Source organism: Mytilus trossulus, chromosome 1 (genome assembly GCF_036588685.1).
Source record: "Mytilus trossulus isolate FHL-02 chromosome 1, PNRI_Mtr1.1.1.hap1, whole genome shotgun sequence".
Lineage (NCBI taxonomy): Eukaryota > Metazoa > Mollusca > Bivalvia > Mytilida > Mytilidae > Mytilus > Mytilus trossulus.
Window position 1 is genome coordinate 96,746,008 of NC_086373.1, and position 144,179 is coordinate 96,890,186.

General features: G+C 31.7%; 1 protein-coding gene across 4 annotated transcripts; it reads left to right on the plus strand.

Annotated features, from left to right (window-relative positions):
- The first annotated feature begins 46,644 nt into the window (after positions 1 to 46,644).
- LOC134692087 (prostaglandin E2 receptor EP4 subtype-like) lies at positions 46,645 to 108,265 on the plus strand. 4 transcript variants are annotated; one of them, XM_063552463.1, is made up of 5 exons: positions 89,231 to 89,339; positions 89,824 to 89,868; positions 97,950 to 98,942; positions 106,215 to 106,996; positions 108,162 to 108,265. In XM_063552463.1, exons 3-5 carry the CDS (start codon positions 98,094 to 98,096, stop codon positions 108,190 to 108,192), a joined length of 1,662 nt encoding a protein of 553 aa, XP_063408533.1. In that variant the 5' UTR covers positions 89,231 to 89,339; positions 89,824 to 89,868; positions 97,950 to 98,093; the 3' UTR covers positions 108,193 to 108,265. The 4 variants fall into 4 exon arrangements, with proteins under 4 accessions (XP_063408558.1, XP_063408548.1, XP_063408533.1 ...); XM_063552488.1 differs by lacking the exons at positions 89,231 to 89,339; positions 89,824 to 89,868 and adding an exon at positions 46,645 to 46,848; XM_063552478.1 differs by lacking the exons at positions 89,231 to 89,339; positions 89,824 to 89,868 and adding an exon at positions 76,514 to 76,856.
- The last annotated feature ends 35,914 nt before the right edge of the window (positions 108,266 to 144,179 follow it).

The window sequence follows — 144,179 nt, forward strand, 5'->3', positions numbered from 1 at the left end:
CAGTCAAACATGTTTGAATTAATTAAAATCCAACTACAAATCAATTAGTCATTTTATTAAACAAATTAAACTGAATGCAATGCAGATTATCTGTTTGTGAACATAGTCTTAGCTTAGTCTTAGAGACATGATTTTTTTATAAGTTGTTAATGGCTTTGAACTAGCTGTCAGATAACTGTGAGTACTCTCAGATCTGTTCATAGTGTTGGGATGTATAAGTACCCGGCCACGTCCATTTGTATTTTTGTCTATCTTGTGAGTTAAGCCTTTTTCAAATGATTTTTATAGTTTGTTCTTAATAAATGTTGTACTGTTATACCACTGTCCCCTTAATAAATGTTGTACTGTTATACCACTGTCCCAGGTTAGGGGGAGGGTTGGGATCCCGCTAACTTGTTTAACCCCGCCCCATTATTTATGTTTGTGTCTGTCCCAAGTCTGGAGCCTGTAATTCAGTGGTTGTCATTTGTTATAGTGTTACATATTTGTTTTTCGTTCATTTTTTTTTACATTAATAAGGCCGTTAGTTTTCTCTTTTGAATTGTTTTACATTGTCTTATCGGGCCTTTTATAGCTAACTATGCGGTATCGGCTTTGCTCATTGTTGAAGGCCGTACGGTGACCTGTAGTTGTTAATGTCTGTGTCATTTTGATCTTTATTTTATAGTTGTCTCATTGGCATTCATACCACATCTTCTTTTTTGATCTTTTTTATAAGTTTGATTAGAAATTAAAACTTAGTTCAATTGTAGGTCACTACAGGCTGTTTAACAACTAAGGTACATGATAAGTACATATCAACCATGCAATAATAGGTTCCATATATTTTTTGATGGTATGCACTTCCCAAGTCAGGAGCCTGCAATTCAGTGGTTGTCGTTTGTTTATGTGTTACATATTTGTTTTTCGTTCATTTTTTTTTAACATAAATAAGGCTTTTAATTTTCTCGTTTGAATTGTTTTACATTGTCTTATCGGGGTCTTTTATAGCTGACTATGCGGTATGGGCTTTGCTCATTGTTGAAGGCCGTACGGTTACCTATAGTTGTTAATGTTTGTGTCATTTTAGTCTTTTGTGGATAGTTGTCTCATTGGCAATAATACCACATCTTCTTTTTTATATTAGTTATTTTTTAGGAATATACTTCCTAATACGGTGTTACACTATAGTAATATAAACATCTAGATTATCATTATTTTTTGGACGAATTCTATATCGAGTATAGATTGCCACATCTTGTTTAGCAACGGCAAACATTTTTTTTAAATGTAGACCACTACAACTCCTTTGTTTCAATGTGAAGGTCTTTTCATGAAAACAAGAATACATAGAATTTAATGATTTGAGATGAGTTTGAACAGTTTTTAAAGATACTTAACAGTTAATGGAATGAAAGAGATGCGACTTGTACCACATACAGACATTGTGTGGAATAAAATGAATAATCCAGGCAATTATGAATTCATATGATGTAGGGGTTGGAATGTGAATGTGTCCTCTGCATGGGTACAAAACCTATGGTGAATTGAAAAAACCTTATCAAGGCAAAAGGGGGGATATAAATCATTTTTGGAGTTATTGACGAGGCATTAATTGACCTAAGAAATCAATCATATTGTGCAGTAAAGACAATGGCATAGCCTGTAAGAACGTATATGGATTAAGGGTTGGACAATCATTTAACCATGAAAGTTAAAGGTCAATTAATTGAACCTTGAGATCAACGGTAAATGTCGTAATGATATTACACTGTTATGCTATCCATGGCTATACACTGTATGCTAAATATCATAAGTCAATGTATAAAAACTAAATAAGTGTAGACCCAGACAAGTGTGTATGAGAATAAAATTCCAAAAAAGAAGAAGAATAGTTATGTTTAACATAATGCATCTATTCATTTCACCTTCGAAGCCAGGAAAAAATAATAAAGACAAGAGAAAACTATCTGAGTACAGAATAAACTTGTGTTTCTTTCACACTTAAATGGACTATGGTTTGAATGTGGAAACCATTTTCGTAAAATATAATATATAATTTTTGGGCAACATTTGTAAGTTTGTTTTCGATTTATAAGTTTGACTGTACCTCTGGTATATTTCGTCCCTCTATTGTATCAATATGGTGGAATTACTTTACAATGGTTATTTCGGGGCCATTCATAGCTGACTATGCTGTATGTGCTTTGTACATTATAGAAGGCCATACAATGACCTAAAACAGTCATTTTTTGTGTCGTTTGGTGCCTTCCTGGAAGTTCTTACAATCATACCACATCTTCTTTTTTTACATATTACAATATGGATCCTTGACAGTTTACAGGAAGCCATAAACATTTGTCAAAATTGAAACCCTTTTACAATATAACTATTTCTACGTGCATTGTGATAGGGTTTAACAAATGGAAATCTGAATAATTGACATGAAGTATGGGTATGTATATCGCCAAACTTGGCTTAACACAGAACTTTCATTTAAAAAGAATTAAATTTTGACATGCATAAGTCGCTTCTGACACATTAAATCTATAAACTGCTATTTCTCTTTTTTATATTTGTTTTAATGGACTCCGGGAGTAAAACTAATTGTATTTTGTATTTATGTAATTCCCTATACATTAATCTGCAATTCCCTTTGTTACTTATGAGCTAAAACCCGATATTGGAACACAAGTTTTAAATTACGCCAAGAGTCAAAGTTGATGACAGTATCTTTTGTGAGATAAGATCGATAACAGGATGATTATCTTAATATCTGATGATGACATGATTAGAAGTTGAAAGGTACTGTTGAATCCTGACATAAGGTAAAAACACAGTATCCAGCTAATAAAGTAATATATTATTGGCATTATACATTGTACATGTCATGTTGATCGAGAAAGAGCAACACTTGAAGTACGAGCAATGTGGCAAAACGTCTCCACTTTATTCCCCTAGACGATTTCTAACTCATAATATTAATTATATAAACATAAGAAAGAAATATATATGCGGATATTTCCATCCAAAATGAAAAACAGAGACGCGGGATAATAAATGAAAATAACACTTTAATATTTGAATAGCCATATATGTTTATAGATTATCAGACATGTCACACTAATGTGTTTCATCACACCATCTGGTGAAATTAAACAATATTCGTTGCCATATTATTTTACTTCATGTCTCCTGTATATTTCCGGACATTTATCATCTTTTTTTTTAAACTAATGTTCCACGAGATCCCAGAAGACGCTCATCTACTAACCTACTATAATAACCTAAACGCACTACAATTTTTTTTCACTTTCACAGAGACTGCAATCGAATATATGAATTATAGAACACACAATTAATGCAATAATGATACAATTTAAATTCAATCGAGAAAATACCAATAAAATGCAATTTGTTTTTATTTGTTACTAAACAGGAGAACATCTTATCGAGCCTTTCTGTTTCTCTGTTTCTAACACTAGGATATATAGATATTTTTTTTCTTCAAATTCAAAACGGAAAGTCCGTATTAAAATGACAAAATCAAAATCTCAAACACATCAAACGGATGGATACAACGTCATACTCCTGGCCTGGTACCGGCATATTCTTGTAGAAAATGTTGACTTAAACCTGCTTTTGCAGATTGCTTTACCTCTCATGTGTTTGTCAACCCTAATGAATTTCATCATACTGACAACGATGTGTAAACAAAACAACAAGGAATAAAAGGAAACATGTCAAAAATATGGGTACAGCAGTTACATTGTATATAATCTTAATTACAACACAAACAAATAAATATATAACAAAAAAAATGTAAGAATACGTACCACACTGCAATCTCTTAATGTCAGTTAGACTAGTCTTTGTACATAAATCAAACATCCTCACTACATTCCTCATACACAAAACACCAAACCATTAATACAAAATAAAAATTGTGAAGACAATAACCTAAGACAGGCACATTAGTATTTAGTAAATTAAATAATATATATATTTTTTTCTTTTTCTTTTTTCTTTTTTCTTAAACGGATTAAAATAGTTATTTTACATGCTAGATGGTATTCCTATCAAGCTCAATCACTGCTTGACATAGTGATGGTTTCTATTTCCCCCTTTATATCGACGTTCATATTTCAGATTATATTTTATTTTAAGATATCAACAATAGTAATTGAAGAAAGCAGCTTATTTCATGTGATAACTTTTGTTTTACCAAATGTAAAAACATTAAAACTGAATACACATAAAATCAAAAATCAGAGTATTCCTTATAATATAAGAAAAATATTACAGAACAGTCTTTCGAAAGAACAGTGAAATTGTAATACTAATAAAACTTTTCAGCAAAAGAGATTTGATTTTTTTCGACAATGTAACGGATGGAAGTTGAATAGAGGAGTGTTACAATGATTAATTTCAAATTACAAATCTATGCATTATTGCAAAGATATATATATAAAAAAGAAAATCACAGGTTTTGTTAATGTCATCATGTATACGCCTTTATTAAAGACAATTTGATATTTTTATTGTATCTTTTGTATAATGCAATGAAATGTTTGTTTTGTGTCCATAGTTTCGTATGCTAGCTTAAGATCCATCACAATATATAGTAAAGGAAAAATCACATAAAGTTATATACAATTCATGTGATCTAGATCTAGAAGTGCATAAATAGTTTTTCATTAGATGTTTGAGAAATCTATTCCTGGGTATGCATATGTGCTCAGCAATATGAAACTAATGATATAACTATTCCAATCGGTTAATCCATTAATAAAAATAAACTTAAAATATATTGCTTCCTTGTCAATTTCTTTTCTAAATGTATCATCTTTGTTAAAATATCTTTTATTATCCCAGTTACAGACACATGTTAAAAGCATTTTGTATTTGCAAAAAAGTCAATTGAATTGAAAATTATATAAATCCATAAATACTTGTTAAACATATTTATACATGGGAATTAATCCTATTTAATCATTTGTGGGTTGATTTTCTGGCATATAATAGGAAACTGTAGGATTAAGTAATGGACATATTGAATACATTAAAAAAATTATATACTTCATGTGATAAAAGTTAATAATATCGCCCATTTTTTTTTACAAATATTGCGTAAATTCAACGTCATGATAGACACTTTAAATGGTATAATCTCCCTTGAGGAAAAGAATGTGATTAATTTCTTTAAACACTTAAATTATTAGAATTTGCTTCTATCAAATGTAAATTATTATTACTTATATAGTAGTATTCACCTTTGCCTATTGACCATATCAAACTAGTGAATAATGTCAGGAACTGTCGAACAAACAAATGACAAATTTTTTATTCTAAAAAGTGAATCCATATTTGACATCGACATTCAAAGATCTTTACAGATAGCCTATTTTGTGTTTAAAAATATTTGTTTTATTTTAGATCTTGGACACATAATAAAAATAAACATTCTTATATTAAGTTAAATATTTCTGTTCAATGTGAACATAGTTTATGTGATTGGCTTCACTCTCTTCCTCTTGGACTCATTTTGGCAGTACGAACGCTTCAATATTTTTATAGTTTGATATTAGCTTGTCATTATCGTTCAAATTTTCGCAGTCGTGTCTTTCCTGTTTATTGAGTTATCCTTTCCAATATACACTCATATACCAGTAGCGATCAAAATGTCAAGTCCATCACCAAGGTGACCTACTTGTAATTGGTTGTTCACTTGGTTATTTCATATGGATGAAATATTCACCATTGGATTTTAAGTTAAAAGAAAACAACTTATCCTAGTCATCACTTTCAGTTATAAAAAAAAGTTTTGCATGCACGAAAAGGATTCATGAATTTATAATATAAAAGAACACAATTAAAAATATTTGGTCTGTCGAATATATTTCGTGATGCCTCTTATCACCCCTAGTTTTTGGTGGGGTTCGTGTTGTTTATTCTTTAGTTTTCTATGTTGTGTCATGTGTACTATTGTTTTTCTGTTTGTCTTTTTCATTTTTGCCATGGCGTTGTCAGTTTGTTTTAGATTTACGAGTTTGACTGTCCCTTTGGTGTCTTTGTTTATGTGTCCGGGTATGTTGCTAGATATAGTTATGTTTTGCTTTAACGTTTTTACAGTAATCTACATCACTATTTTTAGTTTTCTTGTTTCTTGCGTCGCTTTGTAACCTCGATAGTTGTTTGAATGTCCCAGTGCTATATTTTTTTGTAAACTATCAACACTCTGTCGCCATTGGCTTCATCGGGGGTTCAACAAAGCGGCTGAATTCGCATAAAAAGAAACAGATAGTTGTGTTTTTTTGCAAAAAGAGAGTTTTCAATGAATCAGCCATACCATTGCAGTACTTTTATTGTTCTTTTTTTTTTAAATTTAGGAACCCAATAGTATAAGTAAGACAAAATCTCGGACAAATATATGTCAGCAGTATTATTTTTCACTGTCAAAAGTCAGATTCTGGTGATGGCATAAACGGCACTTTACTATCTTAAGGTTAGAATAATCAACCAAAACTTCGCTTGGGATGCATCTTGATGATAATGCATAATCGCAGACTTCATTATAAAGTCAATAATATCATATAAAATGTTTTATGTCAATGGCTTATGTACAGAAAAATAAAGTACATTGGTATAAATTATAAATTTCAACATTTCAGCTTTTAACATAAACAACTTGTACCGAACGAGATAAGGGACGCCTTAAAGAACCATTGCTTCACGGCTAATAACAAATTTTATCGTGCATGCCTTTTATAGATGAGAGCAAATTTTAATTTCAATATGTAGTTACTGCAGATAAATCGATTCAGTTTCAGGAAAGAAAAAGACACCCTCGGAAAAAGAAGAGAAATTACTACATGGAATAAACTTTGTCCTTACAAAAGATAATCATTGGGCTGCTTAAATTATTGTTGCAATGGGCCAACAAAGTTAAAAGTGCATAGCACTTTTCTACACGAAATATCGAAATTAACGTCCTTTTTACCGACTGACGTATCCGCAGATTTAAACGTTCCCGTAACTATAATCTGGTATTGAGGGAAGTGTGAGCATGTTCTTCACACAAAATATATATGCTTTCTAGTAGTATGCTTCGAATTATTATCAATAATGGTTCACTTGCGTATCTGTTAATGCAAGATTACCATCCAATACTAAACTATAAATTATAAAAATGGGCGAAAGATTTCAAAGGAACAGTCAAACTCATAAATCGAAAATAAATTGACAACGCCATGACTTTCTAAACTATACGCAGCAAAATTCTTGCCCTTTCATGTAAATTTCAAACAATGAGACAACTTCTTTCTACGTTAGCTCAATCCTATACTCACTTATACTAATCTAGAAATCAATCTGGTATATAGTTTACCAGTCCTAAATCGAATAAAACTTATACACATTACATGTCATGAATATAATAGATGTTATTCATTCGTTTGATTTTTTTATTTTATCAATTGCCTACGGACTCACAGTTTTTATTTTTCACCGAAATTCCTTTTAAAATGTAACATAAATGTCCGTTTACACTACAGAAACTTTTAATGTGAATTGAGATAATGTGTTATGTCGTTTTCTATACACAACTTTTTGGAATTTTGAATCTTCAACTTTGTATATGTTTGGCTTCATAAATATTTTGATATGAACGTCACTGATGAATCTTATGTAGACAAAATGCACGTCTAGCGTACTAAATTATAATCCTGGTACCTTTGATAACTATCTATACAAAATTTGTATATCCCTATGATTATTAAGTAAAACTATTAGTGGATCTAAAAATCAAGATAACTCAATGCACTTCTATATGAACCCAAACAATATCAGATGATGTGTTCTATAAATTGTTAGATTTATCCTGAATCTGGAAATATAGAGAATCACACTTTGTTGATGCCTTAAAGTAACATGAAAACGTTCATAACACACTGCGAGTTAAGACAATAGACATTATATTTTGAGTTTTTTTCTACGTTTTGTTGTATCGTATTGGACTTTATTCAACATACCCACTTTTAATAAAACTCAAATTTAAATTTGATGAATCGATTAAGTCGACGAAACAGTAGCATTCAAATTTTATGAAAAACAAAAGAAAATTAGGTCATAAGCTAGCTATCAAATGATATTGGTAAAAATGTGCCAAATACATGCAATTATTCTGCAAACTACCGTAATGATGTACAGACAAAATGACATCGGATTTTTTTAGGAATTTTTGGTCTTCAATGCTCTTCAACTTCGTATTCAATTTACTTTTGTAACTCGTTTTGATTCGAACGTCACTGGTGAATATTTTGAGGACGAAACGCGCGTCTGACGTAAATAAACAAATTCAATCCTGGTATCTATGATGAGTTTAGTTTCCCCTAATCGAATCCACTTGAAATAAATAATGTTTGTTTGTCAATTTTATTTCCATACTATTTCATAACTTTTAAAAGATTATTATTGTCCCAGTTACAGATATAATGAATTTAGATTAGCAAAACGGTCAATTGAACACAAAGTAGTAAAAACCCATCAGTATTATATACACATACACATCGTTTTGAACAGTTATATCAAATTATTTGCTGACTAATTCTATGGAAGAATGTAGATGCTGAAGGATTAAGCTATATGCACATTGGATAGATTTAATACTAATAGTACGTTTCATGGTCTTTTATATCGTCCTCAATGCACTTGATTTGCAACTGGACATGACAAAGTTATGTTATGATACAATAATGTTTTTATGTAAGTTTATATATTACAATACGGTTATGATTCTTCAACAGAACTAATGTTTAAATCTATACATTTAATGTTTGTCACTTTTATGAATTCGTTTTACTATAATAAGTTTAAAAACATTTTTATTTTTTCCTGTGTCTGGTGTGGTTTCCTAAACGTCGAAAGTTGTGTAAATGCCTCAGTGATGTATATTCTTGTTAAACATAATTGGCACCATCTTGATATTACAATATTGATAAAAGAGGGGCGAAATACACCAGAGGAAAATTCAAATTCATAGATCGAAAATAAACTGACAACGCAATAAAAGAAGCTGCATTAAAAGAAACTAATTATTGTTTTTATATAAGAAAAAAATGTCAACGGATTAAATAAAAAGTTGTAATATATTTGACTTGGATTTGGGATGTAAACACCTTGATAGTTAAATACTTCAACATAATGTTACACAAACAATTCTCAGAGTTATCGATCTTCACTGTTAGAATTCTGATTATTGTCTTAAAATAAATGACAATATACTATCTGAAGGTTGGAATAATTAACCAATAGTTCTCTAGAGACGCATCTTGGATTATAGCTCTTCATCTTTTATATATGCTTTGGATTTCAAATATTTTGGCCACGAGCATCACTGAAGAGACATGTATTGTCGAAATGCGCATCTGGTGCAACAAAATTGGTACCGTTGATTTTATTGCTGATTACGTGAAATCTTAATTAGACAGGTAATAAACTCGTATATAATTTTTTTTGTCACTTCACTATATACAGAAAAACTCATTGTCATCATTCCTTTATTGTAGCAATTTTTATCAGACAACCATATCTGTTGGTATTCAGTACATCCGTATAAATAAGGAGTTTCATAGCATTTTGCTTACTAACATTAACAGCCTGTGCCGACCTAGATTTAAGTACAAAAAAATAATCAGTCATTTTAGCTTTGTAGTGAATATTATTTAAAAATGCATATGGTAGCTTAAGATCAAAATTTCTTCAATTGTTAGCTTTAATCTAGCAGGATTCTAAAACAGAAGAAAAACATTAAAATCCAAAACAACTCAAAATAAAGATACAGCCACATATTTTGCAATACGAAAGGCATGTACATACTTATATTACATTCATAATAAACGTCAATCTTATCAGACGACAACATGATTCAAATTTTTTGAATTCAGTTAATAAAGTGATTTCGGTTTCGTGTCTATTGAAAAACTATTTCAGTCATTTTTAATTTTGTTTGAAATTTTAGAACGATAACACCTTATCAATTAGTTAATTGGAACGTACTGTGGTGGTCAAATCATGATGGAAGTCAGGAAATTATTGATATTGGAAAAAGAAAAGAATGCGTTTCAAAGCGGTGATTTTTGCAATGCAACAGCGAATATTTGATCTCTTTGGACTCCTTAAAATTTTTGTTTCAATGTTTTGATATCATTAAGAGTGCATTGTTTCACATTATTTACACGAAATATTGGAATAAACTTTTTTCAAAGGACGTACGTGCAAATTTAAACATTCCTAAATGTAATCTAGCACGGAAAATGAAAAACCTTATGCATTCTCTTCATGATAGATTCCTTGCAGGATAATTCGAATTACTAGCAAATCAAAGATTTTCTATGGTTCAGTTGCAAATCTGTAAACGCAATGGGTTTTTTTCAATACGAAATCAGTCCCAGTGTACGAAGTTAAACAGTTGTCCTTTCATGTCTGATGTTAAAATTCAAATCTAGTCAACTTCTTCTTCTGCATGTTAGCTGAATGATGTAATATTGAAATCAATCTGGTAAATGACTTACAATTCATTAATGGATCAAATCTTATACGTATTACATAAATGTCAGTTTACACTATTACAATTACTTTTCTACATTGGACTAAATTGTAATGTCGTTTTCTATACTTTAATGGAATATTTCAATGATTATTGTGTAAATACTAAACCAGTATTTAGATATAAGAAGTGAAAGAAGAATCGAGATAACCCAGAAATGCTCTGTTTTATTGTATGTGAGATTCATCTTGCATAAGAAATATCATTTATATACCCAAAAAAAACGATTGAACAAGATGAACAGACATTGATGCCTCTATTGAAATGAAATACTGCGGATAACAAATTTTGAAAGACATTTAATATTTTGAGTAAAAACTGAGACATATCTGAAGTTACAAATGAAATGATCCCTTATATTTAAATTTTCATCAGATACGCGATGGAGATTTTTTTTCCAATGACTTTGGATGCAAAAAATAAAAGTAAAATTTACATTAGTTTAGTAATTCACCGTAAGGGAAAGATAGATCCATCTTTTTCTGTAATTCAGTAAAGACTTTTGATTAAATGTCATAAGCTTTGTGGTTTTATTATATCTTTTCTTTAATAATGAAGTCACGGGGAAACATTCGTTGAAGCATACGTCTCAGTAGAGACATAAATAATCAAAAATTCACAAAATGTACTTTCTGTTTCAAATCATTTCTATTGGAATAATTTGCATAATTTGTGAAGTACATGCATATCATTCATATATTTGTATATGTCATTAAACATAGTTTTACCGTCTGGTGTTGTTTAGTATGTAAAAGAAAATAATACCACGAAGTGACTATAACCATCAGTATTTCAATCAAAGTTATATCCATATGAACATATCGGAAAAACAGTTGATTGATTGATACTTTACTATACTGAGTGCATTACAACACATATTTGTTTGTGAATGTTTTAATCGAGAAATTAAAAAGAAAATATGAAAACATGTGTATTCCAATTCACCAGAGTCCAAATGATTAATGAAAGCAACTATCAATCAGCGTACGACCATTGAAAATGACCAAAAAATCCATATTGTAAAGTCAATCATTTCAAGTTATACTCATTGCAAAGTTGTTTGTTTGTCTCTGTTATTTGTTTACTTTGGACTATTTAATTCCTGTATTGAGATATATAAAATTCAATTGGTTTTAAGTAATTGTTTTTACATATTAAAAGTTAAAAAAATAATACTTAATTATTTCATTGAGTAATGTAAGTAAATGATTTGGGGTTTTTTCCCCCAATAAATTAAATCACATAAAAACTGACGATAAGCACTTTTTTCAATTTAACAAAAATAAAACAGTTGCCTGATAATCAGAGTTATGGGTGAATAACACACTACCATAGACAAGAAAAATCATAAGAATAAATTGTTTACTTCGAACATTTCTATCTCGGTACCCAGATTGACGTTAGTCTGATGTTATTTTTTTACACTAAATACAGGCGTAGTACACTATTTCTGGCCCTATAGTATCCTAATTTCATTTTTTAATATATTGACCAGAACTTGGAATGAGACACTTAGATATGATAAACGACAATAGCTCATATAGTTAATGAACCTTTAACGGTATTGTGTTTGTTTTGTTCAAATATGACTCAAAAAAATAATGGAATTTCATGCCAACGTCATACACGTAAGATATTTAGCTAGCTAAAACAAACAGGTTTAATACACCATTTTCTACATAAGCAAATGTATGAACCAAGTCAGAAATAAGACAACTGTTATCCAATTGTTTGATGTATTTGAGGTATTGATTTCGCCATTTGATTAGAGACTTTATGTTCCGAGTTTCCCTCGACATTCGGTATTAATATTATTTTAATTTTTGATTTTAATGTCATACACTTATCTCATAAACGGTAAAGAAACAGACGTTATTGGGCAAATGCACTGATCACACTGTACAGACTTTCAGTGCAGGAATCAACAGAAACGTTTGTTGTCTGTTGTCTTGCTATAGCCACAACTAAACTAATTGATATTTATCCCCATCAATACCAGTTGATATGATTGAACTTTTCAAACCATGTCAATGAGTTTTTAAGATAAGGAAGAAATATTCGAAGAACAGATTGCAATGGCATAGCTTTGTCATAATATTGCCGTAGAATACCACTTTTATATTAAATAGAATACTACTATCTATTTTTGTTTTTAAAAGTATTTGTCTTTTTATATTACTCCATACTTTCATATTGTTCATGTTTCAGGATAAGACGCACAGGCCCACAATTTATTTTGCAAATATCATGGGGGGGGGGGGGTAACTTCGATATTTTTTTGGTAGGGGTGTGCCATTTTTGCATAAAAAAACGTACCCATTTTAATATAACATTCACTGAAATTCAGTACCTATAGTTATATAAATATTTAAGAAAGAATGACCTTTACTTATATACAATATTTTAAATATGACCCATGCTTATATAAGCACTAACTCATCATCACTCATAATTCATAAATATACCAGCTACCCATAAGTTTTTATATATGAATTGACATCGATTGGTGCACATATATATATTTCATCGTTATAAATCTGCATGGATTGTTGGATTGGTGTGTAGATCATATCCCAAATCAATATACAGTTATCAAACGTAAATGTATTTTAATATAGGATGACACTAAAAAGGAGGGTCATTTTTATATAAAATCACGCAAAATTATGACCCATATTTTTGGCACATCCCCGTATACCCAATAATAGGAAGTTGACCCCCCGTGGTAAATATATATAACAGACAAACTCAAATGACTAAAATTAAACACATTTATACAAATAATCAAACAAAGACGACGACATAAACGGTGATGTAGATGATAGTAAATTTGACAGTAACCCCGTCATCAAGTTTTTGTCGTTGACAATGAATCAGCAAAGACGCCGATATTCTTTATCTTGTTTTGGCGTTCATCTTTTTTCTACTTGTAGGTATAGACTATTCCATTGACATCTGATGACTAAATACTGTTTGGAAAGGATTTATATAGGTTGATCCTTTATCCAATCCATTTTAAGTTGAATATTTAAAAAATACAATCTTTGAACTAAATTGAATTACATACTGTTGCATGCGTAAACTGTTTTTTAACATTTACCCTATTCTAAAACAAATAGGTTGATAGTAAATACCGTATATAATAAACATGTTGTCAATAAAGTACAAATTATATATCTGGTACTGTTTGGAGGTATCGATATTGTAAACAGGTTAATGATCTGATTAAATCACTGGGTATTAGTAGTTACAAGGACTACTTACTATGTCTTTACCACTATCACGTTTTTGCAAAACTCCTGTTTTTCGTTGAATGTAAAGTTTTTTTTAATGTTTGTTTTCTCACAAACTTGTTTACTAGAAAGTTATACGTCATGACTTTCAATTTTTTTTATATCAGTGTTCCTTGCGAAAACTAATGAAGAAAAGTTTTTCGGACACGGAAAATATATAAAGGGCATTGTTTTTAAAGAATAGCAAATATCCAATATATGAATTAAACGTAAATCATTGTATAACAAATATATAAATACAAGTAAGCATCAACAGCAATTCTTTCAAATATCTTTGGAATTTAGTCTTCACCGGTAATAGATATACTGATAAAGGAGAATGAACTTGTGTGATCTTTGTTAATGCCTTTTGAATACAGTTTAGAGCAAGAATAATCGCTTGTTGTTTATGTCAAACTAATTTATTGATGACTAAAAAGCGTGTGTTGGCAACACAGTTCATATTTAAGCATGTTAAAGAAGAATTTCTTTTCATTGAGACTTTCATCCTTGAAATTAAGGCGATATGTCTGTGTCGGTAAAATGTTAGATTTTACGAACATTAAGGCGGGTTGTTTATTAAATAGGTTTTATTCATTTCTCTATGACTTTAGAAATATTGTTTTTGCCTACTTCTACTGAATTAATGCTCCATGATTCACATGATTAACTATCAGTATGTTATGTTCCTTGTTTTTGTCTGATTTATCGTATTTTTATCTGTCTTTACATTTTCAGAAATGTCGTCTTCATAAATCTTCGATATTTTGTCGTGTTTTTCGAATGTCTCTTCTGTAATATATATATATATATGTATCTCAACACAACCCAAAAAAATCAATAAGCAAATATAACACTCGATCAACACAGTGTAGATACTATTCTGTACGCTATCCGGAAGTCGCGATTTTCGAAGCGAGAACTTTTTGGATCACATTTTCAATTTGTTGGATATACTATATTAAACGGTAAGATGTTCATCTGTACATTGCTTAATGATTAATTCAGCTGACATCGATATTCACAAATGGTTTATAATTGAATTTAGCACATTCATTATTCGTATTTTTGCCTTAATCAAGAGATTTTCAAGTGCATCACAAAGGAAAATCAGTCGGTGAACCTAAATACAATCTTTTTGCACCCTTACTGTACACATTAACGTAAAAACCAGACTTAATTAACTAAATAAAGTATGTGTTAAGTGGTGGTAAAAGTTTCAGCCAGATCTTTGAAGCCAGAAATAAGAAAATTACACTTATTTGAATTTCTCACTGTACGATCAGTCTCGCTTGTATATTTTGAAACTGTATGATCAGTCTTTATTTCACTGTATTCTAGTCGTGATTTCAAATTTATTTACGACACATTAGAAGATGGCATTTTTCTAAATAACATAAATATATTTTAATAAATTCACATCCTGAAAACTTGTTTTAGCTTGATAGGGTGTACTCGACTTACTACATTAAGTATAAGGATGTTTGAATGTTGCTGAAATAAGAGGAAGGTTTGCTTGTTTATATAAGTTTCAGAAATGTCCTCCGTTATACTTAAAATTGTACAAACACACAGATTTAATTGTTATATAAAAATGCATGTATTTACAAACATTCGAGACCGTACCATAGCCTTTAATTGGTCACAGTTTCTTCACTTTGTTTTGGATGTAGATCTGTCTCTTTCACACTCAATTGTACACCACTTTGTAAAGCGTGGTTTATAGTGATAATGAAGTCCGTCTTTCCGTTCGTCCGTTGGAACGGTACAACATGTTTCGCCGGTTTTGTAAGCGCATTTCCTCATAAACCACTTAATATACATTGGGGTTTCCAGACATTTTTAAATGGAGAGGGGGTTCAATCCAGGAGAAAAGAGGATTCCAAATATATGTTCCATACAAATGCATTGAAAGTTGCCAATGAGACAACCGTCCACAAGAGACCAAAATGACACAGACATTAACGAATATAGGTCACCGTACGGCCTTCAACAATGAACAAAGCCCATACCGCATAGTCAGCTATAAAAGGTCCGGATATGACAATGTAAAACAATTCAAACGAGAAAACTAACGGCCTTATTTGTATAAAAAAAATGAACGAAAAACAAATATGTAACACATAAACAAACAACAACCACTGAATTACAGGCGAGAAAACGAGAAAATTAACGACCTTAATTATATAAAAAAAAAAAGGAATGTATTTCGAATTTTATTAAAAATCTTTTATGTTTTTTTTTTATATAAGATACCGTGACCTCCGAAACCAATTGTTAAACTTTTCTAAAATTGCTCCATATTGAATCAATTTTAAATGTAGTATGGACCTTTTATTTCGAATTTTTGGTAAAAATATTTTTGATGTTTCTATATCTAAAATACGGACTTTGTCATAACCTTATATTGGGCGTACCTATTTTATATTCACAACTTCCTTCAGACACTTGGCATAACTGAATGAATCTTTTTCAGGTTCCTTTTCATTTAATTCAATTGTGCACCTCTTATTTTGATTTTTCGAAAATTCATCAGTTTTCTATTTCCATTTTTCCATATATCCACTTTTCCACTACCTTATTGGGTGGTACCCGTTTACTATACGCAACTTTCAATTACAGTTGCTCATATTTATGATGCTATACATACATTTAAGATGTGCAATGCACTTTAAAGATATAGGAGTAAACAAATGATGATAAAAAGCACGAAAACAAAACCGTTCTGTTAGCCAGTTTGAAATCCTCGCTTCGAAAATCGCGACTTCCGGATAGCGTACAGAATAGTATCTACACTGTGATCAAGGGCATTTGATATTGTAAATATGACAATGTATTGCATATGTACCAAGCTAAAGCAATGAGTGAAACAATATGCTGACAGATATTTTGTATCAAAATAAACGTTTTTCCATCCAAATAATCTTTTAACTGTTCAAGGTTTTCATGGTAGACTAAACAAATAATCAAAAACGAACAACAGTAATACTTAACGCGTAAAAACATTCTTGAAATACCTTCTCTCGTGTTAACTAGTGACTTTTCTTTTGAAATGGTTATGCAATATACCTATATTACAACAGTAATGAAAGTGATATTCTTTTGGTATTATGTACATTTTATCTGCTTAACTATGTCATTGGCATATACTCAAATTGCCTGGTTTGCATTGTTTATCGAGAGAATTTCATTATAAGCTCAAGACAGTGACATTAAAAAAAAGTACAAACTAATAAAATGAATTGACAAATATAATGTTTTTATTAACATTTTAGAAGAACGAGAGTGCCCTCAGGGATCATGTATCTTGAATATACAACATTTTCCCTTTTGTCGTGGATAGTAATGTTAGATGTTTACCAATCGAAGCATTAGCGGTGTTTCCTCATCAAAGCTTAAGTCTACAAACCATTATCGATGGCCATAAAGTATATAGATTGTTCTATGTATAGTAGATAGTTATTATGATCCAGTATAATTTACGTCATTTTACCATTCATTTCTGTTTCAAATTATACAAAACAGAAGAAGAGTATAATATACTTCGGTAAATCAAAACTCGGTTTATGAGTTATTTCTGAACATGCAATAATTTTTCTATGACAGCTAAATCATTTTTTTTTATTTTGATCAAACCACTTATAATTTATCGATAAAATACAAATATAAGAAAATATTTTATACCCATGATATCACATGGTAGGATATCCAATGACACAACTAATAACTAGAGTCCAGGTTACTGTAGTGTTTTTAACTAGAGCAAATCTTTACGTTATCGTCATTTAGAACATGAAAAAGTGTAAGCAAGGACAAATGCATATTCATTAAATTGATAAAAAAAACCATCCCTAATCTATAAAACCTATGAAAAAAAATATGACACATCAATCAACGACAACCACTGCAACAAAGGCTCCTGACTGGGACAGAAACATATAGAATTGCGTAGCTTGAACATGTTTATATATTTCTATTATATTGCGAATGCCCAATCATTAATATTATCATGGTACCCATGTCTATATAAATAGGGTGCAATCATTACTCCACCATTCTGTCTCTGATGAAGGTCCGTGTTGGACCGAAACCGGTCAGGCTTTGAAACATCATTAGGCGCTGTTGATTTGGTGTTTTGGCCTATCTATTATATTTTGTATGTTTTACATTTTTTGCCCGCTGAAACACAAAATTAATATGGCTTCTACTAACGGAAGCTCTACTTTGAGCTACATTTTTAATGAGGTGAGAGCCTCTTATGTCAGTTAACATTTCATATATTGCTTATCTGGGAGAGTAATCTAACACCACAATATAAAATTAATAAAAATATTTCGAAACGATTTGACCTATCAGATAAACACGATCCACAAAAGAATTATCAGATATCAGAAGCATAAAGACAAGAACCATAAGGACACAAGACATAAAGTGCAGATGTAAGAATTGTCTTAGTTTCTGAAAGTTAATAACCCAATAACAACGAATAGATAAAACATGATTTCATAGGGTTCTAGTATATACAATCCTAGTCTGTAGAAGGGCATGTAATTTTTTTTAACGAATAAATTATCATGTAAAATCACAATCCATCTTCATTACATCGTTCAGGAGCATCAGAGTAAAGTGTTATACAAGGATTACAATTTCACTTCATTAATTTCTGACAAGACAATCAGTAATGTATTAAATGCCACCAATTTCTACTGTCACGTTACGATTTTTTTCAACAGTAATAAGGATAAATGCAGGCGCATAATCTGTACAATAAATGTTGGTTTTATATCGACCACCAAATTACAATCACTGTCATAGTCAGGGTCAAGGAAAAGAAACCTTCTTAGATGTGATATAATAGTTGGTGCTTTCCGAAGAATCAAGTTATGTACAGTGAAGTTTACCATATATTCTCCAATTTTCTATTTGCTTATATACACGTTACATTTTATGTGTATCTTTGTATTGTTTTTTCGAAAACAGTTAGAATTCACAAGTTTTGCATGCTATATATATTTTAAACATTGGAATCATAGTTTGTTTTTAAATCCAATATAATCTTTAGACGTGAACATGTCTATATTGTACCAGCTATTTTGATTAAAACTATCAGTAAATAATCATAATTTCAAATTTCATGCATGTAAACGAGGAGTCAAGATAACAATAATTCACTATTTTATTTTATTTCACGATATATTAATCATACATTTAGACTCAATGATTCTCATCGTAATGAGTACTTATATCAAACTTAAAACGCACACTACTTGACACAGATACATTTAGTACATCTGCAGCATACCTTTATATACGTTTTGGCAAATCACGCTGATCAATATCTTTGATCAAAATATCCACGACAAATAAACAAACATATCTAATAGTTTTCTCAACATACATGTTCAATATTTTAGATTGATGTGCGGCGACCCATACAATTTCATTATGAAAACTTACATTCGAAATGATTTATATCTTGTTGTACATGTAATAAAATGGCTGACCTGGATATCCATTCTTCTTTGTTGATTTGTTAAATTTTGGTTCTTCCTGAATAACGGTATATCTTACATATTTGCGACTGATTCGTGAATATGAAATTATTGCATAATCGGAAATGAACATTTAAAAGATCTAAGTTGAACAAGTGTGTATAGAGAACTGTTTTAATAATTATTTTTCCCTGGCACTGAATTGCTACAAATGTATTGTTATGTAAAGATTCAATGTCACCATTACAATGATCAAAGTTAAGAACAATTCCACGCATTTACAACAAGAACTAATTCTTAAACTCTATACAACATCAATGAATTTATAATGTAAAAGTAATTGAGAAATTTTTTAGATAACTTGTGACGTCCCTATTGTTACACATTCCAGTATAAGCTATTGTCAAGGATAATGCTGTATTTCTCTTCTTCTAAAGGCCAATCCATGATACGCAAACAAAAACAGTAAACGCATGGCAGGCGTTTGCATCTTTAATGCGATCCAAACCAAAGAGTATGCTCTGATGATAATTAGTAAATTGTTGATATTAGTGCATTAGTACTTATATTACTTATATTTAAAGAAAAGATAAACTGTAAACAGCAAACAATGTCTGTATAGTAAGATATATAAATTATGTTTAAAAGACCAAATTTTCAATTGAGCCTTTAAGACGTAATAGACCTTTATAGGCATTGTTTTCACAATTTGTTTATTTAGTTTGATTCCTTTAAAAACAATTCTTCTTTCAAACAGCTGAATGAAATTCAGAGTAACTAGTTTAAATTGTGTATTTTATTTCCTTGTTAGGCCAGAAACTTAGCCACCATGGTTGAAATGGATTATAGGGCTAAAAGAAGAAAAGATGCAAAGAACATTTGAATTGCATTTTAAACCAATCATTAATAGGGATTGAAAACCACATGTAATAATTAATGAAAATTTGAAGCAAAACATTACAGGTGAGCGATTCGGGCTCTTGAGAGCCTCTTGTTATAAATATCAGACTACCATCTACATTTGGGGACGCTGTTATGCAATTGTATGTATGTATAACTGTTTATAACAAAAGATTAATAATCAACTTCGCTTCAAGATATCAAATATTATTCCCCTGTCATTTTAGACTGAACTAAAAGTAAAATATTTTGATCTTGATTTCCCATAATATTAATGCTTTGCTTTAGGACGATGTCTACGTTTGTTGAGTATATCTATAACCATCATTCATAAAATTCATGTTTATAGCTTAAAGTACATCTAAAACTCTTCAAATCAGTTGATGAAGTAATTGTGATTTCAAGTGATGATGAGAGATTAAAAATATTCTTTCAAAAAAATCAAATAAAACATATTTTCATTATTCTTAACATGTCTACTAGTAGTTGTTGACAAGTACAACATTTTGAAATGCAATTATTCTAAAAAAAATTGTAATGTAAAACGTCAAAACTATTTCTAATCTGTGTAACAAATACTAAACGAACAATCAATTTTGAATGTACTTTGTTGTTATTTTCCAGTTTTTACTACCGAGTAAGTATTTTAGCTTGTAGGTTTATTTGAAATGTACATTTTTGTTAAGGATTATCATTACTTATACTTTAATATCATAATAAGTATGATAATGGTAAAATTTAAGATATATGTAAAAGAGGGACGAAAGATACTAAAGGGACAGTCAAACTCGTAAATCTAAAACAAACTGACAACGCCATGGCTAAAAATGAAAAAGACAAACAGAAAAACAATAGTACACATGACACAACATAGAAAACTAAAGAATAAACAACACGAACCCCACCAAAACCTAGGGGTGATCTCAGGTGCTCCGGAAGGGTGAGCAGATCCTGCTCCACATGCGGCACCCGTCGTGTTGCTTATGTGATTACAAATCCGGTAAATAGTCTAATTCGGTAGGTCAAATTCATGAAAGGGAAGGGGATTGTAGTTTCGACGTAAGGAACATATCCGATATCATTTGTGAAACGGTTATTTCATAACGGTCAACCAACTCGTGATGGCGTCCGTAAAATTTACGAAGGGATGATTTCAACTTCACCATTTGGAACTCTTGGTTTAATAGCTTCCTTGTGAGCAGTAACCCTCTATCAAGAAAATCGTGATAGGAAATGCAAGCACGGGAATATCGTATCAATTGGGAGATATATACCCCGTATGCAGGTGCTGCTGGAATGTTGCTACTGAGAAATGGAAAGTTCGCAATTGGAAAGCTGAAATCATCTCTTTTGTCGTAAAGTTTTGTCTTCAACCGACCCTCATTGTCAATTTCTGGATGTAAGTCAAGATATGAAGCCGACTTTACTGTATCTGTAGTATCCTTTATCTCCAATTCGATGGGATAGATGCGATCCACATAGTCACCAAATTTTGAAATGTTTAGTGAAATAACGTCATCTATATAGCGGAAAGTAGAGTTAAAGGATATTGCTAACTTCTTATCTTTCTTCCTAAGAAGTTCCTGCATGAAGTCAGCCTCATAATAATAAAGAAACAAGTCAGCAAGTAGAGGGGCGCAGTTTGTTCCCATTGGGATGCCGACAGTCTTTTGAAAAACACGTCCTCCGAACGTAACAAATATGTTGTCAAGCAAGAAATCAAGCATCTTGATAATATCGGTTTCAGAGAATTTTTTGTTTGAATCAGAATGATTCTTTACAAAGTATGATTTATCCCTCCCTAAGACAAGATACTTGTATCTACGTTGGTCATTATATATCAACAGAGAATCGGAACATTTGCAAAAAATATAGTTATGAGTTTTTAACATCAGCGATCTACTGTGGCAATAATAAATGTGCCATATGAGGGGTCAAATTATTGATCTAATCAATTCTCATTATTTTTGTCATTTGCCTGCATGGTATCAAACTATGTCGCATAAAATAAATGATCTACTGACTGCATGTACATATTTAAACTGTCAGAAAGATTTCGATAAAGATTAGCTTAAATTGTGTTGATGTTAATTTTCTTTAATAAATTTTAGTGTAACGCTACTGAAGCAAAAACTAATGATGATTTGATCTGGAACAAATAGCAGAAATCATTTGTTGTGAATATTGTTGTAATGACAGAAATACAAAAAATACAAGCGGTAAAACTGCCTCACAAATTAACCAGTAACACAAAATTCTAAGCAAGGAAGAAAATAAAGGCAACAGTAGTATATCGCTGTTCGAAAGAAAAACAATTGTAAAACTGCTATCACAAATTAACCAGTAACCAAAAATTCTCAAAGTAACATAACAAAAATATAAGGGTATAACAAACAGTCAACCATGGTTTTCAGTCGGACAAGAATACATATAAAAGAAACAATATATTTTATGAGCAACAACATTTGTATCAATATGGCGGAATTGTTTTTTGGGGCAATTCATTGCTGACTATGCTGTACGGGATGTTCTCGTTAATAAAGACCATATGGTGACCTAAAGATGTCATTTTTGTGTCGGTTGGTCTCTTGTTGAGAGTTCTAGTTCTAGCAATCAAACCACATCTGCTTTTTTATATATAACAATATGGATCATTGACAGTTTGCAGGAAGTCATAAACATTTATCAAAATTATCTTTGAAATCCTTATACAATATTACTATTTCTACGTGTATATTGGTAGGGTTTTACAAATGGAAATCTAAATAATTGACATGAAGTGTGGGTTTGTATTGTCGTTAAACTTGGCTTAACACAGAACTACCATTTAAAAAGATTTATATTATGACATTCATTAGTCGCTTCGGACTCATTATATCTACAAACTGCTATTTCACTTTCTTTATTTGTGTTGATGGACTCCGGAAGTAAAAGTAATATTATTTTGTAGTTATGTTATTCCCTAAACATCGATCTGCGATTCATTATGCTACTTATGAGCTAGAACCCGATATTAAAACACATTTTTTTAAATTACGCCAAGAGTCGAAGTTGATGGCATTGTCTTCAGTCTGATAAGATCAATAACATGCTAATTATCATAAAAGCTGACAATAACTTGACTAGAAGATGAAAAGAACTATCGAATTATGACAATGGTTAAGAACGTAGTTACCATCTAAAAACGTAACATATTCTCGGTACTATACATGTCATATTGACCGAGAGGAGCAACAATTTAAACACGAGCACTTTGCCAAATCGTCTTTGCTTTTTTCCCCTTGACGATGATTACCTTAAATATTAATTATAAAAACATTAGAGAGAAATCTTATCCTTGACGTAAAATCAAGTCATTTTTATTTTCTCTTTTAACAATTGCAACAATATATTAATTAATAGGAATATGCCGTTTTTATCTCTGGGGAACAAATGAGACACTAGAAATGTAGACTGTAGATACATTTACATCATATTATACTTACATAAAAATTGTATAACACATGGTTCTGAAACGACGAAAACGATTCTATAAAATCTCTTTCGTAAAATTTAATTTTGACTTTGATTGTTTTGCATTGATGCATTTTCTCTTCTATTAAAATGTTTGATGGTCAGTAAAAAAATTAGCTTAAGTGGTTTTTGACTTATATTAACGCTTTCATATACGATTTGAAGAAATTGCTTGTATTAGCAATTTGAAAATCAAAGCTTTTTAATCTTCTTATTTTGTGGATCTTATAACTAATAGACTTTGACGGGGAAAATGTGTATATAAAGGAAAGAATACATAAAATAATTGACTATGATGTTATTCAGCATTTGGTAAAATGTATTATAACTGTTTACCAAGCCATATTAAACTGGAAATCTAGTCTAAGCAATGTATTCCCCTTATGGAATAAACTTTACATGAATAGTGTTTGCTTGTCAATGCTAATTCCATAATATTTCATGTTTGTTAAAAGACATATTATTGTCCCAGCTACAGACATAATGACAGAATTAAGGTTGAAAAAGGGTTCCTCAAAAACAAAATAGATAAATCCATCAGAGTTTTAATGTACACATGTAGCTATATAATTTATCATATTCATTTTTTGAAAATAGTTATATAGGAAACAAGTTGTGGGTAAGCAGGATATAGAAATAGATGATGTATATATTGAATAAAATAAAAAATAATGATTCTGCTCATTGTCTTCGGTTGGTATCCATTCGTTTGATGTGTTTCAGCTTTTGTAGTTGTCATTTGATTACGGACTTCTTCTTTTTTTTTATTTTCCTCGGAGTTCAGTACTTTTGCGATTTTACTTTTTCAGTATGCATTTTTTCAGTAACATGCACTGGACATAATAATGATGTAATTATTCCTAGATATAAGTGTATGTATTATTTTTTCTGTGTCTAATGTGGTTCCCTAGACCTCGATAGTTGTTCAAATGCCACATTGCTATATGTTCTCGTTAAAGGTAAATAAAGGCAACAGTAGTATACCGCTGTTCAAAGTTCATAAATCGATAGAGAAAAAACAAATCCGTGTTACAAACTAAAACTGAGGGAAATGTATCAAATATAAGAGAACTACGACTCAGCAGAGACACAACATCGAAATGTAACACACACACAGAAATGAACTATAATTATTTTTTATTATTATTATTTACAATATTTATAAAGCGCATTTTTTAATTAAAATTACTTTAAGCGCTTAGCATAAAACAATTAATATAGTAAAAAGAGGTGTTACAAATTAAAACAATCAATGTAAAAAGGATGAAATAAATTTTTGAAACATATGTAAAAAATAAGATGAACCGAAAAGTTAAAAAAAAAAAAAAAAAAAAAAAATAATCGTTATTAAAAGGCATGTTATACTACAACGAAAAGAACACAGTTAAAAAGTAATTGTCAGTATAAAAAGTTAAATGTAATCACTGGAAGCGAGTCTAAAATAATGGGTTTTCAAATTTTCTTAAAATGTTCGATTGAGTGTTCATGTCTTAGAAGGCCAGGAAGATTGTTCCAGAGACTCGCAGTAGTTTTGTCGAAACGTCATTCTCCATAGATTTTGGTGCGTACACGATGTTGTATAAGCTGCATTGCATTTTCCGATCTAAGACATCTTGACGGTTGATATGCGCTAATGAGTTCCTCAAGATAGACGGGCGCTAGGCCATGCAGGATTTTGAAAGTATACAAAAGAATTTTATATTGTATTCGGTACTGCACCGGAATCCAATGAAAGACACAAGAACTGGTGTTATATGATCATGTTTTTTGGTACGTGTAACAAACCTGGCCGCCGTATTCTGTAGTCGCTGTAACTTATTTTCAAAACTGGCATTTACTCCAAGTAAACTGACGTGACAAGCGAGCAGACTAAAGTTTTATAGGCAATGTAACAATGGCCATTTTACTGACTTCGTACAGGACATTTTATGAAAAAATGGTGTATTGAACTTTGTTTTGTGGGATGCCAAACCTCCCGCTTTAATGGCAGCGGTAATTATAACATTAAAATGACAACATTACACGAAAGTGCTTCAATAAATAAATGGGAAAAAATATAGGACACAGAAACAAATTAATAATAGCCATCAAAAGGTAACAGGTTAAAAAATATTTTGTATACGCCGCTTTGTCTATGCTCAGATGAAAAAAGTGTGAAAGCCATAACAACTTCAAAGTTGAAGATCGCCGAGGTCCAAAATTTCTAAAAGTTGTGAGGCCAGGGTTATCCGCCTTGGACAAAAACATCATTATTTTCAAGAATAATTCATAGTTTTGCAAACAGTAAATTTATGAAATGACTATATAATAGATATACATGATTAAACTAAAGTAGTGACTCGCTATAGCATTAAAACGAATACATTACAAAATCACAGCCGTGCTAGTCATAGCCATTGCAATGCCCAAAGTGACGTCACATTTTAATTTATAAAACGTGTTCCAAAAATTAAGAAAGAATTTGGATGAAGTTCAAGATAAGATTTGTATGACTTATCTAATTTATATTAATAACAGTGAAAATTATAATACAAATTGATATTTAATTGTAGTAGTAAATTAATTGTATTATCTAGCTTTGTCGATGTTTCTTCTGATCAAACTTCAAACTAAAATATCGGGTAAATTTCGTTCATCCAATAATAATTCTACCAAATTAACTGGATGGATAGTTATCTCCAACACAATACACGAATACAACAGAAAAAAAAATACGATTTACAACTATAAACGTTAAGACATTCGACAAAAAAGTACAACACTGGCATCATCGTGGTATTACAAGAAGGCAGAAGCTGTTTTTTTTTAATTTAAGAAAAATGAAATTGAGAAAGAAACTGGGGAATGTGTCAATGCGACAAGAACCCGACCATAGAGAAAACAGCAGCCGAAGGCCACCAATGGGTCTTCAATGTAGCGAGAAACTGCCGTACCCGGAGTCGTCCTTCAGCTGGCTCAAAATTTATTTGTATCAGATCAATCAAAATATTTAATATGTGTTTCTTACTTGTAAAGTGTAAAGGAGTACATAGCTATAGTTTGAACACAATGTAACGCCAACAATAACTTTGGAGCCCGGCTTTGATTGCTGATAGATAAAATAGATGTTAATAATTTAGAAAGAGGTTACGTGGAGTACTTGGAGGACCCAGCCTTATCCCGTCGTTTGTAAGGACACTTAAGGTATCCAATACTTTTTTTTTTTGCGTGTTCCGTAATTCATATTCTTATTTGATTTTACTAGGACTCTAACGGACGCACCTCCACATTAAATCGACTACTCTTTCTCTGTGCGATTATACGATTGCAATAAGATAAGCGTAATTTAGTATTACTGTAATATAAGGTCTAATGAATTCGATATCAGCAATTTGCTAATTATCATCAGAGAATACTCTTTGGTTTTGATCTTATTACAGATGCAAATGCCTGCCATGTGTTTACCGTTTTTGTTTTCGTATAATGGGTTGCCCTTAAGAAGAAGAGAAATACAGCATTATCCTTGACAATAGCTTATACTGGAATGTGTAACAATAAGGACGTCACAAGTTCGAAAAAAATATCTCAATTACTATACATTATAAATTCATTGATGTTGTAAAGAGTTTAATTATTAGTATTGTTGTAAATGCGTGGAATTGTTCTTAACTTTGATCATTTTAATGGTGACATTGAATCTTTACATTACAACACATTGATAGCAATTCAGTGCTAGGGAAAAACAATTATTAAAACAGTTCTTTAGACGTACTTGTTTAACTTCGTTTTGAGCTCACGTCCATCTAAAAGCCTCCCATGTTTGTCTTTCATGTCAATTAAAAAATAGGTATTGTGGTAAATTTCTCAAAAAGTTGGAAGTTTTAGGTATATGTATCTTGTTTTTATCTCTCATATAGTGAAAAGGGACATTCAATATAGCATAACAGCAGTTCTATTAAAAGCTCATTTCCGATTATCCTATAATTTCATAATCAGTCGCAAATATGTCCTGTTTACCTTTAAGGAAGAACCAAAATTTAACAAATCAACAAAGAAGAATGGATATCCAGGTCAGCACTGTTACAACATGTACAATAAGTTACAAGTAACGTGTATATCTGTATTGTTTTTCAAAAACAGTTAGGAGTCTAAACTTTGGCATGCTATATACATTTTAAACATTGGAATCCTGGTTTCTTTGATATAAAATCCAATATAATCTTTGAACGTGAACATATCTTTATTGTACTAGCTATGTTGTTTAAACGAACAGCAGTTAATCTTAACTACAAATATTATGTAGGTAAACGAGTAAGGATAACAATAATGAATTATTCTATTTTATTTCAAGATATATTAATCAAAATTTTACACTCAATGATCCTCATTCTAATGAGTACTAATCTCAAACTTTAAATCCACACTTCTTGTCACAGTTACATGTAGTACATCTGCAGTATATCTATAGATTTCTTTTGCAAATCACACAAAGACAAATATGGGAGACTAAAAGATGGCATCACGAGAACTAAAAAAAATGAACATGTGCGTCTGAAGTACCGTTTTAATAATAATAAAAAATGTCCATGGCATCGAATTGCTACATGTGTATTGATATGTAAAGATTACATGTCACCATCGCAATGATCAAAGTATAGACCGATTCCAAATATGTTCAAAAAGCACTCATACTAAAACTCTATCCAACATCAATGAATTCCAAATGAATAAGTAATCATATTGTTTTCGACCTTGTGAATTCCTTATTGTAACACATTCAAGTATAAGTTAATGTCATGGTTAATGTTTTTTCTTATGGTTTACAGCTGGTTTTAACCTACATAGATATAGGAAGATGTCTATAGATTAGAATGGGTACACGCTAAAGAACGACAAAAGGGCAATTGTCATTTTAATGTAAATTTAACTTTATCAACAAAAGGATGGCTAAACAACTTCTAGCATTCATATCAGTGGAGCATGAAAAGGGTTTTCTGAGAACATTTTATATACAATAAGAACAACCTGTAAGATATTACATAACGTACCCACTGAACTGCTTAGCATAGAACTGAATACTATGATACATATGGTCTTAAAGAACGGTACTTCAATTTCGATCTAATTTGGTTGATATAAAATAACAATCGATATACCATGTTAATGTTCTAAAACACATCAAATTAGATTTATTACAAGTGTCAATACAATATTTCACTAGTAAATGAATTTTAACTGAACAGTCATTTTGATTTAATCTTATCATTGCTAAGATGACATTGTTTCAACCCTGTATATTCTTTCAGCGCAATTCATGTTTGTTTCATTTAAGCAAATGGTAGCATGGGCAATTCAGTATTAATTAAATTGGAGGAACAACTTCAATGTCATATTGCATAAATACGATGAACACAAGTACTTTTTTGTATTATCGCAAAGTGCATTTAACAGAGATATGAAAAGAATTAATCATATCAAAACTATATATTTTCAGAAACAAGTAAAGTACATTCTGCTTACCCATTCGGAGAATTTTATATAGCCCTCCACTTTTATTTGGATTGTTATGATCAGTTTCGACTTTTCGACGTTGAGTGATAATAGTGTTGTTTGTATTTTTGTCGTATTTTTTTATTTGCCGACTTGTGCGCTCTAGTTTGCTCTGACTTTTGTCTCTTTTTTACAGTACCCGTCTCAAGTTGGGGTACCTATTTAATGTGTACTATTCCCAATTGTTACATTTCGACTGAGTGTAAATTCACCTGTTGTGGGATGCATCAATAGCATGATGCCTTTAACATGTGACGCAACCATGTTTCAATTATTGATGATTTCATGTTATTCCCTCGGTTGTAGGCTTCCTTGTTACCTTCATTTGTATTTCATTAATCTATTTACGAGATGTTAAACTATTGTCGCCTGAACTTTTGGATATGCCAAAATTGTTAATTATAATGTTTTTCATGGCAATTTGTGTTTATAATTAGTTAAAAGCTTTTGTTCGAATAAATACTACTGATATAACCATAATTAAATAGCTGGAATGATTTGTTGCTCAATATTGTTTTAATGACAGAAATGCTAACGATAACCCTATAGTCTGTGTATAATAAACTGCTTTAGAGCAGTTTTATGATAGGCGACGGTATTGATTTGATATCGCTATTCTGCTTGATATGTTATTTTAATCTTTTAAAAACCAGACAATACCATTATTGAAATATTCCAATGGCCGTTTACATGTTGTTTTGTTTGTAAAAGAAAGATTTTCTTCAATACTTGTCCCTTACTTCCTAAGAAATATCCAACAAATTAATGAATTTTTATATCAAATCTTCTTTTTTGGGGGTTTCACAAAACTAAAACAGTCGACATAAACTAGCTGTTAGAACCACACACGAATTCTCCTGTATGTGAAGTATGTTTAATAGAAAGATCAAATCCACAATTCATTCACCTTTCGAGGCAGACATTGAGCGGTTAAGTTAAGTAAAGAACTGGATTTACAATATTAAATTCAAATTAAAAACAATCTTGTAAAGTGCAATCTGCAACCTCATTTCGGCCCTTTATTAGAAAAGTATTAATAGTAACGCATGCGTCGGAAGCGACAGAATTATACATCTGCATATGATAAAGTTAAAAACAAACAGTGATTTGTTTACAAATACCATTTTAAAGTAATGTTTTTGATGACTTCCTTATTATAGAAAAGATAATGTAATTATTCCATATGGGTATTGTTTTAGTAGTTTTCTCTATATGAATTGAATTTTGAATTAAAAGGCATATTCACCTAAGAAAGTGTTTTTCACCGCGCTAAACGTCACGCACTTTCACATGCAACTTTATGGTATAATGTTCCATGTAAAATTTGTTTTGGTATATGTTTGTCATTCAATACATTTTCTTCTCTCGGAATATTGAATAAAACAATTACTGTCTTTTGGCTCGGTAAATATGGGTTTAATTGACTTTTAAAAAACTGATATTCACTTCGGCCGTCGGCCTCAGTGAATATCTTTTTATCAAAAGTCAATAAAACCGCACATTTACCTCATCAAAAGATAGTAATTGTATAATATTTTCTGTGAAGTAAGATATACAAATCAGTTTTATGACATAACTTGTCAAATGACCCTTAAAGAAGTATTGGACCTTTATAGGTGTTGTTTTCACAATTTGTTTAATTAGTTTGCTTCCTTTAAAACAATTCTTCTTGCTGAATGAAATTAGTATTAATAGCGCAGTTTATGTCCTTTTATGGCCAGAAACTTAGCCACCATGCCTTCATTAGATTATAAGGATAAAATGCATCTATTTTGCTTTTGACGAAAAGATGCAAAGCACATTTGAATGGGATTTTAAGCCAATCATTGATGGAGATTGAAAAGCAAATGTATTAATTGATGAAAGTTAAAAATAAAAAATTACAGGTGAGCAAATCAGGCTCTTGAGAGCCTCTTGTTAGAACTATAATACTACCATCGACATTTTGGGACGATATTATGCAATTTTATGTATGTATTACTGTTTATAACAAAAGATTAATAACAACTTCGCTTCAAGATATCAAATTTTAATCAATTAATATTTCCCTGTCATTTTAGACTGAACTATAATTAAAATATTTTGATCTTGATTCACCATAATATTAATGCTTTGCTTAAGGACGATGTCTACGTTTGTTTAGTATAACTATAACTGTCATTCAGAAAATTCATATCTATGAATAAAAGTACATCTAAAACTCACAAACAAAGTTGAAAGAGTAATTATGGTTTCAAGTGATGATCAGAGATGAAAAAGACTCATTAAAATAATCAAATAAAAACATATCTTTATAGGTATTAACATGACTAGTCGTAGTTGTTGACAACCTTAACCTTCTGAAACCATATTGTTTAATCATTTTCTGATAAAAACGTCTAAGTTATTTCTTATCAGTGTAACAAATATTAATAAAACAATTAACTTCGAATTCACTTTGTTGTTATTTTCCCGTGTTTACTAACGTGTAAGTATTTTAACCTGTTGGTTTATATGAAATGTTTATTGCTGTTAAAACAAATAGACATAGGAAAATGATATGAGGGCTTATGATACAACTCTCCATCCAAGTCAAAATTTATAGAATTAAAACCATTATAGGTCAAAGTGCGGTCTTCAACAACGATCATTGACTCACAACGAACGGCAATATATAAAGGGTCCCAAACATTACTAGTGTAAAACCATATAAAAGGGATAACTTACAGACTAATCTATATAAAAACGAGAAATGAGAAACACTTACGAACCACATCAACAAGCTTCAACTACTGAACGTCAGATTCCTGACTAAAAACATAACCAAACACTTGCAGCGGGAGTAAACGTGTTAATGATACCAAAAACACTCTCCCTTATCTGAAACAATAGTGAAGCATCACACAACACAGAAAGATATACTATACAATATCCATTGGAATGGCTTAACTCAATAAAAAAATTATGTAGTTCCACAAACGAACATTCACTGAACATATACTTATTTCTCATACTTTAATATCATAATGAGTGTGATAATTATAAAATTTAAAGTTATATATTAACAGAAAACTCGGACATTAACAAAAAAACGCTTATACATTGCATCTAGCTAATCATTATTTTGATTCGATTTTTTATCGTGCATAGCTATAGTTTTTTAGTAATATGTATTCCAAGATCAAGAGATGACAAAACACTATATTTTTATATTTCGAAGTATAGTGTGACGTCTATTTTCATTAAACTGTGTACATTATTGTTGAAGGACCAGCTGAAGCCGTCAAAGGCTGTAGGATTTTCTCGTGTTCTATCACATTCCATATAGTTTAAGACAGGATTCAGATAATGAATGCATATATGTTTTAACCTGTCGAAGCATTCGTATTATTGATTTTGCGTTTATGCGAATCTGTAATATTTTATAAGAAGAACATTACAAATATGTTTTGAAACATTTTGAAGTTTTAAACATAAGCGATTTACTTTGACAATCCTATATGTGCCATATGAGGAGTTACATTATTGATCTAATCATACCTCATTCTTGTTGTCATTTCACAGCATGGGATCAAACTATGTCGCATTAAGCAAATGGTCTACCGACTGCATGTACATATTGCAACTGTCAGAAAGATGTCGATGAAGATTAAGTTTAATTGTTTTATTATTATTTTCCCGAATTTATATTTGTAGAATTTCTACTGAAGCTATAACTAATGATGATTTGATCCGGAACAAATAGCAGAATTGATTTATTGTTGAATATTGTTATAATGACAGAAATACAGATATTACTAACGGTAAACAGTTTGTCTGTCTACCGTGAACTTCCACCAAACAGGTTAATAATTGGTAAAGTCATTAACCTAGTAAAAATGTGCAGCTATATAGATATTTTACCTTAATTTAAAACTCTCAGACAATATCGTTATCGCAATTCACAGAAATATTTGGTTATAAATTCTTTATAACTTCTGCCACAGTACAAAACGTTATTCCTCTTCGTCCGCCTAACACCAAAAATAAAACTTCACCACAGTAATAGCAGTTCTAATGACACATTTATCTGGATATTCTTCCAATCGAAATAAACAATTAGCAATTTTGGTTGTTAGAACATCACAGGACTTCTTTTATGTATTGCATTTCTTGAGTTTTTACGTGCTTTTTATGAATATCTTAGTCTCCGTCCAATTCATTTTGAAAACCTGTTTTAATTTGTTTTATATGATGTCAAGTTCGTCATTCAATTTTAAAATTTTAGTTAACTATTTTACTTATTTTGTTTGGCTTTATAAGCCATGAACGTCACTGACGAGTCTTATGTAGACGAAACGCGCGTCTGGAGTACTAAATTATAATCCTGATAACTTTTATATATGCGAAAGTCCTGTTCCATACGTATTCTTTTATACACGACGTTGGACTTAAGCTTAATAGTATCTTTTAAACATATTATTTGTTAACAATGTAGTTTATGTCAAGAATGGATTCTTTCATATGAATTTAAAAACAAAGTAGACATTCCAACAGCTTATTTTTTCAACACATTAGCTAAAGCACCTATTTAATATTATTCCCTGTGATTGCTTCTTGTGAAAGGTAATGAAGGATCAAAAATAAAGATTTGATAACACGATCTCAGCAATCGCTGCAATTATTGAAGAGCAAATGATGCTGGTTACTGTAACGTTACTAATTTATAATCTTCTCCCATGTAAATCAAAGTCTTTTAAAACTTATCTAGTTTCACAAAAACATCCTGAGTTAGCATGATATGAGCGTCACTGATGAGTCTTATGTAGACGAAACGCGCGGCTGGCGTACTAAATTATAACCCTGGTACCTTTGATAACTATTAGCAATGGGAGTTTAAAATAAGTCTCTTCATTAGAAAAATGCTTTTGCAATCAGTAATGGAGTATATTTCACATTTCTGTCACCTTACAATTGCTAGAAATATCAGCAAAACCATCACTCAAATGTAAAATCTGCTCTAACGTCCATCCTTCATTGCAGATTTTGCTTTATGTCTAGTTTGTAATACAAAGTAAATTCGATATTTGAGAAAGTAAAATTTGCTCCCTGCTTTGGAAACCTGTACTTCAACAGGTAACGTATATCTGATTGGTGTGACAAGGTATGCATTGATGGTAATTTGCATATTTTCATCGATTCTTAATAGTTATTTTTTTATTTTCAATTAAACAGCTGAAAAAAACACAGGGAAGATTGTTTCATGAAAGCAACTGTTATTAACTAGTTGAAGCATATATATAAGACAACAAACACGTGGGAAGTTCTTCTCCGGTTTGTTGTGAATTCCATCGTGGTCGTCCTGTTGCTACTATTTCCTTATTTATTAAGTTTTGTTAATCTGATAAAAAAAAAAAATTCCGTCATACCATATAAATGAGAAATGGTCATAACGAACAGGTCGATGATACTACCTTTATGCCACATACAACATAGAATCAGGAAAGAGCGACATTGCCACATTGAAAACCAATGATACATAATTTGAATTTGACATGAATCCCACTATCATATAACTCATAATCATTCGATTTACATTATATTGTGATCATTATGTGGGTGTTATTTCAAATGCCAATCTTTTATATATCTTATAGTTTCTTTTCTCATATATTTAGTACAAAATACAGCTATTTTGTATATCTAAAAAGGTTCTTTTTTCCAGTCTGTATCACCTACCCTGTATCGCATACCCCGTATCGCATAGCTTAACCCGTATCGCATACCCCGTATCGCATGATAAAACCCCTATTGCATACCTTTTTTTTTTTTTTTTTTTACATGAAGTCAGTTTTTTGGTGGTTTTTTTTTGCTTAAGAAAAAATTTCCTCAAAATAGGTCAATTTTTTGAATGACGTCATTGTTTGGTATGTAACGTCACTAACGTCTAGTTTTCATATTGTATGTGACATCACGAACATCAAGTTTTCATATTTTTTGGCACACTAAATGCAACTATAAAAAATACAAAAATAAACATTTTTTTTTTAAACAACAACACGCACATTGTAAGCTAACCCAGGTGCTTCGTATAAATAATTGAGCAGTTATTTTATGACTTTGAAACAAGACAAAAGCAAAACTGAAGGTAACATAGTGCTATGGATCAGAAAACAGTTCATATAATATAATACCCTTCTGTTGAAATATATGATAAAGCGTATAATACATGGCAAAATCGGTATCACATGCCGTATCACCCTCGACCAATATCATCCCTCGGGCCTAAAGGCCCTTGGGCTGATATTGATGTCTCGGGATGATACGACATATGATACGGATTTTGCCATGTTTTATTCTCTATATACCTATACCAAACCTATTGCAACTAAAATTTTCAATTACAAACGCGTTTTGCAGGATCTCGATATTGACGACTTCAAGTCTAAACCTCCTGATTACACTTGTGCTAGTTCCCAATTCACATATAATCCTGCTGGCCACGTTATTACCGGTGACCTTAACATTGTTAATAACACTTCTCTACGAAACGTGTTATCGAAAGGTCCGAAATATCGTGAGCCTAAATCCATCAATAGGAAACACAACTTTAAAATTTCGATGGATTCAGTCGAGGATTATGCCAGGCAATGGGCTAAGCGCGAGAAGGAAGACGTAGACACTCTATCCGAATGGATAAAGGCAGTGAGGACGTTAATACAAATCAGAATTAAGAAACTGAATGGGTCCATCATGGCCATGCTACGTCAATCTTCAAAGATCCAAATGTTGCTAAACACCTATCTGACCTCCATGATGAATATGTTGTTGTCCCCGCAGACAAAGCCCCAAATAACATCGTTTTTATCTGTAAAAGTCATTACATTAATTGCGTGATAAACGAATTAGGTATAGACAATTCACTTGGAAACCCAACATATACCCTCACGACACTTACCAAAGAGGAAATCCTGGATAATCATAGGTCTGTTCTTTGTTCCTTTGGTATTTCAACCAAAGATGAAGAACTGGATCTTCCATCACTGTATTGGATACCTAAACTACATAAGTGTCCTTACAAACAACGGTATATTGCTGGGTCTTCCAAGTGCTCCACGAAACTCCTTTCTAAATTATTAACATCCATTTTATCGGCAATCAAAGACGGGCTTCAAAGTTATTGTGAAACTGCCTATTCTAGAGGTGTCGTGAATCAGATGTGGATACTTAAAAATTCCAAAGATCTTTTAGAGTACATACAATCTTACTCTCTTTCATCTTGTAACAGTATTAAAACATTTGACTTTTCTACTCTTTACACAAGTATTCCACATTCCAAACTAAAAGACAAATTAAAAGAGTTGGTATTACTTTGCTTCATAAAAAAGAATGGCCAACGTAGATACAAGTATCTTGTCTTAGGGAGGGATAAATCATACTTTGTAAAGAATCATTCTGATTCAAACAAAAAATTCTCTGAAACCGATATTATCAATATGCTTGATTTCTTGATTGACAACATATTTGTTACGTTCGGAGGACGTGTTTTTCAACAGACTGTCGGCATCCCAATGGGAACAAACTGTGCACCTCTACTTGCTGACTTGTTTCTTATTATTATGAGGCTGTCTTCATGTAGGAACTTCTTAGGAAGAAAGATAAGAAGTTAGCAGTATCTTTTAACTCTACTTTCCGCTATATAGATGACGTTCTTTCACTAAACAATTCAAAATTTGGTGACTATGTGGATCGCATCTATCCCATCGAATTGGAGATAAAGGATACTACAGATACAGTTAAGTCGGCTCCATATCTTGACTTACATCTATAAATTGACAATGAGAGTCGGTTGAAGACAAAACTTTACGACAAAAGAGATGATTTCAGCTTTCCAATTGTGAACTTTCCATTTCTAAGTAGCAACATTCCAGCAGCACCTGCATACGGGGTATATATCTCCCAATTGATACGATATTCCCGTGCTTGCATTTCCTATCATGATTTTCTTGATAGAGGGTTACTGCTCATAAGGAAGCTATTAAACCAAGAGTTCCAAATGGTGAAGTTGAAATCATCCCTTCGTAAATTTTACGGACGCCATCACGAATTGGTTGACCGTTATGGAATAACCGTTTCACAAATGATATCGGATTAGACTATTTACCGGATTTGTAATCACATAAGCAACACGACGGGTGCCGCATGTGGAGCAGGATCTACTAACCCTTCCGGAGCACCTGAGATCACCCCTAGTTTTTGATGGGGTTCGTGTTGTTTATTCTTTAGTTTTCTATGTTGTGTAATGTGTACTATTGTTTTTCTGTTTGTCTTTTTAATTTTTAGCCATGGCGTTGTCAGTTTGTTTTAGATTTACGAGTTTGACTGTATCTTTCGTCCCTCTTTTAAGTACTCGTCAACGTTATTTTGATATCAAATAGCAAAATGCGCTTGGACTCTTCACTTTTGTATAGTAGGTTTAATATATCTCGCTGTCAGGTTTTAAGTATTTATAGATCGACTTATTTAAACACGACATCTTGTAGGAAGCGATTTTACAATATTCTTTATATAAGAAGGTATTACTCGATCAGAGTTTCATTGTTAAAGAAAGATTGATAGAGAAATCGATTAATAAGGTCAAAAGCCAAAAAGAGACAAAAAACTGTTTGGTTGTTTTTGTGTTTGTGTCGCTCTTTTTTATTTTTCTTATAGCAAGATACTAAAGTAGTATGGGTTTAAATTTTGGTTCATTTTTATGTTTCGGAGTATTTGCGTAAGTTTTGCGGGACTAGTATACACAATATTTTTTAATGGCCACTGAAGCTCGACTCCTGTTAAGGAATTTTCTCGCTGAAAAAAAGGAAGGTTTGATCTACTTACTGGAGTGAAGCAATGAAATGACAATAGCTGTTGAACCCCTTAACTTTTCACCATAATTCTTATTTGTCATTGCTAATGGAACAATGCTGATGTAATAGGTACTTATATCACCACTAGACATTGACTCGAGTTGTGTTACTTCTATTTGCATGTTTTACATCATAACACAATGTCAGTCCAAAATAAAATTCATATTGGAAACATGATACAGTTATTATGTTATTTTTTACAAGATAAGTAAGCAAGGAAGAAAAAAGGCAACAGAAGTATGCCGCTGTTCGAAAGTCAAACAATTTAAAAACTGCTATTACAAAATAACCAGTAACAGAAAATTCTAAAATTCAAAACCATAAGGGTATAACAAACATACAACCATTATTTTCAAAAGGACGCAAAATACAAAGTTAAAAGTGGAAATGTTTTTAGTAAAAAATGATGTATAATTTATGGGCAACAACATATTTATTAACATGTTGGAATTATTTTACTATTTTTATTTCGAGGTCATTTAAAGCTGACTTTGCTGTATAGGCTTTGCTCATTATTGAAGGCCATACGATGACCTAAAGCTGTAACTTTTTGTGTCGTTTGGTCTCTTGTCGGGAGTTCAAGTACTGTCAATAATACCACATCTTCTTTTTATATATAAATAACAATATGAATTATTGACAGTGTACAGGAAGTTATAAACATTTGTCAAAATCATCTTTAAAATTCTTTGACAATACCATTCTTTCTAAGTGCATTGTGGTAGGGTTTTACAAATGGAAATCTGAATAATTGACATGAAGTGTGGGTTTGTATGGTCGTTAAACTTGGCTTAACACAGAACTTTCATTTAAAAAGATTTATATTATGACATCCATAAGTCGCTTTGGACGCATTAAATCTACAAACTGCTATTTCTCTTTTTTTTTATTTGTTTTAATGGACTCTGTAATATAAAGAAATAGTATTTTGTATTTATGTAATTTTCTTAACATCGATCTGCGATTCCTTTTATTACTTATGAGCTAGAACCCGATATTGGAACATAATTTTTAAATTACGCCAAGAGTCGAAGTTGATGACAGTGTCTACTGTGAGATAAGATTGATAACATGATAATTATCATCAAATTTGATGATAACTTGTCTTGAAGATGAAAAGTACTATCAAATTCTGACAATGGGCAAAAACGTAGTATCCAGCTAATAAAGTAATATAGTATTGGTATTATACATGTCATATTGACCGAGAGAGAGAAACAATTGAAGTGCGCGCAATGTGCCAAACCGTCTCCGTTGAATTCCCCTTGACAATTTATAACAATAAATATGAATTATACAAACGTAAGAAAGACATCTTAATGCAGATATCTCAATCGAAAAGTAATAAACAGAGATGTGGGATCATTAATAAGAATAATACTTATAAATTTAAATCGCAATATGCGTGTATAGATAATCAGATATGACAAGCTTATGTCTTCTATCACACCTTCTTTTGAATCTTCACAACATTCACTGTCATCTTATTTTATTTGATGTCTCTTATATATTTCCTCACATTTATCACCTTTTTCTTTTATACTTTTTTTTTAATTTAGTATTCCACGAGATCCCAGAAGAGTTTCATAAAATAACCTACTGTAATCATTGCCTTTATGCACTGATATTTTTTCTCTTTTCTCTTTAAAATAAAAGAAAAAAAATACTGAGACTGCAATCAAATATATGCAGTATAGTAGATTCAATTAATATAATAATGCAAACATTTAAACTAAATCGCGAAAAAGCACCAAAACATAACACATATTTTTGAAAGAGGGACGAAAGATACCAGAGGGACGGTCAAAGACATAAATCGAAAATAAACTGACAACGCCATCGCTAAAAATGAAAAAGACAAAAAAAATAATAGTACACATGACACAACATAAAAAACTAAGGAATAAACAACACAAAACCAACCAAAAACTAGGGGGGGTCGCAGATCCTCCGGAAGGGTAAACACATCCTGCTGCACATTTAGCACCCGTCGTGTTGTTTATGAGATAATGTAATTGTTATGAAAGAGAAGAACAGCTTATCGAGCCTTACCTTTCTTTCCTGTTTCTGAATCTCGTATACATAAATATTTTTTCATTATTTTACATGGAAAAGGGTAATATACATTCAATAAGTCAAGCTCTAAATGACAGATAATTTCTATTTCCACTCTTAAATCAACGTTTGTATATTACAGATGGTAACTCATAAAACAATATCAAAATCATTACTTGAAGAAAGCAACATATGCCATGCTATAATTAATGTTTTGCAAAATATAAATACATTAAAACTAACTATACCTAAAATTAAAAATTAGTGTATTCATATTAATAATAAGAAAGTATTATAGAAAAGAATTCTAAAGAACACTGAAATTGTAAGCAAAAAAAGATTTGATTTTCTCATGGATAGCAAGCGACAAGAAGGGTAATAGGACTGCATTATTGTATAGACATAAATACAGAGAGAAATACATATTAGCTGAGGACTGACCTCAATTCAAATTGAACTATCAACAACTGATTTAATGGCTTGAAAGCATTAAAACGGAAGGTAATAAACACAACAGTTTTGAGTTTAATGTCATTATTGAATATTTTCCTAGACTGAACACGCGTTTGACGTACTATATCTTAAAACAGGCTTCTTCGATGAGTTTTTTTAAACTTACAATTTCATATCTAAAAATGAGGCAGAACATACCAAAAAGATATTTAATCTCAACTCAAATACAAACTGAAAAGGCCAAGGCAAAGCAGGGAAAACAACAAAAATACGAAAAACTAACCAACACGCACACCACTTAACACCGTTAATACTCAAATACTTAATTGATAGTGGGTGTCGCTGGGTTTCTGTTTCCCTTCCTTTTTCATTTAATTTAGATTTCAAAATTTATACCTTTCATATATTGCGTAGGTAAAATGTCACCTTTTCTCAGTTGTTTGGGTTTCGTTTGGTGTGTAATGTAACAGTGAAATATCAAAGTGACAAAAGAAAGAACAATTATTAATAAAACACAGACGGGAACTCCAAGAAAGATGATAGACGGAGTTATGGGACTTTATTAACCTTATCATATATTTTTGATAGTTTTTGCCGACATATTTGCATATTTATAAAAAGGTTACCTATTCTGGCGGAACGTCCTATTACCTTGAATATAGAAAGTGCACCCCACCCCACTTCCGAGTTTTTGGAATATCTGTTACTTCATTCAACAATGATTTCGATAGGACTCGAACTCTTTCGAACTGGGTTTTACGGCTTGTTCTGCTCTGTGTTTGTTTTATCAACATTGACTATAGGTAGAGGGAAGGTAAAGATCACACACAAATGTTAAATAGGCCACATCTATGCCTAATCGATGATATTTTGTAGTTCAAGTTACGGTTTTTCATTTCATTTGTTTATTGTCATTATCCTTTTTATTTTATATTCTACCCCAGTCTCAGTCTAGATTACAATTAATAAAATACATACAAATAAGATCTAAAAGCATAATCAATCTTAATTTAAAGGGTATGGGGTTATTTTGTTGCTATTCCATTTATCTTTTCATTATTTTCTGACAAGCTAATTGGTAATTGATCAAAGTACTTTTTAACATTACTCTGGTATGACGGTATTAAGGATAAATACAAGGACATCAACCTTCAGGTTTACTTGATTTGGCTTTCGATTTTTTTTCATTTGAGCGTCACTGATTCGTCTTGTGTGGACGAAATGCATGTCTGGAGCATTAAATTTCAAACCTAGTACCATTTGTTAGCTATCATTCGTGTGTTTGTCTGCCCTTTATGTTCTCCTATTTATTTGTATAATAGTCCTGTCATGTAATGTTATCGATATTAAAGAACGGAAAGGATTATCGTGACCCGTTTGGATAAAGAGGCATAAGTCTTTTGTCAACTGTGGCTAAACTTTTTTAAGTCAAATAATGAACGAACGACTTGTAAGATATCTGGTAAACAATAATTTACAGAGCGAAGGACACAATTCTGCGAAATAGAAAACTGATGAATTTTGGCTAAATGATATCTGAGGATATGGACTACGCTGTTTCAGTGAAAGAGCTCTCAACAGCAGCTAGTAGAGCGCTTGGATCACTAACATCAAAATATCTTCATATAGGTAATATGGACTACAGATACAAAGATATTCGAAAATACGGTTTTCCCTGTAATGTACTATGCGTCAGGGGTGTGGGGATCAAAACGTTATGGTGTCATTGAAAGACTCCAGTATAGAGCAATCCGAACTTTCTTGTGTGTTAGAATAACCTCGCCGATTCCAGCAAAAACAGGTGATATGTGATGGACTATTATACTTGTAAACAACCAATGTAATACAATTCGTTTATGGTGTAGACTGATGAAATTGCCTGATTTCAGGATCAGTCGTAAGATTTTCCTTTGGGATGCCGAAATTTCCACACGCTACAAGAGCACCTGGTTCAACAGTGTTTAAACAATTTTGAACAATAGTAGTCTATCAGCCTTAATTAACTGTACAAACAACCACGATACAATCTCAACAAAATATGCAATTGATTCGGTTAAAACTATACTTGTAGATACGTTCAAAAGTGATTGTACTATTAATGTTCAGAACATGCCAAAACGAAGAGGGTATCACCAGCCCAGTAGCCAGTACTTCGGTACTGGCATGAAAATACGGATTTTTTGTGTTATTAAAATTTGCTGTTACAAAATATTAGAAATTATTATAAATTAAGGAATGTATCTCCCTCATGCAAAGCTCTGATTCCTTTCACGAATTTGGCTATACTTTTTTGACCTTTTGGATTATAGCTCTTCATCTTTTATATATGCTTTGGATTTCAAATATTTTGGCCACGAGCATCACTGAAGAGACATGTATTGTCAAAATGCGCATCTGGTGCAACAAAATTGGTACCGTTGATTTTTTAAGAACCTGCAAGTTACTTAATATCGAATTTTATACTGAACTGTATGTTAAAAAGTTCTTTGCCAGAAAACAGCGATCCATTATAGCTAGAATTCGATGCGGTACACTACCTTTAGAAATCGAATGAGGTCGATATCGAAATATTCCAGCTGAATGGAGAATCTGTAAAGTGTGCAACTTCAATGTGACTGAAGATGAGATCCACTTTTTGCTTTTGTGTGATCGTTACTCTACTAGAAGGAACGAACTCAGACGAGATCAACTCACCTCTGTTAATGTTGACTCTCCAGAAGAAGCGCTAAAAGAACTGTTGACGAGCAACCCGCAAACTTTATCATAGACTGTTTAAGGATAAGACAAGATGTTTTATAAACATTTTTATTTTAACAAAACTATACACAACGTTAAACTGTAAAACTTTATATGTTATATCAAATCAAATGTAGCTATACATGTATAATAATGTTTTCAAATGACAGTGCTTCGTAAGCCTATAAGGTTGGCTGAAATTAACAATGTTCATAACATAATGTATTATATAATGGCAATTCAGGTTGCACTTTAATAAATTATTTATTCATTCATTCATAGAGGTTGGGCATTCCACAAAACCAAGTTCAACCAACCATTTTTTTTCTTAAATGAACTGTACCAAGTCAGAAAAATGTCCATTGTTATATTATAGTTCGTTTCTTTGTGTGTTACATTTTAATGTTGTGTTTCTCGTGTGTCGTTGTCCTCCTCTTATATTCGATGCGTTTCCCTCAGTTTTAGTTTGTAACTCGGATTTGTTGGGGTTTTTTCTCAATCGATTTATGAGTTTCGAACAGCGGTATACTACTGTTGCCTTTATTAATCCACCTTGTTATACTTACGCAAATGCCTGTTCAAGTCAGGAATAATACAGTTGTTGTCCATTCGTTTAATGTTTTTGAGCTTTTGGTTCTGCTATTCGATTAAACATTTATTTGTCGTTTTCGTTTTCCGTGGAGTATTTTTGTAATTAAACTTTCCACATATATATAGACACCTTAAAATTAAAGTAGGCGTATTGTTGATTGAAATCAGAAATACTCAATTGGGATTGCATGGAACAGTCCAGACTCGAGGCATCAGTTTATTCGTCTGAATGTGTGATCTATGTATTTGTGCATACACTAGAAGAGTGGCCATTATCAGAGTATAAAGAACAAAATTTTTGGATCAACATGTTATTTTGTAGTATGTATACCAGTGTTGTAATAGCTTATGAGAAATCTTTTATATTTTATTGTATTTCTGTCCATGTATCATTTCTTATTCAAGTTATGAAAAATAAAAAAAGAGTTGAGTTCACTTAAAACTTAATTGAGCCCTAAGAAATAATTGTTCAAGTTGCAAGTCATTCACTTCGTCCCAAGTTTTTTTTCAAATAATTTCTGGTGTTTATAGAAGTGTTAACACTTGACAAGAGTTGAGTTATTTACAGCTTTGACACAACGGTATGTTTTAAAACGGTATTTTTTTTTTATTTGCTGTCTCATTTGCATCTCCTTTTGTCCAACTGTTGTGTTCTGAATGTGCAAGTCATATATAAATGTGAACGATCGTTAAGCAGGTGTCAATAAATCTGGTCTGTCATATATTGCATTGAGTAGCAATCTTTGACATTAGAGCAGAAATGTGTTCTAAAACCGTTTCATCAGTTATTGCGTCCCTTGCTTTTTTTCCAATTCATTATCCTTTAATAAGTTTTATAAACTTTGCATTATGTTCCTAGCACTTCTTTACTACTAGTCTCCTCTTCATTAAACCTTAAGTTGAGTGGTACTGCGAACAGATATATTTATCAACTTTTAGATCAACAAACAAGATAAGCACTCCAAAACATTTTTCTCCACATTGCTTCCGTTCAAATACCATTAACTATAAAAACTAATCCAGATTGTCATGATAAAGATGCTAATGCGTTTCATTATGAAATGACAATTTCATGTTTACAAACAATGACAGAGGGATCTAAATATATGTTCCTTACTGCATGCACTTCCAGATCAGACAAAATGATTGGGCACTGTCTTTAAATTCTTGTATATTGATGAAAGTAGAAATTCAGAAGCATTATATAATTGTACGTTTTCTAAATTTACAACTATATCGGTTCCTTATAATATAAAAGAAATACTTCAACATACCCGTTGTGTAATTTAATTAGAAATTTAAAAAAACTGCTATCTAAATCCAAACAAAAATGTATATGATAAAATGGAAGCAAATGATTTTAAATCGGCTCGACTTTGTCATTTTACGCTTTGTCCGCTGCTGTATTAACAGCCGTGTAGTCAAATTGTTCGACTTTTCGAAACAATAAGTATTTTCTACCCCAGGTAAAGATTGCCCTAGCCGTATCTGTGTCAACTTTTTTTAATTTATTATTTCTAATTCTCTTTGATTAGGCGTTCACGCGATCCGATTCCAGTCTAAACGGTGAATAAAATGTAGCACGATTCGATTTCAGAAGACGTTCGGAAACGATACTTCGACTGCAGTGATCTCACGGTTCGTTTCAAGCCGAAAGAAAGTGGACAGGTAAAAATAAAAAAAAAGTCGACAAGAAAATGGGACCGTGCGAACGTACCTTCTAAGTCGTAATTCAATTTTACGGAGCGACCGAACATGGAGATACAGAGGAAAACGATGAAATATTTAAAAAAAACACAGTTATCCTTTAGCAGTATGATTCAAACAGATTCATATTAATATATGCTTACAAACATATCGCAGTCTGGAATGGGAGGATATTTTTTTAATGCTCTACTTGTATAATTATTCTATATATTTTGATAGAGCCTGTTTTGCAATCTTCTAACTCCAGAAGGCACGATATTTGAAAACAAACTAATTTTTCTTCAAGATAATAGTTAAAAGATTTAAAGTTACACTTTTTATAAGTAAGCTTACATTTTTGTATTGTTTATATAACATTATGATGTTTCGTATGTATTTTTCTTTTCTTATATCCCAAATAAAACTATGTCTGAATTAAGCGGTAGTTCAATTAGGACATTTTATGACATTGACTTCGATGAAAACGGAGATAAAGTACATTTTATCAAATATTACCGGACTAAGAATAAAAAATAGAAATGATTTCATTTATATTAGGCACTTCTCCAGATATTTAAAAATAATTTGCATGGTTTGAACCCGTAGATATAGTACTTTTCGCATCTTCTTTTCTATCTTGATTAACTAAGAAACAAAAAGTTACAAACATTGTACTGTTGGAAAAACTTGTGGTTGATAAGAAATCAGAAATAAAAAACATCTCCGCCAATATCATTTGTATTTGACGACAAATGCACCTGCTGAACAATATTGAATAACACTTTTAAGACTGTTTACAGTACCTGAATGTTAAGTACTGCATCTGCATGCTGATACAGAGTTTGTATCTACTTACACTCTATAGTATGTATCATCTTCATAAAACCTTTGTACTATACAAACATTGATTGTGTTTCAAGTGGAGAGTTCGTTACATAATTCACTTTTTGTCTGTTAATATTGATGTTGTAATTAGAACATGTGACTTTATTTGCTAAAATTGCATAAACTGAATATTGTTAGGTATTCTGATAATTACATTTTCTTGGAAATAGTGTGAGTGTGGAGATTATCGTGTTGATTGAATATTGAAGACCAGGATTGAAACCGTGATAATCTTCTGTTAACTGCGTGTGTATTTGTACTTTGTTTTCTAAATTTTCAAGGAGGTAAGTCAACTGTTTTTCTATTAATAAGATTTATTACATTCAAGAAAATCTAATTTGCAACCTCTTTTCGTGATATCCTGTTTTTGTTGTTTTCGTTGTTTAAGGCCAAAACATTAATATATTCTGATGTTTTTTTTATTTTTATTCAACAACAGTATTGCAGTCCCTGTTAACTTTTGCGGATATTTTAACGAGCTGTTATGCAGTCAATATATGTCATGTATGACTTTTGAACACCGGTATACTTCTGTTGCCTTTGTTTCTTTTTCCATGTATACATGTATATAGTAAATACTTTATTTAGTTGGACAAAATCTCAATTAAAGTTAAATTTAACTTATTAGGAAAACAAATGATAATAAATTTTTTAAGGGAAAGACAACTTGACGTACCAGAAATTGTTTCATTCCTGCAAAATATTGGCCTGATTACCTGTTGAAAGACACGTTTTTTTTTTGCTCATATGTATGTATGTAGTATTAAATCAATTCAGGCGACCAAATTTAAAGAAAATATCCGACAACTACTATAAAAAACAAGATATTTGAAAAGAAACAATCATTAATAAAAATGTTATTATTAAACCGAACAATACTGACCAGTTATAAAATATTTGTTTCATAGATGACCAAGAATAAATTTTAAGTGACGTAACTACTATCCCGTCCACTTTTCCGTGAATGTGAATAAAACTTTTCAACGGTATGTCTGTCTTTTTCATTTTTAGCCATGGCGTTGTCAATTTGTCAATTTGTTTTAGATTTATGAGTTTGACTGTCCCTTTGGTATATTTCGTCCCTCTTTTGGTAAATTGAATTTCTGAACAACGTATGATTTATATAGATATCTAAATAGAAATTGGAATCTAAAGAACAAAAAAACATATCTTCAAGTATGAATAGGTTTTAAGTGAAAATAATGTTATAAAGTTAACAAAACATATTCATAAATAGATTTGCTTATATCATGATGCGTTAACGTGTGACGCAAGTTTGTTATTTCATAGTAATTACTTACACTGGACAATGGACATGGAATGATATTGTTTACCAAATAAATGTTTCACAGAAGAAATGTTAATATTAGGGATGTAATACAAGCGTTAATCCAATTATTTTTATCATATCCACCATAACACAATATATAAGTACCGAGCCTCTGAAAATGAATATTTCCAAACAAAGACTAAACAGTTAAAGTAAAAGAGCACAATAACGCGTAACTAAGATGACCAACAACGTCAATACCTGGAATCTATACTTCAAGACCATCAAGTATTTTTAAAACATACATTATGATATACGTTATTTTCTCAAGAGTTTGGTTTTTTATTATTTTACTTTTATAGCAGCTTTTGTATTTAAGATACTGGCTGCCTAATAAAAAGTCTTAAATAAACTCATCAAAGATATCCAGGATTAAAATTTGGTACGTTTTGTCTTCAAAAGATTCATCAATGACGATCAAATGAAAAATTAAAACAATGCTAACTGATTTACACTCGGTAGTGCAGCTCATTTGTATAAAAATAAATATATTAGTTTTATTTAGCACAAACAATTATATAATCATTTTCAAACTGTCAGTAATAGAGAAAAATAGTGTAAAGGCATAGTATCAAATAGTTATCAAAGGTACCAGGATTATAATTTAGTACGCCAGACGCGCGTTTCGTCTTCGTAAGACTCATCAGTGACACTCATTTCAAAATATTTATAAAGCAAAACAAGTACACAGTTGTAGAGCAATGAGGATCCAAAATTCCAAACAGTTGTGCCAAATACGGCTATTGTAATCTATGATTGTGGTAAGAAAATCCTTAGTTTTTTTTTAAATTCAAAGTTTTGTAAACAAGAAATTTATAAAAAAGCACCCCATTAATGATATTCATGTCAACACGGAAATGTTAACTACTGGGCTAGTGATACCCTCGGGGTCGAAACGTCTACCAGTAGTGACATCGACCCAGTGGTGTAAATAGTTATCAAAGATATCAGGATTATAACTTAGTATGCCAGATGCGCGTTTCGTCTACATTAGACTCATCAGTGACGCTCATATAAAAAACACTATATTTGTAATTCTAAATCAGAGTGTTAATTATTGTTTTGATAGTTTATCTTAAATAAGTCGTCACAGTAAAGTGTTATTCACTGTTCATAAATCAACTTTTTAATGTATCCCTTAATATTAATTTACCTCCTAGCAAGACACTTTTTAATGTATCCCCTTATATTAATTTACCGCCTAGCAAAACACTAATAGATGAAAGTGAAAGACTGTTCTTTTAGTTGCGTCACTAAAATATAGACAAATGGGCTCAATTTAACGGGGAGCTTAACTAACATTGATTTAATCAAGGAATACTGTTTTACAACATTTGGTATAGTATAGTTCATATCAGTTGTGTATTTAACGTTTCAGTCAGAAATAAGACATTAAGTACAATTATTTTGAAAAAAACTTTCAATAATGCGTTCCGTAATCTTGCATAATTCCATCCCGGTTTTAGTAGAATTCACTTTTCTATATTGCATTTTGTATTCTGTTCCTTGTTCGGATTTTTTGCCATGACCTGACCAGTTTATTTTCGACTTATAAAATAGAAGATCGCATTTGTATCTTTACTTTCTCTTTTATAACTGGTCGTCCTTTCTAACTTTAATTTTAATCCATGATTCTGATGTTGCTGCAATAGCCCAGGCAAATATATACTTTGTATCTAACGTACTGTGTTATTGGTATGATAGCTGTTAGATTTAAACTCACGTGTATAAACATATTTTCACTTTACTGTTCGTGGCAATTCATGTTAACAAACATCACTTAAATTAAGCAATATAAAATGATCCTTTTCATATTATTCCGATATAAGTATGAACGCAATTAACAATGAATTTATATATTTATATGTTTTATTACACTTGTGTAAGAGTTAAGCTATATTTTCATTGATAAATGACATCCTGCACGCATCCCTTCTTGTTGTAAACACCTTACTTGCTATTTTTCGGTCATAAATAGCATTTTACATTATCGACAAAATTTTGATGTTTACGTAATGCTGTGGCCTGCTTTTTTATTCGGAATACTTTTCGTATTCCTTAAGTGAAACATAAAACGACACAAAAGGGGATATTTCCAACTCGTCAGGTCAGAAAAAGTAATGCAAAAACAAAACCATGTCCAAAGAAATAAAATAGTGCTGACAGCCAATAAAAACACCACGAGTGTCCAACTTGAATGTGGGACTAGGGTAACGTAACCAGTAACATTTTTTTTAACAGCTATTGAGGTGCGTCGTGTTTCTGATGACACGCGAAAAGGATGATGTCATTTTTGGGTATATTTATTTTTTGGGGGGGAGTCCCTTAGATAAGAATAGGCTTTCGACAATGCAATAATACGTGATCATTTAGTAGTAGCCGTCACTCAATTCTTAGGCAAAGAAGAAATCTTGAGCTATGTTCAATTGTATGAATATGCTACTAATGACAATTAAATGTATTTTCTTAAAGTATCGTGTTTAAACCGGGTTTGTTTCTGTTGTTGACAATTAAACCCAAACTTCCTTAATGTTGCATCACTTTACTTCAAATCGCTTGTTCGTCTATAACTTGGGATAAATTAGATAAAGAGTCTATCAAACTGCCGCCGGTTTGTATTTTTTTCAAAGTATTATATTTGCTATTTAATAAATGAACTAGATGAGTAATTAAGAAACTTTTTCCAGACGTTGCTTTCATACAAAAACCATATACCAGATATTTTCTCGCTGAATTGAAGACCCATGGGTGGCCTTCTGCTGTTATCTGCTCTTTGGTCGGGTTGTTGTCTCTTTGTCATATTCCCCATTTTCATTCTCAATTTCATACAAATGCTTTGAAAGTAAAATAACAGGTTTATGTTTACAAACATTGACAGAAGAATCTAAATAAATAATGCTTACTGTATGCAAGTACCGATCATAAAAAAATGACTCAGAACGGCTTAAAATTATATGAGAGAGGGGCGAAAGTTACTAAAGGAACGTTCAAACTCAGAGTCAAAAATAAACTCGCCATGTAAAGAAAAGACCAAAAGACAAACAACAATAAAACGTAAAAAGTATAAAAGGTTCAAAAATCTATAAAACATTGCACATCATAACTGAATCGTGTTCACCAAAAAATATTATTCTATTTTAAAGTAGAAAAACATTTGTAGAAAAGTGAAAAATAACCATGAAATGAAACAGTTAAGAAAGTTTAAGTCTGAACAACACTTTAGTCATGTATACATGAAATTCAAATAGGACATCCTATTATCGTCAACCAGTATAATCTCAGTATTGTAATGCCGACATTCCCCCCTTTTTATAGTAAACCTATGTCTGTATAGTTTCTTGAAATTGTTGAGAATAAACGATAGATGTTAGTGAGATGTCTAATGTTACAAGTAGTATAAGACTTGTCATTTGATATTTTGGCTGTTGTTTTCATGATACGACAGATTTGTGTATGTTAGTTTGTTAAGAAGTTTTAGTTCACGTACTGATTCCGTATTTTCGCGGGAGTTACCTTATTATACTATAAACTCAAATAAAACTGTTCTTATGATCTACTAATAAATTTAAAGTCGAAACCCATCTTTATTGATGAAGATCAAGCATTGTTTACAAACAGTATCAACATTACGGGAGTTTCCCTAATATGATCCATGGTTGCCGATTGGTAAATAATATGTAACAAGCTCTGTCATTGGTCAGTCGAAAGTATAAATACCAAAACAACAAGAGTAACGACGGAGTGTTGGGTTGACAAAGAATGGGTAGTGACAAACTTTAATAAAAGGTGGAATATGTAGCTTATTGAACGTTACCTTTGTTTTAATTTAAGGTTCTCGGTGCTGGTGCTAAGCGTGCCGGTGACGGTGCTAAGGTTGTGGGTGACGGTGCTAAGAGTGCCGGTGACGGTGCTAAGGTTGCCGGTGCTGGTACCAAGTCGGGTTGCAGGTGACGGTGCTAAGGTTGTCGGTGCTAGTGCTAAGTAGGGTTGCCGTGACGGTACTAAGGCTGTGGGTGACGGTGCTAAAATTGTTGGTCTTGGTACTTAATGTTTTCGATGTTTTTATTATACCAAGTTGGTGTGGTATAAGGTGAAATATGGTAGTAAAATCTGTATATAGAGAGATTATACAAATAGTCCAAATAAGTGACAACTTTGAGACTTGACTGTTGAGAAATATACTAGTGTTGTATGTCGAAGTAAGACCAATCATTACCGGGAACTCGACCAGACCAGTGACGGAGCCTGCAAGACCCAGTCTCTCCAACGGAGATTATTTATTTTCGTACTAATAAAATATGAAACTTTATTTATTTAGATATTTTATTTCATAACTATATATAAATAAAAGTATACATTTTCCCATTCTGTAACGTGTTTGGTCCGATGATTAAAAGTGGACGTCGAACCTTACACTTTATAGATCCTTTAAATCCCTTTTTCTTTGTGACCCTGTGTTCTCTGGTGGCCGACTCTAGCACCAGGGAGGCGGCGTTACAGTATATCTACTTAAGCGAAAGTGCATAAATACATAAAACCTGTTCTTCCGCGTTTCGATCAACTCATTCATACTACCAGATATTCTCAATTTTTGACATAAAAAAAAACCAGTTTACGTACGTTAAGAATCTGATGCAATCTATTTATTTCTATTCTATAGCAAAATAAAAAAAAATCATATAGATATAGGAAGATGCGGTGTGAGTGCCAATGAGACAACTCTCCATCCAAATAACAATTTTAAAAAAAAGGTAACCATTATAAGTCAATGTACGGCCTTCAACACGGAGCCTTGTTTTACACCGAACAACAAGCTATAAAGGACCCAAAAATTAATAGTGTAAAACCATTCAAATCAGTCCATTTCAATTTATTTTTCATGGTATTTTTTCAGAAAACGAAAATTCCGCGAAATGATATTATGGTCTTGGCAAGGCAACGAAACAAGTTGACGTCACAAGTATGTTTCCGTAATAAAAAAAATTCAAATGTAAATTATGGGCGTTTTAAAGCTTCTTGTACGGCTCAGAACAAATAAAAGTACACTAGAAGAAAATACATAACTGAAAAATGCGATTTAAATAAATAATCATTGAATTATATAATATTACTAATATCATCGAAACTGAGTAAAACGGAACAGCCAAAACAGTATCGGATGCATAGGGCTTTCACGGCTAACAAAATTACAGAATGTGTCCTATTATAATCGCTCAGGGTAATTGAATAGAAATGTCCAACCCATGGTTAAAAGAAAACAAATCTATGACTGTTATGAATTATTTCTTAAATTTTCGATAGTTTTCGACTTTCAGCGTTCCAGATGTAGATATATCCATAAAAGATTTCCGGACAAAACGAAATTGATAAGATATCGGTAAAAGAAAGCAAATGGCATTCAAACTCATAAGTCGAAAAAATAAAGTCAGTGACGCTCGAATAAAGATAGTAAAAAAGCAAAATAAAGTAAAAAATTGAAGAGCATTGAAGACCCAAAATCAGAAATCAGATATATATTGCCATATACAGTACAGCTACGGAAATCAATTCCTGTGGTAGAAAATCCTTATTATTCGCAAAAATTCTTAAATACCATGATAATATTTTGTACGCCTGACGACGCGAGTATCATGCATAAGATTCATAAGATTCATCGGTGGCACTCGATTAAGTGTATTTAACCTCCGTTTTCTCATTTTGTAATTTAGGAACAATCATGGTTAAGTCGATTCAGAAAAAAATGAATGATGATCGTCCTCAACATTAACTTCTCAAAGGTACCAGGATATGTTTTTGTATATACACCAGACGCGCGTTTTCTCAAATCCAAAAAAGTTAAATAGGCCAAATAAAGTACGGAGTATTCAGGATCAAAATTCATTAAATATCTGTCAAATACAGCTATGGTAATCTATTCCTGAGGTAGCCTTAGTTCTTTTAAAATTTAAAAGTTTGGTAAACAGTTAATTTATAGATATGACCATATCAATGATAACTTATTTCAGCACAGAAACACACTCAATGAACTGAATCATTGTACATACTTACACCCTACCGAATGTTAAATTTCTAAATGAGACAAGACACCCATGTGCTGTGGTTAACACTTCGTCAGTGTATATATATCACTGATAGAAAATACTTGTTTCAATTGTTTTTTCATGGCACTAACCTGGATAAAACGGATAAATTGTTAGTTTATCAAATCTAATTTAGAATCAAATAAACGAAACGATTTCATTCAAAACAAAACGGTACACGCATTGCACTTTTGGAGAAAAAAAAGAATGAAAGAAAATTCAGAAATCATAAACAATAAGTCAATGATATTGAAATAAGTTCACTAATGCACCGGTTAAAAACAATTAATTATTACCTCCTGAAGAATTCACAAAGTACCAGAATACCAGCTCGAGTTCTTAATCTCCATGCTGATATATATTGCATATCTATTTATCTATTTCAGATAAATTATTTTTATGTAAGATTGGGGACCCATTTTCCTGTGATGGAATATTTTTTGTTTTAAAAACATTGCAGTTGTCTTTTAATGCATTTTAGTTCTTAAGTAATCTTGAACCTAAAACAAATTCAAAATGGCCAAACCTTATACAATTCTTAACTATGAAAGTAAAAAAAAAAAATTAAAAAGTCACTGCTGGATATGCATAAATCCCAGTTGAAACACATCCCGATGCTTTGGTGAGCACTTAAACATTTGTATGTTCTTGGTGCAAATTTTTACTCTTGTTAAAAACGGATATGAAGTACATTTTATCAAATATTATCGGACTAAGAATAAGAAATAGAAATGATTTCATTTATATTATGCACTTCCTCAGATATTTAAAAATAGACTGTATGATTTGAACCCGTCGTTACAGTACTTTTAACATCTTCTTTTCTATCTTGATTAACACTGAAACAAAATTTACCTGAATTCAGATTTATTTTTATTTTTAAAAAAGCCAGACAATGAAATTGGAATTAGACGACAATGGACCTGCTTAACAATATTGACTAACACTTCTTAAAGAAAGTTTACAGTACATGAATGTTAAGTACTGCATCTGTATGTTGATATAGCTTTTGTATCTACTTACACTCCATAGTACGTATCATCTTCATAAAACCTTTGTACTATGCAAACATCGATTGTGTTTCAAGTGGATAGTTCATTACATAATTCACTTTTTTGTCTGTAAATATTGATGTTTGAATTGGAAAATGTGACGTTATTAGCTAATAATGCATCAACTGAATATTGTATCATTTTATCAGGTATTCTAATAATTACATTTTCTTGGAAATAGTGTGAGTGTGAAGCTTATTGTGTTTATTAAATATTGAAGACCCTATATTAACCGGGATAAATTTCTGTTAACTGCGTGTCAATTGATATTTTGTTTCCTAAATTTCAAGGAGGTAAGTGAACTGTTTTCCTATTAAGAATAGAATTAATCGGATTCAACAAAACTTACTTGCAACATTAGAACCTCTTTTCTTGACACCCTGCTTGTATTGGTTTTCTTTGTTGTAAGCCAAAACATTAATATATTCTGATATTTTTTTTATTTTTATTCAACAAGAGTATTGCACTCGCTGTTAACTTTTGCTGATTTTAACGAAAAGTTATGCAGTCAATATATGTCATGTATGACTTTTGAACACCGGTATACTTCTGTTGCCTTTATTTCTTTTTTCATGTAGACATGTATATAGTAAATACTTTATTTTGTTGGACAAAATCTCTTTTTTATTAACACTCTAAATGATTCTTTATTGCACATATTGCTGGTTAACAATTAAACTTGGTGTACAGATTTGAGTGGGACAAAATCTCAATTATAGCTTAATGAAATTTAATATTAAATATATTGTAACTTATTAAAAAAAAAAAAATTCTTAAGAGAAAGACAACTTGGCTTACCAGACATGACGTCATTCTTGCAAAATCTTTGCCTGATTAATTAAATGTTAACAACCTTTTTTGCTCATATGTATGTATGAAGTATTAGGTCAATTCAGGCTACCGAATTTAAAGATAATATATTACAACTACTATAAAAAAAAAACAAAAAAAAACCAATATATTTCATTTAAAAACTCAGACAAATTATTTAGCAACTTTTTCTTGGGAAAATAAAATTCATGTTATTTTTTTATGTAATGTTTTTCTTATTATGTTAAATATTTTTTTCATTTCATTTTTCTAGCACAAATTTAGTCCATACATTCTTCAAACTGATTATACATAGAATGAATAACACTATGTATTTGTGTTTCATTATTTTGATAAAGTTTACATTTCATCTGAAAAGAAACAATCATTGATAAAAATGTAATAATTAAACCGAACAATACTGACCGTTACTGTTTTAAAATATCTGGCTCATAGATGACCACGGCTATTTTTTTAAATTGACGTAACTACAATCCCGTCCCATTTTCCTGGAATGTGACTTACTGAAAAGACTTATCAACGGGTTAGTAAATTGTATTTCTTAACAACGTATGGATTACATAGATATGCAAATAAAAATTGGAATCAAAAGAAAAAAAAACTCATATCTTCAAGTAGGTATTAAGTCTTAAGTGAAAATTATGTTATCAAGTAAACAAAACATATTCATAAATAGATCTGCTTATATCATGCTGTGTTAACATGTGAAGCAAGTTTGTTATTTAATAGTAATTACTTACACTGAAGACAACGGATATGGTATGGTATTGTAAACCAAATATATGTTTCACAGAATAAATGTTTAAACTATAGCTGTAATATCAGTGTTAAGCTAATAATTATACCATATCACAATGACGAGATGCATTAGTAATGAGCAACGACAAATGAATATAACCAAAATAGACTAAATAGTTACATTAATATTTTACAAAAACAAATAAAAGAACACTATAACACGTAATTAAGATGATTAACAACGTCAGTAACTTGAATCTATACTTCAAGACCATCGAGTATTTTTTATAACATACGTTATAGTATATACACGTATAGGCTTTCTAATAGATCGGTATTTTGTTATTTTACTCTTCATAGAATCTTTAATAGTTAAGATGTTCGCTGCGTAATAAAAAGTCTTAAATAAACTCATGGAAAAACAAATTGCAACACCAAATTGAAATTCAAATTAAAAAAAAACACTCTTTATTTTTTTGTGATATATTTTTTTTGAAATAGAACTAGTTAAACATAATTAAAATATCACCTAAGTTTAATCAATAAATATCGACTCGATAAGTTCTTATCTGCACATGCAACTATTGTACTCGTAAACAATAAAACAGATGTTTTATCCTCATTGTTTTCAACACTTTGAATAACTAAGTTTATATAGTTATGCAATTGACACCTTGTAATTGGTCATCCACAACTCATAACTGCAGCAAGATGGCAGTTAATCAGCACGAGAGAGGCAGGTATGTTTCTGTGACAATTGCACGTATTGTTGGTCATCACTATTCCACTATAAGTCGTTTTGAGAATAAAAATCAGGCAACAAATGATGTTAAAGACCTTTCGAGATCAAGAAGACCCCCTATAATGTCTGCTAGGGAAAATCAAGCATAATGAGGGAAACCCATTGCAAACAATACAATCCTTAAAAGAGAGTGCTGACCATACAGGAGCCTTTAAACAAGAACTGTTCGAGATCGGCTCATCGCTACTGGTTATCGTGCGATAAGACCATTTCGGGGAACTTTGCCTACGAACAGACACACAGTTTCCCGTGTCCAATATCGTGCAGAGCTCGCCAAAGTTGGAAATAAGCATCGTGGAGAAAGATCCATTATTTCCAATAAAATTCAAATAAACATCTTCCTTGGCCCGATCGTAGCCCAAATTTGAACCATATCGAGCATATATGGGACACCATTGGGCGTAAAGTACACGAAAGAATACCCAGTCCAAACACGTCATGAAATGAACAATACCCTTCGTCAGCCTTCGGTTGCTGCTACCTTAGGAACAAATTAGTCGACTTATGGCAGGAATCAGAAGTCGTTAAGATGCGGTTATCCGTTTAAATTGAGGCTGCGCACAAAGTACGTACTGATTCTTTGGCGTATAACGATTAACCATGATGTGAACAATCATCTAAAGATTAATTTTTAAATGTCTGACATACCAAAGTTCGACTACAGCAAAAGTTGTAAAACGCATTTTTTGTACAAAAACCACTTCATTTTGTTATAAAAAGTTCGATAAAAGATTTGTTTTCATACATTTTTTGTTCGTGGTAATCCCAATGTTAGCATCAACTACGTTTCGATATTATTTTACAAATATTTTATCATATTCCATTTAAACTAAGAGGCTGATTTTTTAAGTTTTAAAAAATCAAGGTTTGCAATACTTTTTCCATGTGTATAGATATCAGGATTAAAATTTGGAACACTAAAACGCGTTTTGTCTTCAAAAGATCACCAATGACACTCGAATCAATAAGTAAAATATACTAAATAAAGTACGAAAGTCATTCTCTATAATGCAGCTTTTATAAAATAAAATATTGGTTTTATTTAGCACAACCAATTCTATGATAATTTCAAACTTACAGTAATAGAGAATATAGTGCAAAGGCATAGTCTCGAAACTATATTCTGAATTCTAAATCAAAGTGTTAATTATTTTTTTGGTGGGGTTCTACAATAAGTCGTCACTTTAGAGTGTTATTCGCTGTTCATAAATCAACATTCTAATTCATACCCTAAAATCAATTTTCGTCCTAGCACGATACTAATAAACAAAAGTGAAAAACTGTTCTCTCAGTTGCGTCACTGTTTCTGACGGTAATATAGACAAATGGGTTTAATTTAATGGAGAGTTTAACTAATATTGTTTTAATCAAAGAAAACGGTTTTAAAACATTGAGTATAGTATAGTTTTATATATCAGTTGTGTATTTAACATTTCTGCTCGAAATAAGACATTAACTATAATCATTTAGAAAGTATTTTCAGTAGATGTTTCCGTATTCTTGTATTAAATCACTCCGGGTTTTAGTAGGAATCTCGTTAGTTTTTCTTAATTTTTATATTTTGCATTTTGTGTACTGTTGCTTGTCTTTTTATAGTTTTTCGTTTTTTGCCATTATCTGACCAGTTTTTTTTACTAATGAAATAGAAGATCGCTTTGGTATCGTTCGTCTCTGTTTTATAACTGTTCGCCCTTCATCATTTTAATTTAAATTCGCATTTCTGATATTGCTGGAATAGTCAGGGCAAATATACATTGTACATAATAACATTAACGGTACCAATTTTCCTGCACCAGATGCGCATTTCGACAATACATGTCTCTTCAGTGATGCTCGTGGCGAAATATTTGAATTCAAAAGCTTATACAAAAGATGAAGAGCTATAATCCAAAAGGTCAAAAAAGTAAAGCCAAATCCGTGAAAAGAATCAGAGCTTTGCATGAGGGAGATACATTCCTTAATTTATAATAATTTCTTAAATTTGGTAACAGCAAATTTTAATAACACAAATAAAAACGTATTTATCATGCCAGTACCGAAGTACTGGTTCGGTACTGGCTACTGGGCTGGTGATACCCTCGGGGACTAACAGTCCACCAGCAGATGCATCGACCCAGTAGTAGTAATAACATTAACGGTACCAATTTTCCTGCACCAGATGCGCATTTCGACAATACATGTCTCTTCAGTGATGCTCGTGGCCAAAATATTTGAAATCCAAAGCTTATACAAAAGATGAAGAGCTATAATCCAAAAGGTCCCAAACGTAAAGCCAAATCCGTGAAAAGAATCAGAGCTTTGCATGAGGGAGATCCATTCCTTAATTTATAATAATTTCTAAAATAAAAAAAGTGCAGCAGTATTATATAGTCGCTCTTATAGTTAAATACACGTGGATAAATTCACTTTACTATTCGTGACTATTCATATTAACAAACGTCACTTGAAATAAGCAATATAAAAGTATCAATATCATGCTATTCAGATCTATGTATGAACACATTAACAATGCAGTTATCTATTTATACGTTTTATTACACTTGTGTAATGTTAAGTTGCAGTTTCATAACAAAATGACATCCTTCACGCATCCCTTCTTACTTTCTATTTTTGACTCATAAAAAAAATTATATGATCGTCTTAATTTTGATATTGACGTATTTCTGTGGCATGCTTTTTATTCGGAATATTTCTTTCTTAAATAGAACATGAAACGACTCAAACGAGGGTAATCCCAACTCGTCAGTCAAAGAAATGCAAAGACAAAACCATGTCCAAAGAAATTAAACAGAATTTAAAGTCAATAAAACAACAAATGTTTAGCAACTCTGTCTAACAAGAATGTGGGACTCGGGTTACATAACCACTAACAGTTGCAGCTCTACTACCGTCATTTATTAGTGATATTTAAAACAAATTGACGTGGATTTGACAATAGACCAAAACATGATCATTCATGAGTAGCCATCACTCAATTCTTGAGTTCATAATACTTTTGCGAAAGATGAAGTAGTGACATATATACAACTGCATGAATATGCTTCTTATGACAATAGCATGTGTTTCGCATTTTTTTTTTTATATATATTTGAATTATAATGTTTTGAAACTGATATTTTTCTGTTTTTGAGTCCTTTGTTTACAATTTCAACTTAAACTTGTTAAATGTTGCATCACTTCACTCCAAATCATTCCTTCGTCTGATGCAAAAGTATAAATCAGATAAAGAGTATATTAACTGCCTCCAGCTTGTATTTTCTAAAAGCATTATATTTGCTATTTAATAAACAAACTAGATGAGCAATTCGGAATCTTTTTCCAAACATTGCTTCCATGCAAATACTATTAATAATACAGACTATAGAAGATATGTTCTCGCCGCTTGAAGGCCCATTGGTCGCCTTCGGTTGTCATCTGCACTTTGGTCGGGTTTTTGCCTCTTTGTCATATTCCACATTTCCAATCTCAATTTTATACAGTAAAATAACAGCTACATGTTTACAAACAATGATAGAAGAATAAATACTGCTAACTGTATGCACGTACCGATCATACAAACTGACTCAAAACGGCTTAAAAGTATATGGGAGAGGGCGAAACTTGCCAAAGGAACTTTCAAAATCAAAGTCAAAAATAAACTCGTCATGAAGAGAAAAGACAAACAACAATAAAAAGTGCAAAGTATAAAAGGTTAAAAAAAATCTACTATTATTGTATTGTAAAGTAGATATATAACTGTAGAAAAAGGCAAACAGTACAGAGAGGTTTAGTCTGACAAACACATTAGTCATGTATATATTAAAATATTCGATATTTTTCGATTTTCGGCGTTCCTGATGTAGATAAATACATACAAGATTTTCGATCAACCGAAATTTATAAGACATAGGTGAAAGGAAGAAAACGGCGTTCAAACTCATAAGTCGAAAATAAACTAACAACGCCATGGCTACAAAAACAAAAGTCAAACAACAGTACACTTAACACAACATTGATGATTAAAGATTGAGCAACATGAACCCCACCAAAAGCTTGGTGTGAACGCGCGTGCTCCGGAAGTGTAAACTGATCCTTCTTCTCATGTGACACCTGTCATATTACTCACATAAAGTACGTTAATAAGTTATATCGAGTGATAAGAATCTTGTAATAGCTGATTGGTAATGATAAAGTGTAATTTTCTTTTTTGTAAAATTAAAACACCTCGTTTTATTAAATATAGCTTCTGGTATCACTAAGCTTTTTAGTTCAAATCAGTAATATAAAAACAAGCTTACAGTTTTGTATTTCGTTAAACCTAGCACCGAGAAATAAGACTTTGACATATCTTACAACATTGAATATCAATTCATTGTCGTGTTCCGATTCCAAGCATGAAGCCATTTATGTATACTAGCTTAATAACACCTGTGTTTCGATATACTATTATTTAGAACTGCTTCAAACGAAATATGAATCAAATGTAAAAATACAAAATGGAGATGTTGTTGTTTGCTCTAAGGTCGGGTTAACGTTGTTGTCGCTTTAACACATTCCCCATTTCCTTTCTCAATTTTATTCATTTTGTGATTTGGTATGATCAGCAATATTATCTCATATAAGTTTTTGGTGCTATTAAGTGCAGAATAATATTAAACTAGTGGTGTCGGAATAACCTTAGTAAACCCACATTGTATCTCAAGTGAAGTAGGATTGATATGTTTGCTGTGATATTTAAATTGTCATGGATATACCTACACTTTTCGTAGTTCTTGGTATTACTAAAATGCACTTAAAAATGCAATATAAAACATATCTCTGCCATGACATTCAGACACATCTATGACCGGAATTGACAAGAACGTTATTTACTAATGTCTTTCCTTATACTCTTGTAAGTATTTGATTGAAGTTTCATTGCTGATGACATTCTTCACGCTCCAATTTAACACTTAACTTGCTATTTTTCTCAAATGAAATTTTACATTATCGATTTCGTTTTCTATATTAACGAATTTGTATTACAAAATTTCTCTTCGGAACACTTTTCTCATTTCTTAAATTGAATATAAAATGACACAACACTACTAACCAATATCGTCAGTCAAATAAGTGCAGATGATAAAACAATGTTAAAAAACATACATGAAACGACAATGCAAACAAGTCAATTAAACTTAAAATATTTACCAGCATGTTGACTAGTAAGGGGAAGCGGAGGCGAAAAAAGTACACCCCCTTTACAACTGCTGATGTCTTAATCAGTAATTAGTTGCTTTTTAACAGCAAATAAGCCTGGATATGATTATGCCTGCATCAATATGAAAATAAGAAATATAATTTAAAAGCAGAATCAATCAATGTGTTTTCATTCATAATAATCATGTGAAGATTAACTAGTGTATAACCTAATCATAGGTTTCAAATATAAAACAAAATGTACACCAGACGCGCGAGTACGATCTCCAAAAGACTCATCAAAATAAAGAAAGTAGAAAAGGCATGCTAAGCATAAAGTTGAGGAACTTTGAAGAACCAAAGTTCAGAGGTTATTTGCGGTAGTTAATCCATTCATGTCGTAGAAAAATATTATACGAAATTGCAAACATTTCAATATACCAGGTTACAAATTAAGTACGCCCGACGCCAAATCACTTTTCGAATCAAAACAGATGGAAGGCCAAATTCAATTGAATTCGAAAAATAAATGTTTTTATATTTATGATCTACGTTCTCGGGTATTTTGCTGAAAACTGTGTATTATTCGAACTCATCTAAGGAGTACTAAGCCTCCACTCTTTGTGTTTTGATTACAGAAAAACATAAAGTTACACTCTTTGTACTTTAAGACAAAATATTGGTTAAGTCAATGCAGAAACAAACTTGAAGTTCATGATATCAGCATTAGACGAACAATACATAGAATAACTTTGATTAGTGAGTGGTGATAGTCCTGTAAAGCACGCAATGAACTGAATCCTTGTATCTACTTCCTACAGCCTATAGAATGTAAACATTCTAAATGAACCAACACTTTCACCTGATGTGGTTAACACTTCATCAGTGTATATATATCACAAATAAAAATACTTGTTTCATTAGTTTTTTTAAAACATTAACTTGGATAAGAAGGGTATTTATCAAATCTAACTTAGAATGTAGTAATAGAAATGATATTATTTATATTATGCACTTCCTCATATATTTTTGTTGGGATGATTTGAACTCGTTATTTTAGGGCAAAATTCCCTTTTTCACCTAGATTGGGGTTCGTGTCGTTTATTCTTTGGTTTTCTATGTTGTGTCATGTGTACTATTGTTTGTCTGGTTTTTTTTTTGGTTTTTTTAGCCATAGCGTTGTCAGTTTATTTTAGATTTATGAGTTTGACTGTCCCTTTGGTATCTTTCGTCCCTCTTTTTTAACAAAGAAATAATAAAAAAAAGTACGCAAATAGCACTTTTAAAAAACGTAAGGATAAGAAAATTCAGAAATCATTAAACATAAAGCCAACAAGATAAGAATAAGACGACTAATGCACCAGTTACACTATATGACTTATCACCTCTTGGTGAATGTTCACAGTATCTGAATGCAAGTACGAATACTGAATCTGCATTCTGAAATAGATTTTGTATCTATTTACACTCTAGTGTATGTATCATCTTCATATAACCTATTTTTTACAAACGTTGATTGTGATTAAAGTGGAAAGTAAGATACATATTTTTTGTCTGTATTTTTTGTTGTAATTTTATCATGTTTTTTTATTTGCATAAATTGGGTCAATTCAGAATAAACTATTTAATCAGGTGTTCTAATTAGTACAAGTTCATTGAATATAGGTTGCTGTGAATCTAAATTCAGTAATGTATTTTCTCTAAAGTAAAATAAAAAAAATTATGTGATTCGAGTATAATTGATATGTAATCTTTTTTCATCATTACTCTGTTTGTTTTTCTATGATGAAATTTTTGTTTCACTCAAATGTAAATAAAATAGGTTGATATTTTAGATAGTAAAGTTGCCTTGCGTTCAGTTTATGTCACGATGCAAAAGGAAGCATTGATGAACGTCCAATACCAGTTTATATTGAAAGCAAATAATTCTATGAACATGATTTTAAAGGAGTTTGCTGCATTTATGTTTAACCTCACCTGTTTAAAGCATTTCCCTGCCTGGTAACTTTCCGTTATCCCCTGGGGTACCTAGTGGTAATGAAATTAATCAATGTTTCTGTGACTGAAGGTAACGATTTAGTCCTCATTCAAGAAACTACAGTTTGGGAGGTACAAATACATTGCCATTTTAACTGAATTGAGTAATTAAATCCGATCACTTATTTAGGACAGTACTACCCTCTCTGTCCATTAAAAAATCAAGCAACACGGTTTTGTTGTCAGTAAATTGCTGCTACTATGCAAAACGTAGGCCTCCTTTCTATTTTTACAAGTGGCAGACCTTCAATAAAGGCAACAGTGGTATACCGCTGTTCAAAACTCATAAATCCATGGACAAAAAACAAAATCGGGGTAACAAACCAAAACCGAGGGAAATGCATTAAATCTAAGAGGGGAACAACGACACAACACCGAAACGCAATACACACAGAAACAGACCAAGCATCAGACAAAACACCACGAGAATAACAAATATAACATGAAATCCAAATACATGAATTAGGGATAGACAAGTACCGTGCCACGTCTTATCTCAATATCTCAAAAATAAGAGAAAACACAAACGACTCAACGTTAAAATGCAACACACACAGAAACGAACAATAATATAGCAGTGTCCATCTTCCTGACTAGGTACAGGACACTTTTAAAGGGGAACCTGTTTTTTTGGCATGCCAAACCTGGCACTTTAATGGCAAAGTTAAATATAAAATTGAAATGACAACATAATATTACAGGACTACAATACAAATAAATAGGAGAACATATTAGACAAAGAAAAACATGATTAATAGATAACAAAAAGCATCAGATTTAAAATTCAATACGCCTAAAACGCGCCCAATCAAATCAGTCGACCCACTTTGCATAGATTACTTTTTAATTGGCATCTGAACACGCAGGATATGTTTTGAACTGGACCTTGAATAAAAAGTAACAATTTAGACTTTCTCGGTGCAATTAACTTTTGTTTTTAATTAACTGGAAAATTTCTATATTTCGCAAGATATCTTAAGAACATACATTGACTTGTATATACTTTAAAGGAGGTGTTTTCTAAAAAAAAATTATTCTTAATAGTTTGTTATCCTATTTAATAATGCTTTCTAGGTATCTTTTGCCTCTCTTTGAAATATTTACAAGAATATTTCGCTGATATTTAGAGCTTGGTTGAAAATATGTAACTGTTGTAGGATAATTTTTTTTAAAGATTTTGTCGGGAGAATTTCTGAAAAGGTATTAAACTGAGTCATAGGCACTTGGAGATATGACAATTATTCTTAGCCTTCTCCCTTATTTCCAAAGTCCGTTATTGTTTTGCTTTCTGTTAAATTCCATGGTTTTCGCGTTTATGTATACTATGAACATTCATATGATATAAATAACGTGTATTTGCTATCAACTATCAATTCCAAGTTTCTTCTCCACGGCGATCACTGCTATATTATATAAAGAAGGTGTTTTCTATTTTTTTTTTATTCTTAATAGTTTGTAATCCTATTTAATAACGCTTTCTATGTATGTTTTGCCTCTCTTTGAAATATTTACAAGAATATTTCGCTGATATTTAGAGCTTGGTTGAAAATATGTAAACTGTTGTAGGATGATTTTTTTTTAAAGATTTTGTCGGGAGAATTTCGGAAAAGGTATTAAACTGAGTCATAGGTACTTGGAGATATGACAATTATTATTAGCCTTCTCCCTTATTTCCAAAGTCCGTTATTGTTTTGCTTTCTGTTAAATTCCATGGTTTTCGCGTTTCTGTATACTATGAACATGCATATGATATAAATAACGTGTATTTGCTATCAACTATCAATTCCAAGTTTCTTCTCCACGGCGATCACTGCTATATTATAAAGAGAGTCTTTTTATATTATAGGATTACAATCATAGTATACATGTAGATTAACGCGAAAATAATTGTCCTGTCCCCGAGTAATTATGAAAATTATGACTGCTGTGTATGAATTTCGTTGTTGTTGATATCAGGAACGCCTTTATCTATCATGTTAAGGGTTCACGAAAATGCATGTACCGATGGTTTATAGCTGTAATGTTGAAACATCATACAGATATATATATACATCAGTCAGTTATTTTCACGATATCTGAACCCCGAGTAAAATTGTGAATCAAGTGCGACATTTGTGTAACTAGCTGAGCTAGAACTACAAATCATGCAATATCATCTTCGGTTTTTTGCTAGCCCATCGTTGGTCAGAATTATGTTTTCCTTTTATTCAACTCTGATATTTGTGGTGTCTGGAAACAAAAATAGAAAAATATCGAGTGTTAAAACTATTGCTGTCATTTTGGCGTTCATCCCATTACAACACTTCAAATGTTCGCTGCATAACAACATGTCTTATAGGCATACTCTAATGCATCTATTGTACTTTAAATACAAATCACATCATTACTAGCCTGCAAAAAATAAGGAATAATGTGTTTAAATGTAATGTCTTACTATCAAATTGCAAATTTTGAGTTATCGTGTTAACCAATTATCAATCATTGTTGTATCTCAAGCAAGATGTCGGAGTATAGTGTTATTCATTGCTAATCCATCATCTGTTTGATGTATTCCCTTACAAAACACTGTAGGGTATGCAAGTACAAAACTGTTCTATCATTTACAACTCTATATTTGACTTTTCTAATATAGAAAAATGTATTTTATTCTATACTCAACTTATATTAATTTGATTCAACTAAGCGCTGAGGTTTTAATATAGTCCCTGACAGCAGTTTGTTCACTTATAATACACTAATGAATGTTCAAAACTGTTTTCGGCGGTACTATAGAAAATAGATTTAATTTGACTTGTACATAATCTAATATTATTTTCATCTAGGTTTAGTGTTCACTGAGGTATACACTTACTCTTGTTAGTTTAATTGTCAGTTGCGAAATCAATTAACAATGATATAACACTGCATAATAAAAGTCTGACATTATTTACAAATGTTTTGAAATTCAGTAATACGTACCGTGAAAAAGTGCTTTGAATAAAATAACCAATTCTCTGAAACTGACATCAATTTAGTCTTAGATGAGTGATTTTTTTATAAGTTGGTTAATGGATTTGAACTAATTGTCAGCTAACTGCATGTACTACCAGATATGTACTTAGTGTATAGTTGTTTTTGGGGATGTATACAAGTACCCGACCACTTTCACTTGTATTTTTTTTATCTATCTGATGACTTAAGCCTTTTTCAACTGACTTTCATAGTTTGTTCTTATGTTGTACTGTTATACCACTGTCCCATGTAAGGTGGGTTTGGGATCCCGCTAACATGTTTAACCCCATCATATTCTATATGTATGTGGCTATCCTAAGTCAGGAGCCTGTAATTCAGTAGTTGTTGTTTGTTTATGTGTTACATATTTGTTCTTTTTTCATTTTTTTGACATAAATTAAGCCATTAGTTTTCTCGGTGGAATTATTTTAAATTGTCATTGCATAGCCTTTTATAGCTGACTATGCGGTATGGACTTTGCTCATTGTTGAAGGCCGTCCGATGACCTATAGTTGTTAATTTCTGTGTCATTTTGGTGTCTTGTGGAGAGTTGTCTCATTGGTAATCATCTTCTTTTTTTATATCATTAAGATGTTTGGATTTTTTATGCCGCCAAATGTGTAGATGACTGTTTCTCAATGCTCTTCAACTTTTTTACTTGTTCGGCTTTATAACTATTTTGATCTGAGCATCACTGATGAGTCGTATGTAGACGAAACGCTCGTCTGGCGTATTCAATTATAATCCTTGTACCATTGATAAGTATTCTTACAGATAATTAAACTTTGTCGACTTATTCATTACGCGGTCATTATATTTAACTCATCTTTCCCCATCGAACTTGAAATAAAGAATACCACGGGGATAGTTGAGGCAATCTTGTATCCTGACTTACATCTAGACATTCGCACTGAGTAAACAAATCTTTACAACAAAATAGATGATTTAAGTTTTCCAATTGCGAACAGCCTTTTTCTATATAACAACAATCCAGTAGAACCTGCACACGGAGTGTATATCTCCCATTTAAAACGATATTCCCGAGCTTGCATTTATTATCATACCTTCACTGTAAGAGGAGTACTGCTTACAATCAAGCTTCAGCAATAAAATTGGCTACATTATCAAATGATTCAATAAATTAATTAGTTTTGCAACTTTCAAAAAATGTAAGGGATGCATCTTCCATTTAAACTGAAATTCCATCAGAAGTCAAAACTTGTATTGTCTTTCAGATACAAATAATTTTCATAGAATATGTCCTTCCATGTAAATCTAAATGAAATATGGAGAATTATGACAAAGTTGTTAAAGTAAGGTACCCAGTTTGTCTGGGCGGGATTTTTCATATTCAGGTTCCACACGTTTTAATCAACTGTTGGATTTTGTGAGTGGGACAAGTTCTTAAAACTTTGCTTAGTCTCCTTGATTTCCTGTACTTTAACTCCATTTGTTAAACGTTTTGGGGGATTTATCGTCAGTTCTAGGATATGCATTTGCACAATTCTGCAAACTTTTGTTCTTATGTAATAATCATTATGTTAAAATGCAACAGACACAAAGCTTTATCCTTCTTTGTCATTTGACATAGAAAAAAATGATTGGCGTATTCAACTCATGTCTACATTTTCCTTTGTAAAACCTTCAGATAAATGAGATGTTTTAAATTAGACGAAACGGCGAGTTCCAAAAATCTAATGTCAAAACATTGCACACTGTATTTGTAATTAAGGGGTTTGTTCTTAACATTGTTTTCGTATCAGTTAATCAGTTAAGTCTGTATGACTTCGTTCAAAGAGATAGTTTGATTCATGTGCGCAGGAATATTTAATGCTGACAGACAAAATGTAACTACATAAACGTCTGAGCAGTTGGAAAAAAACTCATCATAGATACCAGGATTGAAATTTTGTATTTACGCCAGACGTCTACAAAAGACTCATCAGTGACGCTCGATTCAAGAAAAGTTTAAAGGTCAAATAAAGCATGACGTTGAGCATTAGGGACCAAAATCTCCTATAAGTTTTGCCAAAAACAGCTAAGGTATCTCTGCCTGTGGTAGAAAGCCACAGCATTTCAAAAATTTAAAGTTTTGTAAACATTTTCTTCTATGATTCTGACCATATCAATGATAATTCATGTCAACACAGAAGTGCTGACGACTGGGCTGGTGATACTTTCGGGAAATAAAAACTTCACCAGCAGTGGCATCGACAAAGTGGTTGTTAATAAACTCATCATAGAAACCATGATTGAAATTTTGTATTTACGCGCGTTTCGTCTACAAAAGACTCATCAGTGACGCCCGAATAACAAAATAAACCCCAAACAATCAACAGCAATAAAGTAATGTGACAGCAAACATTCAGTGAAACTGCAGTCGAGACAAACATTGGATTTTTTTCTATATTTTTTTAAACTGAATTTTTTTTAAATACTCTCAGATAAAAACTTTTAATGTTTGCATATCCAATTTTATTTTATGTTATCGCTAATGGATGAGATTCATTTACGGTGGAATAAACGATAACCACTCAATAACAGGTTCCTGACTTGGGTCAAATATTTTGCATTTGTACATGTTGACTATCCTTTCTAGAAGGCGTATAAGAGTGAAAATAAAAATTGTTTTCTTGTCACAGGAATATATTACCTTAGTCGTTTTTTAGTACAACTTTTTGGAATTTTGAGTCATCAATGCTGTGCAACTTTGTACTGGTTTGGCTTAATAAACTATTTTGATCTTAGATTCACTGATGAGTCTTATGTAGACGAAACGCGCGTCTGGCGTATAAAATTATAATCCTGGTACCTTTGTTAACTGTGATCATAAAGAAAAATGGAAAAAGAAAAGGGACTCCTTGGTATCTTTTGTTAATAAATATGATCGGAAATTGGATCGAATCTGGTTTCCTCTTTACCTTTATATCGAAATAAAAAAAAATGACAATATTTCCTGTTTCAATAGCAATCAATAAAACTGCATTCGGAATTAATGTTGTAATTCTGGAAACATCCGCTTATGAATGATTAATTTTTAAGAGAAATCTGAACAAATCCGACATAACAACAATTACTACATGTCATTTTTCTCATACAGGATAGTCCATACACAGTGGACATATTAATAGAATATTAAGTGTGACAGTATTTTATAGTCACGTCAGCAATTTTCAAATAACTCAAACGGTATAGCATAATATGATGTTTATTTGAATTATTAATTGTTAATTTTATTTATCCAGAGATCTAAGTTTGATTTTATATAAAACACCATAGCATTAAATGTTTACATTTCATTTCCACTTTTTCACTAAAATAAATAAGCAGCGGGAAGTTTTGCTATATCAAATTTAGTCTCTTGAGAATGCAATGCTGAATCGGAAATTACGGTAATAAGGCTGAACTAAAATGCTAAGATGTTTTGTTAGATACTGACAACCCTTAAATAATTAAATGCCTACAACAAATACTTTAACATGTGTTATCAAGTAATCACGATGAAAATATATTAATCTGGAACGGGTATCGGTTCTATAAAGTGAAATCCTCTTAATTTTGATGATAATGCAGGTTTTAAATATTATTTTTAGTAAATACAATCCACTCTCTCAACCAATGCTACAATCAGTTTAAATTTCTTTTAAATTGTTCCTTTTAAAATTGTTATACGATGATGACTGATGTACCCATATTTTGACTATTTTATTTAGTGTGGTTGTTTATTTAACGCATCTATATAAATATAACGGAATTTGATGAGACTGTCATTAAAGTTAGAGGGTTAGCGCTATAGAACCAGGTTTAATCCACCATTTTCTACATTTGAAAATTCCTGTACCAAGTCAGGAATATGACAGTTCTTGTCCATTCGTTTTTGATGCGTTTTGTTATTTGATTTTGCCATTTGATTATGGATTTTCCGAATTGATTTTCCTCTAAGTTCAGTATTTTTGTGATTTGACTTTTGAAATAAGTACAATAAGATCAACAAACAATTTTTTTTTCTTCACAAAATTATAACGGTAATATAGAAATAAGTATATATCACACATTTCATCAACAATCCAGGCTAAATTACATGGAGATAGGCACCTGTAAGTCAATTTACTGCCTTCAAAAGCAAACCACCTATTGTATAGTGGGCTATAAATACCTTCCACATGGCAAAATGTGAAACAATTCAAACAACAAAACTAACGGGATGATTTATAACAAAACAGTTATTATAAACAAATACGACAGAAATGAGCAAACGATGACTACTGAATTACATGCTTGTTACAACGGTCAGAAATATTAAGAACGTGTCCAGTTTAAGAATGCTTAACTCATCAGATGGACAAAATAAAACAATACTTCTTGACAAATGCGAATTATCATTTCACTATTTCTCTTTTTCTAAATGATTGGACGAAAAAATAATATTTTTTTAATTTTATTTATTCATATCTGGTAGCGCCCCTTTAGAAACCGAACGCACGATTTATCAATACTTAATGTTGCATACTATAGTTGCATTTTTCTCGAAATGCAATTTCAAATAATGTGTGTTTATTACAACAGTGCTTGGCAATGGAACCATTAACTTTTCTATAAGCGTTTAGTAAGTGGGTAAATCCTGTAATTAGAAATTGGTTTATTTTGATGCACAATTATAATGAACTGGAAAAATAATTTATTTAAGGCTGGTTTTTGAAAGATAATCAAACACCGACGCCCTTGTACTTTCGTTACGTACACTTGGGTTTTGTTGTAATTAGATGTAATCAGGTTCTGATGCATTGTTTAATAATTTATGTTCAAAGCTTTTTGATTCAAGTTTGTTATGAGCATGTTATTAACTATGTAGACTTTTATTGGGTCTGCTTATTTTGAATGTGCACGTTCTCGTTGTTGATGAAGAATACTTTAAAATTAAATGACTAAGAAGGCAATTTTTATTGATTATTTCAGCATTTTTGTTCTATTTTAGGAAAGATGTCAAAATAAAATAGTCACAGTTTAATAGAAACAACATTCTCGTAGACTAAAACACAAAGTATATGTCTATTTTTGCTTGAAATGTACAAACCACTTAACGGTTTTACAAGTTTAATCTGGATTTAAAACTCAATTGCTAAATTAAATTCTACATTTATTGTACCAATTATCTGATCTCGTGTCAGATACTTCATTTTAGGGACGTTTCCTTTTACAGATAAAAATGAAAATGTCTCCAAACGCAAAGTAACTAGTAATGATTGCGATTGGAAACAAAATACATCGTTACAAGTTTTGATAGTGATTGGAAATGTTATCACAACTCGTATAAGGTTTTAACATTAGATTAATTTCCGATTACTCGTTTGTCATTATCTTTCGTTATTTTCATCTATGAAGTTATCGGTTTATATTCGACAAATGAGCTATGAGTGTCGCTTTGGTATCTTCAACTTCTTTTTTCCTTGAAATACTTACGACGTCGTGATATTGTAACGTCAAGAAATAGTCCAATTGACGTGATTATGCTAAACAACTTCAAATAGCTGCAAATAACCTGACAAATGTTTCAATATATTGAGGCACATCGTGCTGTACAATAAATCTCAACTCTCCGTGGGAAATAAATACATTTTAGCTGCCTCTAGTGGATGCCTCGTATCTCACTCAAGAAGTGACAGGAGTTTACTTTTATTACGATTTGATAATTAAATTTGCACACATGGTATCTTAAAGAGTTGTTCTGTCAAATAATTCGGTTAATCATAGTTTTACATACCATATCGATATTTATGAATCCCCAAAACACCAGATTATAAAAATTGTATTCTTATAGTATGACTGTGTTTACTAATACTTGTTGTATCTTTTAGTTATATATTTCATTGTTAATTTGACTTTCTTCTTATGGCTGATCTTTCGGGGACCGTATCAACTAGGAGAAAGGAAATAATGTTAATAATAAAATAGAACCTCATATTATCTGCAACGTACGTGACATAAAACAGTACGTTGCAGACGTCACATCATTTCTGTACAATACGAATACGAAACCATCATTAAACCATGCATCGCTCAGTGGACATGTAACATAAAATGATTACGCATAGTCATGAAAAAGAAACAATAACTTTAGCAGTTGTTTTCGTATTGTGAAACACTAATAAGAATTTAAAGCCACAGTGTTGCATAATCACCATGTTCATATAAAAGAGAAATAAATATATATTATGTTTCTATATTTTTGAAATAATTACATAGCATTGATACATAATCTAAAATAACGATGTGTTTCGTTTATTGGACATTCCATGTAAAAAATTATTTCATCGTTAATTGAATTATTTTCAAAGAACAATTAACAAATGCTTTCACCAATCTTTCCATACCGACTCTACTCAATAGCTAACGTATGTCACGAGAAATACATGAATCGATTGGTTTTTGTTTGGGCTGCTCACACCATTTTGTCAACATAACGGAACTATCACCAAAAAACTGTCATACAAGTGGGTATTTATCTAGTTATAAAACCAGGTTTAACCCAACATTTTCTTCTGAACTAAGTAAGCAATATAGGCCATTTTTGAATTTGCCTTGGAGTTTTTGTTATACATCTTTCTAAGGATGGAGTTTATCTATTTTTGGTAAAATTTGTTCTTTCCGTATAAGGATAATTGTGAATATGTTAAGAGTCAACAAACAAATGTGTGGTGTTGTTTTGTTAGCATAAAGTAAAATCAAATTAAGATAACTATGAATATACGATAATATGAAAGATGCTTATGCATATATATGCACGTTTATAAATATTAAGTCGAACAACAATTCTTATGAAAAGTTTTCCAACGGAAATCAAGGATGTGATTGAATGTTGTCCGACGGGTACAGTGGCGACAAATAACAATTAGTTCTTCTCTGTTTCTGTCTTTGAAAAGGGTTTTACCAATGCTTTACAAGTGTTATATATTGTTACTAATGACAAAATGGAGGTCAAGTTCTGTGTTGGCAACTTTCACCTTTTGTAGTACAGGAGTTATGGTATTTACTTGCTTTATCAATGACGTGACTAAAAATTGTAATAAAACCCCAGTTTGATTTCTTTTTTGACAGCTTCGTTTTATAATTGAATTGGACAGGAGTAATGTTAATTTCATACTTGATAGAATCTAAACAAAAAGCATTATCCTGTAACAACGACTATGAATACATAAAATTTAGTGACTACGTTCATTGCAGATATACCATTGAGATGGCATGTACTAAAAGGTTGAGTGGAGTGGAGTGGAGTAATGGAGTGGAGTGTTGGAGTGGAGTTATGGAGTGAAATTTACTTAATATATCCAAAAATCAATATCAATTTAAAAATCATTTATAATTCTTTTTTTCTTTTAAATTGCAGCACACAATGATTTTATAATATTTCATTTGACATATTTGATTATTCATCAGAAATGGACAATTCCAATGTTTTGGGTAGCATTTTATGACAGCTTAGATGATTTTAACCAATTCATAAGATATTTTTCTATGAAATTCAAAAAAAAATTAATCCTAGAATATGTTTCAACCTTCAACTGCATTCATGTTCATTATACCAATATAATTCAAAGACGTGATTCAACTAAGCAGCCATTCCATCTTACTTTCATAGCTGGAATAATAAGAAAATGATTCGGCTGTGGACAATCATTTTCAAATAAACATAGAAATGTTCCAAATGATCTTGTGTTAAAAAGATATGATCATAGAAATTTATTTAAGTCCAAGATCTATAATCTTGAAACAATCTGTTCCTCTACCAAAAACATCTTTTCATTTAAATGGTGACTGTGTAAGAAAAAGAGATCCTTCGTTTGAATTCTAAAACTTTAATCCACAATGAAATAAAACAAAGTTTATCAGATGAGCATTTGCTTTTACTAGAATCGCTCGGAATTCAACATTAAATGATTAGGACAATAGATAAAGTCTTCATTTTACAATAAAATTTGTTGAAAATGTTTTCATTATATACTTATATTTGTCTTGTTTTCATAATATGCAGAACATATAATGTGTGTTTTGTACTGATTCAACATCTGTTGATTTTGTCAAATTAATCAAAAACAACAACATTTCTCGTATATTAAAGTTATTTGGTTTCTGAGGTTATAGTTATGACAGTTTTATGGGTTCTATTGGCAGGCGATTGTGGATAGATATATTTTCCTTATCTATATTTTTAATTGAAAGAAACAAACTATTTTAAATATTACAGTCATTAGATTAACATGTATGATAAAATTGATAACAAAATTATTTTTTTTTATCATAAGCACTATGTGTATTTTTATAAACATTTTGTGAGCTCATCCAAGATTAATTTTAACTGCATAGATTACTGGGCCTTTGTTTTCCCCCTTTTTATTAGAAATACACTACAATTCAGGACAGTAAAATAAATTACATGATAAACAACATTATCCCCCTCCATCTCAGCTGTCATATAAATGCTACCAAAAACGTGTTCCAACTTTGATGAATATATACCAAAAACGTGTTCCAACTTTGATGAATATATAATAAAAAAAAAATGATATGTTAAGTATATTCACTCCAACACTCCACCACTCCACTCCAATACTCCACTCCACTCCACCTTTTAGCACATGCCCATTGAGATTTACGTACAGTATACAACACATACAGTCGTTAAACGAACTTCATATTTTGATTTGTTTACAAATTAACAGTTCCAACAAACATATGGTTTCAATTTTCTAATTGTGAGATTTCCATTTTTTGTATGTAACAACACCCAGTAACATCTGCAAAAGTTGTATATGTCTGCGTTTCCTATCAACAATAAACGTCGTTTTGGTTCATATTTAACAGTCGGTGCCACTAGTTTACAAGCGTAACTTGTGAAATGTGTTATTTAGTTTTCACATTGATGATATATTATGATAGTGCTTTAACAAAACTACGACAGTTTCTATTCAATCATTAGGGATGGCTTTGTAGCACATGTCACCTTCGAAGTAATTCTAAAGGAACTCATTTGAATTCATACTTAATCAAACTTATAGATCAGCCATTGATTTAGTAATTAAAACATGTGAATGAATTTGCCAATATTGTATAAATCGTGATGTTAGCTTTGTGATCATACAATTAGCCTGTAGGAATTTTACTGACAGTATGGCATTTTAATTTACTATTAGAACATTTTCAATTGTTTACTGAATAAATGAAGGGATATAGAACTCTTTTTTGATGATTTGTTAGTGGAAAGTTTTGAACAAACCAGGTATGTTAGACAGTTTTTACTATAACACAGTTAAGAATGAAAACATAACAAATGGTAGATAATTAGGTACTAGTACCATATTCTCAATGTGTACAAGGGATTATGTCTACTAAAAAGTATGACCTTCTGTAATTAATGTATATACACTTGATACTATGATCAACACAGATTAAATGTCAACATATTAGAACATAAAATATGTTAGATATGTAGACTAAGTGACCAATTGTTTAATTTAGGAATCTTTCCATCAGGAATATATAAAACTAGATTCCGATTTTGCTAATATGTAAGTGGAGGTTTAATTAATTATTGTTTCATGTACCATTCTACCTGGTCCAAGACCATTATTAATGACCCTACTTTTCGTTGTTCTACTTTTCGTTGTTCTACTTTTCTTTGTTCTACTTTTCGTTGTTCTACTTTTCTTTGTTCACGAATATAGTTCCCTTTAATTAAGGTGAATTCTTTCTTTATTTTTTTTCTTTGACTTTCTCATTGATTTTTTAGTTTTTATGGGTTGGAAATGAAAGAAGAGAGGTGAAATAAACTTTTTGATGTTGTATTTTAACTGATTCTGATATGGAATAGTGATTAGGCGAAATGCAAAAAGGTGATATTTACAATTTTCGGAACATCTCTTGACTTGTCAATAGGGGTAGGGATGTGTATTGGCTAAATTTGTAAAAGTGATTTCTTCAATCTTTCTGAATTTTTGATATACTTTTGGACAGATAATATACATTACACACACACAAGATTGGACAAAAGTGCATGGTGCAAATTTTTTAATGTGACAAAAAGTTATAAAGAACTATTAGAGGAATTAATTGTGGTCTGTTGCCACCGGCATATCGATACAACATCGATTCAAAGTGCATTTTATTGGTATTGTATGGATATGCGAGGTAGAATGGTACATGACAAAAATGTCGTGTACTATATAGTTGTAGCTGCATGTATACAGCAAACAGGATAAAGTTCCGTAAGAAGGAGATTTCTTTGTTCACATTATTTCCTCTTACCAAAATCAGATATGGAAAAATGATTACATATGAAAAAGTATAGAAAAAAACAGTATATTACATGCATAGATAATTTATGGGCAATGAAGCGTCTATGCTGACAGATGTTTCGGTAATAAAATATAAGATAGCTTGTTAACACTTGAAAGGTGAGTAATTGATGGAATATGATGAAAATGTAAACTATCACCGAAATATAAACAATCTCTAAACTTTGTTATTGTTTTGTAAAGGGGAGATTTAAGCGAATTATATGCTTGTTATTATTTCTTTTCTTTCATCTTTTAACCCTTTTTAAGCTGTGTTAAAAACTATAACTGTTTATTATGATAAACAACTGACTTAAAAGTTGTATAGATTTAATAAGCTATAACACCAGGTTTTGTTTTTCATTCGTTTATTGATCATGTTTTATATTGTCACTTTTTATATACTTCCCCTCTTTAAATTTACCTTCTTATACTTTTTAGTGACAAAACGTATGATCACGCATTTTAGTTCATTTATATATTTTTGAGTTTAGTACCACGTCCATTTTCATTGAATTAGTTCATATTTTATTTAGGTGCCAGCTGAAGCACCATCCGGGTGCGGGATTTTCTCGCTGTGTTGAAAACCCATACAGTGGCCTTCGGTTGTTGTCTGCTTTTTGGTCGGGTTGTTGTATTGATCATATTTTTTTTAGGGGCCAGTTGAAGCACTCCTCCGGTTGCTGGATTTTCTCGCTGTGTTAAAAACCCATAAAGTGGCCTTCGGTTGTTATCTGTTTTTTGGTCGGGTTGTTGTATTTTGACAGATTCCCAAATTCCATTCTTAATTTTATTTCTATTTCAAGATGATAACTTGTATAACAAAGTAGGTATAAATGTGGGGAAATCATATATATCTTGATTAGTTCTGAACTATTATGTTATATTCAATACCACAGTCGTCTGCAAGAATGAAAACGCATATTCTAAAGGAACTAGTTATTTATTTTAGAATATCTTTAAGATCCGGTATCATTTTGATGTTAAATTGATCGGTTCAAGGAATCAACCATTATGTTTCTATGAATATTAAAATGTTTTTTCAGTTCGACATTTTTTAAATAAAACTTTTAATATGGTTATGTTGATACTATAGTTATATCAGATAATCAGATACTATATTGATAACAGATACTTTAGTGATATCAATTGTTTGGTATGACATGAATAACTCTGTCAAGACATTATTCTTCGAATATTAAGAATGCACATTAGAAACATTCGATTTAAATAAAAGCAACAGAAGTATACTGGTAAAAACAGAACATTAAAAGTTGACAGTTTTAAACTCAGAGTCTTGCAGAATATAGAAGATCCTATAGTTGTTTTTTCTCAGTTTAAATGAAACTAATAGTTATCATAAATAGGTACCAGAGTTATAATTTAGTACGCAAGACGCGCGTTTCGTCTACATAAGACTCATCAGTGACGCTCGCATCAAAATATTTATAGAGCCAAACAAATACAAAGTTGAAGAGCATTGAGGATCCAAAAGTCCAAAAAGTTGTGCCAAATACGGCTATAGTTATCTATGCCTGGGATAAGAAAATCCTGAGTTTTTCGTAAATTTCAAAGTTTTGTAAACAGGAAGTTTATAAAAATGACCACATTATTGATATTCATGTCAACTCCAAAATGTTGACTACTGGGCTGGTGATACCCTCGGGGACGAAACGTCCACCAGCAGTGGCATCGACCCAGTGGTGTAAATAGTTATCAAACGTACCAGGATTATAATTGAGTACGCCAGACGCGCGTTTCGTCTACATAAGACTCATCAGTGACGCGCATATCAAAATATTTATAGAGCCAAACAAATAAAAGTTGAAGAGCATTGAGGATCCAAAAGTCCAAAAGTATCAAAACAGTACAATATACTAAATGTTATGTCCATAAACATACAGTTCGAAACTCAAATGTTTTAAATTTTAAATTTATGTTACATGAATGGGCTCTTTATCTTGCGTATATTAAGTAGCAGATTCGTCAATGCTTCATATCTATAATACTAAAATTACACCACTCCAGGCCCTTTTATTTTCCACGTATTTAATATTGCCAATAGTTAAGAAGTTCCGGGTCGAGTCCGATACCGATACCAATAGTTTATTCACCTGTTACCTATTACCTTATCAGTACGTTCCGCATCTGCCAGGCGCACCACCAAACGGTGTATTCAGGATTAATATGCTATACACACTTCAATGTGTTAGAGGGCATGACGTAAAACAGCGAATCAAAGAATTCAACTAACTAATATAGGACAATGCTGTTGATTAAAAAATACTCCATTCCAGGACCTTTTGTTTTCCAAATAATTAATATTACCAATAATTGATAAGTTCCAGTTCGACGGTTTAAAACAGAAAGATGTGAAAGCAGAGAAAAAACTGTGTATCTTATAATCGGCATGACTTTATCAGATGACAATACTAATACTAAAATAAGGCTCGCGCATAGTTATATACTTTAATTCAGTCACAGACCCGTAATATCACGGGTGTGTTCTAGTTTTAATATATGTTGATGTTTGTTATTCGATGATAATGTATGCAAACATAAATGGCTTTTTGATGTTAGCCACATTTCGCATTTTTATTTCCTCTGCTTGTTTCAAAAACTTTTATTAACCAAATTGAAAAAACAAACACCTTTAACATTATCCCATCATAAATTGCTGATCACGGTTTAGTACGTTTTCGTTAAAATCAAAAATACAGATGCACGGATTAGTCTAGCGATAAAATGAACTGTTATAATATATGGCTCTGCTTAAATGAGCTATTATGTCCGCGCTAAAATGTCTCACAACGGCTTGAAATATATTTCGCTAAAATGTCTGGCGCTTCGAAATTATTGGTTTGTTTTTACGCCACGTGTTCTCGACTTGTTTTCTTCCTTGTAAAAACATAATATTTATTAACATTATTTACCAGCGACTATTTATTACTAACAGACATTCGTTAGTCATGAACATTTCAGTATAACTTGCGATCAATTTTAGTCGTAAGAATGTCAAATGTTTTAAACGCGCGCGCGCTGTATTCTGTTTCAAGGATGTTGTTTTATAATTTACTCAGTCAAAAGACTGCATGACGAGTTTACAAACTCCTTATTTTTCTGGTTTGATGAATAATTTATCAGTTTAGAATTTAAAAATGTAATCGCTATAGCATTTGATGTGTAATTTGATCGGAAATTAGATGGAAATTGTTTCTGTGTTTTCTACTTGGATATATATTGTAACTTGTCTTATTTCAGCGGAAGTTAGTCAAATTAGAAAGAGGAATTGATATATATGTCAGACAAAGAGGTTGAGACAATTTCCTTTGTTTTGTTTTCTCACATGGTCGAAGATCTGTAAGATACAGGAATTAATAGTGATACTCTGTATTCATATTATAGAAACATTTTGGAGTAAGGACACATACTTCAAAAAAATTCAAAAAGTTGTTCGGCGCTTAATGTTGTCTTTTAAGGCACTTTTTTTTATATAAAAAAATGAAAACTTAATTGATTTTGTAAAGTCTGCATCGAATGACGCCTCGAACTAAATTGGATGCTAATGTTGTATTCAGAATACATTTATACAGCTTAACTTCATCATACTTTAGGTTTTGGGCTATTTCAGGTTTTAAAAATTTAATTATAGTGTCAGAAATAATCCATCAATATTGTCAGAATCTTAGATTTCACACGTGAAGCTATTATACTCGAGATTATACTGTGAATTTCAGTAAATATTTAACGACTTTGGAAAATAACCCTGGTGAGAAAATTTAGGAGAAATTATACCTACCTCTTGGAGTGACTAATTTTGTGTCATTGGTGGTTATCCCATATCTTTGTTTACCCCATATCCTTGTTTTTCTATCACATGTGAACTATATGTCTATTAAATTTTCACCTCTTGTGTTTAGACTTACGCAATGTTTACCATGATAATTATATCTTACAAGGTCGATATACATACAGCACTCATCGTATCCATTTGGTATATAAAAAAAAATGAAAAGGAAAAAGTAGTTCAAATATCGTGGGTTTTTTTTCATTTTGTATATAAGAACAAAAAGAAAGCAAGTAAGGGAATGAACTCTAAAGGTTTTCGTGTCTTCTTCTACGCTAGCATAGCTGCAATTCGAATCCGGACTCATTAAAAAAATATTGATTTTAATTAGAAAATATAATATGCGGGATCATTGATTGCCATTGAGGCATTTTTCCACCAGTGACCAAATGAAGATGAAGTAAAAAAAAATATCCGTTATCGATCGAGCTCCTATAATAAGCAAAGTCAATACCGCATAATCAGCCAATCAAGACAAATGACAAAACATGGAACAAGAGAACAAGACTCTTGAATCGTAACAAATGGCTCTGTTGAGGTCAAGATGTCGGTTTACCAATTCGTGATGGTGACAACACAACTTGTGTGGTGTCACATTGTCAGGTTTTTTCTCCTCATAACCCTCCTAGAGTAGATTATTCATAATATGCACAACAGCAGTAAGCTGTTCTTATTTTAATTAATTACTTATCATTTAAATTATGATCTGGAAGTCAGCTTGCAAATGAGATAAATGTACTTTTAGCAGGATTTATCAATAGGTGTTCTAAGAAAGATTTAAATCAGTGACCAATTAGAGAAATACCAATTCACATATCTATCATTCTTTAATTCAAACCACAACGTTTATATCATACATATTTGATTTCCGTTATTTGATTCATCATCATGGTTTTGCAGCTATACAAAGACATTGCAAGATGTTGATAACAATCTGATATGCAACATACGGGCATTTTGAAGCAAATTATTGTTTATCAGTTATTAAAAAACAACCCACAAAAGGACACGTCTACTACATACAGTGTTTAGTGTACAAAAGTCATGTTCTTCTAGCTAACAACCTTATAAGGGGGGTCAACTAAATTGCATACGTATCAAATAAAAATCAAATTAAGTTTAATCATAGAACTTACTACGAGGCTTTTGATAAGCTTGTGGAATTTCAATTCACAAACCTGTAGTAGCATTTCGGTAAACAAATGTAAAAACAAAATAAAAAACAAAAAATATCCTCGAGACATTTGACCTTAGAAATGTTAACTTCTTTTTAAGCCATTTGTTTGTTTTTTTTTATAATGAATTTTCTTTATTGTAACAAATAAGCCATTTGTTAGTGAGAGAAGCATTTTGATTGTACATACCAGTCTACCCTCTAGTGTTTAATAGAGTATCGAAAATTTTACAATGGATGATGTTTTTGTCATTTTTCTGTCAATTGCTGTTTTCTCAAAGTATGATCAAACCCTAATTAATGTCAGTTTGAAAATATTTCGACAATTATTTTGTTTTTCTTTTGGCTTTCAGTATTTTTTTCAAATTTTGCTACATCGAATAAAGATAATTGGCATATGACAGTATATATGTACTTTACTTTTTAAATATTGCCTGTTGGCATTCACTCAGCAGTGGATACGATTAAAACCGTTTCATAAGTGGGATTTTCTCCTCTAGTTACGTTTTCTTGTTATCGCTTCTACAAAACAATAATGGTAAAGACACATTATTTGATTGTACGATATATCCTTCAATTTTCTTAGATTTTAACCAAAGTGATCTTAAGGGTGTTATCAACATAATAATAAGGAGACGGTATATGCTTGCATAACAGAAAACTATTCAGAAAAGACCAAAGAACAAGCTAGGATGTGACCACCTTAAGTTCACGTGGCTCATCAACAATGAGTAAAACTCATACATACATTACAGTACGCTATAAATGGTCCGAGATAGAAAAAAAGAGAGATACAATTCAAAATACGGCCATATTTACGCTAAAATAATTAACGAAAGATATTCATGGCAGACACAGCCGACGACCTGCATTGGAGCATATGGTCTTGGGACAGGCTCACAAAAAATGGGAATATTTTGTGAATCTGTTCTGACTCAAATGTAAAACTATCAGAAGAAATATTACGAACACATTTTTAACTGCAGCTTTTTTATTATTTGAACTTTCTAATCAGGTGAAGAAACTGTTGATATGCAAGGAATTATAACATTATGTTAAAACTTTTATAAATTACCTTCATTTATATTTTATTAAACAATTAGTGGTTTCTCTGGCGATTATGGTTGATATAATTGTATGAAGTAGCAGCAGCTGATGATTTGTTCTACTGTTCATTTCTCAGTACAAATATAATTTGTTATCTATTTAATCCTTAATTTTTGATAGTCAGCAAATAAATCTTGCACAAGAGTACACTAACTTATTAACTTTTAAGTGCTTTAGTAGTCAATTTTATCTACTATGGCATTTCACAGTCTCAGTTCATAAATATTAAAAACGTTAATTGAAATTTTGTGTAATCTTTATCAATTAAAACTACAGATAGTAACAAAGAACCATTGATTATGTTTCCTTACTTAAACTACAGATAATAACAAAGAACCATTGTATATGTTTCCTTACTTAAGGAATTAAAATACTTATAAGGACAGTGGTTCACCGATGTTGAAATCTCAAAAGTCGATTTGGAATACAAATAAAGGGAATAAAAACCGATGGAATAACATGATTTTTTAAACAATTGACCGAGTTAGTCGATTTTCGACAGGATAAGCATCAGGTGCAATAGATATATAAAGATGTGGTATTAGTGCAAATGAAACAACTATCCATCCAAATAACAATTAATAAAAGTAAACCATGATAGTTCAATGTACGGCCTTCAACACGGAGCCTTGGCTCACATCGAACATCAAGCTATAAAGGGCCCCAAAATTACAAGCGTAAAACCATTCAAACGGAAAAACCAGCGGTCTAATCTATATAAAAAAAACGAGAAACGAGAAACACGTATAAACTACACAAACAAACGACAACTACTGTACATCAGTGTCCTTACTTAGGACAGGTGCAAACATTTGCAGCGGGATTAAACGTGGTACCAAACATTCTCCCTTTTTCTGAAGCAATAGTATAACATCACAACATATCAAAACACACGATAAAATATCAATTGGATGCATGCATAACCCTGCATGCGAATCCACACTCAGTTAAATGGTCACAATTGGGAAAAGGACATATTCACTAAAATTAGAGATTAAAACACTACATACAACAAACACTGTCAAAACAAATCGTGAACGCCATATACGATGAAGCATCGATTATTTTACTGCTGAGAATTGGGAAGTTTAGAATTTGAAAAAGAAATCGCTACGTTTGTCGAAGACTCGACATTAAAGTCATTTATCTGTATCAATAACGCTGAAAATATCGAGGTATGAAGCAAAGCTTCAGTTTCGGCAATAATCTTAATGTATAGTTCAAAGGAACATATGAGAAACTGGCACTGACTGAAATGAAGGAAACTGAGTTACATGGCATCAGAAAAAGAAATAAATGAAATTTTCAATATCTCTCATTAGACTTAGTGGGATTTTGCATGAATTCGGTTTTATGTGAGTACACAAAAAGGTCGGTCATTGGGGGTGCACAATAAGTTCCTACTGAAATACAGAATCATTTTTTGAAACATCCATCCACAAAACTCAAAACATATGGGGAGAAATCCACATGATCATTACAGTCTCACACATTGTACTTGCAGAAAACTTAGAACAAAGATAAAAGTTGTTAATTTTAATTCATTTTTCATTTTTAACAGTATATAAAGTGCCAGTTCAATTTATTAAGAAACAAATGCATACGTGTTTGTTCAAATGAAGTATAAACAACCAATTTCTTATTTGATCTTGTAAAAAAAATATTGTCTCCAACCTTTTCAAATACTTGTTTCAAATCAATTTTTCTGCACTTTTTCCAAGATAAATCAGTAGCTTTATCTTAATTTCTTATTGAACATTAACCATTTCCTCCGTATTAGGTTATAATGAACAAACATAATTCCCTTGTCCATGGTAAAATTCCATAATAGTCCCAACAGACAATATCGTGACCATATTTGTGATAATGACAGGATTAATAAATAATGAAGTTATTTCGAACCGGTATCAGGTAAAACAATAGATTGTTCAACAGATATGGTATAAACTTGATACACAGTTCTACGAAAGGGAATAGGAAATGGGGAATGCCGTTTTATAAATTGGTATTCAGATTATTATTTTTATTTTGCAAACCTTTGATAACAAACAGCAGTTGATCAATAATTGAAGCTGGTATTACACTGATTTGCTTTCAATAAAAAAAAATATGGATATTAGAAATTAATAATCAAAGGTTTAGATCCTTTTTAGTGCATATCAATTAGCCAAAACATTTGATTTGACACTGATAATGTCAACTTACTGACAAAATTCTTATAGAGATATTTGACTTGGTTTAATGATCAAAGGTAATCAGTCTTTCAGATGTTGATTTGTACGTTTGATAATGTGTTGTTTCTTTCATGTAAGCTTTCTGTGTTATAATCATTAAAACCGATAAAGATATATATGATACATGATAAATTAAGATTTAAGTATAAAAGATGAAATAAATATGTTTGTAGCAACGGCATAAACTCCCAAAGGGTATCACCAGCCCAGTAGTCAACACTTCGGTGTTGACATGAATATCAATTATGTGGTCATTTTTTTAGATTTCCTGTTTACAAAACTTTGAGTTTTTCGAAAAACCAAGGATTTTCTTATCCCAGGCATAGATTACCTTAGCCGTATTTGGCACAACTATTTGGAATTTGGATCCACAATGCTCTTCAACTTTGTATTTGTTTGGCTTCATAACTGTTTTGATATGAGCGTCACTGATGGGTCTTGTGTAGACGAAACGCGCGTCTGGCGTACTGAATTATAATCCTGGTACCTTTGATAACTATTTACACCACTGGGTCGATGCCTCTGCTGGTGGACGTTTCGTCCCCGAGGGTATCACCAGCCCATAAGACAACATTTCGGTGTTGACATGAATATCAATTATGTAGTCATTTTTATAAATTTCCTGTTTACAAAACTTTGAAATTTTTCGAAAAACTAAGGATTTTCTTATCCCAGGCAGAGATTACCTTAGCCGTTTTTGGCACAACTTTTTGGAATTTTGGATCCTCAATGCTCTTCAACTTTGTATGTGTTAGCTTTATAACTATTTTGATATTTGATATGAGCGTCACTGATGAGTCTTATGTAGACAAAAAGCGCGTCTGGCGTACTAAATTATAATCCTGGTACCTTTGAACTATATGTAGCGATTCAAATGGAGTGACAAACGCGAAAATATCCTTAACCCGTCCAATTGATTCGTTGAACTGTCTCGGAAACCTTTTTCATACAACAATCGACGAACATTTTTTTCCAATTTGGTATTAAGTTTTTTAAGTGCTTCCAGCATTAATTTCGTCAACTTTTAAGGACATCCTCCATTTTGATTACATTTTCTATTTAACGACAACGAAACATATGGGAAGAAAATAAAACTATATGTTTTAGCAAAAAGTTGTATTGCAGTAAAAAAATATAAAGATATTTGTACGTTGTAGAAAACACTAATTTTTACTCGCTACGAAACCGATCTGTTTTTAAAGCTCGTTCTAATAAATTTTATAATTTCCTACAATGTACGAATATTACATATAAATCCTATATGACCTTCATCGCAGTGTAAGATTTATGTAAGGTTATTGATTGATAATAAAAACTTTTTTTGTGACGAGTTTTATATAATTGAACATTGTAATTTGTTTAAATAGTTTGTATTGTCAAGTTGATAATAAAGTATGCTTCATGATGTAATCATTTGTTATGACGTAAGAAACATTTTAAGTAAATTACCAAATGAATATATCATAATAATCAAAATATTCCTTTTGTACTACCATTCCCGCTGAGGAATTCAGCGAGACAATGCGACCTTTCCCTTAAAAGGCTTTGAATTTGAAGTACTATAAACTTCATTCAAAGTTTAATTTTGATAATAGTACGTTTAACTTTGATGATCTTTGATAATAGTGTATGCTTCAGGTTAAGTGGACACTATCTTAAGCATGTCCAGGGTGAGAATAAGATTTTAAAAAAATAGTCAAGTAAGGAGGTCGATTGAAATGAAAGACAGGATTTTTGGCCCAGCTACTGGTAATTGTTTTACTTGTTTTCACCAGAACTACGTTCTTCACCAAGCGAGTATATAATTATATGCTTTAACATATATATAACGGTGTTTCGTGTAATTAAATTTTTCGGTGTACATATGGCTTCTTGGACTTTTCGTGCCCGGCAGTTAAACTGTAATATTAGCTCCGCTCGGTTGTGCTCAGTGAATACATACGCGAACATAATAATGCATTTTTGAAATTCACCATTAACGTCAATGCCTCTAGAATTGTCAGCTATTGTACGACACAGAGTTGAATAAAACAATTACTGATAATAGATACCGGCATCAGAACAAAAACATAATTTACCTTAAAGCAAAATTTATTTCTAAGTATTGATATAATTATAAGTTAATATTTCTCTCTAACTTTAATATACAATGCACTTCAAATGATGTTTTGGTGGGTGTTTTTTTTTTGTATTCGCGATGGGCATACTTAACATGTATCCATACACTCATATTTCAAAAGTTGACATGGTTATAAGTAGTTTTGATAAAGGATAACAATGGGGAACGAAAAAAAACAAGATCAAAATCAGTCTAAGTGATAACACGGTTTATAATAATGGTTGACATAGCTTTGTTCTTAAACCTCTTTAATCATAATTTTAAGTGTCCAGTGCTTGTTACCGAGTGACACTCAAAATGATTATTGAAATGCATATGTTTCATCTTTACTTCGTTCCTTGTCGTTTTGTATTAGGTTCTAGGCCCAACTCGCATCAATACTTGTACCAGAATAATCAATATCATTTGAAATAGGAAGATACATATTAAAATAGTATTCAAAAAATTATTCTAGGTCAGAAGAGTACTAATTGCTTCATTCAAATTGCAAATAGTATTATTTTTTGTGAAAGCAAAATATTTTTAACGAAATATAGCCACTGATAAAGTATCAATGCTGAGAAAGCGGATGCTATATCCTAACTTATTCAGATAAATAGCAGTGTGTGTTCATTGTATAAGAAAGGAAATGCATGATAAGTAAAAAAAAAAAAACATTTGAATTGTGATTCAAAATAAAAATTGCATTGTTTATCCTTTCTATAAATAAATTACATTTAAAGACTTCTGCTTAAGCATGTTAAGTATGTATAAGTAATGATTTTGTTTACATCATTTTTATATCCAATTGATTATGTTAAATAACTTCATATAAGATTGCTTCATCGTCAGTCATCTATAAGATGTAAAACATTGATTCTATAATCGTATACAAACGGTCATATGGTATGAGTGGGAATTTGGTTAATTTGAAGTTAAGTATTCTGACATGATTTTTCTCTCAAAAAGGTAAGCGAAAAAAATATTTTAACAGATTATATATGATTTTAAAATGTGTGAAGATGACGTAGTTATGGAAAGTTACAGCAGCTACCTTTGAATTATTTCCTGTTTTCGTGTTCTCTTTTGAACAGTATTGCCGTTCTAAATATTTTTGAATAGTAGTAAAATTCCCATGCAAGGAGATATCTGTTTGTAAAAAAAATATTTTGTAATTTCATTATTAATTATATATATTTACTTTCCATAGAGTGGAAAATATTAAGTATATTTATCCATGAACAAATACAGTGATTATTTGTTATGTTATCTTTGAACTTTCAAATATGTTTTAAATAAAATCGTAATCCTACGGAATTATTAATTTTGGCGGGAGGAGGTGGACATGCAGAGTAATGGGTGTTTATTTAATGATAGTTCGGCGACCTTGCATATGATAAATTACCATCTTGTCACATAGAGATTTTTCAATGACTTTTTTTATTTTTTGTAGACAAATGAAAAGGGTACTAGAAGATGCAGGCAATTTTTCGTTAAGGTATGTTATTCTAATTTCGTGGTAAATCAAATGTATTGTAGATCAGACCAAATATGCTCTCATCGAAATAATTTCTGGGTTAAACTTCACACTGAAAAGGCTCTAAGACAAAATTTGACATGGCTAAGCTAAGATGCATAAATTCTTTGGACATGATATAACAGAAATCGGACAAAAGAAAAGTCGATCATGAAATTCCAATAAATCAACTTATAACCCTTTAAAGAGTCAATGTAATGAAGAATTATGGTGTAAAAGAGGGGCGAAAGATACCAGAAGGATATTTAAACTCAAAATCGAAAATAACTGACAGCGCAATGGCTAAAAAAGACAAAGACAAACAGACAAACAATATTACACAAAACACACCATACAAAGATAAAGAGAAGGCAACACGTACCCCACGAAAACCTTGGGGTGATTTCAGGTGCTCTGGAAGGGTTAGCAGATCCTGCTTCACATGTAGGCACCCGTCGTGTTGCTCATAATAGTTCAAACCCGGAAATAAGTCTAAGGATCATGGTACCTGCACAAATACTTGGTGGACCACTGATGCATGTAACAAGTTTATTATTTTTGTTGGGTTCACGTTATTCGTTTGCTATAGAAGTGAAATAAACTAGTATGTGGAATGAATCTGTGTCATTATAAGAAACCCATCATATTTATATGAAACAACAGCGATATGACAACTGTCCTGTTGGGAATTGTTCTGCTCCAAGAGTGTATATTAATTGAATATCCAATATTGACAGATGACTTATTTATCTCCATTTATTATAGGACAGCCTATATCAATATCATAATATATTCGATATGTATACCGGCGAATAAATGGCTATCATGCGAGTGTTATATAAATATCCATGCCCTTTCTCTAGAGAGCGTATATTGCCTTAGTTAATACAATGCAAGATGACTTTAACTCTTCGAGATTTGACTTATTGTTCTTCTGAAAGTAAGATCGTGTTTATAAAGAGATGTAATTGGAATTATTTCTGTGACATTTAAGATTTGATTTGATTATTTTCTTTATTTATCTTGATAAGAGAAGAAAATATAGTTTTTAAACACAAAACGATCATCTAAATAACATACTAACGATTCTAATTACACTTCAAGGCCCGTAGGCTGCATAAGGGTTTTATTAATTGGTGAAACAAAACACATTAAATAATTTTAATTTATTTATCATGGGGTGATCTTTAGACATCACTGTTCAACTTCTCTCTATGAGTATACATATATTTAGTAGCACCTATTCAACTTCTTTATTTAATTAGTTTTAAACAATACCCAAAAAAAAAAAATCCAAATTACCGAAAAAATATATCAGTAAAAAAATTAACTGAAAACATATTTTTACATATATCATGTATATATATTCCTCTAAAAGAATATGTAGATGTACAATTAAATATAATTCTTTTTTTTTTTTATCAGAATATATTCATTCATTATTCATCATGTTCATATATATTTGAAATTTAAATCAATACATACCAATTAATTACTGTCTTTAAACCTTTATCATTAATTTCTCCTATGTCTACCTTTCTCTTTCTCCTTTTTTTCTTTATTTAATAATACCAGGTCAAAAGAACCGTTAGATTATATTTGACACTGACACTCTTATACATGTTACAAGCTCAGCGGGGTGATCTAGATAACAATTTGCAGAAACTGTCTGCTAATAATCATAACAAATTATTAGGAATCTGATACTCCCTAGTAACTAGTGAGATTTTTGGGGCTAGACTATACAGTATACAGTGTAAATGTAGTAGTAGATTATTCAGATATCAATAAATATCCTTCTATGAAAAAGTATTTATAGGTTAAATTTAACGTTTTCAGTTACTATCAGCTGGGTTTTGGTATCTTTGTTTCGGAGAGTTGCTGCCTCGTTGCCGTTTCCAGATATGTTTTTGTTTATTCATTCAGATAACAGAGCTCAGCATTACTTTCAATTTCCCATTTGTATAAATATATGTAACTAAGATTAAGTAGAACCACTTATAAGATAATTGTATCAGTCTGTGTTTCCAACTTCCCATGAGCATCTAATTTCTGTTTATCTCATATCATTTCCATTTATTTTAATGAAAATTGTCATTGTACACGTTATTTCCGCTTGAACTTCATTCATAATAATAATAATAAGCTACTTTTATTGGGGAAATAATTTCAGATGTCTTGGAAATAGCATGTTACAATAATTTCTGCCTGCTTTCGAATCTTAATTTATAAAAGGAGAGTCGAATGATACCAAAGAGATATCCAAACTTATTAGTCGAAAATAAACAGACTATGCAATAGCAAAATAAAACGACAAACGACGACAAGACGTTAGGGTTTATTACATATGTGTGTGGAAAAAATACACCTGATCAGTGAAATGAAGTACCATCTCCCGACGAAAGGTTATCTTAGAGATACCATTCTTTTTATTTCGTTTTTCCCCATTTGAATTTTGCTTCTCGATATATAGTGAAATTATATCTAAATATCCTAGTATGCTAGGTTCTTTTTTTGTAGTTTTGTCATTTTTCATTTGGCTTTGTTTCTTCCTGATAAAGTAAGTACGCACGTGCCGCAGATTGTACATTTACTAAAATTACCGACCATGCGGTGCCAATTACATTGACCAAGAGCCCATCAATGGTCAACAATGGTGGATTATAAGTGCACCTAATAGTATGTGGATTAATAAATTGTGCAGAAGAAAATCAACATTTTGACTGTAAAGTATTTTGCCTATGAAGTATATTTGTTGTAATTGACATGTATTTTGCTGCTCTTCATAAATATATTACCATTGTAAAAAAATGTTTTTGAGTGCATTTGATAATTACGGAACTCGTAACTGATAACTAGTGGTCTTTTACCAATAGTATATTCACGATAAATAATAACTGTCAGATCTTCAAAGTAATCATGGAATTGTATGGATTCCGGATTCATCTTATCTGAAAACATCACTTAATAAATAATTAATTATATGTTGAACATTCTAAGGAAGCATGTGCTTTATTCACAGAGAAAATCGTTAATACTGATTATTGTTTATTCTTTTGAGTACAAACATTCTTTTTCTATTGTTGAAGAGGTTTTAGAGGTATGTTGGAATTCTCTTATTCTCATGTTAGGTTTTATATTTTGAATTACGAATTGCGTTTCTTACTTAACGCTACAGTCCCCTTTGGCAACAGGATATCTTGTCTCCTTTAATAAACGGTATTCATCTTGTTTATTGATAAACTAAAAAGTCAGTGAATTCATATTAAAGTGATCATGGCTTACTTTTCAAATCAAAGTTTCGTCTTGACTCCTAACCTTCAAAATACAACTCTGGGGAAAAAAACAAGTCTGATAAAACTTTTTCGTCATCACATGCCCTTTTTAATTTACTATATACAGTATGGGTTTTGTTCATTTTAAATTGTTCAAGGCGTTTGGTGACCTGTAGTTATTCGGATGGTTGTTACTGGTAAGTTTTTGGCAACTTATTTTCATGATGGTAAAAAAACTTCTGCTTCTAACAACAATGCATGTAAATACTGCAATTACTAGCATTCACATTATACCGTCTCATTATAGTGAGAAAATCTTTTAAATATTTATTCGCATCGCTTTCTTTTATACTAAATTCTGATGTTTCCATCATTTACTAAAAGATGATTGCATTGCGACTACAACTTGAATGTTTTGACATTTTAGAAAATATTCAGAAATGCAAAACGCATAGGGAATAAGAAAAAATGTCCGGCATGAAATACAAGTAACATATCATATAATGTCAAACTTGCTTCAGAGAGTTGAAAACAACATAATCCAGATTTGGGAATTTATCTCAATAAAATCTTTGACTTTGAAGTAAATGTTTACTTGCCTGAGAGAGTTGGGAATATTTTGTCATCTTCCCTGAAAGGCTAATAATTGCGTTATCTTGCATTTGTGTCAAAGCTTCAATTCCCAAAGTAGGTGACAAATCTGTATAATTTGTGTATGTTTGTCCTTGTCCGCACTAATTGGTATCGTTCATTATATAAACTACCTTATATAATTTATAATTATCAAATAAGAATTATGTCATATCGTTTGTATATATTATAACCTTATGGAAAGAATACAGTTTTCGGTTCTCATTTTGTATAGTTTGTGGAATTTGTTTTCTTGTTGTGCTCCAACATTTAAAAATAAAAGGTTTGGCATATTTTCTTAAAATGTTCTGTACCAAGTCGGAAACATGGCAGTCGTTATCTTATAGTTCGCTTCTAAGTGTGTTGCATTGTCGTTTTTTTGTTACACTTCAGTGTTTTTGTTGTTTCGTTATTTTTCTCTTATAGTTGATGTTTTCCCTCATTTAAGATTGTAACCCGGATTTGTTTTCTCTCAATCGATTTATGACTTTTGAACAGCGGTATATTTCTGTTGCCTTTATTTTGCCGTTGGAAGAGTTAAAGATAAGTTTCAAAAACGCCATATATATATTGAAAACTTTGCTTTATATACATGTACCTTTTTCTAATCTAAACGTTAAAAATCTACACTAATTGTGTAAAAATGTCAACGACATGCAATGCAATGCCGTTTCAAGCATTTCCCAAACGTCCAATGTATAAATATCATTAATGATGGATATTGGTTTGAAATGATATAATATGAGATTGGTAAAATAAAAATAGACTCAAGGGTGACATTCAGATATGTCACTGAAAATATGTTCTAAACAAAGTTTTATTTATTATAAAGATGTTAATAAATGTCCATCAAATAAATAATTAAAACAGGGCTATATGAATTTGTAAAAACTTTTGAAAATCCTCATGATATGATTGATCGATTGTTGTTTATTTTACGTTTTATTACACAGAAAATTTTATGCATATTTAGGACGTGGAAAAATTAACAATAAATCTTATTGTAACTAAGGGCATGAATTTTAATTTAAATGTGTAGGAGCAGACGTTTTGTATAAAAAAAAACGTAGCTTTCTCCTTGGTGGTGATTTCTAATTTGCTCCTCTTTACTTTATTTTTTGATAACGTTCCCTGCATATGGTGTGTTTATTATTAGGGAGGGGGCACACTAGTCTATAATAACATATTTAGATGTGTACTAATACGAACTCCATCTTCTTTTCCTGCTTCATATAAAAGAGGGACGAAAGATACCGGAGGGACAGTCAAACTGATAAATCGACAATAAACTGACAACGCCATGGCTAAAAATGAAAAGGACAAACAGACAAACAATAGTACACATAACACAACATAGAAAACTAAAGAATAAACAACTCTTGCTCCTGAAGGGCAAACAGATCCTGCTCCGCATGTGGCACCCGTCGTATTGCTTATGATATAACAAATCCGGTAAATAGTCTAATTCGGTAGGTAGTATTTATGAAGGGGAAGGGACTGTAGTTGTTACGACGTAGTTACGACGTAAGGAACATATCCGATATCATTTGTGAAACGGTTATTCCAAAACGGTCAACCAACTCGTGATGGCGTCCGTAAAATTTATGACGATATGATTTCAACTTTACCATTTGGAACTCTTCATTTAATAGCTTCCTTGTAAGCAACAACCCTCTATCGAGAAAATCATGATAGGAAATGCAAGCACGGGAATTTCGTATCAATCTGCCGTCTTATTATTTGCATACATGGACAACGAAGCTAATACTGCTGCATGAGATTCAGACGATGACAAAATAGTATGTCAACTTCGTGTCGCATTCCTAAAAACCTAACTCGGTATTAGTATGAGTTTATATTTCCGGTTGTTCAGGCCATAAACAAAGATTGTAAAAGTTCTTAAGAGTCTTTGAAGATATACCATAAGGTCATCATGAGGAATGGGCCAGTGAATATTAATAATTGTACCACGGGGTTTTTTTTTCACGCATGTGCTTTTTAAATCGGACAGTTGACTAATTTAAAACTTTGCAAAGCTCCATTACATGCCATACGTTTTGAACTTGGCAGCTAACTTTTGACATATTTTCTTGCATGCCATGTAGTCTCAATGTGACAGCTGATTCTCAAACAAGATGGCCATACTTCATTCATGCTATGTGATCTTCCGAGTGGGTAGCTGTCAAATGAACTATCACAAAATGTATCTTCATGACATTACGTGGGTTGCAATCTGTCCAATCACCAATTATTTGATCTTATGTTCAACATATTCAAGTCATTAATTTTTGTTATCCATTTCAGTCTACATCTTATCAAAATCATCATTGTCAAATTTTCTTGTAAATCCTCTATTTCAAAGCATTCAAGGTTAACAAACATAAATATTCCTTGTATACATAGTACTCTGTTGCCAAGCAGAATGATTCCACCACAATCCCTAAAGACAGCATATAGCTATCTTTCAATAATCTGAATGAATTAGAAATCTAGTGATAACTTTATAAAGTTCACCACAAAGTAATTAATTTGTCAACAGTGACAGAAAACTATACGTTAAGTTATTTTTTGTTTAAATTTCCTTTGTGGTGTCCTGTTGTGCTGTCGTTAATTCATTGGAAGTGTTCTTTGTTTTTCTGCAGTTTGCGTGTTGTGATGTGCTGTTGTGTTGTTTGTTGGTGTGTTTCTCTGTGCTCAGTTGACTTGCATTTGTTTGTGCTGTATTTCTGTCGCGTGGTGTTGTTGTTTTGGTGGTGTTTTTCACATTTTCATATAAGCGAAAGGTAAGAATATCCATAAAACCAGACTCAACACATCCTATTTTTCTTCTGTACATGCCCTGTGCCAAGGGATATGGCAGTTGTTATCTATCGTCCGTTTCTATGTATGTTGACGTTTGCTTTCGTTGTAGTTTGTGTCTGCTGTTCCGTTGTTTTACTCTTGTAGTTATTGTGTTGGTGTGTTTCCCACGGTTTTAGTTTGTAACCCGGATATGTTTTTGCTTATAATCAGATCAGATTATGACTATTGAACAGCGGTATAAGTTAGTATTACCTTTATTTACCATGTCGACGCACGGTTATTATATCCACATCTGCTCATGATCGCCTCACTTATTTTTTTTAACTCTCATAGAATCTCGCTAACTGGATGTTCTGTTCGCCTCTTAGCCATGGCGTTGTCAATTTATTTTCAATTCATGAGTGTCAATGTCCTTCTGGTATCTAAAAAAAAAGTTATCCGTTAGGCATCCGTTCGAGCTGTCCGTAAGCTTTAAAGTATTTGATTCTTTGTTGGATTCTCGTTTATTGGTTCAATTTCATGAAGCAGCGATCAGAAACACAATTCTTTAAACCAAATACGTTTAAACATCAGAAGACAGTGTAAATTAACAGATTTTAAACAAAAGGCTCAAACATTTTTATTATTCTATACAATTTCTGGATCTTATCGTCACTTTATTATAATTATAATAATGTCGTTCGCGAGATTGTCCGCTATCACGATTCAAATCTGTTATTCTCTTCATCCGAGTCCTGATTTTCTGTAACAATGTTGGTACTTTTGTGAATATTAATTCTAATTGCTGATTGTCATCACAAAATCCCAAGAGAGACCGTTACCCGGTCATTAGGTAGTATGATTGAATTATTTCTTTATATAATAATTGACAGCTCCGTCACAAACTAGGATATTCCTGCGGTAATGGAGTTTAAGAATAAGTAAACAACGTTAATAGGCACATAAATATTGTTCCATTTCAATTTGAGATAATTAGTCCAAGGATATCTAATTTTGAGAATCTGTAAAATGTATGTGTTGTTATTTCCCTTATGTATAAAACAGATCGATGCATTACACGTACATTAAATAGAACGAAATGTCAAAGTTAAGCATATTAACATGATGTTGGTGACCGACAAAGACCTAAATTACGGTATGCGGAGTAGAATGTCATTTGGTCAATAACCTCGTCAATAAACCATGAGGCTGTTACTGATTCTACCCCATTAAGATGTAAGCCAAACATTAGTGGACAATATGATACTTTTCCCATTCAAGTTAACACCTATGATAAACATGGATTTATAGAATAACACATATTGATTAAACTGATTGTTCCATGAACAAATAATTCATTAGAACTTTCTATTGCAGGTCATAATTTCCATTCGTGTTTTTATATCGGGTGTCATCATCTGAAATCATGGAATAAAACTACGTGGTTGAAGGCTTAGTCAATCTGATAATTACAGTAAAACCTCGGAGCTTGTTCAGTAGTGATGTTTATTACGTGAAGAAATGTACTCCGCTAGAATGATGGAATCATTTAGCTTACCGAAATTCTGCAATAGAAGCTGTTTGAATGAAACGGTATCAGAGAGTGGTGACCACCAAGGAGCTACCATAATATCTCCCATATTGATGTCTTTAGCGGGTTTGTTGGGAAATATCCTGGCTTTATATGTGTTGCATAAAAACAAAAGCCAAAGTGTATTTTATACGTTAGTCGCTGGTCTTGCATGGACGGATTTGACAGGAATTATTTGTACATCACCCGTACCTGTAGTACAGTATGTGAATAATAGGAAATGGGTTGGAGGAGAAATGTTATGCAAATTCAACGGTTTTTGTATGGTTTGTTTCGGAATTGCAACACCTTTAATTGTATGTGCAATGGCGATAGAAAGATTGTTTGCAGTTAGATTTCCCTTCTTCCATAACCAATACTGCCGTAAAAAGTTTGGAAGAATTGTTTTGATTACAATATGGATAACTGTATTTGTCATTGGAATATTTCCATTGTTGGGTTTTGGACGTTATGTTATTCAATATCCATGTACTTGGTGTTTTTTAGATTTCCACAGTTACGATCCGGTGAGTTCGGCATATGGATACTTCTATTCTTCCGTCAATCTAACCGTCATTATTGTGATGTCATCATGTAATATATACGTCATGTTTATCTTGTTGCGTGTCAGATATTTAAAGAAAGTGACGCTCAAAGAGCAAGGCAATTTAGAACCAGTTTTTCATGAAAATGCAAAAGCTAGAAAGAAATTTCGAAAACAAAAAGATATAGAAAAACAAATGATTGTTCTGATGTGCGTGATAACAACAGTATTTGCAATTTGTTGGGCGCCATTAATGGTAAGTAGAAAGGCATATGTCAGACTGAAAAAGCTATATATAATTGTGCAGCACTAGACACATAGACATATTATTTATACAACAAGAATATATATTGAATCAAGTTTAAGGGCCCGTTTCCGAGCATATACAAATATAAACATAGAATAAATTATACAGTAATTTTTTCTTAATATATTACATTAAAATAATTGATTATTATAAATAACTATATTTCATAACAGCTGTTGTTTTAAAAAAAAAAAGGGAATATTAAACCCCAGGCCCTCTCTAATACATGAAAAACAAAATACATCACTATTACATGTATATTTAGTTTTTAAAATTCAAACATTCTCTGATTTCAAAACAGTTACCGTAGTAACAAATCTTGACACTGATATATTAATATTTTCAGACTCGCAGGACATCAACCAAATAAACAAATAATCCATGAAATGTTGAGTACATGTTGAAACTTAACTTTTAAAAAGATTAACCGCACTTTGAGGTAGTCAATCATGATTGTGTTATGTGAGCTATCCCGATTTTAAAAATTCAGAATTTCAGGCATATCATAAAAATATAGATATGTAAATGTATATAAAACGCCATTTGAATCACCCACGACAAACTTTCACTGTCATTTTATCAATAAATAATCTGTCAGTATAACTTTCTCCATCGAAAAAATTGCGAACGTACTAAGTTTTCTCAAAGGTTAAGGGGTATGGAGTTGGACACTAGATCTTCTTCAGCCAATTTTTACAGCAAAATGCCTTGAGTGTAAGCAAGCTAACCAAATATATTAAATTTACCTGCACACTCAAGGCATTTTGTTGTAAACATTTGTAACCCAATCATTTAATAAAATTCTGGATTTAAAATTACATTTATGGCATTGCCATTTAAAGAAACATTCGTCATGTTCGTGGTATGTGTGCTTAATTCAACCTTTACAAAAGCAAATAAAAATGTAGGATTGAAATGTTAAATTTGAACTTCGATTTTGAAATGGCCATTAACCATATATTTCGCAAGAAATGCCGGAAAAACGATTTCCGGTTTACAATATATCGAATTTGAAAAAGATCACGGTAAATGTCTTGAAAAGATTTTTTTGTCGTGCAATTATATAAAAGACATCTATATAAGTAATGATTACAAAAAATAAAGCATTTGGTTTGATGGTTAAAGATCCGTTAAGATGGCACGGTATTATTTACATTCCGGATGCTCTTTTGTACATTCCCTACTGAAATAAATGTATATGAACAGTGTGATTGGACAAAATACAATATCTTCTGAACAGACTTTTCTAAACGTAGAGATGAATCGGGTGTAGAAAAATATGAAATAATTTACCATGTGATTTTACTTTTTACCATAAAAGTGAAAACATAATTTTTTTAAATATTTTTAAATTTTGTATTCACTGCATGACAAAAGCACTAGTGGTTTAGGTTTGTAAAGATAGCAAACAAAGTAACCGGTCATCTTATTTTTGTAAATGACATAGCTGATAATTTGACAAGTCTAACTCGATTGTTTGCTGAAGATACATCTCTTTCTTATTCCAGCAATAACCCTTACACTATAGAGGATGTCTTAAACAGCGATTTAGAACAAATTTCAGTATGGTCTAAAGATTGGCTTATTAATTTTAACCCTAATAAGACAAAGGCTATGATATTCTCCTGCCATACTTCCCCAGATGATATTGAAATAGAATTTCAAAACCAATCAGTAGAATTTGTCTCCTGTCATAAACACGTAGGGATTACTTTTGATTCCAATGGTAAATTCCATACACTTACAGAAAACATTTTAAAGTTTGCAAGCACAAGATTAAATGTTCTTAAAAAATTGAAATATGTATTGAATAGAAATTGTCTTGCTCGAATATATTTAAGTTTGATAAGACCCGTTATGGAATATGCATGTGAGTTATGGGATGGTTGTACTCAACAAGAAGCCGACAATTTAGAACATAGTCAGTTAGAAGTAGGGAGGTTAGTAACTGGGTTGCCCGTGTTTGCTAGTCGAGAAGCTATATATTTTGAAACTGGCTGGCAATTGCTTGTGGACAGAAGTCCAGAAAGCTCAATATGTTCTATTCTTTACATAATGGGACTTCCCCAGATTATCTCTGTGATGTAATGCCCCCGCTTGTTGGTCATGTTGTTATAACCAAAAAATCCTTTTTCCCATCCACTACTATTGAATGTAATAGCCTTAACTCCGACATACGTAAGTCCAAAAATATAAATATATTCAAACGAAAGATAAAGTCCAAATTGATACAGCCACCTTCCTATTTAAGTTGTGGGGATAGAAAACTTAATATCATTTATACACGTTTGAGAAATATGTGCAGTTGTTTAAATTCAGATTTACATCGTGTTAATATTAAACCCAACCCCGCATGCAGCTGTGGCCACCCTGTTAAGGACAGTATACACTATTTTTTAGAGTGCGCTTTTCAAAACGAAGCAAGAGAAATACTGGTTTCAAAGTTAGAAAGATATGCTATATCCATTTAGCTTATATTAGCTGGTGACGGTAACCTTTCTTTTTAGCAAAACAAAGACATTTTTGAGTCCGTACAATCTTATACCAGAATAACACAAAGATTTAAAACAATCAATTAACATTCTAAATTTCTACTTCACAACCTTTCACTCCAGTCCAGTTGTTTCATTATTATTCCTTATTATATTGAATTTTTCTTTTTATTTCTAATTTTCGTTTGTAGTATGTATTACATGCATTCCTACTATATTTTTTTCGTCATTATCTAATGTGCTTTGTTTTTATATTTATATTGGGAGAGGACGTCTCTAATGTTGTTATAACTTGTGTCCAATTCCTTTTGCTACTTTTGCAAATAGAATATGTTTAAACTTACCGGTCATGATACATATTTCAAATTCATTTCTGAATATAATAATGAAAGTATTTCTTTTAAATGTATATATGTCGAATATTGGGCAGTGTAACAAAATGGGGAAACTATAAAAATGCTATCATTATACCTATTGGCCAGGATATGCTATACCGTGCCACCTTTAATGTTAAAGATGTGAACAATTATAGGCGCAATGTCGCAAAGAACTGCATTAAAGGCTTCGATTAATGCATAACGTGATTGAGAAACCCAATGCTAGATGAACAACCACCAATTACAGACTCTTGAATTGACTCACCATGAACTAGCAGTGAAACGGAGCTTTTTATTCTATGGATAGTTATTTCGTTGGTCGTCACAATTCTCTATTTTTAGCTCACCTGGCCTAAAAGGCCATGTGAGCTTTTCTCATCACTTGGCGTCCGTCGTCGTCGACGTCGTCGTCGTCTGTCGTCGTTAACAATTTTTCAAACATCTTCTCCTCTGAAACTACTGAATGGATTTGAATGAAACTTAACATGATTGTTCCTTAGTATATCCTGCACAAAATGTGCGCTTCGATTTTTGATCCGTCAAAAAACATGGCCGCCGTTACTTAAAATAGAACATAGGGGTCAAATGCAGTTTTTGGCTTATATCTCAAAAACGAAAGCATTTAGAGCAAATCTGACATGGGATAAAAATGTTCATTAGGTCAAGATCTATCAGCCCTGAAATTTTCAGATGAATCAAACAACCAATTGTTGGGTTGTTGCCACTTAATTGGTAATTTTAAGGAAATTTTGCAGTTTTTGGTCCTTATCTTGAATATTATTATAGATAAAGATAAACTGTAAACAGCAAAAATGATCAGCAAAGTAAGATCTACAAATAAGTTAATATTACCAAAATTGTCAATTGACCCCTTAAGGGGTTATTGTCCTTTGATGACAATTTTTCACAATTAGTTCATCATATTTGCTAACTTTAAAAAATCTTCTCCTCTGAAACTACTGAATGGATTTGGTTAAAACTTAGCATGATTGTTCCTTCGATTATCCTGCACAAAGTGTGTGCTTTGATTTTTGATCCGTAAAAAAACATGGCCGCCGTTACTTAAAATAGAACATAGGGGTCAAATGCAGTTTTTGGCTTATATCTCAAAAACGAAAGCATTTAGAGCAAATCTGACATGGAGTAAAAATGTTCATTAGGTCAATATCTATCAGCCCTGAAATTTTCAGATGAATCAAACAACCAATTGTTGGGTTGATGCCACTTTATTGGTAATTTTAAGGAAATTTTGCAGTTTTTGGTCATTATCTTGAATATTATGATAGATAAAGATAAACTGTAAACAGCAAAAATGATCAGCAAAGTAAGATATACAAATAAGTTAAATGACCAAAATTGTCAATTGACCCCTTAAGGGGTTATTGTCCTTTAATGACAATTTTTAATTGTGCTTCATATTTGCTAACTTTAAAAAATCTTCTCCTCTAAAACTGCTCAACTAAATTCAACAAAACTTCAAATGAATGATTAGTAGGGTGTATAAAATAAAGTTTGTGCTTTATTTTTTATTTCGTCAAAAAACATGGCCGTCATGGCTAAAAATAGAACAGAGGGTAAAATGCAGTTTTTGGCTTTTATCTCAAAAACTCCAGCATTTAGAGCAAATAAGACAAGATGTTAAAGTATTTATTAGGTCAAGGTCTACCTGTCCTGAAATTTTCAGCCGAATTGGGTAACTGGTTTTTCAGGTGAAATGCCCCTGAATTGATGATTTTAAAGAAATTTTGCAGTTTTTGGTTATTATCTTGAATACTATTATAGATACAGATAAACTGTTTATAGCAAAAATGTTAAGCAAAGTAAGATCTACAAATAAGTCAATTTGACCAAAATTGTCAATTGACCCCTTAAGGAGTTATTGCCCTTTAAAGATTTTTTCCCAATTTGTTCATCATGTTGACTTACTTTAAAAAATCTTCTCCTTTGAAACTGCTGTATCAATTTCAGCCAAACTTAGGCCAAATGAGTTTCAGAGTATCTAGTATAAATTTTATATTTCATTTCCTTGTATGTCAAGTAACATAGCTCCTATGGCTAAAATAGAATTGCTTTTGAAGAAAATAGGACGATTCAAAGAACATTTAAATAAATTGAAAAGCCAAAATAATCATTGATGAGAGATTTAACCAAAAAAAATAAGGTGAGCGATTCAGGCTCTTGAGAGCCTCTTGTTTTTATACAAATTGAATATAAGATTAAACTGTAAATATTGTCTGATCAGTTCTTATAACAATATACATAGACTATTTTTCTCTCCATTACAACTTAATATAAATACGGGTTCGTGGTAGCGAGAGTCCGTGCATTTGATTTCATGGTTGAGCGTAACTGCATAATTCAATTTAGGATTCATATTCATGTCATACAAACTTGTTACTGAACATTAGACAACCAACCATCCTGTCAAATTACAAAATGTTATCAGTCGCGTGATAAGTTTTAAAAATGCAGTTAAAAGTTATCAGTATTTATTTTTAATTCCAATGAAAGCTTTGACTTTTGACAGTTCATCAATTATGGTAATTTGTGGTGTTATATCTCAATAAAGATTATTCATCCATTTCAGGAATTCATTTAGAAACACAAATCGGTTAGCAAAATGTTGATTACAGTCATGAAACATCATAAATCATTATATTCATCAATATTATATTGTAAATGTCATTGTGATAAGTGGGATGAACAACTTCTGGTGCGTGCCTAAATTAATTGTCTAGTCTATTTAGTCATTTAGGATTCGTTTGAAAAAATGACACGCGGCAAGTTTGTTATGAAACATCCCAAATCGGTTTTTGATTCAAAATTCATTAAGTTATTAAAGAATGCAAAATGAAAAACTGCATGCGTAGGCTTTTGTGGCGCTTAAATGAAACATTTGTGTCGTTGTATTGCAATTTTTTTCTCTGTTTTAATTTGTATTTATTATGTAAGAACCTTTTCGCTATCTTACGTGCCCAAAACATAGGGTTGAGATCTCACCAAACATATTTAAGCCCGCCGCATTTTTGCCTCTGGTCTTTTTAGTCGTGTATGCTGTTTATTTTTTTTTTATTTTAGTTCATTTATATGTTATGGAAATCAGAATGACGTCAATTTTCACTGAACTAGTACACATATTTGTTTAGGTGTAATACCACCATTGATTTTCCCCTATTAGTCTTAAGTTTGTTAAATTTGCACTTTTCAAAAAATTGTGCAGAATTTATCTTTGTTTTAAATAAAGAAATACTTGGCATGAGTAAATTTTTATCCTGTCCAGTTCTATAGAAAAAGTTTCACATAACATTTCATTGCATATAAGAAAATAAACATCATTGGAAGTTAACAAATCAAATTTCTTCCCTTATTCTATCTGTGTACAAGGTTTAGTCACCATGTAACCTCAAGATTACAAAATTTTCTATAGAAATCCCAAATAAAAAAAAATAGTGTTTTGAAATACCCAAGACATATGTTTATGACACAGAAATAGTTTTACTGCAATAAAATGTAGGTTTAATTACCTACAACGGTCAAATTCAAAGGAATATTTTTTTAGACCTACTTTCGTATGCAACCGGATGTGACGTACCATGATTTGGTGGTATTACACCTTTAGGGGCTATCTACATGAAGTCCGCCTCCGAGTGCTGGATTTCTCGCTGAGTTGAAGACCCATTGGTGGCCTTCTGTTGTTATTTTACTCTTTGGTCTGGTCGTTGTTTCTTAGACACATTTCCCATTTCCATTCTCAATTTTATTAATATGACACTAAAAGAAAAATTATCATGTATACCATATATTTTCACTGGCAACAACTGGGAAAAAAACTATGTCAAATCGACAATATAACAATAACTTATAGGAATATGTGTTATGATTGCAGACGAAACAACTATCCACAAGACTAAATTACGCAAAGGTAAACAACTACTGGACACCGTTCAGCTGTCAACAATGAGCTAAACCCATACAATACATAAAGTACATGACATGAATAAAAGTTATTTCAAACGAGAAAACCAACTGTTCAAAGCAATAACAATACAACGGAAAAATTGTTATAGAGACATCGCATCCCTTCCCCTAACAGTATAACTTGCGACAATGTGTGACAGCCAAAACAACATCAGAATAAACAGTAAAAATCTTTTGAAAAATCTTGACTGAGATGACATACTAACAAAACTATCGAAATAACTAAAGAAACAAAGTGCCGATTTAAAGATCATTTGTATTGGCAGTTACTAAAAGCTATTCAAAGTCATATACAACTAACAATAATAGTAAATCATGTTTGTCAAACTAAAATAACGTAATTTATGATCGTTTTTTTCTCATTATTATTACAGGTTCAGATTATAATCACAATGGTCACAGGGAAATCCAATTTTGTGATAGATTTGACCACGGTTCGACTAGCTAGTCTAAATCAAACTTTAGACCCATGGTTATATATTCTATTGAGGAAATCTTTCATAAGGAAACTGTGTAGCTACATAAGGAGGTGTTGTTCGATCACGTCTCCAAGGACAAGTAACCATGACGATGACAAAAATAATCATGCAAATCATTTGCGATGTTTTAGAAAACAATGTCATGTTGCTAATCCACAATATCAATATCATGTTCAAATCCACATTCCACAAGCAGCCCAATGTGTGGTCCACTACAAACGGAGCTCAACGAAATCTAAATCAGACGAAAGTAAGAAACAACAGCAATTATCTTTTGACCTACCTGACATTGCTCAAGGTCAATCTCAGAAAGAGGCTCAGCCAGATGTGACTGATGTCAAATCGAGCGATCCATGTAAGCAGTGTGGAACCATTCATAGTAGCTCAAAATCATCTTCCGGTAACAAAGGTGGTTATCTTAGTGTAGCTTTTATACCACACTCTTGCCATAATTCTAATGACACTGCTGAAGAATGTAAACCATTCGATGAATGTTCATCAGCAGTCGAAATATCAAAGTCACGTGATTCTCTTTCCGATGACAATCATTTGGAATCAGACGTATTTATCACCAAGTCTACAGATTTATCGGCTGATTTGTTATCACCACAACAAAATGCTAGACAAAAGTTGCTTTCAGACTTAACACCAAGACCGAGTACCAACAGATTTTCTTTGTAAGTAACTTGACAAGTTTGTGTCAAACTTTACAACTACTAGTTTAAGAAACAATTATTTTATTATTTCTCAATCATGACCCCTCTTGAAACGCATTCAACTATTGCGGACATTTGACTATGTTTATATTGAGTAACACATTTTTGGTAGTGTTTTACGAACGCAAATCACATCATTACTATAGGTTTAGGTTGGTACCGCTGCTGGTACACTATCAGTGTCAGATAAAAAAAAAAAAAAAAAAAAAAAAACTAATAAAAAAAAACTCGGTAGCCAGTGATTCAGTAGTGACATGATATAAACGAAACTTTTCAAATGTACAATTCCAATCCATAAAATTATAGGCTAAAACTAAGATTTCATTATACCTTAGACGTTTTTGGCTTTTCTCTGTATGCCCTTCGGTTTTTCAAGAACATAGCCCATGAAAATCAGTCTAGAAATACGTGTTATGAGAATTGATATCATAAATCTATTTCCTTATATTTGCTAAAAACAACGTTTCTTTGTATTTTGCCTAGAACAGTTTTTCGGACCACGAGTACTTTTAGAACGATATTTTGCGACTTTGGTTTTTTTGCTACGTGTTTTGTGCATTATGTCAATATGATGAGCCAAGTCTCTTTGACTATTTTTTTAAGTCTGTTCTTAATTTGTGCTGTTACACCAGTGTCCTAGGTTAGGAAAAGGTTGTGGGCCGGCGAACTTGTTAACCCGACCATACTATGTATCTGTCGACCATAAGTCAGGAGCCGTAATTCACAGATTGTCATTTTAATAAAACTATGGTGCCAGTTTTACTAGTAGAAATTTCGACATTGGTATCGACTTAGTTGTGGTAGTCACAATCACCGTAAATATATCAATGTTATAGATGTGCTTTTCGGCAACTAAGGCCCCTTCAATGTGCTCGAGAACAAAATAGTTGGAAAATGTAAAACCAAGTGCAAACGCTGCAGAGCTTACCAAAAGGCCTATACTATTACTTTTTTTTATGTAAAGATGTACAGACGAGATAGTTGTAGTTTTTGAATTTGGTCTAAATATATATAAAAAAATCTAGTGGCAAAAAATGTAAGAAATTTCAACACAACACAAGTCATTGGACTAACCATGAATAACTATTGATTTTAATTTTGTATAATTTTTCTCTTTCCTTTTCAGACGTAAGAAAAGAGCAAAATCATACACGTAGAGAAAAACAGATGCGACGTGCTTTACTTGTTGTTATTTTTTTTTGTTTTAATATTTTCAAATAAAAAAATCATAAAGTAAAATACTTTTGGAAAGCAAAAAGGAGAGAGAGTGTGTCTACATGTGAATGTTAAAGAGAGGTGAAAGATACTAGAGGGACATTCAAACTCAAAAGTCGAATTTAAACTGACAATACAAAAACAGAGACGTTGTATGATTGCCAATGAGACATCCCTTCACAAGATACCAAATGAAACAGATTTGACAAACTATAGGTCACCGTACGACAAAGTCGGCTATAAAAGGCCTTGAAATGACAAATGTAAAACTATTCAAACGAGAAAACTAACAGGCTTATATGTATGTACAAAAAATGAACGAAAAACACATGTAACACAGCAACAAATGACAACCACTGAATTACAGGCCGAGGCATATACATACAGAATGGGGGCTGGATCCGAACCCTCTCCTAACCTGGGATATTGGTGTACAACAAAAGAACGCCATGCCTAAAAAGGTAAATGACAAATAACAGTATAAAAACACAACATAGAAAACTAAAGAAGAGAATACAACACAGCCCAAACCAGAGAAAAACAACAATTCAAAGAAAAAAAATGAGAGTTTACAAAGATCTTAAGATTCAGCAACACGAACACGAATTGCTCTAAAAGGTACTCTTTTCTGATACAAAACTGAGAGTTACAAAGGTTCATACTCTTTTCTGATACAAAACTGAGAGTTTACAAAGATCTTAAGATTCAGCAACACGAACATTACAAAAGATAAACTAAGGATTTCATCAGACATTCGTCTTACTTCTTAAATGGACGACCAAGCAAAGAAGTCAGGGACCGCCTCCAGAATTATAGTCCGCTGGATTGTTATAAATTTTCGACAACAGAGGCAATGGAATATTAATACATTTGGTTCCTGTATAAACTTTAAGTACTGAAGGATCGAATATGTCCTTGTATATGTATTTGTCCTTGATCACTACAAGAAATTCAAATGCTACTTTTACCCTGTCGTATATATAATATAATTCAGACGAAGAAAATATCTTGGATGGAAAATCAAACAAAAACATTTCTTTTCGTGATCATTCATTAATATTATCGTAAAATGCGGGGATCCCGTGTCAACTCTTAGTTTAATGAAGCATAATGTCATACTAGAAATGAATAATTTCAAAATTAAATATGCAAAATGACAGGAAAGGATAATTTTTCGGTTCGAAATAGTTTGCCGTCAATTTTCCCTTTTCAACTACTGATATTTCATTGTATATTTGAGAACAAATTGATTGTTATTCGTGTAATTATTTCTGCATATCTATACCTGAAGGGGGCGCATCGCATTTGCGCCAATTTTTGAAAATTACAATCTTTCATTTGCGCCACAAGGTAATATTTCATTTGCGCCACTTTACAGGTAATTCAGGTAAGCAATAACGGAAGCGTTAAATATGCATTGCTCTAAAAAAAAAAAAAAAAAAAAAAAAGTTTGTCTCTACAGTATTTCTCTGGATAATGGGTAGAGTTCAATGCCACACTCATTTCTGAAGCCAAGAGTCACTAAGGTTTATAAATGGGGTGAGTTCAATGCCACACTCATTTCTGAAGCCGAGAGTCACTAAGGTTTATAATTTGGATGAGTTCAATGTCACACTCATTTCAGAAGCTGAGAGTCACTAAGGTTTATTACGGAAGCGTATTAGGGACATAGTAAAAATAAAATTGGCACTGAACATTTTTTTCAAAGTCGAAATTTTGACATTTCAAATCTCGAAATTTTAACTACAACTTGAAATTTTGATTTTTCAAATCCCGAAATTTTGACCTAAACCTGAAATTTTAACTTTCTAAAATCTTGAAATTTCGACTTTCGTAAAGTCGAAATTTTGACTTTTTTAAAACTCGAAATTCGACTTTATAAAACGTCAAAATTTCAACTTTAAACTCAAAATTTCGACTTTTTTAAACTCGAAATTTTGACTTATTTTAAACTCGAAATTTCAAGGTATTCTATACTCAAAATTTCGACTTATTTTTAACTCGAAATTTCGACTTATTTTAAACTCGAAACTTCAAGGTATTTTAAACTCAAAATTTCGACTTATTTTAAACTCGAAATTTCGAATTATCTTTAACTCGAAGTTTCAACGTATTTTAAACTCAAAATTTCGACTTATTTTAAACTCGAAATTTCGACTTATTTTAAACTCAAAATTTTTCCTCAGTATTTATACGTTTGCGCCTATCACATTCACAGTCATTTATATCAACAAGCGGAGAGCCATATACATCATAAATTTGATAAGCATATTTTAATAAAGTAAACCATTTTAAAGAGGTTATTTTAGATAGAAAATCTTTTTTTGCCGAAGAATAAATAAAATATGTTTCTCGTTCAAATACCTATTTCAAGTCTGGACTTCAGATATGTGTATCAAGATAACCTCGTTATTCCGACATACTTTTATTCAACAGTCTAATATATAAAGACAAGGGTTAATAGTTGTGTCATAAGAATGCAAGCGGGTACAGTTTAAAATAATCAATGTTCCAGAAAAAAGAACCAACAATTTAAAATTCCCAATTTTTTTATTTATTTTTTTTTGGGGGGGGGGGGGGGGGGGGTTGGTCGGGTTTGGTCCGAACGAAACTCTTCAATACTAAATGCGAATCCTTATCTTAATTCAAGAACAAACGAAGTTCTGAATATAAATTGCCAAAATGTCTGGAGTCTGGATGACTCTTTAATCATTTCCGTCCATGTATACATGTCTACTCCTTCTAAAATTATAATAACTGTGTTTGAATCATCAAAGTTTCCATAGTACTTAGAAAAAGTCAAAATTTCAAGATTTCAAAAGTAAAAATTTTAACTTTAAAATAAAAATTTCGAGATTTTAAAGATGAAATTTCGAGTTTAGGAAAAGTCAAATTTGGAGTTTAAAATACGTTGAAATTTCGAGTTTAATATAAAGTCGAAATTTCGAGTTTAAAAAAGTTGAAATTTTGAGTTTAAGGTTGAAATTTTGACTTTTTGTAAAGTAGAAATTTCGAGATTTAAAAAAGTCAAAATTTCGACTTTAAAAAAGGTCGAAATTTCAAGATTTTAGAAAGTCAAAATTTTAAGTTTAAGTCAAAATTTCGGGATTTGAAAAGTCAAAATTTCAAGTTGTAGTCAAAATTTCGAGATTTGAAATGTCAAAATTTCGACTTTGAAAAAAAAGTTCACTGCCAATTTTAATTTTTCTATGTCCCTAATACGCTTCCGTAGTTTATAATTATATATAGTGTTCACATGTTCGAGGTGTCAAGGCATTTTCAATTTAGACATAAAACAGGAGAATAATTTAAAAGTGTGTAGTATTTGATGACCACACTTTTAGTTTATTATCAGATCATGCGTTCTAACAAATGAAGACCAAGTCGTGTATGTGTACCCCAAATAGAAATAAACCTTGCAAAGCAATTATATCAACTGAAATGGACTGCAGTTCATAAAAAAACGGACTATATTTTATCAATATGGTATGCACTTGAGAGCAGAAATGTTCCAGACATGAATACATCAATGATACAAACTTTAATTAAGTGCGGGAATTTTCTCGCTACATTGAAGACCTGTTAGTGACCTTCTGCTGTTGTTTTTTTATTTGGTCGGGTGGTTGTCTCTTTGACACATTCCCCATTTCCATTCTCAATTTTATTTAATTATCAATAGTCTTTTTTTTTAAATATATATGTTTAATGCTATTTACCTGTATTTACCTGTAATATTGGCGCAATTGAAAAGTTTTATTTTGGCGCAAATGAAATATTGTTTGTGGCGCAAATGAAAGATTTTTTTGGCGCAAATGAAATGCCAATTGGCGCAAAAGCAAAGCATCGCCTGAAGGTTGATGTCTTAGCTAAATGAATACCTTAATATAAGAAGATGTGGTGGGCGCATTGCATTTGCGCCAATTAAAAAAAAAATCCAATCTTTCATTTGCGCCACAAGGTTATATTTCATTTGCACCAAAAAATAAAAAAACTTAATTTGCGCCATTTCACAGGTAATGCACATAATTTGAAACCTTTGTAACTCTCAGTTTTGTATCAGAAAAGAGTATGAACGCACTCAAACCTTTTAGAGCAATGAATATTTAACTTTTCCGTTATATCTTATTTTTTATTTTTTTTATAAGATATAACGGAAAAGTTAAATATTCATTGCTCTAAAAGTTTTTAGTGAGTTCATACTCTTTTCTAATACAAAACTGAGAGTTACAAAGGTTTTAAATTATGTGTAGTGTTCATATGTTTGAGCTGTCAATTTAAACATTGTCAATAATTCAGAGACTAACAGAGAAAATAACTTGTGATGACTACACATATAGATTATCATATGTACCAGAAAATAATCAATTTGCAAGCCAGAATAACAACGGATATGGACTGCATTTCGACGATGTGAGAAAAAAATGGACTATTTTTTGGATAGATAGATAAATATGGTATGCACATAGGACGCGAAATCTCAAGATATGAATACATCAGGACCGTCGCTTACCAGTTTTGTACCAGACCAGACCTACAACTTTACTAGTGTGTATCGTGCTAAGAACTGTCCCAATATTTTACTCCAGTATATACTTGCTTTCTTTAAGGCGTTATATTACATTTTATGATCATGTTAATTTATAACAGAACTGTGTTTTAACAAATTTTTAACATAACTCGTATGGTTTTATGATGAAGGATTTCTGAGGAATATGTTAAATTATGCAAAGAAAAAATGCCTCTTTTATTATTAACATACTATATAGTAAAAAATCATTTCTGTAGATCACCGAAAGGGGAAGTGGTCTAGAACACAGTATTATTTTATTTAGGGGGTTCACTATACACGCAAATTTTTATTAGTCTTCACTTCAAGGTTAATCGAGCAAATTTTATTAAATAAGGCTTTTTACAGTTTTTTTTACTTTACTACGGGCTCATAAGGATCTTAAATCTGATTTTATTGCTGTGTCCACAATAGACACAGCAATATTATTCTACGTATTTCACCTGTATCGGTTTGGACAATTCCATGGACTATTCCATACACACACCATTATGCTTAAGGGGTTTTGATATGTCATGTCAAGATGATATAGGCTAATTACCGTTGTTTGCCACAAAAAATCTGGTAAAGTCACTTTTCTGAAAAACCAATATAAATAACTTTAACATATTTATATATTTAATCTAACTGTGTTCATTGACCCGAATGTTTTAATGACAACACACACCTAAAATTCGTTTTGATCTATTCCATGACATTTGCGCGGGAAATATTCATCAGAGACTTAATTTTAATGGACGTTCATTTGGAAAATTTTACTATCTATTTTATGTGAACAATTGTCATATGTGTTTGTGTTTCATACATTCAAAGGATTGACGTTATAAAATTTCCTATATCTTCATTTGACATCAGGTTTGTACGCATTTAGTCTCTTCTCTAGTCTATAATCTAAACTGAAGGCCGCGAAGGGACACATGTCATGATGACACGTGCTGCACAATCCCACACATTTCAAGGAACAAAAAAGTTACTATTGAATAGACTTTATCAGCTGTTTATAGACATCTATATGCATTTCATCCCCTAATGTCAGTCATGATAACACTGGCATTAACAGCGGAAACCGTGTATTCGCGAATTCTGTCTTTCGCCTGCTATGGACGATTCCATACAACATTGTATATAAGGGGTTTACTTTATGGACTATTCCATATAACATTGTAGTTCAGGGGTTGTTTACATATTTAGTCGTATCTGGTATCTTAATGAAAACAATGTACATTATTTCTACATATTTGTATATGTTGAAGGAAACAGCTCAATTTCATGATAATTTGGTATACAGAAACATGACATAAGTTTTTTGTACAATTTTGGTGTGTATAAATGACCTACATTACATCCCTGAAATTCTTGGTGCATTTAATGAGGGGGGATAGGAGGGGTTAACTCTTTAACGGATTTACTGTACGCTTGTAAATACCTCGGAATAGGGCTCTTCACGGTTAGTTTCGGCCATATTGGATAGGGGGCAGATTTTTTGGAAGGAGGTGGAAATAGTATGAAAGTGTGGGAAATCCTATGTGTGTTTCCAAGCAACAGCTCTGTTTTAATGATGTTTTCCCGTATTTTTCACACCATTTTTACCTCTATAATGAAAATCTGCCCCCTATCCAATATGGCCGAACTAACCGTGAAGAGCCCTATTCCCAAAATACAATGCTGACATGGAATTTACCATCAATTTGGAATAAGCATGATAGTCATACTGTCATGCACATCAATATTTCTTTTTTTAAAACCAATATTTATTTATAAATGCATAGAGTATGAAATGTATAGTTTAGCAATGATTGTGTATATCCCTCCTGTAAATGTGGTTTAAATTTTGGTGTATCTATTTGGTATTATTCATTTATTTAAAAACATGAATTTATCATATTTTACAGAAACGTATCCTACAATTGTCATTTTTTTTGTTTATCTGTCTGTTTTGGTGTGATAATATGGCAGCTCATAAATTGCCATGTTCAGTCATGCAGGGGACTTACTGAAATTAGTGATTTTAAAATCACTTTTTTAGTAGAAAATTCAATTTGCAAGGTTTAGTCACAAATTGGGATTTTGTAGTTTTTCAAAACTTAAAACAAATAGATTTAAATGATTTCTTTTATTTAGTACATGTACATTTAAAAAAAAACACACTTTTTGCTACTTTTAAGTAGCAAGGTGTATGCCTTTGATCACAGGGACTCGGTTAGCAGATTAAAATTTTGTAAATCAATGTTTTTAATTTATTTTTTATTATTTCCTGTCTATTTGCATTACTATATTGATTAACAAAATGGCGGAAGCACAGAGCACATTTTTCAGGAGCTCTTAAAAATTTATTATTTTGGTCTGATGCAAACAAAGGATAGATATCATGCATGGCTATTGTCTAAATATAGTCATTAAATGACTAGGGAAAGTATAATTTTGAACTAAACGAATAGATTATAAGAGAAAATGGCTGAAAATGGAAAGATACCATCCAAGGGAGGTAACCAAAATGTATGTACATTGAAATGTAACAAGACATCAATTCTAGTGTGGACAGTCAGAGCTCTGACATAAACAAGTCAGAATAAAATGACTTCCATAGGTCAGATATAATTTGATGTAAGTGTTGTCTCCCTTCTTGCACTCAACAGAATATGACTTGTACAGGTCAGTTTATGTCAGACTTTAATTTATCATAAAATGACTTCCACAGGTCAGCTTTTGCACAAAATATTGTGACTTAATATCGTCATATTCTAATTAGATTTATGTCCCTTTTTGATGCATTTTGACTTAGAGAGGTCATTTTTTGTTCTGACTTGAAGCAGTCATTACTACCACTTTGTTATCAATCTCCATAAAAATATAGTGATTACTTGTAAAGGTTTAAAAAAATATATATATACTATTTACCGGTATTTACCTGTATTATGGCGCAAATGAAATGTTTCCATTTTGGCGCAAATGAAATATGGTTTGTAGGGCAAATGAAATGCCAATTGGCTCATATGCAAATCATCGGATCTGGTATGAATGCCAATGAGACAACTCTCCATCCAAGTCACAATATGAAAAAGAAAACCATAATAGGTCAAAGTACGGTCTTCAACACGGAGCCTTAAATCACTGAGAAAAGCAAACTATTAAGGGCCCCAATAATGACTAGTGTAAAATCATTCAAACAGGAAAAGCATCGGTCTAATTTATATTAAAAACGAGAAACAAGAAAAACTTATGAACCACATCACTAAACGACAACTATTGAACATCAGATTCCTGACCTAGGACAGGTGCCAACAAATGCAGCGGGTTTAAAAGTTTTAATAGGTACCAACCTTCACCCTTATCTGAAACGATAGTGTAACATAACAACATAGAAAGACACTCTATAAAATATCAACTGAAATGGCTAAACTCAATTAAAAGACATATTAACACTAGCGAACATACACTGAACGAATAAATTTGATATATGATACAATGTAAATACAAAATTAATATATTAAGGGATGAAAATAAAGGTTACAGTAATATACCGCTGTGAGATATTAAACAATTTAAAAAAAAAAAAACAATAACAAAAAGCCGGCAATGCAACAATTTACACAAGTAAATGAAAATAATTCGTTGTAAGGTATGCCGTTAAAATGTAGAACGGAAATATTTTTTTCAAAATAAATAATTTTGTTGTTTAAAGTCATACCAAACACTGAATAAAGTTGGTATATTAACGAGATATAACCCTGATAAGTAAACATTAATTAAAATAACAAAAAAAGCAATACAAATAGTAACAACAGGTCAAATTAACAAGAAAATACGATTTGAGAGTACTCTTAGTTTCTGACTGCTAGTCGAAGCCAAATACAATTAATAGTAAAAAAAAATATGCATCAGAGACTAACATCAACTAAAACACATCTAAGGGATATAGTATTTAAACGTCATGAACAGTCAAAGAAGACATGACCTCTTCTTTTTTTATATATTGTGAAAACTATATTCAAAGATCTAATTACAACATTGGTATGTTCATATTTTTGTTAAAGGTTCGATGAGTTAACACGAATTATAAAGTTATTTCCGTGCTTTAAGTACAATAGTATCGCGAAATTCCGCTTTAATAAGGAACAGCTAAATTTACTAATCAAATCTTTGTATCTATAAAAGAATTTAGTAAAAGTTTTAAATTTCCTGACTTAATAATTTACCTACATGCATAGTTTATCGACAAAGGAACGACAACTCTTATCTGTCAAAAAATACTTTTGAAACTCTTTAGCTTATGATGAACTGTAGAATTACTGAAAAAATATTCGGAAAGTTTTTAAAAAAAAAACTCAAAGTAATCAACATCTGATTTGGCTAAGTTATTTTTTATCTGTCAAAAACTTTATAATCTTTCTTTGTACAATTTCCTTTGCACATCTTAAAGTAATACTGAGGTATCAGACATGACTAAAGATTTATAAAAACAAAATTCTTATAAATATATAACGTTATAATGTACAACTTGGTGACCCGTTAACATGAACTCTTGACCGTCGTCCGGGTCAAGCAGTCATCTTAGATGTGCGGTATAACTAACATATAGTTTTAACCGACTTGATTTTGCAAGTACAACCATATTTGTATCTCAGACTCACTGGTGTTCTGCACACCATGTTGTCTGTGAGTTAAACATCGTATATGATGGATTTAACAGTAATACGGAAGTAAATGTTTTGGTAACAGAATAAGTAATTCATATGAAACATCAAAAAGTGAAAACTAATAATCCATCACGTGGCGGCTTTTTTTTTTTATCTCCATACAATCTTACACGTTGTTTTTTTATAGGCAATGTTACCAAACTATAAGCAAAACACTAATATGGTGGTATGGTGTCTTCCGCCATCTTGGATTGTAAAAACCAGTGAAACTATAAAGGGATAGATTTTCTATCAAGTGAGCAAATTTTTGGAGGAATGTAAAAATGAATGTGAATTTTCATTTTAAAGAACCAATTCATAAGAATTTAATTTATAAATATCAATATTTTTACAAGTGTAGATTATTTTTGGTTGTTTTTTTAATGTTTTTGAATTGGCATATTAAGGGGAGGTTAATCTTAAACAGTACATTTTCTGAAGGAATCTATTAGAAATTTTCTTATTTTGTATTTTAGCCGGGAAAATGTACGGTGACCCTATTTGATATTCTCAAAGCATTCTCTGAAAGCTACGTTTCCTAATTTATTTTACAATTCTATCATTTTGTTTAGTCTCTAATCACAAAATGGTGTTTTTTCTGTATAATCCATACAAAATGTGTCATTTTGTCACAACCTGTTGCTTGAGGCCGAAATGCGTGGTGACCTATCATTTATATTATATTTTTGAATATATATCAATAGATAATACGTTTTGGCAAAATATGAACAAATTCTATCATTTTTATTTTAGACTCTCATACCACCTTAATTAATCCATCTTATTCAAAAGTCTGCTATTTAGAACTGATTCTTGCATATGCTAATTGATTTCGTGTCATTGCACTTTCGAAATTTACTCTGTTGACTTTGGAACTATAGTATAGGACAGTCTTCTCTTTTTACAAAAAGTTTATCATCTTTTATCGGTCGGTGTCAGTCTCCAGATGTTAATGAAGTGATCAAAGTAAATTTTTCGACTAGATTTGTTTTTTAATTATGGCCTGGAAAAGTTTAGTAGGCTCTTTTTAAAAGTCTTTAAGATCATTTTACTACTAGTAATTTATAAAATAAATTTAAAACGTCTCTCCCATACTATATCTAAGAAATAATTCATGGAAGCCATAGATTATTGGAGATTTACACATGGCCTGGGCCGTAATATTCGAATTTTATCCTGAGCGAATATCACGGCCCAGGCCATGTGTAAATTTCCAATAATCTATGGCTTCCATGAATTATTTCGATTTTAATAGGACAAATACGATCATTAAAAAAACTGAAGTGAGGGTGGGTATGCTGTGTGTTATAGATATAATCAATCAAAGGAATATCATTGCAGTAGAAATATATGTGTTTGTGTTTTTCTTATATCGAGCTCATGAGCCGATTTTATTTCTTTCTTATTAATATCAAATTCTAAATTATTAATGTTTATAGAGTTTAGAGAAACGGCGACGTCAATATTGAGACATTTGCTTATTTCATGTGTTCATTGCAGAAGAAATTTGCTTATATTTTCTAAATCAGACAGTAAAAATTTCTCTTTCAAATTGAATAGAAAGAATATGTATACGTTTTTGAAAAGCAACCTGAACAATACAAAAATGAACCAAGTGGTCACTCATGGTCTTCTAAAAAAAAATCTACGGATTGTTGTTTTGAAATTACCTGATTTCCTTACGAATAGTTTCAGTTCTTAAATAAATAAAATGAAAAGCCAGTTTTATAAGGATGGGATAGAAGCTGGTTTTGCAATCTATGGTCTGCTGTAACTGATTCATATCGGACCCAATGATTTTCATTTAACCAAAAAAAAAAATCGTTTTATTTAGTTTGTTATGAATCGTACACTTTTATCATATGTATTTTATTTTTGATTGTAATGCTATGGGTGCAATTTTGTCAGAAAATAGATTTATGTAGATTTCAATGTCTATTGAAAAACCATAAAACCATTTCCTCTCTCAGATCAAATTTACCATTCTTCTATATAAAGCAGCGTTAGTTCCTTGGTAAAAATAAGCTTTATTTGATATATTTCAAAGAAAAGATAAACCAAATGCTCTAAATGCACAGGTGAAAACTTTTGTGTGCTTAATAGTGTTTAATTTTCATGATATGTTTTGTATACTAGTATATACTACACGTGACAACTTGTGATTTAGATACAAACTATAGCCGAAGGTATAGGTGTTTTATCTTAAAATATTTAGAAAATACACAAAAACTTCACATCAGCATTGTAAATATAAAGGGAAGATATAGTTTAAAAATATTAGACATAAGGAACGTGGTCTTTGTGTCTTTAATGGCAGCACATTGCATTGCTGGTGCTGCAACAAATCACAAATGCAAGAAAAATCAGAATGGTAATGAAAGAATTTCCATAGAAAATAGAAATACAAAATTGTATTTGCTTCAGTCCTGAAGCGAAAAAGAACCATATATCGAGTGCAACTGACCTTTGTATAGCGTAAACTGTAACCAATGTCCATGTTGAAACTGACCCTTTCACCTCTCGTGAATAACAGCATAATACATAGTTGTATACGACTGCAGTATGCCGAGATTCACGAAATATTTTGGGCATTATAATTCATTCTGTAAAATATCTGTAAAACAAAAATAAATAATTATTAACTTACCTGTTCGACACCCCATTTACGACCTTAGATATAAAGTTTCTCTTGTGTAAATGACCTATAGATACGCTATCTCGGCTTGGTTACAACGTGAAGGGGTGTAGTAATAATCCGCGATAACGGGAGGACGAGAAGGGTCGATAACACAAACTGGACTTCAAACATCGTGCAGGGGAAGAAAAATTGCTAGAGGATAGACATGTTACTAGTGGTAGATATGTGTCATTAGATGTACAAACCAAGGCGTGTTATACCTGTATTCATCTTCGGGCGACATCTACACTGTACGCTCTTTGGCCTGTTAAATAACCTCACTATCTCAGAATATAAACAGAAAACATTCCATTGATATAAAAATTATTGATAAATTACTAGTAATGTGATGTTTCCTACCTGTAGTCTAATTATTGGAAGATGCTTGTTGTTATGTCGTCGATTTCCTCCCTCTATACGTCCCCTCTCGTAGGTAGTTGTAGTGGACACTATTAAAAGTGACCGTTTGACCGTTCAGAGGCCAGTTTGACCAAGCTATATCAAGAGATAAAGGTTAACATATCTTGGTTACGCAGTTACCGATAGAAGTTATATATGATTGTAACTTTTATCTCGACCTATAGATATCAGACTTAAAGAATCTTTCAATGAAATCACGTGGTTAATAAAGTTTTATATTTTGGTCATTATTTATTATCTACAAATTATCAGGAAACAATGGTCAGTTCATATCTTCTAATCACTGGATTACTTACTACTGAAAGATAAAAATGCCCCGGCTAGTTAAGTATTTCTCTGTAAGGTGATTCTTTTATAGCTTTATCAGTATTTCATAAACTTCTAGATACTTCTTAAGCATACAAACATTGCATAACTGGGCTTAAATTTGTTTGAACCCGCCAAGTCGTCGCTGTCTCTATTCCCGCCGAAAACTTTTTTCATTTTAAACATGTGATCATTGACAAAACCTCAAACAATCATGCAATATAATATATACATAAACTAAGATTTAAATTTCATATTTTTATCGTACTAAAGTTGCAAATATTTTAGATATTGAATATTTAATAGTCTTTTAATGGTTTTTTTTTTTAAGTGATACATTTTAACAGGGGGTGTACTGTCACATTTTCTCTACCTCGGCACTTCTAATTCAATAAATGACGATATCTAGTATAATATTTTAGTCTAGCTATAAACATGTAAATCTATTATAGACAGTCGTGGTTCCTGATACAGCAACTCACGGTTATAAATACAAAAAATGCCACTGAACAAACTGCGATCGAACCTGGCATCCCTTCCTTACTAACAAAGTCACCGCTCTCAGTACTAATTTAAATGATTAGCAATAGAAGGCTGTTAAAAACCTAATATTACTGATCAGTTGAAGCAACCCCACAACCTGTTTTAAGGTTTACACGCCTTATATTGAAAGATAACTTTATTATAAAAATAGTAACAATAAAAAGTAACACAATTTGGACCCGACTACAGGTTTAATATTTGTTTTGCGCATTGAATGCCTATTTGCCTATTCTTCGACCGACTTCTTTTTTGTCAATATTGCTTTAAGATCATGTTTACCTACATCCTTCAATAATAATATTTTCTTTTTATAGTTTTGATTTAAATCCCGCATATTCCGTGGTATAAAAAATAGACGAAAGATAATGAGGGAAAAACAAACCTCATAAATCAAAGACCGACAAAATCATTGCAAAATACGAAAAACGACGAAAAGTAAACATTATACCTACATTAAACTGAACAAGAATTTCTGACATCACCAAAAACTGTGAGAATCTTAAAAGTGAACTTATCTGCACTAAATTTATAACAAAATATATTCACAACTTACCTTGGATAGATGTTTGCAAACTGATTTACTGGTAACAACTATTGCACACTGTTTATATATGTGTAAATAGTTCCTAGACACGAGGTAGGGGAAGACTTCCCTGTCTTACACCTATTACTGTAATGAACAACTGTGGGGTATGTTTACATGTTTGTCGACACCCAGATAACGGAACAATAACTCCTTGTCAAACATCTATGTCAAGTGTTAATTAATATGTGTAATAAAATGAGATATTCTTATGTTTCATCAAAATTTTCTTGGATTTCTTTCAGTGTGGTTTTTCTTATTGGTTTATTTTTTTCTTAAAATGTTATTTGAGACTTTTTCTCTTGTCATTACCAAGGATTCATGTTTGCCAATATTTCTTACCCACATAATTTAGTTTAAACCATACATGTTTGATTTTTTTATTATCAATTTATTCGTCCCATTTATATTCTATCCTTTCTCTCGGTTTTATTCTATTGCGAATGTTTTTACTGTTTGCTTATTGTTATAACCTCATGTTGCCTATTGTGTGTCCAATACTTTGGAATGATGTATATTCTATTTTAAACACCTTGGGTTGTTTTACTTTGTTTTTTTATGTTTTAATAAATAAAATAAAAAATTCATTTTCTTGCTATTTTCTTATATTAAATAAGATAGTAAGTATGAGATTAAATATTATATTTACGAGCATATTAAAACTTGCAAGGTTTAATCCTTGAGTTTTAGATTAGCAAATCTGGTAATTTGTAGCTGATTAAGATAAGAGTCGATAGCGAACTTATGACATGTATACTACAGACTATAAATGTCACATAGATCCATAAAGATAAATATACCGATCATAAAGATATACATATTTTTACCTGTGGGGTTTTAAGCTCTACAACTGCAACGAATAAATTCTTCTCTCGTTTTGTTTATACTGACCAATGACCGATTGTCAACGTATAAATCACAAGACAAAAGTTCAAATTCATGCTACGTTTTTGTCTTTCAAAGAATTGAATATTTAAATAGAAAATTGCTCTTTTTTTTTACATCATATGATACTAGTACATTTTATATTTGTATTGGTTTAACTCTCTTCTTTGCTTAACCTTGCAACAAGACTGTCAAATATGCCAGCGACTCCTTAACTTTGTAAATATCATGTAGAAACATCATTTTCCAGCGTAGACATAGTGGTATGCAATGCATCCAGAATATTAATAAAACAATATTTATTATGCGTCCATCCATGATTTAATGTGTTAGAGAGCCGTGGCGTAGTGGTTAATGCATCGAACTACTAACACAAAGGTTCCTGGTTCGATTCCCGTTTGGGATGAAAATTTCAGGAACTCAATTTTCGGCTCTCCCTTGACACCATTTGCGAGTATGGTCTTGAGGAAACGATGATATTCCGTCGGACGGGGACGATAAATGGCTGACCCGTATTAAGAGAGAGCCATATCTCTTGCACGTTAAAGACACCCTTGTAGATTTCGAAAAAGAGTAGGCTAATGCCGCTACAAGGCAGCACTCGCACCCGCAAAGTGGAAAGGGATTAATATAAGTTGCAAAACTTGTTTCCCAATCCACTATAAATAAATATGTTTAGACTAATGTGTTTGAGATTTTGATTTTGCTATTTTTTTTGGACTTTCCGTTTTGAATTTTACTAGGAGTTAGATGTTTTTTGTTATTTTACTTTTTTGTTTGTGTTTGAGATTTTGATTTTGCCAATTTTTAAGGGACTTTCTGATTTGAATTTTGCTTGGAGTTTGATGTTTTTGTTATTTTACTTTTAATTTACAATTATTGCAATAAAAGTGCAAATCAGTCTTTTATTCAGCCAACACACATTCCTCTCGTTATTTTAGTGAGAAAACGTTATCTGAACTCAAAACTTTTCGCTTATCACTATCATTCAAAGTTAAATTAATAAAAAAAGAAAACACCGGTGTAATGGGCAAGTAATTATTTCTGTAGGAAGAAGACGCATTTGATTAAGCCGATTTTTTAGTTCTGTAATTGATATGCAGTGAATATATTCAAATTGAGAAATACTGAAGTTCTATGTTGTTTATTTGGCCAATTTATCATTCATACTTATATTAAATTTCTGACACGTAGAAAACTATATTTTGAAAAGTTTGCTACGTATTCTAACGAAATTAAAACCGTAAAAAAATTGCATTTGTGTTTGACCCATTAGATAATGAAACTGAACCTCACCAATATTATGGCCAAATAAACAAAAATACTTCAGACATTTCTGCATCTTATGGTATACTTTTATAAAAATCGCTCCTAGATTTACTTTGTTATATTTTTTTTGAAAAATATCGATTTTAGTTGAAATGAAAGGACATTTTTTTTAGGGAGAACTCACTTTTGTCCTGTGACTGTATATATAGTATTTATTTCAGAAACATATTTCCAGAAAGCTTACAATGTGGTTTCGTATTAATAAATTGTTTTGATTTTAGCGTTTCTGATGAAGATAAAGTTAAAAAGAAAAATAATTGCATCCCCTGTGACGAACGTTCCTAAAAGCTGTTAAATAATCCCCGTTGATAAGTTAAAAAAAATAATATTCATTTAGGTTACTTTAGTTCGTAAAGCATATAACGTTTCTGTATAAATCTCTGGCTTTCAAATTTCAGTTTTGATCGCTGCTGATGCAATTTCAGAAGAGCGCATCTGACGCAGTAAATTGATAAGGGAGCAACCATTTAACTTCAGGGAGGGGTCGGGTTTTTTTCTTAGTCAGAAACATATTTAATTTTTCAACGCGAAATATAACACTATAAGGTATGGGGTGAATTTGCAATCAGAATAAGTTGGGTTTTATTTTATCATCTTATAGACATGATATTTTTTTTCATCAAATCGGGGATGAGAGGTTTTTTTCTATACCCCTCCTCCTCGGTTAAACGACCGTTTCCTAAGATGTTATTTTCACGATTTCACTTTTTCTACCATAACTCAGACATAAAAACCAATGGGTAAGTTTTAAAACGCTTTTTAGAAACGAGTACAGGAGTCCCGGATGATACTTTTATCGCATTCACCTTTGTTTCACAGTCAATAATATTATATTTTGCCCGTGTCCGTTGTGACGTTTTAGATTTTAACAAACGTAATCTATGTATAACTGGTAAACTATTAAGTCGATGATTTCGTTACCACACATTTATTTACCTAAATAAAGGCAACAGTAGTATACCGCTGTTCAAACTCATAAATCCATGGACAAAAAACAAAATCGGGGTAACAAACTAAAACCGAGGGAAACGCATTTAAAATTATATAAGAGGAGAACAACGACACAACACTAAAATGTAACACACACAGAAACGAAGGTTAAGGAGTAAAAATTTAAATAAAATCTTTCATAAATATAAAGATTTGGTTTTGAAGTTTGGTTGCACCTATAGAAAACACATTTCAAACGATATAGCATATCCTCATTTTTACGGAGGCGTTGGAAATTTGGTAACGATCCTGACAAACTTATCGATCCTTCTTAAAATAAACTTATTCTAAAAGGTTACCAATTAAAATCTGTAATTAGATCTTTATGTATTGTTTTTATTGGTATAAATATAGATTTTGTTAGCAGTAAATTAAAAGCAAACTAGATGCAATAGTTATATACATATGACAAATATGCACACTCGAAGCTCTACAATCTATCGATACCTGTATCTTGGCATTGCACAAGGTCATGTTTTTCTCCGACTCTTTATGGCGTCTTTACACCTAATCCATTGGACGTGGGATGCGTACTACTAGATAATTTATTCTTAAATTTGCATTATTTCTTATATAAGTTGTTATTGGCTTTGTGCTAGCTGTCAGTAACTGAGTACTCTCAGATCTGTACTTGATGTCATATGGTTGTCGGGATGTACAAGTACCCTGCCACGTCCACTGTGTTTTTGTTAGATGTATCTGTATCCATTTGAGTAGTTGGTCCTTTTTCAACTGATATTCATAGTTTGTTCTAATGTAGTACTGTAACACCTCTAGGCAGGTTTTTACAAAATTTACTTCTGGATACTTAATGATCATAAAGGATGTCTCACGATCACATTGAAGCTTTTGTCCAAGTTTCGTAGAAATTAAGGATAGGTTAAGAAAGTTATCAAAATTTCAAAAACTTTTAACTACAGAGTGAATATTTGTGAACGTAGCCGCCAATTGAATATAGGATCGCTATATCTCGTATTTGCGACAAAAGTCGCAGGTTCGACAAAAAAAAAGTAAAATCCCTTGACAAAAACTCTGTTTATAAGACGACAATTTCGATTAACTGACTTATTTGAGGATCTATTTTGCCTTAAAAGTTTACATTTTGCTCAGTTTCACATGTATCTGGTAAGTTTTTTTAAAGCCAAACTGGCTAAAATCGTCAGTTAAGGTATCCTGAGGATTGAAATTGCCGAGCTTAGTTTCAGTTGTTCCAGCAGTTTCAGAAATATTTTTTTGCAAAAATTACTGGACGACGAATGATCAGTGATGAGAAATAGCTGCTATCTCCCTGTAGGCCAGTTGAGAAAAAAAGACTTGTTTGGATCTCAAATATCTTTATGGTAAAATAATTTAATAGCATGAGGGATAAAAAAAAAAACAATGCATCTCTGCTGTTCATCAATGATCGTGGCTCGTGTAATAGCAAAAATTCTCAAATACAGCCTAAAGATACAGGACATGCCAATAGATTAAATATTCGTCAAAAAATCCTTGAATGTAAAACTGATTTCCTCCTGACATGTCTCAACAGTAAATCTTTGACGTTTTACTTCGCTAAACAACGCACATGACCATACCAACATAATTGTGTTAAAACGAATAAAACCGATCGAAAAAGTAAACCATGCTTAAAATTCTGTTGGTATTGTTCAAAATAAGTAATTGTTTCAATAACAAATAACCTTCCCACACGAGTATACTAATTAAATAAACAAATTATATAGTTGTTAATGTCTGTGTCATTTTGGTCTCTTAGGGACAGTTGTCTCATTGGCAATCATACCACATCTTCTTTTTTATATAAAGCTAATTACTTTTATGTTTTATAGAATTTATAATACAACATGATATGCAACAGATACATGCATGTGTAAATTTACCAATACTCTAACAGATATAAGTTAATAGACACAAAAAAGACGAGAATTCAAGACGCATAACACACACAAAAAATCTCTCTAAATATCATAGTTTTCATGAAAACAGACAAAAATGGAAAAAAAATGAGGGCCATAACTCCTATAAGAATTTTTCTAACAGTTTTGGCATATGACAATTATGACAATTGGTAGTACTCATTATTCTGAACATTTTTGTTCCTTTCAGATTTTTTCTATTTAAAACAATTAAAAAAAACCATGGTATTTTACCTCTATGTTTTATTCCCCTTTAAAAGTGTCCTGTACCAAGTCAGGAAGATGGTCATTGTTATATTATTGTTCGTTTCTCTGTGTGTTGCATTTTAACGTTGAGTCGTTTGTGTTTTCTCTTATTTTTGAGATATTGAGATAAGACGTAGCACGGTACTTGTCTATCCCAAATTCATGTATTTGGTTTTCATGTTATGTTTGTTATTCTCGTGGTGTTTTGTCTGATGCTTGGTCCGTTTCTGTGTGTGTTGCGTTTCGGTGTTGTGTCGTTGTTCTCCTCTTATATTTAATACGTTTCGCTCGGTTTTGGTTTGTTACCCCGATTTTGTTTTTTGTCCATGGATTTATGAGTTTTGAACAGCGGTATACTAATGTTGCCTTTATTTAGCCATAACAGCCATGTTGGTTGGTAGGCGGGGTCATGTGACTTTTTTGTTTTAACTAGATACCTTATTGATGATTGTGGCTAAGATTGGTTAAATTTGTCTCAGTAATTTCAAAGGAGAAGCTTTTTGTAAAAGATTACAAAAATTTACTAAAAAAATATTTAAAAATGTCTCTGAAGGGCAATAACTCCTAAAAGGGTCAATTGACCATTTTGGTCATGTTGACTTATTTGTAGATCTTACTTTGCTGAACAATTTTGCTGTTTATAGTTTTTCTATAATATTATTCAAGATAATAACCAAAAACTGCGAAATTTCCTTAAAATTACCATTCGAGGGCAACAACCCATCAGCAGGTTGTCCGATGCGTCATGGCAGATATATCTTGACCTGGTGAACATATTTACCCATGTCAAATTTGCTTAAGATGCTTGAGTTTCAGAGCTATAAGCCAAAAAATGCATTTTACCCAATGTTCTATTTTTAGCCATGTCTCCCATTCCATAGTGTAAATCAGTCGCAAGAAATCCTCAATTAGATGATTTGATTGAAGTAAGAGTTAAAATTAGAAAGAATTTTTAGCATTGATAAATCTCTGCATAAGACAACTATACTTTTTTATATTATTTCTTATAACTTAATAAGTTGGATCAGCTGTTTATTACCCTGGATAATCAGTGGAGTGTAACAGGGTAAATCAAGAGAAGCTTGGACTCTTGGTGAAACTTGTAACAAGCAAGATTAGATGAATAAATATTACTTTGTTAAAAAAAAAGAGTTAAATTTAATTTTACTATATAAAAGACGATTTCATTACATTAGTTATACAACTGTCAAAATGTTTCAATGTGATACATGCCAGAAGGAATATAATTATGAGAAGAACCTGTCTCGACACATGATGGAAAAACACCACCCAAATTAAGAACACTGGAATTGTAGTATTTGCAAAAGAAAATTCATACGACGAGAATACTTATACAGACATTTGCAGAAAATTCATGGCTTAGATAAGGTAACATCAATAAGAATGGCAATGGAGTCCACAAGAGGTTACAATAATCAGCAACCTTCCTCTTACGAAGATATTAGTGAGGATGACACAATTTTCGACATGGTAGAAGAGCTTAATTTTAGTGATACTTCACAAACATTTGATATAAATAAAACTATTCCGTACGAAAACAACAATGAATCGCAAGATGACAATATTGGGCAACTACTAAAGGAATCTGATAGTCAATCATCAAAAGAAGAAAAACCAGCTGAGAAAATGGAGACAGATGCCAATGGCCAGGAGGACAATATTGAAGCCGTTAGTCTCATAACCGTAAGTGACAAAGAGTTGAGTGAAGACTCTACTGTTGGACGGTCAGGAACTTATGTTTAGACAATTATGATATCCATGAGGAAAAGAACACACTATATAAATGGAGAGGAAACAGGCAGCACATATGATGTTGTTAATGACTATTTTGAACATTTCGAGTGACATTTGTGTGGTTGGGAGTGTCGCGAATAGCGAAAAGTTTATCATTCAAATTTGTGGACTTTATGGATTTATTGATCTCCGATAAATAGTAAATATAACGGAATTTGATGAGACTGTCATTAAAGTGAGAGGTTTCGCGCTATAGAACCAGGTTTAATTCACCATTTTCTACATTTGAAAATGCCTGTACCAAGTCAGGAATATGACAGTTCTTGTCCATTCGTTTCTGATGCGTTTTGTTATTTGATTTTGCCATGTGATTATGGACTTTCCGAATTTATTTTCCTCTAAGTTCAGCATTTTTGTGATTTTTCTTTTTACTCCGCTAATTGTCTTTAGATATTTTCTCCGTCCTTTGTGAAATTGACTCCGGTAATTGTATTATGTTGTAAAATTATCAGGTACTTCGTGTGAATTTCGTGCAACCGGTTTATATTTGACTATGAACTCAAATGCAAATTATCATTGTATTATTCTTGATACGTATGTTGATGTTCAAGTGTCAAAAAGGATTACGTGTTATTATGTTTCCGATGTTAGTGTAAAACAACTATCTACACGACATTGTTTAAAAGCTATAAAAATACGGTAAAATTATAATATACGTGTTGGCTGTTGAATGCGAAATAAAATAGAAATCTGTTATATTTATAAGATTAAGAAACAATAGCTACAAGTTCATGAAAAATATTCTTGTAAAGTATAACAGAGCAATACACATATTTGGAAAGTTTGACACTAGAGCAAAACTTAAAATAGAAGACTGTCCAATACTATAATTCCAACAGTGACATAAAGACCCGTTCAGCTTTAAAACAGAGGATATATCTATTACCAAACAGATAACATATATTAAACAAGAAAATGTGGTGTTTAAATCACAGTTTAGGTACAAACTCTGTGAAAATAAGCTCATATAACTTATAAAGTACAAAAGAAAAAAGTAGTCGGAGAGTACAAATTGCTTTGACACACACTGGAGCCTGTAAAATCTGCCAAATGTCTAGATTATGCCATTAGCTTAGACTTTAAATGGAACGAACACATCAGAAACATCTGTCATGAAGCAAACAAGACAATTGGATTTCTGAAACGAAATATCAATATCAGTGACAGTACTATAAAAGAAACTGCATACAAATCCCTAGTCCGACCAACATTGGAGTATGGATGCAAAGTATGGGACCCTTTCCAGCAGAACAACAAACACTGGCTGGAAATGGTACAAAGAAGAGCAGCAATATATGTCACTGACAGATATCACAACACCTCATCTGTTAGTGACATGATTACCATAATAGAATTGAAATACCTTGAAGAGAAAATGAGCAAGACTCTGAGACAATGATGTACAAACTTTCAAACGGGATGGTAAATGTAAATACAGAAGACACGCTCTTTCCATCAGACAGAATATCCCGGAACTTAAACATCAACGGTTTCCAAATACCAACATGTAGAACAGAAGTGAGGAAAGAATCGGTTTTTTTTTTATCTTATTTCAATATACGGTTCGTAGTGGAGTGACTTTGGCACTTTTTGATAATTCAAATGTATTGAAAGTTCTGTTTAATTTTTTTATATCAAGGATTTTGATATTAAATTGTTATTATTAACATTATTTTTTTGTGCAAACCAATGGAAATAGGTTCTTAAAATTGAATAGTTGAACACTTTAATATGAAAAATAGGAGATGTGGTATGATTGAAAATGAAATTCAACAAATATAGATAGTCGGTAATGTGAATTGGTTACATAGTGTGCCAGTGATCTAAAACGATATATAAGGTTCAGTAAATTCCCAATGGGTTGGCTATCACTATGTTACTAATAATCCAAAAACATTGAATTGATTGCGGCCACAAAATGGTAGAAGTAGAAGTACACCGATCAAGAAGGTCTGTTAAAATACCATACAATCAGAAAGACGGTGTCTACCTATGGAAATGTTAAGCTTGGCTATAACAAAATCACTCATTCTATTAAATTCATACAATGAGTGTTATATATCTATTACTGACAATACAATCTTACAAATTTTGGTGGAAGAAGAAGAACTTAAGTCAATAAACTGGAAACTAGAAAACAGCCAAGATAAATCAAAGGCAAGGAAAGAAATTGGGTACCCTGTGTGTAAGTTACGTAAAAAAGACTTTAACAGACTTAAAGATTTAACCAATGGAACAACAGAAGAACCAAAGAAAACACAGAAGGCAATAAAAGTAAGCAGCTAATTGATAAAACTAGCAGGTGCCGTGGCTGCTATCTAGAATATCCTCTTAAAGAAATATCCAAAATTAAAAAATTAATATGGCTGTCGTGAAACATATGTAAACGCTGGTGGCATAGTGTATATACACTAACAAAGAAGCACAGAAACTTGTAGACGAGAAGATAAAGTTCCCATGTAAACTCTGTGTAATATCCTAGACACCATTGATTGGTAGAGCAACGGAGACATTGAATAAAAAGTCAAAAGAAAACAAGACAGGAGGTGAAGGTTACAAAGAGTTTATACTTGATAAGATCGTCAAACTGGTAAAAATAACTAAATCCCTATTGATCAAAGAAAGCGCACAAGATATAAAGAGCTCAATATATGTACAAGTGAAAACATCCTTAAAAAACATTGATACATAGTCCATACTTATAATCGATAACATACCGTTGTATAGGAAAATTAGGAAAGAATTAAATAAAATGCTCAAACTCTTTGATATTTTTGAGTCTGCATACAGTTAACCGCATTGCGGAATAACGGTACATTTAAAAGATAGGAAAGATACCCAAAACATACGAGATTACTGGTCAAAAGCCAACCTAGATTAGAAATTTACCATTCACAGACCACGTTTCAAACAACAGGAGAGATTAACAGCATATCTACATAACATCCGTACAAGAAGAAAGCCTTATATACAGAGAACTGAATAATGATTACAAGATGAATAAGGTCCACAGGGTAAAGTATAGAGACTCTGGGAAATCTCTACCTGTGGTGAAAATATTATTTTAAGATCTAGACTCCACCAAAAAAGGATAACAATCACTAGGGTTTTATGTGTCAGATACAGACAATAGGGGAAAAGTTTAAGTCAAATAGTAAAGCCAAGGTGACTATGTATTTTAACTGCAATAAACGAAGCCACATAACAAGAATCTGCTCATACAAACATACCCACATTTACTGTGACAACTAAGGGTGTAACAATAGCATGTGCTCAGCTTCTCCTAAGTGTGTTAATTGCAGTTGCGAACATCCATCGACTTCGGCAAGGTGTTACAATTACCTAAAAGTACTCAAGGAGGAATAAAGTACAAATAACTTCTACCAGCCGAAGATCATCAGGATGAAAATCCTCCTTATTAATGCCCTATCAATCAATACAGCATATTGTAAATATTGTAAATACATATGATATTGATATTGATTGTTTAAATGAATCTTTTCAAGAGGTACATAAGAAGTGAAAATTTTTGAATTAGACATTTTTTGGTAAACCAAGAATAGGTAAGAAATGAGAAGGAGGAGCAATTATGCGCAAAGGAAAACAACTAGAAGTTTGTAGCCATTGAAATGGACATCTATAATATCAAATAGTATGAATCAGTAGCCATCAACATAACAATAGGCAAAGGGATTAAGTTCTCACTGTTCTGTCCACACCAACCACCAGAAAGACATGATCAGATAGAGATACTATGCTCAGAAATAGAAGATGTAAGAAGCAATATACCCCTTGTAATAGCAGGAGATATCAACGCAAAGAGCCAAGAATGGAAAAACAACAAGTACAAAAAGGCAGATGAAACGATAGAGAACATGTTTGAAACAAAACAGGATACCATTTGTATAAATGAAGGCCAACCAACTAAAAGAAATTCTGACTCATTTATAGACCTAATACTAATGTATTCAAGATGCCAACACATAATAATAAGCTGTGACACACTTACGCATGAAAACATAAGATCTGACCATATAAGCGTCTTTACAAATGTGAGTGTCTGTACAGACGACATTATGGGAACATAAAAAAGTATGGCAGCTTGACAAGGTAAATTGGGAAGATTGGAAGCGTATATCCGAAGAAAAATTTGAAGAATGGCGTAAGAAGACACCAGATGACAGCAAACCAATTGACAATATATACAAAACATTCACAAATACCATCAGTAAAACGCCAGAAGAGCTTAGTCCACACAAAGAAATCAAGCCAAAGAAATACCAAAAAACCATGCTAATGGGATAGTAATATAACATCTGCTAAAACATCTCCATCTCTGCTAAAACATCTCCATCTCTGCCAAAAGCAATATAGAATGGGAAATATTCCACAGAACAAACAGAAGGTTATAATTGCTGAAGATAACTTTAATAAGCAAAAGCAGAAGTACTAGAGAACTGGTGTAATAACCTGGTTAATGAATTTAACAACTCTAAAATCTCAAAACTCAAAAAACTTTTGGCACACATATAAAAAAAAAGAAAGGTACTGGCTACGATTACATGGAAATGTAACAATTATAAAATCAATGTTATTGTTACATTGGGACTAATTGCCGGAATGCATGGTTTTGTAAGGAACCAATTAATTACGAATGTAAGAATTATTGTCATTATACTTCGAATAATGAGTAAAGTGAATCCTATTACCAATTTTGTTTTGGGTGAAAAATTTAAAATTTGGGATGCGTTTGAATCGAAACTAAGACAATAACACACATTTCATACAGCTATTCAAACGCAGTTATAAAAAATGATATATCAAAAGCGAAGTGGAGGACGTAATTTCGTTTCAAAATCAGATGGAGCTCGCCGAAACCAAAGGTAAGTTTTGTTAGCCTATATACGAAATATAAATGGGTCATAATATACATGCTAGATTCGTGTTATAAAATTAAAGTTCAAATTGACACAGATTAAGTGTCCAATTTTTTTCCTTCTTCCGACGACATATTTGCTATTTTGCATTGCTAGTTTCATGAATGTAGTATGTCTGCCTCTGCTTCTTCGAACTCTCATGCTTCATTTATGTTTTGAAATTGTGAAATAATTCTTAAAACTTGATCTTAAGCATTGTATTTTTGTATTTTTAGCACTTTCCATATGAAATGCCAAATGTCATTGAAACTGAAATGTAAGGACGATGTATTCCTTGAAGTCAATGTCAACGATGAACATAACCATGACATTACTAAGATGCACATCACCCCTTTGTAAACGTATTTAACAATTTACAAAAAGAAGCTAACAAAGAATAGTTACATTCAACGTCTGTCATTCTAGAGAGAAGTACGTCACAAACGTACTCTCTTGATTAATAAAATTGACATAGAAAACATAAAAAAACTGTACTCTACTTAAGCTTACGATCTGTTGCAGGCGTCTTACAGTTACTTATATCACCAGACCAATTTGGATTCAGACGTAAAAAAGGATGTTGGGAAATTATTGAAGATGAAGTCAAACGTTTGCGTAGGATTATATTTCTGTGATGACAGGACAGGATTGTAAAATTGGAAGACTTGCACTATGACACCCACTGATACAGATTGTGACGCAATTCTTCCTAGAATGACAGACGTTAAAGGTAACTATTCTTTTTTATCTTGTTTCTATAAATTACTTTGTTATGATTTGTTTGTAAGTTTTCTCGTTTGATTTTTTTACATTTTTTTTCATCTGTCCGTTCGTCTGTTTTAAATGACTTGTTAATATTCAGTGAAATAAGCTCCCTTTTGTTTTTGTTTTTTAATGGGTTTTGACTAAAAAAAAATGCAGGTGCCATGATTGAGATGATTGCAAATGAATCTGGCATGATAAGGGGCATTTATTTTTAAGATGAACTCATGAGGCGTAGATAGGAAAAGTTCTTCTCATTGATGCAACTTATAAACTGAATGAACTCCGTCTTTCTAATTTTTTTTAATTTTTTTAGAGCGAGGTTATAGCATTCTGGACAGTTTCTGACGAATCTCGTGAAGAGATGATACAACTCTTCAAAAAATACAACGAACACTGGTCCATAATTCGAAGTGTAATGAGTGACAAAGACATGATTGAGAGAGATGTCACCAGGGAAGAAATATCAAATGTATTCTTACTGATATGTCTTTTTCATGTGCTAAGGACTTTCAAGAGAGAAGCGACTACTGAGAAGCTGGGAATTTCGAAAGTCGAACGTAATTAGCTCTCGAATTGCTTCAAAAGATGGCATATACTGAGACAGCTACTCAGAATTTTATCAAGAACTTGAAGACACTAATCTTACGTCAGGACAAGAACTGGCACTCAATAGAGCAGAATGGGTAGAACTCCTTAAAGATGATACCCCGAACTTAATGAATAATACAAACAAACGTGTTGAATCTACAAATCAAAATTTAAAAGGAATGATATCAAAATTTTCTAATATCATTGCATTTTTCGATGAAAACCGTGAAATCTTTACGAACTGAGAGGGATCACAGAGCTATCAAGATTTTCCAGAAGGTAAAAGTAAACCGTTTTGAGCGTAATTCCAGTTTATCTGAATATTTAAAACATGTCACATCGTTCGCAGTTGGACACATAGCAAAGCAGATGGAGGCAAGTCATAAAACTACTTATGATGGGGATATTACTGTGTACACAGTGGCTGTATCGTTACCAAGTTCTGATGGTGATCTAACAGTAAATTCAACCACATGTGACTGTGGCTTCTTGAATAGCATGATTCTAACGTGCCGGCATATTCATTTTTTCCGTAGACAGTATTTATCAAATGAATACTCGCCAGATCTCAGAGCATACCGCTGGACAAAAGCTTACTATAGAAAAGTCATGTAGTATTTGATAAATCTTAGCAACCCGAGTGCGTGTGTTGTTAGGGCAAGATTAATTCAGACGTATTCATGGTACGATACAGCAGTTAGCTAGTCTAGTGTCGGATATGAGACAGTTTAATGAGCATTTGCAGAAACTTGAGCAAATAGTTGACTTGCTAAAAGACGGAAAAGAGTATAACGTCCAAGATGTACACCAAGACAATATTCTTGCAGGTAATGATCTTCAGTTATTATAAACTTGTGGAGCTGTTTATAATGTATTATACTTTATAATACTTTAAAATAATATACTGCAAGTAAAGACAAGCAATGGACGTAAATAAATTATACACACTATAAAATACACCATTTAAAAGATTTTATTTACATTTTAATGGAATATTGAATTTGGTGTTACATCATATTTATATCATATATATGTTTTTAATCCCGTGTTTATATTGTCGCTTTTATTATTATATGTGCACGTCATTTGTTTTCAGACACAACTACTGTAGCTCTTAATCCGGTAGTTAAAATCTATCAAGACAATGAAGATGGAGACGACAATCGTGGAATTTCCTTAGATGAATGATGTAGCACTAAGCACTTCACAAGCAGTACATGATAATGCAGAACCCCACATAACAGCATTAGAACTAGCTACAAGCATACAAGACCAGTTCAGTAGAGCTAGCACCTCATCAACAGCTACGAAGGGAAACACATCCGAAGATGGCACCACTTTGTCTGGTATGTAGTATATCGATAAATTATCCTTTGTCACGACAAAAGCTATAATTAATTCTAAAATTTTATATTAAATTTGCGCTTTATTTCTTTCAGATGATTTCCCGTTGCTGACAGAGCCTTTTTATAAGGTCCCCACTATAATGACACGCAGAGGAATGTCATGTTGTAAAAATGCGTGAAGTTGTGAATTTTGATACCAAACACGGCACATAAAGATGCAAATACTAAAATTCACAACTTCACGCATTTTTACAACATGACAATATCCACGTCAAATATATAGGGAAATTCTAAACGTGTCAAATAGAATAAATAAAGTTAGGAATTCTAAATATAACGAAGAATAAATGAAGCGTCCATTTGTAACAAAACTTCAAAATGTTTTTCATTAAAAATAAAATTATTGCAATATAAAAATTCAAATATTAAAATAAGGCTTTTCTTAATAAAAATTCAAATAAGAATTTTTAACCAAAATTACACTGTGACAGGAAGACCGAAAGGTACAGAAACGACCGTCGTTGGATTGCCAAGAAGAACGAGTCATGCCGTTTCTGAAAAGACGAACAAAGGAAAAAGAAGAAAATAAATAACTTTTTTTTAAATTTGGATAGTGAATATCCCCCAGTGTTTAATGGGAATCGTGTTGCTTAGTCTTTCGTTTTGTATGTTGTGTCATGTGTACTTTTATTTGTCTGTTTGTCTTTTTATTTTTTAGCTAAGGCGTTTTCAGTTTGAATAAGGGGGGGGGGGGGGGGTAAAAGAATTCATCAGCACTAAAGATTAATAATTGAAGAACTTTTCACAATTGACTTGCATTTTTATGATTTTTTCAGCTTAGCTAAGTTGGATACTGAAATCCGAGGTAAACCCAAAATTCGTTATGGATGGCAATGCGATTATATTGAAAGACGACATGAAAACAAAATATTGGATGAGAATATCAACATTGCTAGAGTAAAAAAAGTATTTCTCACCAGAAGCATGGCAGACATTAAAGGTTGCCTTATCTTCTAAAAGGGAAAGCGCAGAATGGAATTGTGTTCACAAAGCGGCATCACTGGTGTGTGATGGCTGCTTGAAGTGGTTTCATTTAAAAATGCGTCAGACTTAAAAATGTCCCAAAAACAACTTACTGGATATGTAGAAACTGTCATTGCAAATAAAAACTTTAAAAAATTGTATGCAACAATTGTAAGTATTGTAAATATCAAATAAATGTCTTCAACTTTTATTATTTAGTACGTATTACAAGTCCTATCGTACATTGCTGTATTTCATGTAACAATAACGCAATGCAACCGTAGATCCAAACATTATTGTTCCATTTGTGATTGATCAGGTCCTTACCTAATCATGCATTCCGGCATTTAGTCTCCAATGTAACAATAATATTTTTTTTATTATTGTTACATACATTTCCATGAAACCGTAGCCAGTGCCTTAAAAATGATTAGAACAACAGTAGATAATTCAGTAATACCTCTGATAGCTGAAATCAAAGATCCAATCTTCAATAATCAGGGCAAAGTATAAATCCTGCAAAAAAGTGCTTTTTGGAGACAGTCATCTAAGTGTCGACTCCTTTGATAAAAACTTTTTTGATGAATTTAATAAAGAGTAAACCAACATAAACAGCACAAAGAAAAAAAGTCGAGCAGTAAAGAGTCTGATATGGCCAGATAGAAAAATCATTAAAGAATACGGACTTGAACAGCTCAACTGCCAGACCAATAATTTGCTGCATTCTTTAAAATTGCAGGTGCAAAGGAGTAGGTTTAGTAAGACCACTTTTTGGCCCCAACATATAGCAGTTTTACAAAACTGTGAAAAAGTAATCTTTTAGCTATTAACTGGAAAGCAGAATGCTTCTGCTACATAAATATGGGCTGTTTTTTACAATACAATGCACATATATCGGGTACTAGCATCATCAAATCATGCTAAATAACTGAAATCTTCACAATTTGAGTATTTTAGTTAAATTTAAGACGGATTCCGTCTAAAATGAAATCAGCCGCATTCGTTTTCATTCATGATATTGTAATGTAAGTTGTATTTGATGATAATACATAACATATATGAAGTTTGAGGATGAACACGGATGCGGCCACTTTCATTTTCGACAAAAAACCATCTGAAAAGTTACGGTTTTTGGCATATTTGATAGATTTTAGCTTGAATCGGAGCGTTTTTAATGACTTGATCAGTGAGAATCTTTCACATAAACTGATTGAATCAATTTGAAAAATCTGGATATGAATAAATAGTTTTCTATCTAATAGATGCTATTATGTGGGGTTCTGCATTATCATGTTCTGCTTGTGAAGTGCTGGATGCCATTGTTATATTATAGTTCATTTATGTGTGTGTTACATTTTAATGTTGTGTTCTTTGTGTCATAGTTCTTCTCTTATATTTGATATGTTTCCCTCAGTTTAAGTTAGTAACCCGGATTTGGGTTTTTTTTTCTCAATCGATTTATGAGTTTAGAACAACGGTTTGCTACTGGGTTATTTTTATATATAGAACAACAAGATGCATGTTGAATAATGTCTTTGTGAAACAATTCGATTACCACAAGGGTCAGTTTTGTCGCCTACCCTCTTCAACATTTTTATAGCAGACATTATGGAGAACACCACAAGACAAAACTGCAAATTTACTGACGATAGCACAAGGGCCAAAAATCCAAGAACTAAAAGAATGGAGGATCAATGTCAACAAGTCAAAATGTGAAGTATGTCTTTCCTCTAAAGAAGATTTATATTTAACACAAAAAGCTCTGACTGTCAATTAATTCAACTTCAAATACAGTCATACACCAATAACTACTTAACGTAAGCTTGAAAGAAAAAAATCAAATTTGACATGCACACGGATACAGTGCAGAAGAGAGCAAACAATCTGTTAAATGTTATACGTGTACACGAAATAAAGGGCCTAGGAAAAATGTAAAGAACAAAATTGCTTCAAATCTATAACAGCATGGTAAGATCCATTATTTAATATGCGTGCCCAGTAGGGCAGATAATATCAATGGAAAATATAATAAAAAAACGCGAAGCTAAGTGTTATCAGTTTGTCTTGAATTACCAGGACGCAGGTAGAGAAGCAACTGAAGTAATGGCCAACATGCAATCAATCGACCTCCGAATGGAAGAAATCTCAATCCGAAAAACAGCAAAAATCCAATAAAAAACATAGCCGAACCAATTAAACAACAGACGGAGGAGTATCTTAACATTTAACAACCATGATATATATGGACGTCAAGAATCTCCATTTGGTTAGGCTTATAAATCAAGCTATCGACGTGCAAAAAAAACTCAACAAAAGTAGATTTTTAACTTATAGAGTCAGAGTTCACCAACAAGGCATGAAGTCATTTTATGCTACTGAGAGCACAAAGCTACTGGAGCCGATTGGGAAGCTCGAAAACCAGAACCGCAGAATAAACTGCCCGAAGCAAAGAACTTGCACAAGAATTGATAGGAGAAAGCATTTACAGATATATGGCTCCTGTCAGGGAAATCTAGGACATTGTGGAGCATGAGCAGTTATATATACTGAGAACCACCAAGGAACAAATTTTAAAAGACCAGTAGATAGCGGAGGCACCAAATTGTTAGCGGAGCTAGAAGCTATTCCTATAGTCTTGGATATCAGATAGCCAGACAGCTTTTGGCCACTTGACTCTCAACTGGAAGTCAACTAAAAACATCGACACTATCACAGATATCAAAGAAATCATAGGGACCCTCATGAGAGACAGAATACAAACTACCTATATTGGATCCCCCAGGTAATGCTAATATAACCGGGAACGAGATAGCGCACCAGTTAGGAAAAGATGCAACACAGGAGGCAAATGACCAGTACAATACCATAACAATGTCCGATGTAAAAAGTGCAGTCAAGATGTCAACAGAACTTAAATGACAATATAGATGGACTAGAAGCGAAACTGGGAGACAACTTCATGCATTTATTTCTATTGTAGGTGAGACCTATATACGTGAGTATCAGGACCCAATTAAAGGGAGAATCATGTAAAAATTTAGAACGGGCTACAATTACGGGGCGCCGAATGGGACTCTTGTGATTTTGTACAAAATTCAATTCTGTCATAACAAAATCATTTTTGTCTTACAAAACTATGTGCTACAGACTTGTTTTGTGAGAACTTCAATTTTGTGATGACAAAATTCATTTGTGTAGACAAAATTCATTTTTGTCATGACAAAATTCATTTTTGTCATGACAAAATTAATTTTTGTAGACAAAATTCATATTTGTCATGACAAAAGTCAATTTTGTCTTAAAGGTATGCAAATATAAACATATTTGCATACAAAATTGACTTTTGTTACCTGATATGGAAATTAAATCACAAAAGTCAATTGTGTACGGTAAGATTCAATTTTGTGAGACAAAATTGACTTTTGTGAAACAAAATTAACTTTTGTGAGACTAAATTGACTTTTGTGAGACAAAATTGACTTTCGTGAGACAAAATTGACTTTTGTGAGACAAAATTGACTTTTGTGAGACAAAATTCAATTTTGTCATTTTTGTTGAGACAAAATTCAATTTTGTCATTTTTGTTGAGACAAAATTCAATTTTGTCATTTTTGTTGAGACAAAAGTCAATTTTGTTAATTTTGTTGAGACAAAAGTCAATTTTGTAAATTTTGTTGAGACAAAAGTCAATTTTTGTTAATTTTGTTGAGACAAAAGTCAATTTTGTCAATTTTGTTGAGACAAAAGTCAATTTTGTCAATTTTGTTGAGACAAAAGTCAATTTTGTGACGACAAAATTCATTTTTGTGATGACAAAATTCATTTTTGTGATGACAAAATTCAATTTTGTAACAACAAAATTGACTTTTATGAGACAAAATTGACTTTCGTGAGACAAAATTGACTTTCGTGAGACAAAAATCAATTTTGTTGAGACAAAATTCAATTTTTTTAATTTTGTTGAGACAAAATTCAATTTTGTTAATTTTGTTGAGACAAAATTCAATTTTGTCAATTTTGTTAAGACAAAATTCAATTTTGTCAATTTTGTTGAGACAAAAGTCAATTTTGTCAATTTTGTCTCACAAAAGTCAATTTTGTGTAACAAAAGTCAATTTTGTGTAACAAAAGTCAATTTTGTGTAACAAAAGTCATTTTTGTGTAACAAAAGTCAATTTTGTGTAACAAAAGTAATTTTTGTGTAACAAAAGTCAATTTTGTGTAACAAAAGTCGATTTTGTATGCAATTTAGTTCACAGAAACCAAACTAAACTAATTTAAATACAAAATTGACTTTTGTCACTCAATTTTCAAATTAGGTAACAAAAGTCAAGTCTGTGTAACAAAAATGAATTTTGTCATGACAAAAGTGACTTTTGTCCGCTGATAGATAATTTTGTATGACAAAATTTCAAATTTGTAGTATGATACAAATTTTGTTAAACTGAACTCATTTTTGTTGAACAAAAGTCACTTTTGTCCGTACAAAATTGAATTTTGAATACAAAACCACAAGAGTCCCAATCGGCGCCCCGTAACAATAGATTAAATAATTCCGCCATCAGATGTGCCAATTTCGCACGCCATACTGCGAAAGTGGCGAAGAAGAAAGCACAGAACACTTTCTACTCAACTATACAAGATACCAACAGAAACGAGAGAAAATGAAAAGACACTGGAGATTCATAACATCCCAATAGATTGCTAAACACTACTAGCACCAACAAAGAAAGAGACGTACGAGATAACAGGGAAAATAATAGAATATTTAAAGAGGTCAGGGCGATTCTAAGAAACACTAACCCCTAGACAATTCAGATCCTGCGCCTAAACACATTAACTAAAGTATACCATGTGACATTTCCAAGTCAAACTACAGTAGCAAGTAAAAACAAAAAAAGCACAAAGAGACCAGTTATGTCTAACTAAATATTAACCTCAGGATCAGGATCACATATAGGTCTACTCGACTAAGACACGTTTTCAAAACATATGTCAGTATTATATACTATGCATATTGTGATTTGTTTGTGATGACAATTGGAAGCATTATATGCGTTATTAGTATGCTATTAATAATGAAAATAAACTTTAATACAGAGTGAGATTATGTTAAAAATAGACAAGCAAATATCTCAAAAGGCAAATACATCTTGATCGAGACACCTTTCAAAATATTAGAATGAGGAGCTTCCGCCTTCAAACAAACACGTGATACAGGGAATAATCAAACACGACGATCACATGACATTTAGGACAAAACAAAAAAAAATATAGCTATTATATACCTAATAGGTGTATTATCGCTTAATCCTGGAAACAAATCGTGTTGCAATTGTTATCTTTTATTACGTTCTTGTGTTTTTTCGTTGTCGTTAGATTTTTAATTGCACTTTGTTTCTGTTGTTTCATTATTTTCCTCTTATATTTGATGTGTTTCCCTCAGTTTTAGTTTGTAACCCGAATTTTTTTTCTCTCTCAATCGATTTACCACTTTCGAACAGTGGTATAATACTGTTGTCTTTATTTTACAGTAAGTTGGTTTTAGCCCTTATTTTCCGCTTTTGGAAATTGTGTAGACGTCAAAGTTAAACCAATTGTCAGAGCTTGGAATTTATCAGCGTATATCAAGATCTAATGCATAAAAATAAGATTGACACATTCTTCTCTTAAATGTCAAAAGAAATACTAGAATAAGCTTTAGAAACATTTAAAGTTACAAACAAAAGCAGTCCATTATATTCATTTGATTTGCTTGATTTTAAAAATCACAGTCATTCATTTAGGTATAGAAATGCTTCTGAAAAATCACATGGTTAGAACAAAAAGCTAATGCATCAATTCATTTTGCTTCACAACTGCAAGTAATTAGGATGAACTACACCAGAGTTTAAGAAAAGAAAACAAATATCCCAAACTTATTGTTTCCGCGAATGGATACTCATGTCAATATTTTGAATGCTTCAATGTAAAGTACTTTATTGCTTCGTGTGCTAGAACTGCTTTTAAAATGGGTTTTAATTATGATTGCAACACAATTACATTTTTCGTGTGATTTTGGGGATCCCACGATCACCCAAGGTTTTTTGGGGTGGGGTTCTTGCCATCTAGATTGGGATTGTTGTTGCTCAGACTTTAGTTTTCTATGAAGTGATTTGCAAAATGTTTGTGCCATGGCATTGTCTTATGAGTTGAATAACACGTTGATAAATTTTGCCTCTCTTTCACATTTTATAGTCATGCTTCATATCATGATTTGCTTTTTAAATGTGATTGAATCTAGGAATGTGATTGTTAAGCTATTTAACGTGCATGTTTTAAATGATTTGCTTGTTTAT

Bases quoted from the DNA above. Each gene is read 5' to 3' on its own strand.
- LOC134692087 (XM_063552488.1), top strand. From the start codon at position 98,094: ATGTACTCCGCTAGAATGATGGAATCATTTAGCTTACCGAAATTCTGC. The intron at 98,943-106,214 runs GTAAGTAGAAAG...TTATTATTACAG, and splicing joins TTTGTTGGGCGCCATTAATG to GTTCAGATTATAATCACAAT. The intron at 106,997-108,161 runs GTAAGTAACTTG...TTTCCTTTTCAG, and splicing joins AGTACCAACAGATTTTCTTT to ACGTAAGAAAAGAGCAAAAT.